The sequence below is a fragment of the Bufo gargarizans genome, chromosome 8 (genome assembly GCF_014858855.1).
Source record: "Bufo gargarizans isolate SCDJY-AF-19 chromosome 8, ASM1485885v1, whole genome shotgun sequence".
Taxonomy (NCBI): Eukaryota; Metazoa; Chordata; class Amphibia; order Anura; family Bufonidae; genus Bufo; species Bufo gargarizans.
The window spans coordinates 43,122,853-43,267,031 of record NC_058087.1 but is presented as its reverse complement, the minus strand read 5'-3'; the positions used below and the strand labels follow the sequence as shown (position 1 = coordinate 43,267,031).

General features: G+C 44.5%; 1 protein-coding gene across 1 annotated transcript; it reads left to right on the top strand.

The window, feature by feature from the left end:
* The first annotated feature begins 63,167 nt into the window (after positions 1–63,167).
* Positions 63,168–143,130, top strand: CWC22 (CWC22 spliceosome associated protein homolog). The gene is made up of 19 exons (XM_044304730.1): positions 63,168–63,370; positions 73,658–73,725; positions 75,135–75,269; positions 75,550–75,783; positions 77,235–77,363; positions 80,248–80,416; positions 81,639–81,692; positions 83,738–83,873; positions 85,437–85,643; positions 86,870–86,932; positions 87,948–88,055; positions 94,262–94,343; positions 103,892–103,952; positions 126,017–126,094; positions 128,318–128,470; positions 131,747–131,874; positions 133,028–133,129; positions 133,218–133,396; positions 142,583–143,130. Exons 1-19 carry the CDS (start codon positions 63,344–63,346, stop codon positions 142,810–142,812), a joined length of 2,343 nt encoding a protein of 780 aa, XP_044160665.1. The 5' UTR covers positions 63,168–63,343; the 3' UTR covers positions 142,813–143,130.
* Positions 143,131–144,179: the final 1,049 nt, after the last annotated feature.

Below are 144,179 nucleotides of genomic sequence, written 5' to 3'. Positions count from 1 at the left end.
CAAATATATAGCACTATATTCTATAGTGCTATATATTTGTTTTTGACCCACGCCTGTATTGATTGAGTAATATTCCCATATTACGCAATCATTACCTTGCCGATTTTTGAGTAAAAAAATAGAATGTAGAATATAACAAATATTGAAATTCGTGAATATTCAACGAATATTCTACAAAATTTTCGCAAAATATCACAAATTCGAATATGACCCCTGCCACTCATCACTTATCTCCAGAAGTTTGAGGGTGAATGGAGCGCCAGTCTGCATGCTTGATTGTTGCTTGATTTAAATGGGGGACACTGGACTTTAGTTCTTGTGATTGGTGGGGTCCAACTGATCTAATAGCTACTGTATGTTATGTACTTACCCGACAGAGCTCCTGTGTTGAGTCCTGCCACACCAGCTGCCGATGTCGCCCTATCATTGTGGCAACCAGCTCTGCTTACAGTGGAGCCGGTCGGCCTATCAGGAAGCCAAGTTGCCAGGCCAATCAGTGCCAGCACCATGTGCTTTTTGAAGGTGGGGTAAAAACAGGCAACTCCTGGGCACAGTTGCCTGCAATTTAGGCTACTTTAACACTTTCGTTGTTTTCCGGTATTGAGATCCGGCAATACCATAAAAAAACAATGCCATTTGGTCCTAATGCATTCTGAATGGGAAGAGATCTGTTCAGGATGCAGCAAGATGTCATCCGTTCCGGCAGCATTCTGTTTTGTGAAAGAACACAAAACCGCTGCAAGCTGCAGTTTTGTATCCGGACATAAAAACCAAAAAAATGGATCCGGCACTGAAAACAATGTAAGTCAATGGTGACAGATCCGTTTTGATTTCACACAACCGCATCCTAACGGAACAAATGCATCCTGTTGTGCAAAATCCAAACGGATCCGTTTAATTCTGGTATTGAGATCCTCTGCTGGATCTTAATACTGGAATTACCAATGCAAGGTGAAAGTAGCCTTAGTCTTCTTGCTTCACACACTTACTTTTTGCTTCATGTGGATTCCTGGACTTGGACCTGTGATTTCACCACTGACTGCCGATTCTGGTTCTGACGTTACCTCCTAGTTTTGACCCTGCTTGGTATATGGTATATGGTACTGTGCATTTGTTTCTTCCTTGGTTCTGACGGTATTCTCTGGTTTTGATTCAGCCTGTCTGACTTCCTTTTTTCTCTACCCTATGTAGGCCCTGAGCACTTAGTCAGGTCAGGGACCATCTCCCAGTTGGGGGCCACCATATAGGGAGAATCGTCCAAGTAAGTAGGGACAGTGGTGTGGGTGGAGTTGGTCTGCACTGTTCTCTAACTGACGTGACAAGTTATCCCCTGCCCAGGGGACCACTAATATAAAATTACCTTGGTGCAGAGAGCCACTAATATATCAATACCCTAGTACAGTATATATGCACCTGGGGTGTAAAAACCCAAGAGCAGAATATAAAATCAGTGATACAGTGCTAACCTCAGTATCTGAGGAAAGGGATTTAGGGATCATTATTTCAGAAGACTTAAAGGTAGGCAGACAATGTCATAGAGCAGCAGGAAATGCTAGCAGAATGCTTGGGTGTATAGGGAGAGGCATTACCAGTAGAAAGAGGGAGGTGCTCATGCCGCTCTACAGTATACTAGTGAGACCTCATTTGGAGTATTGTGCTCAGTACTGGAGACCATATCTCCAGAAGGATATTGATACTTTGGAGAGAGTTCAGAGAAGAGCTACTAAATTAGTACATGGATTGCCGGATAAAACTTATCAGCAAAGGTTAAAGAACCTTAAAGGGAACCTGTCACCTCCAAAAGTGATATAAAACTGCCAGCATTACCTTATAGCAGCCCCCAGTCTTGTATTGATCATGTTTGTGAGCCAGAAATTCGTCACTCCATACTTGTGAAAAACGCTTTATTAATCTCCCTGAGCGCATTGTTTGCAGTGAGCTTGAAGTCAAGGGGGCAGCGGCCTCCTGGCTTCAAGTCAAGCAATGTCTGCCTCTTACCCGTCCCCTCCTGACTATGATTTACATATTTACCACTCCTTGGGATTGTGCCAGTCTGGCGCCTGTGCGGTGCTCCGCTTGTGACGGCACGATTCCGTCTTGGGCTCCCACAGTCAGCCGGGCATAATTTTGTAACTGCGCATTCGCCGGCCGGCTCGATTCGGTGTGCGCACACTCATGCCGGCAGTAATTAGCGTGCGCTCTCGCGCCAGTGAGTTATATTCACAGAGCGAGCAGGCCGGCGCATGCGCAGTTACAAAATTATGCCCGGCTGACTGCGGGAGCCAGAGACGGGATCGTGCAGTCACAAACGGCGCACCACACAGGCACCTGACTGGCACAATCGCAAGAAATGGTAAATATGTAAATCATAGTCAGGAGGGGACGGCTAAGAGGCGGGGATTGCTTGACTTGAAGCAAGGAGGCCGCTGCCCCCTTGACTTCAAGCTCACTGCAAACAGAGCGCTCGGGGAGATTAAAAAAGCGTTTTTCACAAGTATGGATTGACGAATTTCTGGCTCACACACATGGTCAATTACAGACTGGGGACTGCTATAAGGTAATGCTAGCAGTTTTATATCACTTTTGGAGGTGACAGGTTCCCTTTAAGGTTCTTTAACCTTTCCTGATAAGTAATCAACAAGGTAAAAGAGGAGAGAATATTTAAAAGAAGAAAAACTGCTACAAGAGGACATAGTTTTAAATTAGAGGGGCACAGGTTTAAAAGTTATATCAGGAAGTATTACTTTACTGAGAGAGTAGTGCAGTGAGGGCTAACCTCCGGCACTCCAGCTGTGGTGAAACTACGACTCCCAGCATGCTCCATACCCTTCTATGGAGTTCTGAGAACAGCCAAGCAAGGAAGCATCTTGGGAGTCGTAGTTTTACCACAGCGGGAGTGCCGGAGGTTAGCCATCACAGGAGTAGTGGATGCATGGAATAGCCTTCCTGCAGAAGTGGTAGCTGCAAATACAGTGGAGGAGTTTAAGCATGCATAGGATAGGCATAAGGCCATCCTTCATATAAGATAGGGCCAGGGGCTATTCATAGTATCCAGTATATTGGGCAGACTAGATGGGCCAAATGGTTCTTATCTGCCGACACATTCTATGTTTCTATGTAAAATAAAAATAAAAGAATAATAATAACTTCCTATAAAGGGGTACTAATCTTATAGTATAATCTCAGATATAATCTCTCATCATATGCTACTATTGTTCCCCACTTTCTATGAAAACAGAATGTATGATATTGACGTGTTTTTAACAAAGTTGGTGGACAAGTCATGTTTGTCACAACAGACATCACTGTTATAAAACATAATATTGTTATAAAAAGATATCCAGACCAATGGGGTGACTGCATTATCTGAACATTTTGTAATATTACTTTGATGACTTATCTATCTTAATTACAGCAGGTGGCATGGAAATGTCACATTTGGGAATTAGCACTCTAGTTAGTGGAAACCAGAAGCTACTTGCACATACGAGTACAAGTGGGACTTATCACTTGCCAATAGCAAAAAGAGTGCCATCAGCAGACATCTGAGAGGTGATAAAATCTGCACTGGAAATGAGGACAGCTTTTTTTTTCACTCACCACTTCTGTTATACAACTCTGCACTTGTCTAATTAAGAGCTTGGGCTGAGCAGTGTGACATTGTTCTGTGACACAGTGAGAGGTTTGGGTATTTTCCTCCCACCATGTATTTTCCTCCCACCATGTGCTGGGCTGATTTACAGCCAGGAGAGGTCAAATACTGGACCAGATTTTAAGTGCCAGTCTGGGTTTTGGCAGCACCTGGCTGTCCTTAAATAGACAGCTGGGCTCAGAAGCCAGGTCTCTGTGTTGGAATCTGGGAGCCTTGTGTCTGGATAAAGGCTTTCTACCTGTTTGGCGTGAAAACAGGTTGGTGCTGCTGTGGTCAAGGACTCTTTGAGGCAGAATTGCCGCATGGTGTGCGAGTTACCACCAACACCGCAAGGTGACTTTTTGCTTGTTTATGACTGCTTGTTTTGTCACTTGCCTAAAGTGTGAATAAAACACTGAACTGTTTGATCCCAAAAACTTGTTGTTGCCGCTACAGTCGTGGGCCAAAAGTTTTGAGAATTACATAAATATCGGAAATTGGAAAAGTTGCTGCTTAAGTTTTTATAATAGCAATTTGCATATACTCCAGATTGTTATGAAGAGTGATCAGATGAATTGCATAGTCCTTCTTTGCCATGAAAATTAACTTAATCCCCAAAAAAACTTTCCACTGCATTTCATTGCTGTCATTAAAGGACCTGCTGAGATAATTTCAGTAATCGTCTTGTTAACTCAGGTGAGAATGTTGACGAGCACAAGGCTGGAAATCATTGTCAGGCTGATTGGGTTAAAATGGCAGACTTGACCTGTTAAAAGGAGGGTGATGCTTGAAATCATTGTTCTTCCATTGTTAACCATGGTGACCTGCAAAGAAACGCGTGCAGCCATCATTGTGTTGCATAGAAATGGCTTCACGCCAGGCAAGGATATTGTGGCTACTAAGATTGCACCTTAATAAACAATTTATAGGATCATCAAGAACTTCAAGGAAAGAGGTTCAATTCTTGTTAAGAAGGCTTCAGGGCGTCCAATAAAGTCCAGCAAGCGCCAGGATCGTCTCCTAAAGAGGATTCAGCTGCGGGATCGGAGTGCAACCAGTTCAGAGCTTGCTCAGGAATGGCAGCAAGCAGGTATGAGCGCATCTGCACGCACAGTGAGGCGAAGACTTTTGGAAGATGGCCTGGTGTCAAGAAGGGCAGCAAAGAAGCCACTTCTCTCCAAAAAAAACATCAGGGACAGATTGATCTTCTGTAGAAAATATGGTGAATGGACTGCTGAGGACTGGGGCAAAGTCATATTCTCAGATGAAGCCTCTTTCCGATTGTTTGGGGAAAAAGGCTTGTCCAGAGAAGAAAAGGTGAGCGCTACCATCGGTCCTGTGTCATGCCAACAGTAAAGCATCCTGAGACCATTCATGTGTGGGGTTGCTTCTCATCCAAGGGAGTGGGCTCACTCACAATTTTGCCCCAAAACACAGCCATGAATAAAGAATGGTACCAAAACACCCTCCAACAGCAACTTCTTCCAACAATCCAACAACAGTTTGGTGAAGAGCAATGCATTTTCCAGCACGATGGAGCACCGTGCCATAAGGCAAAAGTGATAACTAAGTGGCTTGGGGACCAAAACGTTGACATTTTGGGTACATGGCCTAGAAACTTCCCAGATCTTAATACCATTGAGAACTTGTGGTCAATCCTCAAGAGGCGGTTGGACAAACAAAACCCCACTAATTCTGACAAACTCCAAGAAGTGATTATGAAAGAATGGGTTGCTATCAGTCAGGAATTGGCCCAGAAGTTGATTGAGAGCATGCCCAGTCGAATTGCAGAGGTCCTGAAAAAGAAGGGCCAACACTGCAAATACTGACTCTTTGCATAAATGTCATGTAATTGTCGATAAAAGCCTTTGAAACGTATGAAGTGCGTGTAATTATATTTCACTACATCACAGAAACAACTGAAACAAAGATCTAAAAGCAGTTTAGCAGCAAACTTTGTGAAAACTAATATTGTGTCAGTCTCAAAACGTTTGGCCACGACTGTATACTGCGTCTGCTAATCCTGTCTACCAGAGCGAAACCCCTCAATTGGTGAACGATGCAGGCAAGAGCAGTGAGGCTGGCGTGAACATCGTTATTTTTGTTTTCTGCATTTTTCAGGCACAGTTGTATGTCGTACATTAAACCAGCTGTATTATAACCAGAGCCCCACGACAAAATGGAGGCTGTTGTGAAGGCCCTCATGGAGGCTAATCTGCAGTAGCAAGAGACAAAGCTGCAGCAACACGAGGCAAATAAGCAGTAGTAGGAGACTAATCAGTTGCTGCTACAACACGTGATGTCTTTGCAGACAGCAGGAGCAACCCCGAGTGTCCACGACGCCCGGAAATCAGTCCGTGCCGCGATTCCTAAGATGACCCCCGCAGACGACATTGAAACATACCTGGCGATGTACGAGAAAGTGGCCATCAGGGAAAAGCTACCCCATGACCAGTGGGCTGAGGTTGTCGCTCCATTCCTGGCATCCGATTCCCAGCGGGTCTATTTCGACTTGCCGGATGATCAAGCGGTTGAGATAGAAGGGTGAGATTCTGGCAAGACTGGGGGTGAATGTGTTGGTCCGGGCCCAGCAGGTGCATCAGTGGGGGTTCAACCCGGCTGAGCCTGCAAGACCCCAGTATTATAACTTCACATCTTGCAAAAATGGCTACAGCCTGACGTGCTGAGTCCCACTGCTATGCTGGAACGTCTGTTAGCTGATATGCTCTGAAGGGCTTTGCCATACACTCTCCAGCACTGGATCGGTCAGGTGTCTAATGGCAATGCCCTTAAGATGGTGGATGTGGTGGAACGCTATAAAGCTACAAGGAATCTAAAGGAGGGTTCTGTCGGGAGGGGGGTCAGCAAACCCCAGAAATATCCACCCCAGGCCTAGAGGTTTGGGCGATAAAACCCGCCCGGGATGTACCCACGGCAGACCTGGCTCCGATAGTCTGCTGGCGGTGTCAGGAGCCTGGCCATGTAAGGGCTGACTGTCCCCATCGGGTTGAGCTCATGGACACTAACTATGGTTCCCGTCAGTCGCTATATGCCAGGAGGCTGTGTGCAAAAGGTACCCCAGAGTCTCTAGATAACTTGTGCCAGGTGGAAGTGGGAGACGCTCCGGCGGAGGCTCTTCTGAACTCAGGGAGTCTGGTGACCCTAGTAAGGGCTACCCTGGTGCGGTCCACTGAGTATACTGACCGCGATGGTGGCTGTTGCCACAAATCTACATTATGAAGAGTAAAAATATATACCGTGGCTCTCCCGTATCTGATTTACAGTTAGGGTGCTCTGTTTTCAGAATGGTTCACCTATTCATCCAATATAATGTATACGTATTCAAAAGGTTCTAGATAAAACTGTACTGTTTAACTTAATTTACTCGATACAATATATTTAAAATTCGCTATAAGTCAATCATATAGTATACATGATAACATACATATCATTATGCATTTTAAAATAGAACTAAAACATATGCAACGTTGGATCTATAATACCCATACACTGTTTTTGCTCATCTGTATTGTCGCTGGTTGGTATAAATCTATAGGGATAGATCTTGAGGATGTTTATATCTTGCGATACAATAATAAACCTTGTGTATTTATAATACTATGTTCCTAATTCGTATATCATATACCTTGTGCAAATTCATTCAATGTAGTGTGCACACCAATTGCAGTATAATATAAAAGTAAAAGTGTCCACAATATATCAAAAATATATAAGCTGTGAAAAAATACAAAGGCATGAAAAAATATAAAAATTTAGAAAATATTGGAATTTTGGTGAAAACCTCATAAAGTGTTCAATCCTGAAGGGAAGTGTTTTATAGTTGCATCACAATTATCCCAGTATTCATCAATATTCCTCCGATATTACCAGTCAGTAAAACTTTCATTGACTTGAGGGTTAGGCGTTAGTATATAGGGATTGCGTCTGGGGCGTCCCCCTGATGCGCACCCTCTTACCTTCCCCTTTGCGATGTATATTTCTTACAGTGTTGGTCGGCTTCAACAGGATTAGTTGCGTTGTATCTCTGTATTAAGTGCCCCGTACCGTATGGAGTATCCCCTGAACTTCGGTGGTTGTTCTTGGGTTTCTCGGCGTTCCCTCTGAGGTCATCAAACCTTGCCTGGTTTGCGTGTTACCGTCCCGGCAAATCTCGTATTATCTCGCGATAAGGCAAATCCAATGATCCTGATTGCGATTAAATGAATGTACAAGTCCATTTGTAATAAACAGCTTTATTCTTAGATGAACTTCATACGAGTTTAGGTGGGTAGTTATTCCTCTCCAAACCAGCCAGGCGCGTTTCGAAGGCATCACCCTCTTCCTCAGTGGCCACTTCCCTTCAGGATTTTCACCAAAATTCCAATATTTTCAAAAATTTTATATTTTTTCACGCCTTTTATATTTTTGATATATTGTGGACACTTTTACTTTTATATTATACTGCAATTGGTGTGCACACTACATTGAATGAATTTGCACAAGGTATATGATATACGAATTAGGAACATAGTATTATAAATACACAAGGTTTATTATTGTATCGCAAGATATAAACATCCCCAAGATTTATCCCTATAGATTTATACCAACCAGTGACAATACAGATGAGCAAAAACAGTGTATGGGTATTATAGATCCAACGTTGCATATGTTTTAGTTCTATTAAATTCAAAATAACCACTAACGCCGTTTGCCAAAAATCAACACACTTAAAAATGACACACTGGACAAGATCACAGAAGAAATTATACTCGCAACTTTTCAAAACCACATTATCTAACAAAATAGCTGCGCTAACACAACTGCACAACTGAAGACACACTTAACACCCTCAACACGGCACTACTACAGACAGCAGACACAGTTGCACCAATACGTAGAGCACCCACCTGTAAAAACAATTCAGGTTGGTTCAACGATTCCCTTACTTCACTGAAACAAGAATGCAGAAAAGCTGAAGGAGCTTGGAGAAGGAACCCAACAACGGAACACAACACAAACTACAAATCACTCACCAAAAAAATATCACAAAGCCATTTTCATCGCAAGAAAAGAACACTTCTCCAACACTATTACAACACTATTTCAAAAGCCATAAACCGTCCCCGTGAACTCTTCAAACTAGTCGCTCAGACTATGAACCTTATCTGTCTAGAGCCTCTAGCAAATGAAACACAAGCATTCTGTAATGAGCTATCCGACTTTTTCATTGATAAAATCGCAAAAATTCGAGAAATAATTCAACAGAACATAGCAAACAACCTCACCCGAGTAAGGCAAGAAGAAAAAAAACACACAAATATTCTACAATCTCCGAGACAGCACCTCCCCAAATTACATTATTCCCACAAGACTTCTGAAAGAATGCACCGACATTCTGGCTCCTACCATAACACACCTTATAAACCAGTCATTCAAAGAAGGAATAGTCCCGATCTCCCTCAAGCAGGGCATAATCAAACCCATTCTAAAGAAACCCAACTACGACCCCAAAGACCCAAACTACCGCAGACCGGTCACAAGCCTCAACACCATTTCTAAGATTATCGAGAAAGCAGTAGTACAACAGCTACAAGCCCATTTGGACAGCCATAATCTTTTGGACCCACTTCAATCCGGTTTCCGCCCTGGCCACGGGACAGAAACAGCGCTCCTCAAAATCTGGGATGATGCCCTCGAAGCAGCAGATGAAGGAGAATCATGTCTACTGGTGCTGCTGGACCTCAGCGCAGCTTTCGATACAGTACACCATCAAACTCTGCTCACTCGTCTCACAGAAGTAGCCGGAGTCGCTGACTCGGATCTACCCTGGTTCGCATCCTTCCTGGAGAACCGATCCCAGAAAGTAAAATTAGGAGCCTTCATTTCAGAACCACGTAAAATCACATGCGGAGTTCCTCAAGGATCACCCCTGTCTCCGACCACTTCTCAAAATCATCAGAAACCAGGATCTGCTCTATCATTCCTACGCTGATGATACTCAACTTTACTTACGCATCACTAACAAAAAAGACCAATATCACGCCCTGAAAATCTGCCTCTTATTGATCGATGATTGGATGACTGAGAGCTCCCTCAAACTCAACGGTTCCAAAACAGAACTCCTCTTCCTCCATGCAAAGCGAAACAAAAACCATAGCACGATGTGCACGCCACCCACTATCCTCGGACAAATCATCACTCCCAGCACCAAAGCCAAAAGTCTCAGAGTCATTTTTGACTCAGACATGACAATGGATGCACAAATAGGATCAGTAGTCAGCGGATCCCATCACCTTCTTCGGCTGCTGCGTAGACTCATTCCCTTCATCCCTGAAGGAGACGCAGCAACAGTAGTTGGAACAACTATTAATTCCCGACTCGACTACACAAACTCCCTCTACCTAGGACTTCCTAAATCCCAAATTTCACGTCTACAAGTCATCTAGAACACAGCCGCTAGACTGATAACGGGGAAAAAAAACTGGGAATCTATCACTCCTTCCCTAAGGACCCTTCATTGGCTACCAGTGAAAGATCGGATCACATTCAAGACCCTCTGCCTCACCCACAAATGTATACAAGGGAAAGCCCCCCAATACCTCTGCGACAAAATAAAGCACTTCACCCCAGGTCGCTCCCTCCAGTCAGCTAACCAGAATCTCCTCCATACCCCAAGACCCGTTACAAATCAAAAGGCGAACGAAGATTCACAGTCCAAGGACCCCGGTATGGAACACCCTACCCGCAAAGATCCGCTTAGAAGAAAATCATCTGTCCTTTAGTAAGAAGCTTAAGACCTACCTCTTCTAAAGGCACAGGCAGAAAATGGCTGCAAAAGCGCCCTGAGGCGATTCAGTTCGCAAGTGTAGCGCTATACAAGTTATTCATTCATTCATTAAAATGCATAATGATATGTATGTTATCATGTATACTATATGATTGACTTATAGCAAATTTTTAATATATTGTATCGAGTAAATTAAGTTAAACAGTAGACCAGGTGGCGAGTGCCTGTTTTATCTAGAACCTTTTGAATAAATCTACATTATGAACTCCTAATAGGGAGAGACTTTCTGGGGTTCCCAGCACTGTGGCCTGCTATGAGAGTGACTGATACCCATGAGACAGGGGTAACCCTAGCAGAGGGGCCCGGCTCAGGGGGAGACCAGAACCCTGGGAACCTGAGACCAAAGGGCCAGCGGTAGGGGTGGCCGCCACTTCGGTGGAAGAGGGGGAGACAACCCCGCTAAGTGTGATGGTGGGAGACGTGGAGGACTTGCCGCTGGGTTCTGAATTGGCAGATCTCAGTGTCTCCGAGGATAATTTTGGTACCGCCTAATGTTGGGAACCCTATCCTGTGAAAATGTGTTAATAGTAGATGGTGAACCACAACAACCTGGGGCAAAGTCAGTGTTTGACCGTTTTGTGGTTCAGTTGTATCAGGTAAACAAACTACGGGGTGAGCCTATTGAACAGTTGGTGGTCCCAACCTTATCGCAAGCTTGTGTTAGATCTATCCCACCAACACGTTCTCGGGGGTCACCTGGGGCTGCAGAAAACTCAGGATCGTATCCTACAGCGGTTTTACAGGCCCAGCATATTCAAAGAAGTGGAAGAGTTTTGTAAGTCTTGCCCTACCTGCCAGATAACTAGCCCTCAGCCACATTTTTGTAGTCCCCTAGTACCTCTCCCGATTATCGAAGTAACATTTGACCGAATAGCTATGGACCTCATAGGCCCAGTACCCAAGTCCGCCAGAGGGCATCAACACATCTTAGTCATTCTAGATTACGCCACTTGGTACCCGGAGGCGGTGCCACTGCGACATACCTCGGCCAAATTCATAGCTAAGGAGTTAATGGAGATGTTTTCCTGAGTGGGACTACCTGAAGAGGTTCTGACCGACCAAGGGACCCTTTTTATGTCCAAGGTGATAAGGGAACTCTGTAAGTTGCTGCACATAAAACAGCTACGGACCGTCTGGTAGAAAGGTTTAACCAAACATAAAAAATATGTTGAAAAGTGTGGTGGCTAAAAATGGGAAGGACTAGGACCTCCTTCTGCCCTATCTCATGTTCGCAGTGCGAGAGGTATCCCAGGCCTCTACTCGGTTCTCTCCCTTTGAAATGCTATATGGCAGACATACTCAGGGTCTCTTGGACATGGCCAAAAAGGTAGGGAGCAACAACCCACTCCACATAAAAGTGTCATTGAGTACGTTAACCAGATGCAAGATCGGATAGAGACAGTGTTGCCTTTTGTCAGGGAGCATATGGAGGCAGCTCAGCAAGCCCAGAGTCGGGTCTATAATTGGCAGGCTCCATTCCAGATCTTTAACCCGGGTGATCGGGTTTTGGTTCTGGTGCCGACAATGGACAGTAAGTTCTTAGCTAGTTGGCAGGGGCCCTACGAGGTACTCGAGAAAATTGGAGATATAAACTACAAGGTACACCAGCCATGGCGGCGATAGCCGGAGCAGGTTTACCATGTGAATTTACAGAAGACAACCCATGGCCGGGTTTTCTAGGAGAAGAGGTACCGGCCCCTCTGTCTGATGCAAGAGAGGCGGCTGCCACAGTAAAAATAGCGGACAGCCTCTCCTCTAAACAGACTCAGGAGGCCAGGGAGTTCGTTAGTCGGAACACGGATGTGTTCTCAGACCTCCCTGGAGGCATTTCTATAATCCAGCATGACATTGTCACTAAGCTTCAGGCAAAAGTCTGATTAAAACCATACCGGGTACCCGAGGCTCAGCAACAAGCCAAATCGGAGGAGGTGCAGCTAATGTTGCAGCTAGACGTCATTGAGGAGTCAAAAAGTGAGTGGCCCAGTCCTATAGTATTGCTACCCATGCTGGACGGGACGTTGCGGTTTTGTAACGACTTTTGAAAACTTTGATGCGTATCCCATGCCCCGGGTAGATGAGCTCATCGAAAGGTTAGGACAAGCCCGGTATTTTTCTGTTTTGTACCTCGCGAAAGGGTACCGGCAGGTGCCCTTAACGGAGGCTGCCAAAGAGAAAACTGCCTTCATCACGCCTGAGGGGCTGTATCAATATTAGGTCTTACCCTTTGGTCTGCATGTAGCCCCCGCTACTTTTGAGTGACTAATAGACATTGTGCTTCGTCCATATTGTCAGTACGCTTCGGCTTACCTGGAGGATATTGTCATGCACAGTACCAACTGGGAAAGTCACCTAGCCAAAGTACAGGCTGTAGTGGACTCCATTCGGAAAGCTGGCCTAACTGCTAACCCCCAAAAATGTGCGATAGGGTTAGAAGAGACTAAGTACCTAAGGTATCTTATTGGGTGTGGAGTCATTAAACCCCAAGTGAACAAAATAGAGACGATGCGGAATTGGTCACTAGGCAAATAAAGTCATTCCTAGGAATGGTGGTCTATTACATGAATTTTTTTCTACACTTTGCTACTCTAGCCGCGCGCTTAACAGGGCTCTTGAAGGGACACAAGTCAATGATGGTTCACTGGGATGATCGGGCGAAAGAGGCTTTCTCCTCTTTGAAGTCGGCCCTGTGCAGGTCACCGATTTTGGTGACGCCCGACTTCAAAAGGGAGTTTATAGTACAGACTAATGCCTCCGTAGGCCTCGGTGCTGTACAGTCTTAGGATGTAAACGGGGAGGAGCATCCCGATGTCTTTCTCAGCCGTAAGCTCACCCCAGCCAAGACCCGTTATAGCATAGTGGAAAGAGAGTGCCTGGCTATCAAGTGGGCACTAGAATCTCTCTGCTACTATTTATTGGGGAGAAAATTCTGCCTGGTGACTGACCACTCCCCTCTCAAGTAGACGAGCCAGGCCGGGACAGAAATGCCCGGGTCACCCATGGTTTCTCTCCCTACAAAACTTTAAGTTTTTGGTGGAACACAGGGCAGGCCGGTTACAGGGAAACGAAGATTCCCTGTCCCGGTATACTGTCTGGCGTGTGTTCACCCCCTCAGGGTTAAACAAAGGGGGGGTATGTTACATAGTGAGCGGTTTAGTCTTGGAAAACAGGTATTTTCCTCCCAGCATGTGCTGCTGGGCTGATTTACAGCCAGGTGCTGCTATGGTCAAGGACTCTTTGAGGCAGAATTGCTGCATGGTGTGAATTACCACCAACACCACAAGGTGAATTTTTGCTTGTTTATGACTGAACTGAACTGAACTGTTTGATCCAAAGAACTTGTTGTTGCCTCTATACTGCGTCCGCTAATCCTGTCTACCAGAGCGAAACCCCACAGATCCCAGAAAGCAAGTTCAGTATCTGGTCTGTATATTAAGATTATTTTAACTCAATGTAACTAGTATGACACAGCGAGGTGTGGTCAAATACCGGACCGGAGTTTAAGTGCGGGTCCGGGTTTTGGCAGCACCTGGCTGTCCTTTAATAGGCAGCTGGGCTCAGCAGCTGAGTCTCTGTTTTTGGGATCCGAGGCTTTGTGCCGTGCTGGAGGGTTGAGAGCCGCACGCTGGGGAAACAGGCCCACTAAAGCCTGCTGTAGACTGCAGGAGATAGAACTGCCAACAAGGTGATTTTTTGTTCTGTGGACTTTCCATTGTGTAAACTAACACCAAGACTGCAAAGTGTCATTTTGTTTTTGCCTTATGTGTGAATAAACACTGACGTTTTGCTTTACAAACTGGTTTTGCCTCTGTACTGCTTCCGCATACCCTGCCTACCAAAGAGAATCCCCACACTAGCTATTAAAAAAAATAACAATTGTAACAAATATGGGAACATAAAATATGGAAACTTCATGTTTAATTCCTTATGCATAAAATATAAAAAATAATTAAAGATCCCCATAAGCATTTCACACCTTAGGAACCAAGCAATTTTTTTCATTTCTTAATGGTCGACTTCCAAGAGCTATACATTTTTCCATCAATGTAGCCATATGAGGGCTTGTTTTGTTGCAGGACATGCTTTAGTTTTTTATAGCACCATTTCGGGGTACATATAATCATTGATTATCTTTTATTAACTATTTGTCAAGGTTTGACGACACAGCACATGCACACATGGGGATAGTGTAGCCTTGAACTTCCCAGACCCACTATCCCTGCCTTCTCAGTCATCCTAATCTCTAGAATTTAGAAACAAATTGAACCACCCTATCAGATACAATATTTTCTGGAATGCCATGGATGTTAACAATGTGATCTAAAAATACCAAGGACGATTCCTTAGCCGAAGGAAGTTTACTAAAAGGAACAAAATGTGACATTTTCAAAAATCTATCCATCATGAAAAGCTTTCCTTGGGAGCAAGGAAAAAATGTGATGAAGTCCATGGAGATGTGTTACTACAGTCTCTTGGAATAGGCAAAGGACACAGTTCTCCAGCAGGACAAGACCTGGGGGTCTTGAACCTGGCACATGTTTCACACACCAAAACCTGCGTCCAAATATCTTTAGACATAGTAAGCCACCAAGCTTAGCTACCAATCTACTAGAGCCCTCAATACCTGGATGACTACTCAAAACAGAGTCATGAAGTTCGGACAATAAAGGGTTCTGGAACCCCTCCAGGCCAAAATAATTACCTGCAGGAGTATTTTCAGGTACCTGATTCTGATTGGCGGAGATCTTGTAGGCCAGATAAGGAGAAATGGTGGAAACAACAATGCCTGCAGGTGAAATTGGAAGCGGCTCAGATCTGGTGGCACAGAAGCTTCAGGATAAAGCAGTGACAACAAAATCAAAACATGTGAAAAACAAAGCCCAACGTGCCTGCCTATGATTGAGTCTTTTGGAAGACTGTAGAAGTCAGATTTTTGTGGTTATAGAGAACCACTACCTTGTGTCTAGCCTTTTCAAGGAAATGGCGCCATTCCTCAAAGGCCCACTTAATGGCCAAAGGCACATGGTTGTCTATATACAGTATAGTGAGCTTCAGCAGAGGAAAAGTTTCTAGAAAAATACACACAAGGTCAAAAGTGGATGTACCCTGAAACAACACCGCTCCCACTCCTACTTTAGAAGCATCAGCCTCCATGATGAAAGGTCTACTCTGATCTGGTTGGGTAAGAATGTATGCTTCAGCAAAACATTTTTTCTGAGTTTCAAAGGCAACCGTAGCTTCAGGTTCCCAACTGACCACGTCAACACCTTAAAGCTGGGTCATTCTAACGAGAGGCCACTCACCTTTTCTTAAATTTCGCACAATATTCCTCAATAGGGCGACTACCTTGAAGTAAATTGACTAGTTTACTATTGGCATAGGTTGCTTTGTCCGGTTTGTCATATAACAGACCTAAAGCAGAAAAGAAACGGTCAACTAAGGCTAAGGCAGGAGAGTCAGAGGGCAGAGACAACGCCCACTCCTAGGGGTCTCCCTGTAACAGTGAAACAACAATTCCCACTCGGTGCTGTTCAGAATCGGAGGAAAAAGGCCTGAATCTAAAATAAAGTTTACAGCCCTCTTTAAAAGCAGTAAATTTTTCTGGAAGCTTGATGTTAGGTTCCATAGACGGAGACTCCTTCTGACAAAGCGATTATACGTGAAACGCGTGTCGAGGAGAGCCACCACCTCCGTACCCTTCATTCTCCATTAGGTATGTTTATCATATATTTGAGTTTGGTCATTGGTATATGAAATGAGGTATGTGTCTTGTCACCCATCAGAGCGATACTAGGTGAGCCCAGAGCATACTAGGGAGTGCTGGTTGCATCCAATTTTGCAGCTGCGGGCATGCTCTGTTTAGGGTTATGATTAGTATTTGGAACTGCCTATTCTTCCCCCTTTTTTCATTGATAGTCTGAGGGAGTTATAGAGGTGGTGTGCGGCTGTTGTTCCCTACTATTATATTATGTCATGATAATTACTTTTTAATATTGGATTTAATAAAATAAATTTTTAATCATCAAGTTATTTTTGCACTCCATTTTTGTGGTGTTTGTTAGTATGCTGAGGAGTGTACCGTTATACTTCTTATGGTCAAGTGTTTTGGACCATTTCGAGATTAATAGCCCTCTTTAAAAGCAGAAAATAATTTTCTCTCAGCCACAAATTTATCTGGAAGCTTGATGTTAGGTTCCATAGACGGAGAATCCGAGGTGCTGTCTGGTGACCCTTGACTAGTTATGGACCCTCTGAGCTAAGTCCTGTACCGTTAGGTTTAGACTCTGCATTTTTTCCACTAAAATATTGACTGGATTCATGATGCAAAACAACAGGCAGAGTTAGGTATGGTCGGTGAATATGTCAGGGTTTGATGACACAGTAGCAAGCACACACAGGGTTAGGGTAGCCCTGAACGTTCCAGGCCCACTATCCCTACCTACTTGCATGGTCACCCTAGGTGGTGACCCCACAACTGGTCAGTGGTATCTATACTCCGTAAGTGAGGGAGAAACACTCTAACAGAGAACAAACAAACATAATAAAAGTAGTCATACTGTACTAGGGTCTAAAGCCAGTCAGTCAATGAAGTGCTAAGAATGCCAGAGCCAAACGAGAAACCCAGACACGCCAGAAGTCAAAGCCAGGAGAGCAAATACAAGGCCAGAAGCCAGAAAACATTGTCACCAGATCCTGAAGTCCACAGCCAAAGGAAATGCAATACCGAAAAAGAACAGCAGGGGGAACAAAAATTCACCAGCATCTGAACTCTTCAGTTGCCAGCCTTAATAGTGAACAGAGGCAACTTACGCCTGCGTGCCTGTACGCTGGGCGGAGCTGCTGTTTGTGCACCCTGACACACTCTCATTGGCCCAGGGCTCCAAGGGTCAATGTGCACTCCTGGTCCCCCTGGCAGCTGGACACTCAGTCTGTAAAGGAATGGTAAAATAATAGGAAAAACTGCTATTGACTTTATACGTTGCAAATTTTGCAATATTCAATTTGTGTTATAAATAGCATGATAACTTTACTCTCTAGGTCATCATAATTACAGAAAAAACATGTATTTTTTTTTTAGTTTTACTACTTTTGCTCAATAAAACACTTTAAAAAAAAATAGAAAGTGTTTTTGCATTGCCGCATCCCAAGTCCCATAACTTTTTTGAGGGCTTAAAGAATATTTTTTTTTTTTCAATTTCAATCTGCAAAGATGTTTTTCTCGTTTTCAATAGCAATATAGTAATGATGCTGTTAAAAAATAAAAATTTCTGCAAAAAAGAAGCTGAAATGGAAAAATAAAAAAATAAAATCAAAAAGTTATTGCTCTTGGAAAAAACAAAAAAAGGAAAAGCACATTTTATGACTCCAAGGTGTTAATATAGTATATTCAGAAAAGATCTGCTAATACAATAAAAAGCAAACAAATGCTGTATTTTAGCAGATATGAGTCTAGTACTGGAGAAATATTTGTTAATTTCTAAATAGTTTGTTTTCCCTTAGTCCTAACAGCAGCACAACCGGGGTATTACTGCCCCTGTGAACAATCAGGACAGGTGGAACTTTTATTTATTAAGTCAAACAAAGTGGTAGTTAACCAGGGGTGCCCCCTATGAAGCCCACCCCGACTTCGATGTTTTTCTCGTTTTCAATAGCAATATAGTAATGATGCTGTTAAAAAATAAAAATTTCTGCAAAAAAGAAGCTGAAATGGAAAAATAAAAAAATAAAATCAAAAAGTTATTGCTCTTGGAAAAAACAAAAAAAGGAAAAGCACATTTTATGACTCCAAGGTGTTAATATAGTATATTCAGAAAAGATCTGCTAATACAATAAAAAGCAAACAAATGCTGTATTTTAGCAGATATGAGTCTAGTACTGGAGAAATATTTGTTAATTTCTAAATAGTTTGTTTTCCCTTAGTCCTAACAGCAGCACAACCGGGGTATTACTGCCCCTGTGAACAATCAGGACAGGTGGAACTTTTATTTATTAAGTCAAACAAAGTGGTAGTTAACCAGGGGTGCCCCCTATGAAGCCCACCCCCAACACACAGACTGTGTGAAATAGTAAGTATTAACAGCAACAAAAATCTAGAGGTTGGGATATACATATGCTGCTGTTAGGACTAAGGGAAAACAAATTAATGATTCCCTTACATCCAAACAGCAGCACAACTGGGTATTTAGCAAGAAGAAACTCTATGAGGGAGTGTCCTCCAGCTGAACTGAACTCAGGACAGACCTGCCAAAGGCAGCATGTTCTGAACTTCTTAGATCAAGCCTATAATGGTTTACAAATGTAGCATGGGAACTCCATGAGGCCACCGCGCAAATGTGCTTCAATGGTACTAGGCTTCTCTCAGCCACCGAGGTAGCGACCGCTCTCATAGAGTGAGCATGGACAAAAGCCGGGGTAGTCATCCCCTGAGCGACAAAAGCTACTCTGATTGCCTCCTTGATCCATCGGCTTAATGTCAGTTTGGAAGCGTTAATGCTTCTGGAAACATCTAGGGTCTGAAGCACCTGTTCTTGCTCCGATACTGGAGCTGGATAGAAAACCGGTAAAGAAATGACCTGGTTTACGTTGTGGAAGGAACTTTAGGAAGAAAGGTTGGGACGCATGAGGACTCTATCCGGTAAGAAGAGTGTGTATGCCTCCACCATGGCCAAGGCCTGCAATTCTCCAATTCTCTTTTCTGACATATTAGCCAGCAAAAACAGGTTTTCCAGGATAGGAACTTTAAATCCACACTCTGAAGGGGCTCAAAGGGGGGAGAGCATAACCCCCTGAGCACGACTGACAGATCCCACTGAGGTATAAGGCTCAGGATCCTGGGATGTAGTCTTTCAGCTACCTTAAGGAAACTTTTGACTAGAGGGTCCTGAAAAAAGGGTTTTCTCAAATTTGCAGACAGAGCTGAAGTGTCGATGGTCTGATACCTTTGTGTAATCCATTCTGTAGAAACTGGAGTATGGACAAAACAGGGGGATCCCCAGAGGACATCATATTTAGGTCACACCACTGCTGAAAAATCCTACTGATTCTGGAATAGGCTCTGTTGGTAGACTCAGCTTGGTAGTCCTCAGGACCCCTGCCGAAAACCCTCTAGAATAGATTCTAGAAGAGGGCGATCAACCTTCAGGCTGTCAGGTTGAGACTCTTCAAGTCTAGGCAGGACCCCTCCCTCAGGGGAAGCTTTCAATATTGTCCCTGGCTCATCTGTATGAGCTGGGTGAACCAAGACCTCTTCGGCCAGAAGGGTATTATGGCGATCACTGAGGTCTAGTCCTTCCTGAGTTTCATCAATACTGTTGGTATAATGGAAACTGGAGGGAATATGTAGGCCAGCCTGAACCTCCACGGTATAGACAGAGCATCCACTGCCCAGGGATTGTCCTCCCTGTATAGGGAGCAAAACCTTGTTATCTTGGCATTGAACCTTGTTGCCATAAGATCGATTGTGTAATCTGACGGAAGACCTCCTGGCTTAGTGACCACTCGCCTGGCACCGGAAGGTTTCGACTTAGGCGATCCGCCACCACATTGAGCGTTCCTCTGATGTGAACTGCGGTCAGGTGGGTAAGGTTCTTCTCTGCCCAAGCTAGGATCCATCCTACTTCCTGGAGGAGAGATTGGGACCTCGTTCCTCCCTGTCGGTTTATGTAAAACACTGTCGTCATATTGTCCGAGTGAACCTTCACTGCTTTGCCCTGGAGTTGAGGCGCGAAGTGCAGAAGTGCCAACCGGACCACTCTCAATTCTCTTAAGTTCGACAACATCTGGTTCTCTTGGGAAGTCCAAGTACCTTGTACTGGAACTTCTTCCAGATGGGCTCCCCAACCTAGAAGGGATGCATCTGTGGTCAACCTGATCCACTGGGGTGGAATCAAGGATCTCCCATCGTTTAGCTGTTTCCACCACCCGAGGGAGCGGCGACTTCGAGGAGACAGGGAGCATTTCTTGTCCAACCCCGTAGGGTTGCAGTTCCACAGGCTCAACATTTCTGACTGAAGAGGGCGCAAGTGTGCTAGGGCCCAAGCGACTGCCTCTGCAGTTGCTGACATGTGGCCCAACATCTTCATCAAGGTTCTGATGGAAACCAGATGGGGGACCGTTAGAAACTCTGCAGCTCTGATTACCTTTAGGCGCCTCTCCGGAGTGAGGGAAAGAGTCATCCGAGAGGAGCCTATTATGAACCCCAAAAATCTTCTTGATGTTGCCGGCACAATCTCAGATTTCCCCCATTTTATTATCCAGCCTAACTTCTGGAGACAAGTAAGAGGTCGATGGAGATGGTACTGCAAGACCTCTAGAGACATGACCTTTAGTAGTCAGTATGATCTCTAACCCTTCTAACTTCAGGGCTGCCACTACCACAACCTTTGTGAAGGTGTGGGGGGCAGAAGAGATTTCAAAGGGTAGGACAGCAAAATGTCTGAAAGTGCCCCTGAGGGAGACAGCAATGCGTAGGTATCTTCTGAACTCTGGATGCACAAGTATATGAAGATACGCATACTTGAGGTCTATAAGTGACCATGAGATCCCCTGGTTCCCCTTTGTATGACCGAGCGAATGGTCTCCATCCTGAATTGCTTTTGAGTTACAAACTGGTTCAGATAGCGGAGGTCTATAATCATTCACCAACTCCCGTCCGGTTTGGGAACAAGAAACACTGGTGAATACACTTCGAAGCCTCTCTATGGAGAGGGTACCTCCTGTAGCGCTTCCTTCTGTATGTAAAGAAGGATGGCCTGCTCTAAACATGTTTGTTTTAGCGGCGAAAGGAGTAAGGTCCTCACGAATCTTAAAGGGGGAGGAACTGGGAAGCTTATTCTGTACCCCTCTCTCATGATCTGAAGGACCCACGGGTCCGAAATTTTGTGTTCCCAATCTTCTTGGAGGTGGCAGAGACGTCCGCCTACCAGAGTGATCAAGCCGGGGGGAAAATACGGGTCTACTGGCTAAGGAAAGGGCCAGGGACTTAGAAGCCAGCTTAAGTTGTTGAGACACCGATTGAGTTAGAAAATCCGCACCTAAGAGAGCAGACCTTTACCTAGAACTGTTGTCAGCTCTAGCTACGCCAGAGTCTATATCTGCCTGAATTTCCAGAAGCTTCTTTCTTAGAAAATTAGCAACCTCTGATGATGCAACCGCAACTGAGGTGGAGGCAGAAGCGGCAGAATAGCCTCTTCTTAAAGTGCACTCCACTCTTCTATCTAGTGGATCATGGAGATTAGACTGATCCTCAGAGGGGACCACAGTGCATCTCGACAGCTTGGCTATGGCTAGATCCATTTTAGTAGGTGGACCCCAGTCGTCCAGTTGGTCCTGGATCAAGGGGTATAAGGTTTTGAATCTCTTAGATATCACCGGTCCCTTCTCAGGATGCTTCCATTCAGTTGTCGTCAGACTTCTGAGCGACTTTTCTACCTTGAAGGCCCTAGGCCCCCTAGAGGTGGATGCAGAAGCTTCCTCTTGATCAACATCCTGGTCCCTTGACCTGATGGATCTTAAAAGTCGCTGCACCTTTTCCACTGGAAATATCTGGGTGGTAGTGTTCTCCTCTTCCTCACTATCCGAAGCAGAGGAATGGACTTCATCGATAATCATCAAGTCTTCTCCAAGAGAAGACGATCTCCTAGGAGAACTTTGTCTAGGTCTCTTCTGGGCCAATGCATCAGCTATGGACTTCCCTACAAATTCCTTTACCCAGGATATCATATTCAGAGACTGGGTCTCAGTCTCAGGAGGGGGGCGAGAACTCTGACACTTATTATAGAGATAATCGTCAGGCAGCAGAGTGTCACGTTCCCAACATTGACAGGTGTCTGCGTTTGGAAGAAGTTTTTGTCCTGAAGAGGGCATTTCGCCAGAGCCTGGAGAGGACATCTGCAAAAAATAATAGGTGGATGCTTATAGCAGTAGAGATGGCAGGACAATTTAGCGGGGAGTAACCACCTGTAGTACTCACTAGACTGCATCAACGTGTTAGCTACTCTCAGCACAAGGGTAGGGCTACTTAAATAGGTAAGAGGGGAGGAGACAACTTTTACTGCCGCTTTAAAGTTCCAAATACAGAGGAAGAAAGAAAAATAGTGCCTACAGCTGACCTGTTAGTAGCTGGAACTAAGTATAAGGGACTCCTTACCCTTTGTGCCGCTCCGCTTCTGGTTCAACGACGCCCGGAAGTTGGAGGATCACTGGAGCCTGACGCCGAGAAGGAAGAAACGGACCCGACCTTTCACTGCCAGGGCCGGACGGCGCGACTTAACCTACGGACTAGTATGCACTACATAGACCATGTTAGAGGCGCACGGAGGCACCTCCCTCGACTTGTAAAAAAAAAAGCTATGGTCGGCCAGACAGAGGAGTACCTGATTATCTCCAAACCCGCACAAAGGACCTCTGGACTGCAGGAATCTGTCCTTTCTGTCCACAGGACAGAAAAAAATGCACAGTCTGTGTGTTGGGGGTGGGCTTTATAGGGGGCACTCCTGGTTAATTACCACTTTCTTTGATTTAATTAATAAAATTTCCACCTGTCCTGATTGTTCACAGGGGCAGTAAAACCCCAGTTGTGCTGCTGTTTTGACATAAGGGAAGTTGCCATTGACTATAGAACAGAAAAAAATATATTTTTGGATGAATGCTTCACTCATGACTTTAGGGTCTTATAAAATATGTTTCAGATGGAGTTATGGAATAATGCAAGAACAGTTCTTACTTACGCAGCATTTCTGTAGTAGGCATCTCTATTTTTGTATATGTTAATATATAATGTGCTTACAATGTAAAATTTACATTGTTTTCTGCAGGTGCTAAATCGAACGTATGTTGAAACAGACAACTAGTATACATAATTCAAAGTGCAAAATTCCACTGAGGACGGATGATTTATTTCATTCTGTCATTTTATTTTCAGACCAAAAAACATTAACATTTTTAGTGGAAAAGAATATGCAGGAAAATGGAAAGGGCTGAGCTTACAAAGCAAAGACGTTTAATCAAATTTACAGAATTGTAAAAATGTGATTTTGAGGTAGGAAAAAAAGAACTGCTGAATTTCCTTTATAGCAAGGCAGGTGTGGTTTTTAAATGCACGAACATACATGAAATTATGTAAAATCCCCATACAAACAATGTTATCATGTCTGTTACAGCGACACTACCATGTACACTACCATCACATTTTGTTAGCACATATTAACAGTCTATATCTGGATATACTATGCAATTCCTAAAAAACAAACAAAAAACTGGTGGTTGATTTTATGGATATAATTTGTTTGAAATCACTTCATGTATTCTACTTCTTGTCTCTTTAAAGCGGTTGTCTCACTTCAGAAAATAAAATTTATCATATAGATAAAGTTAATACAAGGCACTTACTAATGTATTGTGATTGTACATATTGCCTCCTTTGCTGGCTGGTTTCATTCTTGCACGCATTATACACTGCTTTAATCCAATGGATACAACCATCCTGCAGTCTGACAGTGGTGGTCATGCCTGCACACTATAGGACAGGGGTCCGCAACCTCCGGCACTCTAGCTGCTGTGAAACTACAACTCTCAGCATGCACACTTGCTTGGCTATACTTGTAACTCCCATAGAAGTGAAAAGAGGATTCTGGGAGTTGTAGATCTAGAAAAGATACAGTACCAGAGGTTTCTGCTCCCTGCTATAGGAAAAAGCGCAGGCTTATGAGTGCTCCCATGGACCCGGCTACCTTTTTCTTATAGTGTGCAAGCACGACCACCACTGATGGATTGCAGGGTGGCCGTAACCCCTGGGAACGAGCAGTGTATAATGTGATGGAAAAATGAATCAAGCCAGCAAAGGAGGCAATATGGACCATCACAATACATTAGTAAGTGGCTTGTATTAATTTCCTCTACATGATAAATGCCATTTACTGAAGTTAAACAACCCCTATAACTTCCCCCTTTGTTTGGACTTGCTTGACTTTCTCAGAGAGACCATTCATTCTGGCTAAAGAGGGAAGGTGGATGAGTGACTCAATTACAGCATGACCCATTACAATGGTGAATGAAATGATCGTCTGTGGGCATCTTTATCTAAACCTATCAAGAGAATTGATTGGCACGCTAGTTTAAGAATGAAGAAAGCACAGACTTCTTTTTTACAAAATGTATAATACGTTACTGTTCCTTTGATTAACTTACTATGTTACGGTTGAAACAATTTTACTGTGGAGGCTTGTGACTTTTCCTTCATTGAATGTAACATTTCATTGTTAAAATAAAGCAATTGAAACTTAATAAATAAAAATAAAAAAGAGAGAACAATAGAGCTATCACACTGTTATCCTAATTCTACTGACTATTATTATAGTAACAGATGACATCTTATCCTCACGGCAGCAATAAACTGAGTAGACAATGGGTTCCCTATCTATATAGGAGACCATAAATGTTAAATGGTGATCTTAAAGGGGATTAATCAACATATTTCTTAAAGAATTTTCTGTGCTGTTATTTAGAATTTTTATTGTCACTGTTTTGAAAAAAATATTCTAAAATCAAACAGAGTTGTGCTTGCCAATGGGCACCACTTCTTGGACTTAAAGGAGTTTTCTGAGATTTTTGCAACTGATTAACTATCATCTGGAGAAAATCCCTTTAGAAAATCATTTTTCAGCAGTCATCTCATTATTATCACAGGCAGGATTACACTGACTGATTTTACCTATATGTAGATAAACTCATTCACAGTAGGTATTTGTCACAGATTACGAGGAACAAGGTGAATGTTCCGAAACGCGCATGGTATCTAAAATACCCCTTATGTATGGACGTCCTGAGATGGATCCTTGTCTATAACCAATACTATATGGAGCGCTCCAGAATTATTCTCATTTGAAATATAGAGACGGACCGACCGGCCTCCATCCACCACGTGGCACGCCGACTGTGTTCCTCTCCAGCGCGCGAGACAAACATACTACAAACAGACTCAAACCCAGGAGGGAGGATTCGGAGGTAAGATCGCGGTGCCGAAGACCGCGTGGGACACCACGGTAGGTACTACACTAGACCCCGACCCCTCGGCAGCAAACTGTGAGTAAGAACATCACTCTAACCCGTGTGCATACTATGGGAAGTTATTTAATATAGACACGTCAATCCCTGTATACACTTCTACGGGAGATACCAGGAATTTAACATCTGAGTGTCTGAACATATGGGAACAACTTTCAGTTTGAGACAAAAGACATCTATATGTACACTGGATATTACTTGTCTTAATGGTGACACCTTGTGAACTATTGATATAACCCACCTGATGCGCAAATGGTGGGATAGTTCATATCTGCATAATATCTGGACACAAAGTATTATTGGAACGCAATAGGTCGCATCTGTAGATATAGAACTGAGCAACAGTGTAATACAACTGATTACATAATTGGTAAGATAGTTGAGATATATTGTATACCCACTGAGACAACGTGGGTGAAATGAACTGTTACTGTGCAATATACACCTTGAAAATTGAGTGCAATGTATATCTGAGAATTGAGTGAACCGGGTGGACACTTCGCAATCTGATACAAGTCACTCACTGACAGTGACTGCATTTCCAGATCAGAATTCCTACCATATGATATATTGTGTTTGTTTTGAACTATTTTTATATTCTGTATTTTTACTGTTTTCAATAGTTTTTTAATTTATTTTATGTTAATTAACTATTTGTAAATTGCCTATGAAATGAATCGTTTCTCGTAGTGATCCTGGAGGTGGAGTGACAATCTCATCCAATACTCTCAATTGAATAAGCCTACACCTACTTGCTGTCTGGCTGATGCCTGAGCTATTTCTTATCAAAAAGGTTTTTATGCATCCCAAACCATGGATATATCTTTACTACTTTTATTTTATCCATGTTGGAGCCTACATTTCCATCATGCAGTAGTTTATTATTGTTTAGGACCTAGACTGGAAACAGACATGAAACCTAGGAGGTTCTGCACACAATGTAGAGTACTACACACTGGCCATCACTCAGTAGGTAGGTTGGCCTCCTGCATGCTCCATCCTGATACTATTGAAAACAGAACCAATTGACTTTATTATTTTTCTTAAAAGATGTTATTCCCTCAGTGGCTTGCAATGCCTGTATCCAGAGGTCGCAATAACATACAAGCGGCACAGGCTATTTTACTCTCTAAAAAAACAACTTTTCCTTGCCTTTCATCGGCGCAGGGCGCGCTGTGAATGTTTTTTCAGGGAGTAAAATAGCCTGTGCCGCTTGTATGTTATTGCGACCTCTGGATACAGGAATTGCAAGCCACTGAGGGAATAACATCTTTTAAGACCAATAATAAAATCAATAATAAGGTACCGGGCAGTGCAATGATGCTGACTGTGCTTGGAATAGCCAATAACAAGGCTCCGCACAGCAAGGAGTGGGAACTATAGGGAGGAGGGGATGGCCCACCGCTCCCCACTTCACCGTAAACCTCAGCTGCCCCTCCCCCACTTTCCAGTAACCTCATCATCAAGAAGGGGGGGCTGTAGAGCTCTGAGGAGGACTTGTTCTTTCAGTGTCCTCCTCTGTCTGCAGTAGCTGAAGGACCTGTGATGATGTCACGTCCATGTAATCAGTGCATGAAGAGGCGGGGCTTAGCAGTAGAGAGAACATACTACAGCTGATTCAATGCAAGAAGCTGAGAGCCTGGGATTTGCTAGGAGCTGTAGTTCTCCTGATTGGAGAGAGGGGTGGTTATTTGGCTAGCAATGTAGCTTTGAAGGGAGGAGAGTGATGTTATCTAATGTACATTGGAGGCGGCTGGAGGGAGGGAATGATGCTATTTACATGGGACTGTACATTGGAGGAGGCTGCAGATTGAGAGTGATGTAATTTACATGGGACTGTATGTTGGAGGTGACTGGGGGAGGGAATGTTGTTATGTACAAGGGACTGTATGTTGGAGGGGCTGAAAGGAAGGGACAGTCTTGGATTTCAGTGGCTATCCCACGGTTCCGGTACGGGGGAGGTATGTCTCGCTCTCTGGCAGGTGTTCCTGCTTCTATAAAAAGCAGACTCCTGCCTGTGATGATGAAGCAAGAGCCATCCGTCGGCTCCCTGCTCCATCATTCCTCCCCCTGTCTGCGCTCCACACTGCAGGTCCGAGCAGGGGGCGGGGCCAGCCGTCATCTCCTTGTATCATCCTGCTGCTGCTGGGGAATGAGGTGAGTATGTGGGGTTTATTTTTGTATTTATTTTTACTGCCTGTGAAGGAGTGACAATCCTAGGCAAATTACTGTGAGGGGGCACAGCTGGGTATATTACCGTGAGAGGGCATAACTGGGCATATTACTGTGAGGGGGCACATAGCTGGGCATATTACTGTTAGGGGACACATAACAGGCTCTAACTACTGTGAGGGGGCACCTGTCTGGGCATAACTATTGAGATGGGGCCTATATCTGGGCATATAATTGTGAAGGGGCACATAATTGGGCATAACTACTGTGAGGGGGCACATAACTGGGCATATTACTGTGAGGGGGCACATAACTGGCATACTACTGTTAGAGGGCACATATCTGGGCATTGCTACTGTGAGAGGGCACATGTCTGGGCATCGCTACTGTGAGGGGGCACATATATGGCCATAACTTCTGTGAGGGGGCACATATATGGCCATAACTACAGTGAGGGGGCACATATCTGGGCATAGCTACTGTGAGGGGGCACATATCTGGGCATAGCTACTGTGAGGGGACACATATCTGGGCATAACTACTTAAGGGGCACAATGTTGGCATAAATACTGTGCGGTTGCATATAGGGGGAATAATTACTATGTGGGGGCATTTAGGGGACTGGGTGGGATTAGGTGTTTATTTTTTGGGCAGAGTTAGAGGCGTGGGCTAGTGCGGAAAAAATTTGCTTTGCGCGCCACACATGGTTTTCCTCTTCCTTCTTTTCAAAAGTTGGGAGGTATGGTGATGTATGTAGTGCAGTGTGTAATGTATGTAGCGCAGTGTGTAGCGCAGTGTGATGTATGTAGCACAGCGTATGATGCATGTAGTAGTGTGTGATGTATATAGAAAAGTGTGTAATGTATGTAGCACAGTGTGTGATGCATGTAGTGCAGCGTGTGATGTATGTAGTGCACTGTGTAATGTATGTAGCGCAGTGTGTGATGTATGTAGTACAGTGTGTGATGTATATAGCAAAGTGTGTGATGTATGTAACACAGTGTGTGATGTATGTAGTACAGTGTGATGTATGTGGTGCAGTGTGTGATGTATGTAGTGCAGTGTGTGATGTGTGTAGCGCAGTTTGTTATATATGTAGCGCAGTTTGTTATATATGTAGCGCAGTTTGTTATATATGTAGCGCAGTGTGTGATGTATGTGGTGCAGTGTGTGATGTATGTAGCGCAGTGTGTGATGTATGTGGTGCAGTGTGTGATGTATGTAGTGCAGTGTGTGATGTATGTAGCGCAGTTTGTTATATATGTAGCGCAGTGTGTAATGTATGTGGTGCAGTGTGTGATGTATGTGGTGCAATGGGTGATGTATGTGGTGCAGTGTGTGATGTATGTAACACAGTGTGTGATGTATGTAGCCCAGTGTGTGATGTATGTAGCCCAGTGTGTGATGTATGTGGTGCAGTGTGTGATGTATGTAACACAGTGTGTGATGTATGTAGTGCAGGGTGTGATGTATGTAGCGCAGGGTGTGATGTATGTAGCGCAGTGTGTGATGTATGTAACGCAGTGTGTGATGTATGTAGCGCAGTGTGTGATGTATGTAGCGCAGTTTGTTATATATGTAGCACAGTGTGTGATGTATGTAGCACAGTGTGTGGTGTATGTAGCGCAGGGTGTGATGTATGTAGTGCAGTGTGTGATGTATGTAGCGCAGTGTGTGATGTATGTGGTGCAGTGTGTGATGTATGTGGTGCAGTGTGTGATGTATGTGGTGCAGTGTGTGATGTATGTAGCGCAGTGTGTAGCGCAGTGTGATGTATGTAGCACAGCGTATGATGCATGTAGTACAGTGTGTGATGTATATAGAAAAGTGTGTAATGTATGTAGCACAGTGTGTGATGCATGTAGTGCAGCGTGTGATGTATGTAGTGCACTGTGTAATGTATGTAGCGCAGTGTGTGATGTATGTAGTACAGTGTGTGATGTATATAGCAAAGTGTGTGATGTATGTAACACAGTGTGTGATGTATGTAGTGCAGTGTGTGATGTATGTAGCGCAGTTTGTTATATATGTAGCACAGTGTGTGATGTATGTAGTGCAGTGTGTGATGTATGTGGTGCAGTGTGTTATGTATGTGGTGCAGTGTGATGTATGTAGCGCAGTGTGTGATGTATGTAGCGCAGTGTGTGATGTATGTAGCGCAGTGTGTGATGTATGTAGCGCAGTGTGTGATGCATGTAGCGCAGTGTGTGATGTATGTGGTGCAGTGTGTGATGTATGTGGTGCAGTGTGTGATGTATGTGGTGCAGTGTGTAGCGCAGTGTGATGTATGTAGCACAGCGTATGATGCATGTAGTACAGTGTGTGATGTATATAGAAAAGTGTGTAATGTATGTAGCACAGTGTGTGATGCATGTAGTGCAGCGTGTGATGTATGTAGTGCACTGTGTAATGTATGTAGCGCAGTGTGTGATGTATGTAACACAGTGTGTGATGTATGTGGTGCAGTGTGTGATGTATGTGGTGCAGTGTGTGATGTATGTAGTACAGTGTGTGATGTATGTAGTACAGTGTGTGATGTATGTGGTGCAGTGTGTGATGTATGTGGTGCAGTGTGTGATGTATGTGGTGCAGTGTGTGATGTATGTAGTGCAGGGTGTGATGTATGTAGTGCAGTGTGTGATATATGTAGCACAGTGTGTGATGTATGTAGCACAGTGTGTGATGTGTGTGATGTATGTGGTGCAGTGTGTGATGTAGGTGGTGCAGTGTGTGATGTATGTAGCACAGTGTGTGATGTATGTAGCGCAGTGTGTGATGTATGTGGTGCAGTGTGTGATGTGTGTGGTGTATGTAACAGTGTGTGATGTATGTGGTACAATGTGTGATGTATGTGGTGCAGTGTGTGATGTATGTGGTGCAGTGTGTGATGTATGTTGTGCAGTGTGTGATGTATGTAGCGCAGTGTGTGATGTATGTGGTACAGTGTGTGATGTATGTGGGGCAGTGTGTGATGTATGTAGGGCAGTGTGTGATGTATGTTGTGCAGTGTGTGATGTATGTTGTGCAGTGTGTGATGTATGTAGGGCAGTGTGTGATGTATGTGGTACAATGTGTGATGTATGTGGTGCAGTGTGTGATGTATGTGGGGCAGTGTGTGATGTATGTAGGGCAGTGTGTGATGTATGTTGTGCAGTGTGTGATGTATGTAGCGCAGTGTGTGATGTATGTGGTGCAGTGTGTGATGTATGTGGGGCAGTGTGTGATGTATGTGGGGCAGTGTGTGATGTATGTAGGGCAGTGTGTGATGTATGTTGTGCAGTGTGTGATGTATGTAGGGCAGTGTGTGATGTATGTGGTGCAGTGTGTGATGTATGTGGTGCAGTGTGTGATGTATGTGGTGCAGTGTGTGATGTATGTGGTGCAGTGTGTGATGTATGTGGTGCAGTGTGTGATGTATGTGGTGCAGTGTGTAGTGAATGCAGAGCAGGATAATATAGCCAAGCGGTAAAGTACAGGGAAGATCTTCTATAATGGACTGTAGTTTATCACTTGGCTATAATTGCCTGATGTAGATTAGTAATTGTTTCCTGCATAAATGCCCCCCTCTTAGGCCACGTTCACACAACCGCTATTTACTCTGTTAGATGAGCAGAACAACTAAGATAACAAAAGTGCTGGATAGGGCACGTAAGGCTGGGTTCAAATCACATTTTTGTCATATGTTTAACATACACAAAAAAAGTTTACATTAACGGATGTCTCAGAAAGATGCCATACTGTGGCATCCATCACCATAGCGTTCCACTGTAATAAAAAAAGATATATGTTAATGTATACATTTTTTGTGGGACTCTGTAGGATGGGAAAACGTAATGTACCACGTTTCTATCCTACAAAATCCAGCAAAAAAATGCATATGGTTTTTGTACAATGGAACTCTATGGTGACGGATGCCACAGCGCGGCCTCTTTCTAACGTATACGTTTTCTGGGGTACGTTAAACATATGACAAAAACGTGATGTGAACCCACCATAACTGACAGGAACAGAGCTGAACAGGCTCAAATGACTATGATGGGATCCATTCAGTTTCCGTTCGGGATCCTGTCTTTTTACCGGACAAAAAAATCCTGCATGCGAGGCTTTTTTGTCCAGTCTTTTTGACAGAATCTGCAACAGACCCCCCTAATGGAGCCTCCAACGCAGATGTCAACAAGTGTAGGCCTATGGATTATGTATTTGAATTACTGCAACTTTCGTACTCCTCCTCGGGTAAAAATACTCCTCAAAAATGGTAAAAGGAGTATTTTTACTCTTCCGGAAAAAATGTAGCACAACCTCTGCCTGTATCTATTTTAGCATTCCCACTGTTTTGCTGATAAGAGACAGACTTCAGGTTTGCGTGCTCTTTAAAGAGAGAGAGTGTAACTGAAACTACAGCTACACTTCAAAGGAAGGTTTATAATATGATTTTCTTAAATATAATAAGTAGTATATAGATATAGCGATGTAATGTCCTTCTTTTGCACTTATCTGTATGCAAAGGATAAAGAACATAATACATCAACACTTCAACTGGAGTCCTGACTACATACTGAGAGAAGGTACTTACATCGTACGATTGAGTTATCATCTGAAAGTGACACATCAGCTGGGAAGCCCATTTAGCGAAAGCATTGATTAGGTGCCTACGTGAGGCGTCCCTCCATAGGATGAGCTTCTGACCTCTTTCCTGAAGGGGTAAAGTTTTATACTGTTGAAACAAGAAGCTTCATTCTTTAGTGGAATGTAGCCAATCCAGACCTCGAAGCGGCCAGGTCCAATGTGAGTCAGAATCTCAAAACAACCTTGAAAATATATTCACATGAAGTATAATCCAAATGGAATCCAAATGATCAGAATACAAGGGGGTCATTTATTTTCGATGTAGAAAAAGGTCTAAATGTAAGACAGCAAGAAAGCTGTCACACACTGGGTGGGTACTGCGCCTGTGCGAGAGTTCGTTCGGCGTGAGGGAGAGGGATGAGAGGCTGTGGCAGGCTGGCGGCGGTTAGACAGTACAAGGAAGGCGGGCTGGGCACTGAAAGAGGGGCGGTACTGGGCTCTCTAAGAGGAACAAAACGCCCCTCTGGGCACCTTCAGGACACATTTACATATCAATAAAAGTCGTTTTTTGCAGTAACTGCTGGACGGATTGCAAGATAAAAGAGCACAGCCTAATCCAGGTAAGCTGTGCTTCATGGCTGCTTTAAAATCGTTTTTTGGCTTAGGGGAGGTGACAGAATCCCTTTAATAAATGTTCTTCACTCTTTAGGCACCTATGGTTTGAATAGCTCCTGTGCATTACAATTCTGTCTTCATATTCCAGCCCTGTGCTGATTATTCTGTCTACTTTCTGATATTGATCTCCATCTGTATTGATCTTTTCTGGTCAGCTCACCAACTAATGGGGGGAATTTTGTATTGCTCCTACTCCAGTTTTCTGGTGTAAAAAGAGTTGCAAACCCCAGGTCTGTGACTTTTTAAGTGCCATTGCACCTGAATCTAGGTGCAAGAGGCGTTTATACGGCAGCCTTACTACTTTCCAAAAAGGGGTAATGGCAAGGGGGCGGGATTATGGGTGGAGCCATCGCCCCCCCAAACATTTATCATCATTATGCCTGATATCTATGCTAGCTACAGGCTGGCATAGCTTTCAGTTTGGGCGCATAGACTGCAGGAGAATGCCCCAAATTGATGATGATGCCTGCACCTCATGATAACTTAAATGCATCCTCTAGCGGCACAAGGGATATGAAATTCTGGTGTAAAACTGGTATTTAATAAATTCCACCCTCAATGGCTCACTAAGTTCACGCCAAATCTCAAATCAGCAGCAGACAGACTCAGAAAGTGGGCCACCAGCACTGCATAAAAATGTAGAAAATTTGTTGTCACATATCTAAAAACATCACAAGTAGCAGCAGAAGATGTTACATGTTATAGCTCTCCAAATAGCTTCTTTGTTGAAAATGTTTGAGTCTTCTGCTGCTACTTTTTAGATATGTGACAAATACATTCTCTACATTTTTATGGACTGCTGGAGGCCCACTTTCTAAGTTTGTCTGCTAGATCAGACTATGCACTTAAGTACACTGCACTGAGAATTTGGTTCTGACTGGTTGCTCGAGTATAGTTTTCTTCGTCCCACCAGTGTTCAAGGTCTTGTTTAGTTTTTTTTCTTGTTCGGTCTGTTATTTCTTCAACTGTTGTAATTGGGGAATCCTAAAGACAACCTTATTATGGCATTTACCAAAATCAGATTCTCAAGGGAATCTGTACTTACCATCAACAGCCTAGAAGAGGTCCACGGGGATTTACGGTAATCTAAGCTAGCAAAACATATAAACTAAAATGAAATAAAATAAAAACATATCATGTAAATGTTTCATACTTAAATAGAAAATATTTTTTTCAAGACAAAGCTCTGGAATAGTTAGGAAAATGATTTAAACTGCATGCATGAGGATGCTCAAGAGACACTAGTGTTAAATGTTAGCATCATTTCAACTGTTCTGCTGCGACCATTACAATTATTTGCAATCCACATGCGAGGAAAAAATAATAGAGTAAGACGTGCCCTAAAGGCATACTGTAAAATCAATTGGTTTGTTGATGTAGCTTAGTGCTGCAAAACATCTGTTTTTACTGCTCTATAAATATCTTCTACTTAGTTTTATGTTGCATTATTTTTACAGCATTACAGTAATCTACCTGTAAATTTTTCCCTGTGCTAATAAGTGTTACATTTTTAAAAGTCACTGAGGTCACCACTGCCACCAGTGAATGGTTTTAGCGGTCCCCGTAGTGCATTGAAATCATTGTTGGAGGCCATGATACAGAGATGGTCAGGGGATCCGGGGATTGGTAAGGTGAGTGTTACTCAGTTTGTTATGGTTAGTTCGGCACTCCATGCTCCCCCACTTATTCATTGTCTAGAACCATGTTCACACATTGGCATCTGCCATTCATTAATTTATTTGTGGACATAGTTTGGGAAATAAATGTGTTTGCTCTTCATCTAATTAGAACAGTGCAATAATTTTTCTCTCAGATAAAGCTAATGGACGAACACATGAGAGACTGATGCAGGTGAATTACATCAGTCTCTCATGATCAATTATCAACTGTTCCGTGGTCAACTGTATCGTAAGTAGCCACATGGTGGCAATGCATCAGCGGAATTAGGTGGAATTAGCTTTTTGTAATTTGACATTTATTATTATTTATATGTGGGATTTTTTATAGATCAAATAAAAGTAAAGTTTTAAGGGGACATTATTACATTTCAGTGTTTTTTTTGTTTAGCTATCCCCGGGGACATATTGTGTTTTTTCAGTGATTTTTTTCAGAGCTATGGCTAGCTTTCTTACAGGCCCAATTAATACTGACCAATGGTTAATAGAAGCGTCTCAGGTGTTTTCTGACAAAGATTTGGACCTAACAATACCCCCTGTAAATACTCTTAAAATTCTGTTCAAAGATCTGTATATTGGTTATAAAAAACTATATAAAATTTTGGTGGGAAACACAGTCTCCAGAAAATTATATTAAAGCTCAAATAATTCCTAAGGGACTGAGGATTCCATTAGTGCAGGCAGTCCATTCCCAGTCACCTGAACCGATTACTAAATGGGAGGAAATACTGACTGAAAGTTCGATTAAGCTAATAAAATTTATTCTCACAGAAGAAAAACAGATATTCTTAAAGACATCGGCAGAATTAAATGAGCTTATTGAAAGGACCCTAAAATACAAAACTAACCCTGATTTCCCTAAACGAGAAACTAATCTGCAGACATCTGTAGAGAGATTTCATCCAAGCAATTTAGGAGAGATTTGTTGGAATTCAAAGAAAAAAGAGCCTACTTAAACCTAACTGAAACAAAGAAACCTCCATCTGACACAGATCTCCTCATCTGAGGTTGAAACCTCAGATATAGAAAAAACAGGAGAGAGATTCTCTGGAGGTAGAACAAGATCGAGAGGAACCAGAGGTAATCAATATCAGGGCAGATCAGGTAGATGGGGCCCACAAAACAAAAACAACCCAAGAGAACAGGATTCCTCTCAGCCCTCACGATCATATGGGTCATCTGGTTTTTTTTTGGAGTCAGGGGGGAAACCCCATACCATTTGAGGGATCAAACTCGGCCAGAGAAATAACCAACATCAATATTACCTCTGATTAAGGACAAATTATTAATCTTTCTGATAGACATCTGACGACTGATTAAATAAATGTCCTTTCCAGAGGTATTACTTTTGCTCCTACTAACTTATTTTGTTGCAAGTTAAAATGGCATAAATTCCACAAGAATAATGATATCATTGTCAGTACTAGATTGGGGATTTAGATTGAAGATTTTCCTGGTACAAGAATATTGGCAGAGCTATTGAATGAGGGTGAGAGGGATAGGGGCTTGGGCCCTTTTACTGACCTCAAACTAAAAAGTAAAAAATCTCCTCCACCTCAAGAAAGTAACATCACAGACTGTTATAAAAGAGATAGAAAAACTGGAATCTAAAAATGTTGATCAGGGACCCAATTGAGCCCCAAGTCAGAAATCAACGCCATGGTTGCTCTAGAATTAGATGAAAACATCATCATTAAACCTTCTGATAAAGGGGGGAATCTTGTGATCTTAGATCATCAAAAATATCTGGACATGTACAACCTGATCTGATATACCAAATTAAAAGGTAATCCAACCACGGAATTCCAACAAAAATTGGAAATGATTCTAGTGGAAGCCCTAGATTCTAGGTTAATCTCACAGGATGAGATGAGATTTATGTACAATGATACGCCAAGAACACCTACCTTTTATTCTCTGCCAACGGTATATAAGGGCCTTACCCCCCTAAAGGACGCCCTATAGTGTCTGGAATTGGATCCATCACTCATAACGTAGAAATATACATCGATAAGGTCTTGAGAGATTTTGTGATAGCTCTCCCCTCGTATATCAGCTGATCTGTTGAAAAAACTGGATGGTCTGACGGTGGAAGATAACACCTTACTTGCGTCTATTGATGTAGGAGGCCCTTTATAGCAACATCCCTCATGATAAAGGACTTTACAATATTCCTCATAATGCTTTTACACTGAGACTTCTTGAGTTTGTTTTAAAACACAACTACTTTCTATTTAACTCCAGGTACTTCCACTAGCTCAGGGGAACTGAGAGATGGGTAGTGATGGACGAACATCGGCCAAAACATTTCGCGAATGCGTGTTCGCAATCAAATGCGGGCCCCATACACTTTAATGGCAGGCGAACCTGAAAAACCTTCAGGTCATATTTGCAGCCACCAAATACTTACTAGAAGTGCACAAATAGTCCCACAACATGGACAGTGAAATACCAGAGGTGGATCAATGGCAAAAATTCCCACAAAAAATATGTATTTTAGTCAGGGGCCATTTTTATGCGTCTTAAAGGGAAACTCTCAAAAATCTGCCCTGCTGGAGCCTAGAAATATTTTACTTTAGGCCACAGGAGTACAGGAAAATCACTAAAATAAAATGGCCTAAATGGGAGGAAATGCTCAAAAACCCCAAACACTGTAGCGTGTTTATAACGGGGGAGCAACTCCTCAGCATGTGATCTGTTGCTAACAGGAATCCCCAGCAAAAAATGCATACAAATCGAGGATGTCTGCAGCAGATCACATGCACCACAAAAACATCCTACACAAGATGGAGTACTGTGTGGTTGAAAATATACAAATACATAAATCACTGCAAAAGGTGCACCACAATGATATGCAAATGACAATACTGCCTACTCACTCAGGCTCACGGGAGTACAGGCCCCAAAAATTAGGCATTCACCTGACAGAAAAGAACTTGTGATGATGTGGCTGGAGGTACATTAGGCAGTCACCGGCTAAACATTTTACTGTAGGCCACTGGAGTAGAGGCCCCAAAAATTAGGCATTAACCTAACAGAAAAGGCCTTTTATGCCGCTGTATATACATAAGACATACACTCACCTAAAGAATTATTAGGAACACCTGTTCTGTTTCTCATTAATGCGATTATCTAGTCAACCAATCACATGGCAGTTGCTTTAATGCATGTAGGGTTGTGGTCCTGGTCAAGACAATCTCCTGAACTCCAAACAATGTCAGAATGGGAAAGAAAGGTGATTTAAGCAATTTTGAGCGTGGCATGGTTGTTGGTGCCAGACGGGCCGGTCTGAGTATTTCACAATCTGCTCAGTTACTGGGATTTTAGCGCACAACTATTTCTAGGGTTTACAAAGAATGGTGTGAAAAGGGAAAAACATCCAGTATGCGGCAGTCCTGTAGGTGAAAATGCCTTGTTGATGCTAGAGGTCAGAGGAGAATGGGCCGACTGATTCAAGCTGATAGAAGAGCAACGTTGACTGAAATAACCACTCGTTACAACCGAGGTATGCAGCAAAGCATTTGTGAAGCCACAACACGCACAACCTTGAGGCGGATGGGCTACAACAGCAGAAGACCCCACTGGGTACCACTCATCTCCACTACAAATAGGAAAAAGAGGCTACAATTTGCACGAGCTCACCAAAATTGGACTGTTGAAGACTGGAAAAATGTTGCCTGGTCTGATGAGTCTCGATTTCTGTTGAGACATTCAAATGGTAGAGTCCGAATTTGGCGTAAACAGAATGAGAACATGTAGCCATCATGCCTTGTTACCACTGTGCAGGCTGGTGGTGGTGTAATGGTGTGGGGGATGTGGGGGATGTTTTCTGGGCACACTTTAGGCCCCTTAGTGCCAATTGGCCATTGTTTAAATGCCACGGGCTAACTGAGCATTGTTTCTGACCATGTCCATCCCTTCATGACCACCATGTACCCATCCTCTGATGGCTACTTCCAGCAGGATAATGCACCATGTCACAAAGCTCAAATCATTTCAAATTGGTTTCTTGAACATGACAATGAGTTCACTGTACTAAAATGGCCCCCACAGTCACCAGATCTCAACCCAATAGAGCATCTTTGGGATGTGGTGGAACGGGAGCTTCGTGCCCTGGATGTGCATCCCTCAAATCTCCATCAACTGCAAGATGCTATCCTATCAATATGGGCCAACATTTCTAAAGAATGCTATCAGCAACTTGTTGAATCAATCCCACGTAGAATTAAGGCAGTTCTGAAGGCAAAAGGGGGTCCAACACCGTATTAGTATGGTGTTCCTAATAATTCTTTAGGTGAGTGTATATCATTCTTTGTTCTGGGTGGTGGCGGATATGTGTGGGCTGGCATGAGGAAATTCAATTACAGGTGGTCGTCACAGGTGTTGAATTCCTCCGAGATCCATGCCTCATTCATTATTAGAATTGTGAGGTAGTCCACACTGTCGTGAGCTAGGCGAGTATGCTTATCGGTCACGATCCCCCCTGCTGCGCTGAAGTCCTTTTGGACAGAACACTCGACGAGGGTCAAGCCAACAGTTCCATGGCAACTTGTGCCAGCTCTGGCCACAGGTCAAGCCTGTACACCCAGTAGTCAAGGGGTTCCTTGCTTCTCAGAGTGTCCACATCGGCCGTTAACCCGATGTAGTCAGACACCTGTTGGTCTAGGCGTTCCCTGAGGCTGGATCCGGAGGGTGGTTGTTGATGGGTTGACTGCAAGAATGATCTCATATCCGAAGTGGCCAACAAATCTTTAAACCGCCCTCTTCTTGCAGTATACTTATTGCCCTGTTTCAGATTGGCACCATTGTCGCACACTACTTTACCAACTGTCAAATTAAGTGGGGTTAGCCTGGTCAACCTGTGACCACAGAGATAAAAGCAGTGCAGGACCGGTGTGGCTCTTGGCTTTCAGGCACAACAGCCGCAGCACAGCATGGCAACGTCTCACCTGGCACGTCGAATAGGTTCTGGTGATTTTGGGGGGTGCAGCGGAAGAGCATGTAGCAGTGGAAATAAAGGAGTCAGCCAAGGAGGAGATGGAGGATGGAGTAGGAGTAGGAAAAGAAGAGGCAGGCCTGCATGCAATCCGTGGCGGTAACACCAAATCCACACGGGTGCCACGGATTACATGCTTGACGGCAGTCAGAAGGTTCACTCAGTGGGCAGTAAATGTTATGTATCTTCCCTGACAGTGTTTGCTAGACCACGTGTCTGTGGTCAGATGTATCTTGGCACCAACACTGTGTGCCAAAGATTTATTCACTTGCCGCTGAACGTGGCCATATAGCTCTGGGATGCCCTTCTGGGAGAAATATTTCCTACCGGGCACTTTCCATTCCACAGATTTTCTAAAGGCCTCTGAGTCCACCAGTTTATATGGCAGTAGTTGGCGTGCTAGCAGTTCCGACAAGTCAGCGGTCAGCCGTTGGGCAAGAGGGTTATCCGGCGTAATCAACTTTTTACGCTCAAACATTTGGGCCACAGAATCCTGCCTTCTGCCAGATGAACGCAACAACGGCACGGTGGAAGGTGGAGTGGAAGACAAATGGGAGGAGAGAGGAGAAGAGGCAGGACGTGAAGCGCCGGGAGTGTGACTTTGTGGGTTCTGACGGCGTTCTGGGCTCGGTGATGGGAGGCCAGGTGTCTTCTTAAGGCGGTCGTCCCTAGGTGAGTGTTGGGTTTACCGTGACTTATGCGTTGACAGCAAAGGCTGCAGATCGCAACACTATTGTCAGCACCTGACACATAAAAAAAAAAGCCCACACTGTGGAGTCATGTGTCGGCGTCCTGGGAACGCAAGATAACACCGTACATGGTGGATGGCTCTCTCCAGATACATTTGCAGTCTGCTTTTTGCCTCCGGCACACTGCGAGTTCTGCCTCCTTTTCCTCCCTATCTGCTGCTCCATCTCTCCCTCTGAACTACCCTCCTCTTCCTCTCTCGTGGGCACCCACGTGACATCCATCGACACGTCATAATGATCACCTTCACCACCACTGACATTAGAGATCTCGGAGTAGGCAGCAACAGCGGGGACCAATCTCCTTGGGCTGATCTGGGTACTGTCGTCAGACTGCTGGGTGGCGGCTGTTGCTAACTCCTCTTTCTCATCCGATGCCAAGAATGGCTGTGCATCTGTAAGGTCTGGGAATGGATGGGGAAAATAATTCCTCTGACTTGAGTGGAGGGGCTATGGTGTGAGAAGGTTGCAGATGCGGAAGGCTGAGTGAGCCACTCAACCAACTCTGGTGCGTCCTTTGACATAATCGCATGCACCTTCTCGAACTTCCCACTTAGGCTCTGGTCTGGTGCACCTGCCCGACCCCTACCACCCCTGGGAAATGGCCTGTCTCTTCCTCTGTCTATCATTTTCAAAATTACCCTGTACCAAAGTCCCTAGAGAAGAGCAGTATTTGTGGAAGCAGGTATATTGCAGGCCTCAATCAATATTTGGTGGGAGCAGGTATCTCCTTAATCAGTATTTTGTAGAAGCAGGTGTATCGCAGGCCTTAAAGGGATTCTGTCACCAGGTTTCACCCCTGTCAGATAAAAATATGCTGATGTTAATGGATGCAAGGTGCCGGCCGCACCCGCCGCCGTTCGTACCCAGCACTGCCTTTCCAGACCTCTGCGCTGCCTCCTAATCCTCTGTGCCGCCTCTCTCTCTCCCTCCCTCCCCCCTCCTCCTGCTGTAAGATCTCGCGCATACAGGGGTTGAGCGAAGTGCCGGCGCATGCGCACTTCGCTGTATGAAGCCAAATGGAGAAGTCCGCACGGGCGCATCAGGCAGAGACCTGTGCGCAAGCGCGAGATGTTACAGCAGAAGGAGGGGGAGGGAGAGCGAGAGGCGGCACAGAGGGTTAGGAGGCGGCGCAGAGGTCTGGAAAGGCAGCGCTGGGCACGAACGGCGGCGGGTGCGGCCGGCACCTTGCATCCATTAACATCCCCTTGGGCACCTTATTTGTTTGACTGACAGGTTAGTAATAGCTGTTTTTTTAGCTAAATAAGCCTACAGATGACATTTATAAGCCCACATTATGAATCGTGAAGACGCCCTGAACATCAGCATATTTTTATCTGACAGGGGTGAAACCGGGTGACAGAATCCCTTTAATCAATATTTGGTGAAATCAGGTATATCAATCCCCTTAATCAGTATTTTGTAAAGGCAGGTGTATCGCAGGCCTTAATCAATATTTGGGGAAATCAGGTATATCAATCCCCTTAATCAGTATTTTGTGGCAGCAGGTGTATCACAGGCCTCAATCAATATTTGAGGAAAATAATTGGTATATAGTGGCTCACCCTTCCTTGTGCTATGGTGGAGGTGCTCTATTTTTTGTGACTCACCCAGTCACTAAAGAAGAAAATAAATGGTTTAAAAGTGAAAAACAGACACTCACATTCTATATAGTAAGATATGTTTAAAAAACATCACATTTATTGACTTAAAAAGGATTGAATAATAAAACAGATGTAAACATACTGTATATAAATATAAAACAAAATGTCCCCTTAAAATAAATCCAATTTAAATGAACTTCAAAAACTTGCAAACTAATGCGGATTCCATCACATATTCAGTAGTGGTTAGTGATCAGTATACAGTAATGATTCCGTATAGATGCGACTGAACGATCTTTGTTTCAGCTTCAGATAACAACAGTTTCTGTTTTTATCCTCTGATTTGGTAGAAGCAGGTATATCAATCCCCTTAATCAGTATTTTGTGGAAGCAGGTATATCGCACCCCTCAATCAGTAATTTTTGGATAGCACACCTATACCAGTCTTTAAAAGGACTTTTGTGGCCCTATTAGCTAGCATTTGGTGTCCCTAACAGTCTGTCCCTGCTCCACAAAGCAACCTCTCCCTACACTGGCAAAAGACTGAATGTAAAATGGCGGCCAGATCGGGTTCTGTTGTAGGGTGGGGGTTTGTCCATGTGCTGAAACATCTCAATTGGCTGTTCTATCCCACCTGATGGATGTGTCATGGGTCAAAGTTCGGCACAATGCTAAAGAATATGGCGCATGCGAACATTGCCATATGTTCGCATGTTCGGCGAATCGCGAATGAGCAAAGTTCGCCGCGAAACGACCACCGGGCGAACCGAAAGGCCATCTCTAGCGATCGGCAGTGCCTGTGCGCCATCTTATGCAAATCTGTTCCTGGGCTGGTGGGAGGATACCCTGGTGTTTACTGAGGATAGCAAATGGGCTTCTTTTATCAGCTTCTGGGGTCATTTCATTGATGATGTTTTCATCCTATGGAGTGGCACCAAGGAGTCCTTTTTGAAATTTATTGAAGAAATCAACACTAACAACATTGGGATGCATTTTACTTTTGATATTAACACATGGCGTTTCTTGACCTTGATATTTATCTTGACTATGGCCAGATATGCACTCAAACATATAGAAAACCCACTGCAACCAATGGTCTTCTTAAGGTGTGACAGTTATCACCCACCAAGTCTCAGATGTGGTATACCCAAAGGACAATATTTGCGCATCCGCAGGAATTGCTCTAATGTGAATGACTTCCACCGTCAGGCCAGGGAGTTGCAGGGCAGATTTTTAAGAAGGGAATATCCACCTTTAAAAATGCCCTCACTAGGGATAGGTCAGATATATTGGACCCTCAATTTGACATGCAGAGGGATAGTATATCTGCCCATAAAAAAGAGGAGTCAAATCAACTCACTCGGATCGTAGGTACTTTTAATCATCAACACAAAAAAATACGAGGGATCTTATCTAGATACTGGGATCTCCTAAAAATGGACCCAGATATAAAAGACGTTATATCAGATCATCCGGCAATTACCTTTAGAAGAGGGAGATCCCTTAAAGATCGTTTCAAATCCAGTCATTATGAACCTGTCAGCAAACAGGGTACTTGGTTATCGAGTAAACTCTGTGGTATGTATAGGTTGTGGGCTGTGATGCTTGCCCATATATTCAGCCTACAAAGAGCTTCACAGAAAAAACATATGATATCCGGGAATATGCTAATTGTAAAAGCATGGGGGTAGTCTACCTGTGCACCTGCACCTGCCCACTACAATATGTGGGGAAAACTATAAGGGAAATAAGCAGACGCATAGGGGATCACTTGAGTGACATAAGACATAAGAGGGACACCCCCATTGCACGACATGTTCAAGAAAAAGATTCAGGCAACCCTAGTGCCTTAAAGTTTTGCATGATTGAAGTGATACACCCTTCTTGTAGAGGTGGCGATATAGAAAAAACGGTACTTTAAAAATAAACCGAATGGATGTACAGACTAAAATCTGTGAATCCATTAGGTTTAAATGAGACCTTATCTTTTGTCATTTTTATTATAAATAATTACTAGGGACGCTTCCAACATTGGTTTAGATTATAATTTGGCAAGTCTTTTTGAGAGCTGTGTATTTGACCATAATTGGTCTAACACTAAACCTATTATCTAGCTGGGGCATATCTGGGGGTTGAGTCATTAGTCAGTTGACATTGCTCCCCCCTTCGTTTCCCCAATTAATTAAACCCACAGTTTTTAGTGCCAGTTTTGGGGATGTGGGCGAGAGATATCCTTTTTGACTCCACCTACTATTGTAAATACCCATACTTACCTCCAAAGATTATACAAGCTTAGTTTTTGTTGGGCAAACATAATATACACTAGCTTACCAAAGTTCTTTGACACCAGTCTTGTAGTCAAAGACAATTAGCACACAATTATACTAAGTGGAGATATTTATTATCCCTTCATGTTATATACAGAACCTAATCCTTTTCACCTGTGGGAACCTGGTTCGAATTCATAATAGCACCACTCTTGTCATTTATCTAAGTGCTGTAATGGTGCAAGCGCATTGGTGTATATGAATCCTTTTCAGAATGCCCATACCCCCCTGGGCGCATGCTCACATGGAAGTGTTGACGTCACCAGCGCCTGCGCAGTATACGCGAGGCGCAATGACATCAAACCCTGTGAATTGCTACCTGGACCGCCCATAACATCGGGCGCGTGCGCGCACAGGAGGATTGACGCGGCTGGCGCCTCCAAGTCACGTGTGAGGCGCGGTGATGTCACACATTGTGACACCTGCCAGATTACATTGGCGCAGGCACATTGGTGTTTGGTAGATGCCGACTCTGATTGGCATTTTGGAGGTAAGGAGGGATATTTAAACCCAGTCTTGACAGATATAAAATTGCTGTAAGCCTTTCATCTCTTGGCACCACATTATTTGAACGCCATTGTGCATATATGAACTGGTCCCCTGATGAACCTATTTCATACCATTGGGGAAACGCGTCGGGATGAAGTGTTTATTATCTCGTATCACCTGGGACTTTTTTCTTTCATTACTCACATTTTTGGAGAAGTACTTATTTTCCATATGATCAGATTTTTTGCCTTCCTGCTCGAACTGTCCAATTATACATCTAGGACATTTAGGCTGTTGTTTTCTGTTTGGGAATCGATTAGGAAGGGAATTACAGATTAGGGTACAGCCACCAATAAGTGGGCTGCCCCTTTCGGGGCGATTACTCCGCTTTTAGGCACAGTGAGCGAAGATGGATAGGGACAGCTCCACAATTGCCTAAAAGCTGAATTATTGGATCTTTCCCCTGGATAAAAGGCAGAGTTCTTCATCGGCTCACCACCAAGGAGAGATCCTGATATCGTTTTGGACCCACTTCTTATGATCAATTATCAAATGTTCCATGGTCAACTGTATCATGAGTAGCCACATGGTGGCAATGCATCAACACTTGTATTTCTATGTTTAACAAGTCCCAAGGTGGAATTATCTTTTTGTAATTTGACATTTATTATTATTTATATGTGGGATTTTTAATAGATCAAATAAAAGTAAAGTTTTGAGGGGAAATTATTACCTTTCAGTGACTTTTTTGAATTACATATGCAATAAACTACGCTTGGGAATATGGGGTGGAACGTCTCTTAGGTTTTTTAATACATGAAACAATGTACCAAACACACTGCCCTGAGTAAAGCCACAGAAGCCTTCCAAAACGCGTAGGATTTGTTTGGATCTGTTTGCAACCACTTGATATGTATGGATTTTCTTGACTAAAGCCCTGATTTATGTATTCTGAAATGTTGGCTTGCTACAAACTTTATTATCTAACACTTTGTCATGACCCCGATCTGCTGTGGAAACCCAATGATTGTGCCGCCTTCCTCTATTAAATTAATTTTATGCTATTATTGACTATAGCATGTAACCATACACGTAACTATGCTATGTAGACCTTTGGGGACTTTTTTATGCATTTTACTCATTTGGGGCTACAAATAATTTTTTCAATTGGTCTTTATTTAAAAAAAATAATCGAGCAGTTCTGTCTATCTGTGTGACTAGTACTTTCACTTTGTGCCCGTCATCTAATAACCCTTATCTCTAAATTACTAAAAGGTCATAAAACACTTATTTAAGCCACATTCTTATCAGTAAAAGGATTGGGGTTTGATGAGTGTTTATAAGGTCTGAGAGCAGAGATAAGGAGCCCGTCAGCTCTCTGACAGAGTACAGTGAAAATTCAGATCCTGCTAGTAGAGCATCTCAGCTCTGTACAGAAAAAAGGGCTCCATATTTTTACTAAAGACCAATTGAAATATATGATTTTTATCTCATAATGAGTACAGTGCACTAATAAACAAATTTCCCCCAAAGGTGAACATGACACCCCCATACAAAGGTTCGCCGAAAACACGCGTCGGGGTTGGTGCCATCCTGGAGGAGGCACAGCATGGGTAACCATTCAATGTCCTTTTGATTGTGAATGAACCTGTTTTTTGCAGTGGACTTTATTGTCAATCATATATATACAGATGGACTGATGTATGGACGTAGTATTCGCTGTGTTTATCCTCCAGATGATGTTGCTTTTTCCCTGCACCTATGCTCTTTTTAATCATGTTTGCAAAATATTTGTAATCATGTAATAAAATGAAATTTATAAGCGGTCTGGCAGTTATTTGTAGGTCTTATAATATGGTGTTTTGCCATAGGCTTATGCTGGTTATTTACTCTTTGAGTAGTATAAGAATCCCTGGTTGGGGCATATATTGGGTTTTGTACTGTAAAATCAGTAGAACCAACCATACATAATTGCAGACATAACAATTAGCCAAAAATGACAAACTGACATGTCCCACATACATGAATACTAAGTCTAAGGGTCCATTCACACGTCCATAGTGTATTGAGGATCCGCAAAGTGCGGATCCGCAATACACCCAGCCGGCACCCCCATAGATTTGCCTATTCTTGTCCGCAATTGCACATCGGGAGTATAATGAAAGTCAATGGGAGAATCCAAACATTAAACCAGGTACCCCCTGCTCTGAAGAGGGGAGGGTGCCTGGTTCATAGGAAAATGTCAGAAATTTATGGAAACACCACGGAAATGGTTCTGTAACAGCATGGGGAGGATGTCTGGATGCATCTTGAACTCGCAGGTTGCTGCTAAGAACGATGTTGTTCGAGTAGTACGCCACTTTTACAGACTGACAATAATACGCACAAAAACGATTTTAGAGGAAAAATGTATTGGAAACATTCTTTCCTGTACATTTACTTGTATATAAAGTGCAAGTGCTGGCAAAAATTACAAGCAAGAGGCACTCCAATACAACCTGTATATCACATAATGGAGGGCCTCATTCACATTGTGGTACAATAGTTCAGGTAGTGGGACTCCTACACTCATAAAGCCTATGCACTAAGTGAAAGGGCTGACAAAAATTACAAGGAACTGGCACTGCAATACACCCTTTATTACACATAAAGGAGGGCATCATACACACCCTTGAAAAATTATGATTGATGGCCTGCTGGTGACCCTCAAAAACATTTGGATCAAGGGCCTGCTGATCTGACCATCTAAAAAATTATGGGTGAGGGCCTGCTGCCACTTTAGTGACTCTAGTTAACCTGGGGCCGATCGCACGTCCCCGTGATGGTGACGTTCCATTCGGATTTCTGGCCTATCAACTTTTTAATGTTATTGTCAGTGCAAACAATTGTAACTACGGGGTAACAGGAATCAGTGTTGGATTTAGGAACAGGAACCTGAGAAACGGCTACGGCTACCACATCCAAGCAAGGCAGCATGCGTGCAAATTACCTGTTAGGTATAATTAGGTGAGGGCCTGCAGGTGAGCTGACCTAGTAAAAGATTTTAGGTGCGGGCCTGCTGGTGAGCTGACCCTGTAAAACATTATATGCAAGGACCATCCGGTTAGTTGACCCTGTAAAAGATTTGAGTTGCGGGCCTGCTGGTGAGCTGATCCTGTAAAAGATTTGAGGTGCGGGCCTGCTGGCGAGCTGATCCTGTAAAAGATTTGAGGTGCGGGCCTGCTGGTGAGCTGACCCTATAAAAGATTTGAGGTGCGGGCCTGCTGGTGAGCTGACCCTGTAAAAGATTTGAGGTGCGGGCCTGCTAGTGAGCTGACCCTGTAAAAGATTTTGTGCGCGTGCCTGCTGGTGAACTGACCCAATAAAAATTGTAGGTGAAGGCCTACTGGTGAGCTGACACTAAAAAATGATATGCAAGGGCCTGCAGCTGAGCTGACCCTCTAAAAAATTATATGCAAGGGCCTGCAGGTGAGCTGACCCTGTAAAACATTATATTTGAAGGGCATATATGCGAGGGCATTATATGTGACGAATATGCATGTTGATATGATGGAAGAGAAGGAGGAGGATGAGAAAAGGAAGATTCAACCATATACCCTTTTTTTGGGCGTGGAAGGGGTGCATGGGAATAAAGTGTATTTAGTACATTATAAACAACACATTTAAAGTGCCTTTATGTTCAGCTGCTTATCTCTGGTGGAGTCGAGAAGTCATGGTCAATCCAGGCCTTGTTAATTTTTATAAGAGTCAACCTGTCAGCATTTTCAGTTGACAGGCGGTTCCGCTTATCTGCTATAATGCCACCAGCAGCACTAAATACCCGCTTTGACAAAACACTGGTGGCAGGGCAGGCCAGCACCTCCAAAGCGTAGAGTGCCAGTCCGTGCCACGTGTCCAGCTTGGACACCCAGTAGTTATAAGGCACTGAGGGATCATTGAGGACGCTGACACGGTCTGCTATGTACTCCTTCACCATCTTCCAAAAATATTCTCTCCTTGTGACAGTAGATCGCGCATCAGGGTGAGGGTGCTGGCGGGGTGTCATGAAACTGTCCCAGGCTTTGGAGAGTGTTGCCCTGTTGGAACTGCTGTGTGTTCCCCTTGTCTCCCCTCCTTGGTTGGCCAAGGAACTACGGACTCTGCCGCCAGCGTTGTCAGATGGAAATTTTTGGAGCAATTTTTCAACAAGGATTTTCTGGTATTGCACCGTTTTGCTCGTACTCTCCACCAGAGGCATGAGAGATGAGAAGTTCTCTTTGTAGAGGGGGTCGAGAAGGGTGAACAACCAGTAATCCGTGTTGTCTAAAATGCGTATAACGCGCGGGTCGTGGGAAAGGCAGCCTAACATGAAGTCAGCCATGTGTGCCAGAGTACCAACAGGCAAGACTTTGCTGTCGTCATCAGGAGGATCACTCTGAATCACCTCATCCTCCTCTTCTGCTCACCTACGCTGAACAGATGGAATTAAACTTCCATGGGTACTCCCTCTGTAGCAGAGGCAATCATCTCCTGCTCCTCCTCCTCTTCATCGTCCAATTCGCGCTGAGAAGACGAACTGAGGATGGTCTGGCTATCACCCAGTGTAAAGTCTTCCCCCATTTCCACCTCTTCCACATGCAAAGCGTCGTCCTTAATTGTGAGCAGTGAGCGTTTGAGTAGACACAGAAGTGGCATGGTTACGCTTATAATAGTGTTATGGCCGCTCACCATCTGTGTTGATTCCTCAAAGTTTCTTAAAACCTCACAGGAGGTCAGACATCCATGCCCACTCCTCGCTTGTGAATAGCGGAAGCTGACTGGAAAGGCGACGACCATGTTGCAGCTGGTATTCTACTACTGCCCTCTGCTGCCCACAAAGCCTGGCCAACATGTGGAACGTGGAGTTCCAGCGCGAGCTCACGTCGCACAACAGCCGGTGAGCTGGCAATTTCAAGTGCTTCTGCAGTGTTGACAGACCGGCTGAAGCTTTTGGTGACTTGCGGAAATGTGCACAGACGCGGCACACCTTCACTAGTAGCTCGGGCAAATTGGGGTAGGTTTTGAGAAACTGCTGAACCACAAGGTTTAAGACGTGGGCAAGGCATGGGATGTGTCTAAGCTTTCCGAGCTCCAAAGCCGCCACCAAGTTACGGCCATTATCAGACACAACCATGCCTGGTTCTAGGTTGAGTGGCGAGAGCCACAGCTCAGTCTGGTCTCTTATCCCCTGCCACAGCTCTGCGGTGGTGTGCTGTTTGTCCCCTATGCATATCAGCTTCGGCACAGCCTGTTGCCGCTTCCCCACTGCAGTGCTACACTGCTTCCAGCTACTGACTGATAACTGACTGGGGCTGCACGTGGATAATTCGGAGGTGGAAGTGGAGGAGGAGGAGGAGGAGGAGGAGGAGGAGAAGTGGGGGTTGGAGACACTAATGTAACTGCTGGCAGAAACCCTGATTGACTCAGGGCCGTCGGTAGCACCTGTGCCATCCCATGGTACGACTCGCTCCCAGCCTCCACAACATTCACCCAGTGTGGCGTCAGAGAAATGTAGCGTCCCTGGCCGAATGCACTTGTCCATGTGTCTGTGGTTAAGTAGACCTTCCCAGTAACTGTGTTAGTCAGGGCACATGTGATGTTACGGGACACATGTTGGTGTAAGGCGGGCACGGCACATCTTGAAAAATAGTGGTGGCTGGGAACTGCGTAACGTGGGATGGCCATCGACATCAGGCTGCGAAAGGCCTCAGTGTTCACTAGCTGGAAGTGGATGTGGTCGCTGATGGTGCTTGCAAAAGGTCCAGGCGGGAGGCATCCGGGCCTGCGTCTTTGACAGGGGATTGGCCAGCACATAACGTAGGGGAAGAGGAGGCAGTGGTGTGACCCGCAGACACAGATTGTGGACCCAGACGTTCGTCCTACTTACAGTGCTTGGATGCCATGTGGCAGATCATGCTGGTTGTGGTGAGGTTCCTAGTGTTCACGCCCCGGCTCATTTTCATATGGCACAGGTTGCAAACTACTATTCTTTTGTCGTTCGCACCTTCTTCAAAAAAGCGCCAGACTGCAGAACATCTACTCCTTGGCAAAAGAGATTTCCACAAGGGGGTGCTCCATGGAACAGTTGCGGCCCTGTTTGGTGTGGCCCACCTTCTCCCTTTTGCCACCCACTGCCTCTTCCAGCCTGCTGCAGATCCTTCCGCCTCTGTACTGCTCTCCTCACTTGGCTTGCCACCTTCCCAGGTCAGGCCAGTGATCTCATCATCCACCACCTCCTCTTCCACTTCCTCAATCTGATCATCCTCCTGATTTGTTGACCTAACCACAACCTCAGTGATTGTCAACTGTGTCTCATCCTCTTCATCAACCTCTTGAGACAGTAATTGCGGTTGACTCATTGGCAATTGTGTCTCATCATCATCCACCTCATTAAACTCTAATTGCCGTTCTCCACCATCATGTTCTTGTGGTTGCTCAAGATGTTGGGAAGTGTATGTGCAAAAAAATTTACAACAGTATTTGTGATGAGGAAACATTATACAGGACAGGTACCACAGGTAATGTCACAGTTCACAGTGTCTACAGAAAAACTGCACTGGATGTCACTGATATTTTAGGAGTGCGCACACTTTAGACAGGAGATGTGGCATGGAAAATTTAACTGTCCGCAGGGGACACTGTCTATGGAAAAACTGCACTGGATGTCACTGATATTTCAGGGATGTGCACACTTTAGACAGGAGATGTGACGCGGATAATTTAACTGTTCACATGGGACACCGTCTACGGAAAAACTGCACTGGATGTCACTGATATTTTAGGGATGCATACACTTGAAACAGGAGATGTGGCACGGATCATTTAACTGTCCGCAGCGGGCTATTACACAGTATTTAGCGCAGGATGCGCTCAAAATATATATTGCTGCTGTCACACACAATAGTCCTTAAAAGGACTTTTGGGTCTCTGAAAAGATTTTTGTATAAAAATCTTCCTATTACACTCCCTACACTGTCTGTCCCTTCACAGCTCTCCCTAACACTGAGCAACTTAACGCAGGTTGCGCTACAAAAATATATTGCTGCTGTCACACACAATAGTCCTTACAAGGACTTTTGGGTCTCTGAAACATTTTTGTACACTTATAATATTCGATTACACTCCCTATACTCTCTGTCCCTTCCTATCCTCAGCTCTCCCTGACTTAGAATGAGTCAAACACGTGTTCCGGCCAGCCAATCACTGTAAGGCCAGTAGCCAACATGGCTACTGGCATTACAGTGAGGGCAGTACTTACCTGCACGTTTCTTGGCTGCTTTGCATCTGCGAAACGTGTGAGAAGAAGACTCGAGCACATGTGGTACTCGTCCGAGTACTGCCATGTGCTGAGAATAGTGATGCTCGAGCCGAACTGTTATATTCGGCCGAGTATGCTCTCTCAACACTATTTATGACCTCTCAGTAGTTTAGAGATAAGGCTTATTAGATGACCGGCACAAAGTGAAAGTACCAGTCACACAGTTAGAAAATCAGTTAACCCTTTGTGACTGAGCAGCTCAATATTTTTAATATAGGCGAATTGAAAATATGATTTTAAGCCAAAAATAAGTTAAATGAAATCATAAAAAACAATTGACTCCAAAGGTGTACATAGCCTTTAACACCTTAAAGAGGACCTTTCACCGATTATGACACTGTGAACTAAGTATACAGACATGGAGAGCGGCGCCCAGGGATCTCACTGCACTTACCATTATCCCTGGGCACCGCTCCGTTCTCCTGCTTTGCCCTCCGGTATCTCTGGCCACTAAGTTATAGTAGGCGGAGATTTCAGTCACTAAGTTATGGTAGGCGGAGTCTGCCCTTGTTCTGCTCTAGCGCTGGCCAATCGCAGCGCAGAGCTCACAGCCTGGGAGGTTATTTTCTCCCTGGCAGTGAGCTCTGCAATGCGATTGGCCAGTGCTACAGAAGAACAAGGGCAGACTCCGCCTACCATAACTTTGTGACCGGAGATACCGGAGGGCATAGCAGGAGAACGGAGCGGCGCCCAGGGATAATAGTAAGTGCAGTGAGATCCCCGGGCGCCGCTCTCCATGTCTGTATTCTTAGTTCACAGTGTCATAATCGGTGAAAGGTCCTCTTTAAGGACACTGCCATATTTCACCTTAAAGAGGACCTTTCATCAGTCCAAACATTGCAAGATAATTATGAGGCTACTTAGAGCGGCGCCAAGGGATCTCACTGCACTTACTATTATCCATGGGCGCTGCTCCGTTCGCCCGCTGTGTCCTCCGGTATCTTCACTGAATTGGTTCGACTAGGCGGAGTCTGCCCTGTTTCACCCTGGGTGTTCCTTCTGCCCTGTTCATGTACTAGAGTGAGTAGTACACAAACAGGTTGCCTAGGAGACACAGCCTGAGGCTGGATCTCCTCGGCTCCCGTAGAAGGCAGTTCCCAAAGCAGTGCAAGGCATTGGGCAGCCTCTGCACGGCATCGGGCTGCCTTCTGAGACATCGAGTCCCCGCCACAGCAGCGCGGGGACTCAATGCGCTCCCACAAACACAAACCCCTTCTATGCCACGATCGCCGATACGGGGGGGTCACAGGACCCCTTTCGGCATTGACCCAAGGTGTCTGCTCAACGATTTGAGCAGGCACCTTGTTCCGATCACCGCCTGCCGTGCGGCGGTGATCAGAAATACACAGGGTGTACAGGTGCGCCCTGTGTCCTTAAGTACCAGGACATCAGGGCGTACCTGTACGCCCTGTGTCTTTAAGAGGTTAAAGGCTATGTACAGTCATGGCCAAAAGTTTTGAGAATTACATAAATATTGGAAATTGGAAAAGTTGCTGCTTAACTTTTTATAATAGCAATTTGCATATACTCCAGAATGTTATGAAGAGTGATCAGATGAATTGCATAGTCCTTCTTTGCCATGAAAATTAACTTAATCCCTAAAAAAAACTTTCCACTGCATTTCATTGCTGTCATTAAAGGACCTGCTGAGATCATTTCAGTAATCGTCTTGTTAACTCAGGTGAGAATGTTGACGAGCACAAGGCTGGAGATCATTATGTCAGGCTGATTGGGTTAAAATGGCAGATTTGACCTGTTAAAAGGAGGGTGATGCTTGAAATCATTGTTCTTCCACTGTTAACCATGGTCACCTGCAAAGAAACGCGTTCAGCCATCATTGCGTTGCATAAAAATGGCTTCACAGGCAAGGATATTGTGGCTACTAAGATTGCACCTTAATCAACAATTTATAGGATCATCAAGAATTTCAAGGAAAGAGGTTCAATTCTTGTTAAGAAGGCTTCAGGGCGTCCAAGAAAGTCCAGCAAGCGCCAGGATCGTCCCCTAAAGAGGATTCAGCTGCGGGATCGGAGTGCAACCAGTTCAGAGCTTGCTCTGGAATGGCAGCAGGCAGGTGTGAGCGCATCTACAAGCACAGTGAGGCGAAGACTTTTGGAAGATGGCAGCAAAGAAGCCACTTCTCTCCAAAAAAACATCAGGGACAGATTGATCTTCTGCAGAAAATATGGTGAATGGACTGCTGAGGACTGGGGCAAAGTCATATTCTCCAATGAAGCCTCTTTCCGATTGTTTGGGGCATCAGGAAAAAGGCTTGTCCAGAGAGGTAAAGGTGAGCGCTACCATGAGTCCTGTGTCATGCCAACAGTAAAGCATCCTGAGACCATTCATGTGTGGGGTTGCTCGTCATTCAAGGGAGTGGGCTCACTCACAATTTTGCCCAAAAACACAGCCATGAATAAAGAATGGTACCAAAACACCCTCCAACAGCAACTTCTTCCAACAATCCAACAACAGTTTGGTGAAGAACAATGCATTTTCCAGCACGATGGAGCACCGTGCCATAAGGCAAAAGTGATAACTAAGTGGCTCAGGGACCAAAACGTTGACATTTTGGGTCCATGGCCTGGAAACTCCCCAGATCTTAATCCCATTGAGAACTTGTGGTCAATCCTCAAGAGGCGGGTGGACAAACAAAAACCCACTAATTCTGACAAACTCCAAGAAGTGATTATGAAAGAATGGGTTGCTATCAGTCAGGAATTGGCCCAGAAGTTGATTGAGAGCATGCCCAGTCGAATTGCAGAGGTCCTGAAAAAGAAGGGCCAACACTGCAAATACTGACTCTTTGCATAAATGTCATGTAATTGTCGATAAAAAACCTTTGAAACGTATGAAGTGCGTGTAATTATATTTCACTACATCACAGAAACAACTGAAACAAAGATATAAAAGCAGTTTAGCAGCAAACTTTGAGAAAACTAATATTTGTGTCATTCTCAAAACTTTTGGCCACGACTGTACACCTTTTGAGGCAATTTTTTTATTACTGCATTGTACTCATTTTGAGCTAAAAATCGTATTTTAAATTGGTCTTTATTACAAATATGGAGTCCTTTTTTTTTGTACAGGACTGAGATGCTCTAGCAAAGCGATCTGAATTTTCTCTCTGTTCCGTTAGCTAGCTAATCTGAAGGGCTCCTTATGTCTTCTCTCTGACATTATAAACACTCATTATAGCTCAGTTCATATCTTACTGACAAGAATGTGGCTTAAATAAGTGTTTCTGACCTCTCAGTAAATTAGAGATAAGGGTTATTAGATTACCGGCAGAAAGTGAAACCCTTTGTGTCAGAATGGCTCAATATTTTTAATAAAGACCAATTACAATAAGGATTTTTAGCAAAAATTAGTAAAATGCAATCATAAAATTTTTTACTCTGAAGGTGTACATAGCCTTTAAATTGTTTTATGGGGCTGGATTTTTATGGAATGGTGGGTAGGTTGGTAGATGGACCTTCCATTCTCTCGCCACTCCAGTATAACATTTTCCCCAAGCCTGTAGTGTAGATACTGGGCTCATTACTGTGGGGATAAATACAGAGCTGAAATGCTTATTCATTGTCAGAAATCTGGAAGCTGCATGACCTGTGTAAAGCCTAATCTCCTGTGTTAGGCCTCTTTCACACAAGCAAGTTTTCTTCTGCACAGGTGCAATATGTGACGTGAACCCATTGAATCCTGACCCATTAATTTCAATAGGTCTATGCACATGTGGACTGTGCATCATTTTTGTGTTGCGTGAGAATCGCAGCATGTTCTATATTCTGTTTTTTTTCACGCAGCCCTGGCCCCCATTTGTGTGTGGCCACGGAACTGACATACAGCTGTGGAGAGCACACAGGTGTGCTTTCTGATTCTTTTGTGGCCTCCCTGAAGTGAATGGGTTCGCCTCCAACCCGCATAAAATGTGGATCGCATGCAAACCGAAAATATGTTTCGTGTTCATGAGCCCTAATGCTGGAAAATAGGGAATATAAAAAGCTGCTGGAACAGCAGAATACAATAAAATTTCAGATTAAAAATAACTACAAAATAAACATTTTTTATGGTGTTTTGACTCAGAGTTAACACATAAGAACATAATAAGTTGTAAGCAAATAGCATATGTCTGTGTGTGCAGCACATCACTCTAATGGGGATGTAACGCTGTCTAGCAGGAGCTGCAGGCAATATATTCAGCTGCTGTGTTCACTGGGTCTCCACTAATGAGGCTCCGTATTCAGCAAACAATGGAGAGAGGAGAAAACCAATATGGCTTATATGTTCTATAAATCACTAGGGTAAAACAGAGAACATGCCCGACAGGAAACATCCACCGTCATATTCTGCACTTATTCAGTCTTTTGATTTGTGAGTAGAGAAAAAAATATATCAACATTTTGGGGAATTGCACACCCCATATCTTGTTCTTCTCTGCTGTCTGTCTGTTAGGCTACTTTTACAAGGATCCGTTCAGATAATACAACCGTCTGCATCCGTTCAGAAAGGATCCATTTGTATTATCTTTAAAGGGTTTCTACCACCTAATTTTGACCGAATTAGCTTTCAGACACTAGCGATCTGCTAGTGTCTGAGCTCCATAACCATGCAATTCTCAGACCTTTGTGTGGAGCCGTTTCATAAAAAAACGAACTTTTATTCCTATGCAAATGAGCCTCTAGGTGCTATGGGGGCGTCTTTTCCGCACCTAGAGGCTCGGTCTACTCACACTGTATGCCGCCCCGCTCGTCAGTCAAGCCCGCCCATCTCGTCTTGAAGGCCTGCCTCCATCTCAGCCATCGGACGAATTCTCGCGCCTGCGCCGTTCACTTCTGTCTTCGGCGCAGGCGCAGGCAGTGAAGGCCTCTCTCCTGATGCCGGCTTCCTCACTGTGACGTAGTCGGCGCATGCGCAGTGAGGAATCCGGCACCAGGAGCGCATCATTCACTCACTGCGCCTGTGCCGAAGACAGAAGTGAACTGCGCAGGCGCGAGAATTCGTCCGATGGCTGAGATGGACGCAGGCATTCAAGACGAGATGGGCGGGCTTGACTGACGAGCGGGGCGGCATACAGTGTGAGTAGACCGAGCCTCTAGGTGCTGAAAAGACGCCCCCATAGCACCTAGAGGCTCATTTGCATAGGAATAAAAGTTGGTTTTTTTATGAAACGGCTCCACACAAAGGTCTGAGAATTGCATGGTTATGGAGATCAGACACTAGCAGATCGCTAGTGTCTGAAAGCTAATTCGGTCAAAATGAGGTGGTAGAAACCCTTTAACATAGCCAAGATGTTTTCTATTGTGCCAGATTGTGTCAGAGAAAACGGATCTGTCCCCATTGACTTACATTGTGTGCCAGGACGGATCCATTTGGCTCAGTTTCATCAGACGGACACAAAAACGCTGCAAGCAGCGTTTTGGTCTCGGTCTCCAAAGCAGAATGGAGACTGAACTGATGCATTCTGAGTGGATCCTTTTCCATTCAGAATGCATTAGAATGCAAACTGATCCGTTTTGGACCGATTGTGAGAGCCCTGAACGGATCTCACAAGCGGAAAGCCAAAACGCGAGTGTGAAAGTAGACTTAGCTCCGCTCCATAGTTTATGATCGTCAGCTCCAGCTTTGCTGCGTTATCTATAGCTGTCATGGCTAACCTCCGGCACTCCAGCTGTGGGAAAACTACAACTCCCAAGATGTTCTCAGAACTCTATAAAAATTAATGGAGCACGCTGGGAGTCGTAGTTTCACCACAGCTGGAGTGCCGGAGGCTAGCCATCACTGGCCTATACAGAGTCTGAGGTAGTCTGAAACATCAGCAGCAATTTAAGGGCTTATGCACATGATCGTAGAAATTTTGCGGTTCGCAAAAAAACTAAAACGGGTGACATCCGTGTGTTGTCTGTGTTTTTTGCGGATCCATTGTAACAATGAGTGTCCTTGTCCGCAAAAGGGACAAGAATAGAACATGTTCTATTTTTTGGGCGGAACAGACTTGCAGACATACGGACAGGGAATGCACACAGAGTCATTTCTTGCAGCCCCATTAAAATTAATACTTCCGCATACGGACCGCAAAAAAAACTGAAGGGACAAGAAATACGTTTGTGTGCATGAGCCCTAAGGCAGCATTGCCTGTACAGATTGGCGGCTGTGTGCAAATACAATCATGTGTCCATCAGGAAGACAGGACATAGAGGGGGAGATTTTCTCAAACCTGGTGTAATGTAGAACTGACTTAGTTGCCCAAAGCAACCAATCAGATTCCACTGTTCATTTTTCAGAGCTCCTTTGGAAAATGAAAGGTGGAATCTGATTGGTTGCTATGGGCTACTAAGCCAGTTTTCCTTTACACCAGATTTGATAAATCTCCCCCAAGGAGAACTGACTTTAAGGGTTGTTTCCCATATGTGTTTATCTCCGGCAGGGGAGCAGCCTGCCAGAGATGTCCGCTTCCGGGACTGCCGGATGCTACCTGACATCTGCTCACCCCAGTCACTATAATGGGGACTGGCAGAGATCTGGCTGCAACCATGCCGAGAAGCAGCCGGATGAAAACCGCTGCACACAGAGGTATCTGTCTGACCGCTTCTCAGCATATTTGCCGGGTTGCCGCTGGTCCCCATAATAGTGAATGGGACCAGATGGCTATGCGTTTGCTTCCAGCAATGCAGAGAGATCTGGCAGAGTATTCTCTGCTGGAAAGGCCTGCCGGAACTCTTTAAACGCAAATGCTAAACAGGTCTTAGTGTTCATGCGCACGACTGTAGTTCTGGTCTGCATCCGATCCGCTTTGCTCTTTCTACAACTGCCGTGCCCTCTGCATTTTGATGTACAGGACCAGGCAGTAAGGGTCCATTCACACGTTCGTGGTGTGTTGCGGATCCGCAAATTCCGGATCCGCAACACACCCGGCCGATAACCGCTATAGAAATGCCTATTCTTGTCCGCAGCTGCGGACAAGAATAGAACATGTTCTATCTTTTGCGGAGCTGCAGACCGGAAGTTTGGGGCCGAAACCCGGAAGTTTGGGGCCGCGCTACGCAAATGCGGAAAGCACATAGTGTGCTCTCCACTTTACGTCCGGGCCCATAGAGAATGAATGGGTCCGTACCCGTTCCGCAAAATTGCCCTTTTGCGGACGTTTGAATGGACCCTTATGGTGATGTTTTCACTGCTTGGTCCTGTCGCTTGCAATGAGCCCACCACCGGAGCGTCTGGGGTATCCCTTGCCCCTTAGGAGGTTTCTACGAAATATGTCCCTCTTATAGAGCAAGTAATCGTGACGCCAGTTGCAGTTAAGCAACGAGGACATGGAGTCCTCTTTGTAGGATGTAGTGTTGGTACCCAGGGTAGGATTGCCAGAGTGGTGTAGAGTGGCCTACAGTGTCTCTGTAGATGTTATAAGCACATGTCACGGTGCTCCTACCTGGATATCCTTGATCCCAGACGTGGTGGTCCGAAACAGTGCAAAAAGGGGATGAATAGCTTGGATGGTGAAGTAAGTAGAATAGTAGTCCAGACTTGTAGTAACGTTGAACACAGCTTTACTTGGCATAAACGGTAATCCAAACAGTTCCCAAACAATATCTTGGTTATCAGCAGGTATTGGCTTAACTTTGGCAGGCAAACACTTCTGCAACAATCTCAGCTCTGCTATGCTGTAGCTTCCTCAGCTCTGCTATGCTGGAGTAAATAGGAACTTTTTCTCGTCTGCTGGAACTTAGTTTAGTTGTAGCCTGTCTCTTACTGTATCTTTAGTCCTAGGAACTTCTTCCTGGCATCAAGCTCTCTTAGCTTGGAGTTTAAGGCAATGCAAGCCCAGGAGGGGACAAGCAACCATGTAGCACTTTAGAGGCAGGGCTCTGCTAGCCAACATACAACCTTTCCCCAGGAGGGGGTAGGCTAGACTGACTCGCTAACACTGAACTCCTCCCTCTCTAGAGAGGGCTGGAAGGAACTGGAAGGTTCCTCTCCAGGGTAACGATCACACTGCCAATGTTGCTGACACCTGCTGGTGAACCAGGCAATTAAATGAACATGAACAGTTACATAGAGATAAATATGCACATTATACATGGATGACACAACATACATTTTGATGACATAGGTTAGCATATTAGAGACAGTAGCAAGGTGCAAAAGAGTGGTAATGGCACTCTGGGTCATTACACAATCAAAGTGTAGAGATAGAGGCAGTTGCAGAGAGAGCAGAGGCTCTAGGTGTAACGGTAACGTCCCCATTGCTCCTAGAGGCTCATTTGCACATATTAAAACATCAGTTTCTTAGCAATGTGGGCAGATATGAACATGGGACCAACACAGGTGCCTTCAGCTGCCAAGGCCACATGTAACAGGTCAGCCAGTTTCATAGATACAAATCTGCTGACAGATGCCCTTTAAAGGTTATGTACACCTTTGAGGCAATTTTTTATTTATTATTGCATTGTGCTAATTTTGAGCTAAAAGTCATTATTTCAATTGATCCTTATTTTTAAAAAATTAAACTCTGTCCCTGTGCAGCCTGGAGATTCTCTAGTAGCAGGATCTTAATTGTCACTCTGTTCCATCAGGCAGCTCAGCTGACGGCTCCTTATCTCTGATCACCTAAACCCTCATTATAGCTCAGTCCTTAACTTGCTGATAAGAATGTGGCTTAAATGTGTTTATTACCTTTTAGTAATTAAGAGATAAGGGTTATTAAATGACCGACACAAAATGAAAGTAAAAGTAACAGTCACACAGTTAGGCCTCTTGCACACTACTGTATGTATCCGCAAAAAACGGATCTGCAAAAAAAAAAAAAAAAAATGGATGACATCTGTGTGCATTCCGTATTTTGCGCAACGGGACAGCTGGCCCTTTATAGAACAGTACTATCCTTGTCCGTAATGCGGACAATAATAGGACATGTTCTATTTTTTTGTGGAACGTAAATACGGACATACGGAAATGGAATGCACACGGAGGGAGTAACTTCCGTTTTTTTGCGGACCCATTGAAGTGAATGGTTCCACATACGGTCCGCAAAAAAAACCGGAACGGACACAGAAAGAAAATACGTTCGTGTGCAAGAGGCCTTAGACAGTTAACCCTTTGTGACAGAACGGCTAAATAATTTAAATAAAGACCAACTGAAAAGAATTATTTTTAGCCCAAATTGAGTAAAAACAATCATAAAAAAATTATATTCTGGAATCTAGTCACGTGACGTGCCCCTCTTTGTAAATCCTACATCCGCTTACATCAAATCCATCAGTCACAATACCTGGTCAATGGACGGGAACATCACCTCCTCAGCCCAGGACGGGGGAAGTGCTGTGGACGAGGTCAGAACTATTTGTCCCCATGACATATACACAGATAAAGTGAACTCTGAAGTTGACGCATGCTTTAGGGTCAGGGAGCGGAATAATTCTGTCCCTTTCCACAACACCTCCCTTGTCCTGGGCTGCGGAATTGAGGTGCCCGTACAAAAACCTGCCTGGAAACTTGGCGTTCTAAGCAGGGACGTTGCTAGGGTCTGAGGACATCCGGGGCACGGGCCCATGTGAAGCCACGCCCCAACCCCATGAAGCCACGCCCTAATTGCCACGGGGGGGGGGGCTTCACAGTAGGTATTAACCCCTTTCAGCAGTCCCCCCTTTAGTGAACGGGGGAATGCTGAAAGGGGTTAATAACTACAGTGAAGGGCCTAGCCGTCTGGGCAACCCCACAGATCATCCTAATTTAATATTAAGCAAACCCCCCAACTATAAACTAATCACAGAAGTTGTAACCCATCAACCCCCCTTGTACTTGTTCCACTACTTGCAGGCTGCGCGGGCATGAGTTTAGAACTTCAGTCACTTCTGTCCGCAATTCTGCGGCGCGTGATTTCAAGAGACCCGTGACCTCCCGCGGTGGGTCTCGCGGGATCACGCGCCGCAGAACAGAATTGCGGACCAAAGTGACAGAAGTTCTGAACTCATGCCCGCGCAGCCTGCAAGTAGCGAAACAAGTACAAGGGGGGGTTGGGGGATGATCTGTGGGATTGCCCAGACGGTTAGGAATAGCCTAATAAAAATAAATAAATCTCACCAGCATAAACATTCGGGGAACTGGACAAAACATCTGGGGCCCCAGCCCCGAATGTTTTGACCTAACGACGCCCCTGGTTCTAAGGCTACTTTCACACTAGCCTTAATGTTTTCCGGTATTGAGATCCGTCATACAGTCTCAATACCAGAAAAAAACGCTTCAATTTTGTCCCTATTCATTGTCAATGGGGACCAAAGGTAACTGAACAGAACGGAGCGCTCCAAAATGCATTCCGTTCCGTTCTCATACCGGAGAGCAAACCGCAGCATGCTGCGGTTTGCTTTCTGTCCTGGGATGCGGAGCAAGACGGATCCGTCATGACCCACAATGCAATTCAATGGGGACGGATCCGTTTTCTCTGGCACAATAGAAAACGGATCCGTCCCTCATTGACTTTCAGTGGAGTTCATGATGGACCCGTCTTGGCCATGTTAAAGATAATACAACCGGATCCGTTCATAACGGATGCAGACGGTTGTATTATCAGTAACGGAAGCGTTTTTGCTGAACCCTGCCGGATCCAGCAAAAACGCTAGTGTGAAAGTAGCCTAACTGACGCTAGCGGGTGTAGAATTTCTGAAGAGACGCGCTTCATGTGACTGGATTCCAGAGTGGCGGTAAGTATGTCTGAAAGAAAAATTTCCTACCATAAAAATAAATTATGCAGTGAAAAATGATATCAGAAAATAAAAATATGCCCTTACGCAAAATAAAAAAAATAAAAAAGATATTCAGTGACAGTGAGACAAAAACTGAAAAAAAGAAAAAATATATTAACCTGCATCTTAAACAGCCCACTTAGCTGTGCCCATATGTAGGTAATACATACCTTTGTTGTTTAATTCTATGTAAATAAATCCTGGCCTCTAAAAAGACTAATAGAATTTTAAAACGCTGTTCACGAGGTTTGTCCTCTGCGGGCAGCCGTCCGTGTCAGCAACGTCACGCGGAGGAATGCTGGGAAAGCGGAAGTGAGCGCTGGTACCGTGTGTCCGCGCGCTGTGTGACGGTATTGGTTAGTTTGAAGATCGCGGATTGAGAACGGAGAGACACGGACCGCGGTACCGGAAAAAGTCTCCCGTAAGCGGCGAGAGGAAACAGAACCGGACACGGAGCGGGCACCATTGTGGGCTACACCATGAAGAGCAGCGTGGCGCCAGTCAGAGTGAGTATTGTGTCTGCGCTTTCCCCGTACATTGGTCACGTGACCCTAGCGCTCCTGACCCCTGACCTCGAAGGGTCTGCTTTGTAGTGAGGTTCAGCATTGGTGACAGTTTTACCATGTGGCTGATGTGAACTACAAGTCTCAGCATTCCTGGACAGCCAGTAGCTATCTGGGAACGATGGGGATTGTAGTTTTTACGGCCTTGACTAGCAGTTGTCCTCAGTAGCCGGGGAGCTCATGTATTACATGTCTGTAAGGCTGTATTCACACATGGGTGTCGCTTACTAACTGCGCTATGCCAGTTTTTGGCATATAAAAAGTTGTAACCCCGCCCCTTTTTGTGACCTTTTAACTGCCCGTGTGACTGACGTTTTTGCACCGTTCTCGCCACTCCAAGAGGCAAGGAAGTGCCGGGGTCCAGGATATCGGGGCTGATGTACACGGACGATGTTGTGGTCTGCATCCGATCCGCTGCAAAAGCACTCGTCTGCTGTCCTCATCCGTAAGTCCGTTACGCGGCCCTGCAAATAAATTCAAACATGTCCTGTTCTTGTCTGTTTTGCGGATGAGCGAAGCTTCGGATGCTACATCTGAAGTCACTTCGTTCAAAACGTTGTATTAATACTGTACTGAGAGCCGTCTCTGTACAGTGTTAGAATGTATGGGCTCTGATTAGTGATGAGCGAACTTCTGTTTTAAGTTCGGCGTCTAAAGTTCGGCTTCCGGTTAGCGGAGAATCCCGATATGGTTCCCGATATGGATTCCGACTTCCGTTGTGGTCCGTGGTAGCGGAATCAATAATCGGCCATTATTGATTCCGCTACCACGGACCACAACAGAAGTCGGAAACCATATCGGGATTCTCCGCTAACCGGAAGCCGAACTTTAGACGCCGAACTTAAAACAGAAGTTCGCTCATCACTAGCTCTGATGAGCGCATGACTTCGTTGAATAACTTTGGTAGTTGATTCTTAAAGAACCGAAGCCAAGTTCGGTTTCAAGTTTTAAAGTGGTTTTCCTCTTTAAAAATCAACTACCGAAGTTATTTAACGAAGCCACGCGCGACTTTGCCTCATCAGAGCCCATACATTCTAACACTGTACGGAGACGGATCTGCGTACAGTATTATTCAGAAGTTTTCAATGAAGTGACTTCAGATGTAGCATCCGAAGCTTCGCTCATCACGAGATAGAACATTTCTGCAGGAATTTAAAAAAAATAGCGGCACTGAGCCGGGATCCATGTTTTGCGGATCTGCAATTTGTGGACTGCAGAACACTTACGGCCGTGTGCGTGAGCTGATAAAAGCAGAGTAGAAACGAGTCCAGTCAAGGGCCTGAGTAGTTTTTACTAAAAGCGCACGGACGGCCTGCGCCTCCTGCTATAATGGCCATCTCCTACAGCAGTGCAGGGGGAATCTGATAGGGGCTGTGCAAGAATCAAGGGGACCTGAAAGAGAAGATTACTTTTCTGCTTCTGGGCTCGGGCTCCTTCTGTCGGCCTGTGATGCTCCAATGATGTCACCATTTAGAATGCGATCGCCGCAGCTACGGCTGCTGTAAGCGATTATTTGAGAGATCGAGTATTCTACCGATTTATTTTTATGATTAATCAAGTAATCTAATAAGAAAAAGTGATATAATAGACTGCTTTCCTTTATAAAAACTCACCAGACCCCCTGACATCAGTCCCCAACACCCTTGGTTCCCCCCTGTGCGATCAGCCCAAGTGCATTAGCTCCCCCCAGTGCCATCAGCTCCACTATCCCCCAGCTCTCCCCCACCCCAATGCCTTCAACTCTCCCCAGTTGTTACTCTATAGGGGTGATATCATGTCTTCTGCGGGGCTTCTCCCCTCTCCAGCACTCTAGGCTGTATTTGCCCAGGTACAGCAGTAAATGTTGGGGTAATATATAAAGCGCAGTGTTACAGTGGAGGAGTGGGTGCTAGTGTCTGTCTTGGCTGTTCTACCATCTTCCTTTATTCAGCCTGGGTGCGATCACCGGCCTGTCTTATTGAGGTTTGGATGCTGTTCACACGCTTGACATCCTGAGAGCAATTCAAGGGGCCTGATTACGTGATGAAAACTCAGCTCCCCATCTAGTCGCACAGTCTGTACTTGGCTGCGTGGGAAGTGGCTGTCAGACTTGCGTTTCCAGCAGGGGCGCCGCCGACACTCCCTCGTTCTGCGCTGCTCTGGGCCTCACGTCACACCCAGGACCCCCAATGATCAGCTGTTTGAGAAGGCAGCAGTGATTGCAGTAGCAGAGAGAAGGCCTTAGCACTCAAAGGAGCACCACTGCCTTCTCAAACAACTAATCGGCGGGGGTCCTGGGTTTGGGACCCCCACCAATCAGATACTAATTTCCTATCCCGGGGATAGGTCATCAGTATAAAAATCTTGGAAAAGCCCTTTAAGAAAAATTTTGTGGGGAAAAAAATAAATAAAAATCCTACACACTTGCCGGGTGGTATTGATAATGATAATTTCATTCTGCGAGCTGTGATAATTAGGGTGATGCTACTTTATGTCCTTTTTATGTTTAAAGGGGTTCTCCGGGAATTAAGAAAATGAAAATACTTAAACATTACTTCATTATAAATATATTACCAAATACCTTTCATTAGTTATAATGGATCATCAGGAAAAATAAAATTGCCGCCATCCTACTAGTCCACACAAAACCTGTCCTAATTACGCATGAGGACAAGTTAAAGAGCTGCACCATCTTCCTCTCGTACTTGTCAGGGATTATGATCCTGAATACTGTTTAATATGATCTTTAGATGAATCTCTGTAGGAATGGAGTTCATTAGGAGACATGAAGTACAGAGAGGATAGTGGGGGTGTAGATAATGAGCAGCAGCACTTGTATGCAGCCTCCATTACCACAGTCTGTCCTGTCTGTCCTTTCTGTACTTCATGTCTCTTCATGAACTCCATTCCTACAGAGATTCAGCTGAAGATCTTATAATCTCTATTCAGGATCCTAATCCCTGATGAGCAGAGAGGAGGATGAAGCAGTTCTTTACCTCAGTGTTGTGAAGTAACTTGTCCTGATGTGTAATTAGGACAGGTTCTGTGTGTTCTAATAGACGGCGGCCATTTTATTTCTCCTAATGATTGCTCCCTAGACAAAATGAACCATTATAGCTAATGAAAGGTATTTGGGAATATATTTATACTGAAGTAATATTCAAGTATTTTCATTTTCTGAATTCCCGGAGAACCCCTTTAAGGGTCACTTCAGAGTTCAGACTGGGTTATTGGCTTCTGTGAAACGTACGGTATATGCCTGGAAAAGCTCCTGACAAATCTATTAAACAGAGGCTGTGCCTGGTGCCAGGCGGAGACATTGGCCACCTATAGACTTTTATGGCATCCGGGATCTGTCAGTGTATGGAGAGGAGGCGGAAGGCTCTGTACTGAAACTCAGCTCCCATTCACTTGAATAAAAGGTGAGCTGCAGTGACCTGGTGTGGTCACTACACGGCGTACAGAGCTGTCTGCCTCAGTATAGGTTCTGATGCCACGGCTGCCCGTAACAGCTGATCCATCAGTGGGGGAGCCAGGCGTCAGACCTCCACCGATCTGTGTGATTTCCGCGGTCGACCGCAGGTCCTCTAAACAGAACTGATGGTGTTTTATGGTGCAGTCTGTTGATCTCTGTTTGCGGACCCTGATATATACTGATCTAACAAGCCTCCGTCTATGAGTTCATTTAATGTATGCATTGGGGCTTTTTTGTAAGGGTGGGTGACCAAACATTAGCAGTTCTGCCATTTGTATAGATTGATGCTCGCAGTCGTTCACAGCCCCCATGTCAAATGTTATACTACGGTGTCATACGGTCGACGCCACGCACCCAGCATTTAGGCCTAATTTTCATGTCTGTTTGATGTCCGTGAAAATAACAGTCTGTGTTTCAGAATAATATAATAATCTTTATATAGCGCCAACATATTCTGCAGTTCAGGGGTTCATGTACAAACAGTCATAAATAACATAGCAATAGGCAAGTAAATATTCGAAACAAGAGGAATGAGGACCCTGCTCGCAAGAGCTTACAATCTATGAGGGGAAAGGGGTGACACAAAAGGTGTTTCGTCTGAAGGGTCTGTGTGTCCGTTTTTTACCCTCCGTGTGTTATCCGTATTCCACGGACACTGCTCAGCTGTAAATTAATTTTAAAAGCATCTCCTATCAGTGGTTAGTGAAAAACTAACACAACAAAGATGCCATCCGTTCGTTTTTTTTTTTTTCAGAGGCCCATAGACTACATCCAAATTATTATGCAAATTATATTTTTCTCTGATTTTCCTAAATAGTTGATACAAATGACCGTCAGTATAATTTTCAAGTCATCAACCGTTAGAGTATAAATTAAATTTTATAACTCCCAATAACAGTATTTAATTTTTTTTGTCACAAATTAAAAAACTCAAAATACACTGTTCCAAATTATTATGCACAACAGAGTTTTGTGGAGCTAACATTAAATTAATTTGTACAGTAAAAAGCCATTTCCCAAACTCTCTTGTTCGGTTAGAAGTGGTAACTTGGAACCGAACCCGAGTGCGGGAAATAGTTTTTTTATAGTACAAATTCATTTATGAAGTTATTGCGCAAAGTCTCGCAAGACTTCAAAGCAATAACTTCGGCTCATCGGAGCCAATACATTCTAAGGCTACTTTCACACTAGCGTTCGATCGGATCCGATCATATTAATGCAGACGGAGGCTCCGTTCAGAACGGATCCGTCTGCATTATATTGGCAAAAAAAAAGCTAAGTGTGAAAGTAGCCTGAGCGGATCCGTCCAGACTTTTACATTGAAAGTCAATGGGGGACGGATCCGCTTGAAGATTGAGCCATATTGTGGCATCTTCAAACGGATCCGTCCCCATTGACTTACATTGTAAGTCTGGACGGATCCGCACGCCTCCGCACGGCCAGGCGGACACCCGAACGCTGCAAGCAGCGTTCAGGTGTCCGCCTGCTGAGCGGAGCGGAGGCTGAACGCCGCCAGACTGATGCATTCTGAGCGGATCCGCGTCCATTCAGACTGCATCAGGGCTGGACGGAAGCGTTCGGGTCCGCTCGTGAGCCCCTTCAAACGGAGCTCACGAGCAGACAGCCGAACGCTAGTGTGAAAGTAGCCTAATACTGTACGGAGCTCCTTCTCCGTACAGTATTAGAACGAAGTTTTATGCGAATCGACTTCGGATGTTTCATCCGAAGTCCATTCGCTTATCCCTAATTGTCATGCATGAAGATGAATTTGCTACGGAAGGCACTGTTTTTACCATGGAAAAAAGTGGTCAGTCAGAAACTCTTGTACTTTGCCAAGGTCTTTTTCACACCTTTTTCACACCTAAAGGGGCCTACCCGCTCTCTCTCCAGGATTCCGGACCAAAACATAACTCTGCCACTGGTTTGCTGGAATCGCAGCCTTGGGATATGGTAAACATCCACCAACCATCCCCTACTCCATCCATATGGATCATCCAGGTTTGCACAGCACTCATCAGTAAGGGCTCATGCACACGTCCATGTGCATTCCGTATTTTGCGGAACGGAACAGCTGGCCCCTAATAGAACAGTCTATCCTTGTCCGTAATGCGGACAATAATAGGACATGTTTTGTTTTTTTGCGGGAGGGAAATGGAATGCACACGGAGTAACTTCCGTTTTTTCGTGCGGAACCATTGAAAGGAGTGGTTCCGCATATGGTCCGCAAAAAAAAAACGGTACGGTCACGGAAAGAAAATACGTTTGTGTGAATGGGCCCTAAACAAGACCGTGTGAAAAATAGTCTATCTGTCTGGGCCTAATACAACTGTTTCTGCTTGTGAGTGCTGGTAGAGGCGGCTGAATAGTAGGTTGATGCAGAACTGCGAGCTTCTGGAGGATCCTACACCTTGAGGTTCGCAGGACTCCAGAGGCACCAGCAGTCTCACATACATGTTTTCTGCTTTGTAAAGGCTTTTTAGCGGCTGCTCTCTCCGATGAATTTGACTGGCAGAAACCTTCCTCATTATGCCCGTATGTATTAATGCTGCCAGTGTAATCCAATACATTCCAGAACTGTAAGGGTTACATTATAGCCTACAACAACCCCTATAGAATTGCCTAACTCCCCAACCTACCAAAACTATACAAAAAAAGAGCAAGGGTATATCATGATAAAAAATCTCATTTTATTCAATACAATTAACAATCAATACAGGTAAGAGCACAAAGGGACAGGACATGGAGACTGAGCCACGATGGGGATCTATAATGTGGAGAATCACATTTGCGGATGATGTGACCATAAACAGCAAGTAACACCACAAATTACACAGAAGCTAAAGATACTGGAGTAGTTGCGGGTGCAATTGCTGTTCCCTAGTATAACTCAACTCCTCTCAGTCTCAGCATCTAGCATGCAGGCACTGTAGGTGATGGGAGGACGGTGAAATACTATACATGCAGATGACTATAGCCACTCGTCCCACCCTACTACAGATACCATGTTACCTACCCATGTTGCTGCTGTGAACTGGTCACACCACTCCCCAAACGTATCGACCTCAAGGGTTACATAGCATCATAAATCAATATAATGCTATGCGACCCCGTTAGTGCTTGGAGGTCAGGCCTAGAGCTGTGCTGCAGACTCGCTGCGTGACAAACGCTCCTCTGCAAGGGGCCTTACGCCTCCATTTGAGGTATACGTTACAAAAAAAAAAGGATACAAAAACACAGCGAACCATGTTCTTGTATCCTGCACAGACTGGTAAAAAAAAAGTATACGTCTGAGTAGGGTTGGGCGATATACCGGTATCACGCTATACCGCGGTATTAAAAAAACTGCGATATGGCGATAACGCTGTTTCCTAATTACCGCAGTGTTTTGTGACATCATGACCGCTTCTAACTCTGCGTCCGCCCGCCCCTGCACCTTGCATAGTGCGGAGTACAAACACATTAGGGCTCTTTCACACCTGCGTTCTTTTCTTCCGGCATAGAGTTCCGTCGCCAGTGCTCTATGCCGGAAGAATCCTGATCAGTTTTATCCTAATGCATTCTGAATGGAGTGAAATCCGTTCAGGATGCATCAGGATGTCTTCAGTTCCGGAACAAAACGTTTTTTGGCCGTAGAAAATACCGCAGCATGCTGCGCTTTTTGCTCCGGCCAAAAATCCTGAAGACTTGCCGCAAAGCCGGATCCGGAATGAATGCCCATTGAAAGGCATTGATCCGGATCCGGCATTAAGCTAAACGTCGTTTCGGCGCATTGCCGGATCCGACGTTTAGCTTTTTCTGAATGGTTACCATGGCTGCCGGGACGCTAAAGTCCTGGCAGCCATGGTAAAGTGTAGTGGGGAGCGGGGGAGCAGTATACTTACCGTCCGTGCGGCTCCCGGGGCGTTCCAGAGTGACGTCAGGGCGCCCTAAGCGCATGGATCACGTGATCGCATGGGGCACTCTGACGTCATTCTGGAGTGCCCCGGGAGCCGCGCGGACTGTAAGTATACTGCTCCCCCGCTCCCCACTACTACTATGGCAACCAGGACTTTAATAGTGTCCTGGGTGCCATAGTAACACTGAAAGCATTTTGAAGACGGATCCGTCTTCAAATGCTTTCAGTACACTTGCGTTTTTCCGCATCCGGCGTGTAATTCCGGCAAGTGGAGTACATGCCGGATCCGGACAACGCAAGTGTGAAAGAGGCCTTACTTCCACTGGCTCTTGCTCCGCCTCCCTTAGTCAAGTCTCCAGACTCCACCCACCATCTGACATCACCGTCAGTCACCCACCCGTGCAGGTTCTATTGTATTTTGTTAACTCTGTGTGAGTACTGGGTGTCTCTGGAGAGACTTTTCCTGCGGCTGCCTCGCTCGTGTGCTCTGATGACAAAATTAGAAATGTAATACTTCTAGCAGCGGGCCGCCCCCGCCTCCTCCTTGCTCCCATATTCAAATCTCCGACATCTGATGTCAGAATCGGAGCACACAAGCGAGGCAGCCGCTGGAAAAGTATATCGTAAATTATTATTGTATGTATGGTGGCCTGTGGCCACAAGACTTTATTATAACATCTCCTTGTGGCTTCCCCCATACAGTATAACGGCTCCTTGCGGCTGGCCCCATACAGTATAACGGCTCCTTGCGGCTGGCCCCATACAGTATAACGGCTCCTTGTGGCTGGCCCCATACAGTATAACGGCTCCTTGTGGCTGGCCCCATACAGTATAACGGCTCCTTGTGGCTGGCCCCATACAGTATAACGGCTCCTTGTGGCTGGCCCCATACAGTATAACGGCTCCTTGTGGCTGGCCCCATACAGTATAACGGCTCCTTGTGGCTGGCCCCATACAGTATAACGGCTCCTTGTGGCTGGCCCCATACAGTATAACGGCTCCTTGTGTTTTTTTCTTTTAAAGGGTATTTATCGCGATATATATCATTATTGCGATACATTTTTTATTATCGTTATCGTCTGAATATTTTTGATATCGCCCAACCCTACGTCTGAGGCATTTGTTTAACGTATACATTTTTGGTCAAAAGGATGGGAAAAACGTTATGTGAACCCACCGTTAATGACCCTTAAAGGGGTAAGACAACCCCTTTAAGTGTCATTAAGGGTGAGTTTACATCACGTTTTTCCCATCCTTTTGACAAAAACCGTATACGTTAAACAAATGCCTCAGACGTATGGTTGGGCGGTATCAAAAATATTCAGACGATAATAAAAAATTAATCGCGATAACGATATATCCCAGATGATGGGGGCATATCAAGAATGGAGCCCGAAAGTGGTGGAGAGTGCACTGTGCATGGGCAGCCGCCCTTCATTCATTTACAATAGGGCTGCCGAAAATAGCCGAGCACTGTCTCTATTTCTGCTGGGCCCATAGAAGTGAATGGGAGCAGTGGACGGTCATGCGCGGTTCGCTCCCATTCACACCTACGGGGAAAGCACTTGGTGGTGGCCGGACCGGAGTCCTCCAGACACCACTATGCGGGGCTCTGGTTCCCGATATAGGTGCGGGTCCCAGCGGTGGTTGGTTGGTCTGCATCATGGACCAACATGGGTAGCATGCGTCGGTGAAAAGCAGAAATGTGAACAAGGCCTTATCCAACTGTAGGCAGAGAGGTCCAAGTATCAGCGTTTTGTCCTTGCCAACTTTTAAGGGGGTCCTCCTCTCTATCGCCCCATATTAGCCAGTCTGAAGACATTTGGTTACTGTGTGTGCATGTGTAATGCAGGATTGTATAATCAGAGGTAACTGGTTCATAACACTGGGACATATCCAGATGACTTGCTTGTAGAGATGAGCGAACTTCTGTTTTAAGTTCGGCGTCTAAAGTTCGGCTTCCGGTTAGCGGAGAATCCCGATCTGGATCCGGATATGGATTCCGACTTCCGTTGTGGTCCGTGGTAGCGGAATCAATAATGGCCGATTATTGATTCCGCTACCACGGACCACAACGGAAGTCGGAATCCATATCCGGATCCAGATCGGGATTCTCCGCTAACCGGAAGCCGAACTTAAAACAGAAGTTCGCTCATCTCTACTTGCTTGTTCCACTTTATCTTTCTCTTGACTTTATTGGTACATGTGATCACTAGTACTATTACAGAGAAAATATATATATATATATGTATATAGTGCACATTTTTATCTTATAAATGCATGTATAAAGTTGCACATAGTGGCATCTGCCCCAAGATAAGGCATACTGCTTCTTTTTTCTACGTGGAAAAGTTCTGCTTCACATTGAAATGAATGGAGGCTGTTCTGAGACATTTTTTTCCAGCTTATTTTAAGGCGGAAACGCTCATAAATCAACGCTAAAAACTCCATGTGAACTGGCCCTACGGCGGCCTGCACATGTTTCAGGGTGTATTTCTGCGTGTCTCAGCACTAAAAACAACATGTGTAACTTGTGGGTTTCACGTGGTTTTGCAGCAGATCTCATCCTTGCTTTGAAAATGGTAAAATCCACACCAAAAATCGCACAAACCATTGGTATGCTGCAGATTTCAAAATCCGTACGGCAGGTCATTTTCCACATGGAAGAAAAAAGAGGAAATTGTACACATGAGATTTGTCTGATCTCATACACTTTGCTGGTACGCACCACGTGAAACCGCACAGAAAAACAGTGGGTAATTTGCAGTGTGTGCAGAAAAGGAAATGTAATAATATAATGTTACAGCAAATGAAAAATCTCAGTAAAACATTGTTCTGATGTCTTATAATTTTTATTTTTATTTTTTATTTATGTTTTCAGAATTCTTCCAGCTATGATAGACAGGATACTTACAGCTATCGGCAAAGAAGCTCTTCTCCAGAGGACAGGTAGGCGGTGCTAAGGATTTAGTGTGATCTTCGGCCTCGTGCACATGACCGTATGTATTTTGCGGTCCGCAAAAAATACGGATGACATCCATGTGCATTCCGTATTTTACGGAACGGAGCAGCTGGCCCCTGATAGAACAGTACTATCCTTGTCCGTTATGCGGACAATAGGACATGTTCTATTTTTTTGCGGAACGGAAATACGGACATACAGAAACAGAATGCACACGGAGTAACTTCCGTTTCTTTTTGCGGACCCATTGAAATGAATGGTTCCGTATATGGTCCGCAAAAAAAACGGAACGGACACGGAAAGAATATAAGTTTGTGTGCATGAGCCCTTATTGTGCCTTCAGCTGACATGGTTATCTATACATTGAGAACTGTGGCTTATGGCTGGGTGTGGTTGCATATCACACAATTTAAAGGGAGTGTGTCATCAGAAAATGGCCTATTGTTGAAATTGAATTTTTATGTTATATTTGTTTAGAATTTATTTATTTTTGTTTGTTTTTTTACATTTTCTATGTCCCTATCTATATTTAAAAAAATATCCTAAAATTGTGAAGTTTTCACACTGACCACTAGGATAATAAGACTTTCTGTTCTTTCAGAGCAGTCATGTGGGCCATAGACATAGTGGATAGGAGCTGACCTTTTTGACGTCTGGGAACGAGTTTTCTAGGCATGCTGTGTGACCTGTGCGTAGATGAGCTTTCACCATCACCTATTGTGAATGGTGGATCCAGTGTTATGTCTGCAGAGGTGTTGTCTGTCATTGTAATCCTACTTGTGATGATAATGAGATGACTGCTGAGAAGTTACCTGTACAGACGTGTTATTAGGTCTAGTGGTAATGACAGACAAGGATAATAATGCTGTGGTCCTCATCAGGTCAGAGTGAGGTTGCCAGGAAGGCTATTTCTCTTCTCTTACTGTATTTTTGGTGTTAACAACCAAACAACCCCCCCCCCCCCCCCCCCCATGCCATTCCAATGGAGGGCCATAACCGGGTCAGGCATATGACTGCTTGGTTGTGCAGACACCCGGAGCCCGGGTGTCTTCTCTAAGGCCTCAAGATGTTCCATGCCTCCAGCACATGGCGAGTTTGAGGCTAGGTGTCCAGTACTTGTTTGCTCCCTCTCGGTAGAGGATTTTCCGTTTGCAAATCCATTTTTTAGATAGTCGAAGACATAAGTGAATTTTCTCAAGGTTCTCATGTAAAGTGTTCTGTTGCTGTCATTTGAGGGTTAGGACCGTGAGAGTGACTTTCCTTTCTCACTGCTGCTTCAGTAATGCTTAGGTCTGATTTTCAGAAGAAAGTTTCCAGAAATGTGTGTTTGTAGATGTAGCGTGGTGAGTGGGTTCCCCTGTTGTACTGTAAGCAAATTTGTCTTTTTTTTTTTTAGGTATCGGGACAGAGACAGGTCACTTTCTCCACGTGATAGAGATTACTCTGATCGCGGCAAAGCCTACAGAGACCGTGACCGATATGATGAGGAGAGGTCAAGAAATGGACGATATGAGAGATCCGACTATGCAAGGCAAGTTTCTAATGGTTTAGTTGGGTAGCCTGGTCTGGTTCTAGGCCACTTTTCTAGCCTAGATTAAAATACATGTGACGGACCACCTACTCCATCCTCCTATCGCTCATCACTTTGAAAGTGGCGAGCGCTGACTAAAACCTGCAAAATTTTGCGCAACAACAGCCTGTGCCAAAGTTTGCAACTTTTTTGCCACCTGAAAAGGGGAATAGTAAATGTCCCCCTATGTTCTTAATAATAAACATTGTAGTGTTTACAGATTTATCTCTAATCTCGACAGGGATCGAGATAGATCAAGACGAGATCCAGACAGAGATTCAGACAGGAGGCGAGATAGGAGATCGCCACCTTCATCGAGGAGAAGTGAAGAGCGATCAGATGTACAGGCGTCTGCTGAGCCTCCAGTGAAGAAAAAGAAAGATGATTTGGATCCAATTCTTACTCGTACTGGTGGAGCTTATATCCCACCTGCCAAGCTGCGTATGATGCAAGAGCAAATAACTGACAAGAGCAGGTAAGTGCCTTCACAGCGCTGGGGGGGGGGTCTTGAATGGTGTGTCCACTTGGGGTGAGTGCTGAGGATTTTCAGTTCTGCTACCGCACTCAAGTTTCCAAGCAAATTACAATGCAGTACTTGTGGATGGGGTTTTGGACACACAGTTTCACATGTAGCTAAAAAAATCTGTAGTTTTTGCCGAGGGACAGCTGTAGACTTATAGTGACATTCGTGATGGAAAAATTCCAGAAAGATAGATGGTCATGATTTACGTAAAATAAATTTTTGTGTTTAACATTAAATCTGATCCCCGCCGCTGAGTTCCGACTGGCTGCAGTGGTGACATGTCTGTAATGTGTCCCCCGTGCGTCATGCGATCCTGTGACATGACGCATGGGGGGACACATTACAGCTGAGGACAGTCATTGGCTGCAGTGGTCACTTGAGCCGCCTCACACCTGATGTTGACGTGAGGAGACCGGAGAGCCGCAGTGGTGGGGGATCAAAAGAGCCGGAACCCAGCAGCGGGATCAAGTAAGTGTGATTCCCTCCGCAGGACCAGCTACATTGGGGGATGGGGGTCTGCCTGAAAGGTTCCAATCAGCGAGCAACCCTTTTAAAAAACCAAGACAGGAAGTAGAAAACCATCCGCCGTTTTTTTGTTAAATAATATAGTGTAGTTACATATAGGCTGTCAATATACCATGAAACATTTAATGGCGCTGTCCCTTTAATTGTATGTTCTGCTGCTTTCACATGAACATAAACTAGCTGATCCAAGTATTCTGTACGATCTTTGTATTACTCAGCTCACTGAATGCGGGATCCAACACAATATAAAAGAAATAGAAAATGGCTGAGGCTTAAGTTCCTTACTAAAGCTTTAATTGTATGAGAAGTGGGTGGAATGAGAACTTGAGCAGGAGTATAGTATGAAAGGGGACCAGCTGGCGGGGTTTCTAGGAACCAAGTGGGAGTCATTATTAAATGTACAGATTTGCAGCAGAGAGCTGGAAAACAAGACGTGAAAAAACGTCATTCTAAGGTGTTTGTGGGGAAATTACCGTTACTATTAAAGGCTCCGTAAGTGTAAAGTGATGGTAATATAGCGGATAGCCACTATTTTTTTTATATGTCACATGGGTCTAGTAGTGAAATTCCGCTGGACTTAAAATTCAAGTATTACCAGTTTCAGCATATTGATCAGTATCCAATCCATGGGGATCCGACGATTGTGTGAGCTCTGCGACGTCTCCATTGCTTTTATGGCTTCCTGTAGCCATAGCTGATAAATGCGGCCGCTTTAATTCCTAGAACAAGTACAACTATAAACCCTGGGTCTGACATTAGAAACTGATGAGGTTGCAGTTACTCTGAAACATTGTGGTTTATCGCTTACCCTGTTGTGCTCTGTATCATCATTTATCTTCGTAGTACTGCTATACCGTATATATTTTTTTCTTAAACAGTTTAGCTTACCAAAGAATGAGTTGGGAAGCGTTAAAGAAGTCAATTAATGGTCTTGTTAACAAAGTGAACGTGTCTAACATTGGAAATATCATCCAGGAGCTTCTGCAAGAAAACATTATTCGTGGAAGGTACGTGATATTTCTGTTATTTCACTGTTGTGTTTTTATTATGATGAAAACTTGTGTAGTGCATTTAGTACTTTTTTAGGGTCTATTAACATAGGGGCACATTTATTAAGAAAGGCTTTTTAGACGCCGGTCTTAATGAACCCCTAAGCTGGCAGAGGATCCGCCGAAGCTATGAAGAGGTGCTAGCCTCTCCATAACTTTGGCGCATCAAGCGTGAGATCTAAATGTAAGACAGCTGCCGAGCTCTGTATAAGTATGGAGCTTACCTATGGGGTTGGGAATACGCTTGACATATGCATCTGGAGCTTTGCAAATGCAGTGCGTTTTGTAGCCTTGATACCTTTTTAGTACCGTCAGATCATATAAAATGATCTTCAGCAATGCAGCCAGGGAGTTATAAAAATTGTCGGATATAAGCAGCTGATGAAGACATAATCCACTTACCTGTATAAGGTGTGTAACCGCTCTGTCCTGGTATTTACAGTACACATGTGACAATACTGCCACAGTGACACGTGACCACACATGTTCAATCTTGTGGATGTGATGTTGAGGGCCTATGGACAGTGCAGTGACAGGAATGTCCCATGACTGCTAGGACATGACTTCATGTGGGTGACCTCTACCCACGGCAGCATTATTTACACATGGCCGTTGTCCATGGACAGTGCTTACTGGAGGCAGTACAGGCATTATATTAGTATATTGATAAGGGGATTCTTCTTGTATTGGCTGTTTATTAGTACCAGTGAAAGGAACACTGGACATGGCAATTGGCCCAAAAAAATAAAAAATCCCAATAATTCCTCCATCTCATCCTTTTGGTCTCATTACAAATAAAACTGAGAAATACTGTATATAAAGGAATCTTCTCAGGAGATCATCCTTTTAACCCTCCCACACCACCACACTCCCCTCTATGCGCAGTCCTGTGTTTGGCTATAAGACAGCTGTCTGCAGCGTGGGTTCGCTCCTCCTGTCCTGTCTGCTATAGGACATTGCGATTTATATGCCACACCTCATTGACAAACTCCTACCCCCTTGTCGATCCCTAGCTGAAAAAGGAACAGATCAGCGGGAGGTTGACTTGTGTATTATCTGCAGAATTTCTACAAGACTCACAGTGGAGACAGTCATCTGCCATTTACATTTATCATTAAATAGGTTGCGTTTAGAAGTTATCGTCTATCCATCGGATATGGGATAACTAACTGATCGCTGGGGATCCAACCTTTGGAACCCCTACCGGTCCCAATAATGGGGGTCCCATTCCCTCAATCTGATGGAGCGGCCGGTCAAGCATGCGCCTCTTTGCTGCATTGTTTCTGTATTGAAAGGGCTTCTGTCACCCCACTAAAGTCTTTTTTTTTTTTTTTGGGGGGGGGGGGGGGCTAGTTAAATTCCTTATACTGCGATATATGAAAATATAATGCTCTTACTTTCCTTCAGCAGTTTCTTCTAAAAACAAACTTTTATAATATGTAAATGAGGTCTCTACCGCTGCAAAAAAACGCCCCCTCGTCCTGTTGATTGACAGGGCCAGCCGCGATCTCCTCCTCCGGCCGGCCCTGTCAGCATTTCAAAAATCGCGCGCCTGTGTTCATTCGGCGCAGGCGCTCTGAGATAAGGAGGCTCGCCTCCTCAGAACTCCCTCAGTGCGCCTGCGCCGATGACATCACCAAAAGAGAAGACGTCATCAGCGCAGGCGCACTGAGGGAGTTCTGAGGAGGCGAGCCCCCTTCTCTCAGAGTGCCTGCGCCGAATGAACACAGGCGCGCGATTTTTGAAATGCTGACAGGGCCGGCCGGAGCAGTAGATCGCGGCTGGCCCTGTCAATCAACACGACGAGGGGGCGTTTTTTTGCGGCGGCTACCAGCAAGTAGACGCCCTACTTGCTGGTTGAGACCTAATTTACATATTATAAAAGTTTGTTTTTAGAAGAAACTGCTGAAGGAAAGTAATTAAGAGCATTATATATTCATATATCGCAGTATAAGGAATTTAACTAGCCCCCCCCCCCCCCCCCCAAAAAAAAATATGACTTTAGTGGGGTGACAGAAGCCCTTGAAGAACCAGATATAGCTGAGCACTGTACTTTGCTATCACCGGCAGTCTCATGGGTAGTGAATGGAGCGTCAGGGAGCATGCTCGACCTGCCGCTCCAGTAAACATAGAAACATAGAATGTGTCGGCAGATAAGAACCATTTGGCCCATCTAGTCTGCCCAATATACTGAATACTATAAATAGCCCCTGGCCCTATCTTATATGAAGGATGGCCTTATGCCTATCCCATGCATGCTTAAACTCCTTCACTGTATTTGCAGCTACCACTTCTGCAGGAAGGCTATTCCATGCATCCACTACTCTCTCAGTAAAGTAATACTTCCTTATATTACTTTTAAACCTTTGCCCCTCCAGTAGATCCGGGACCCCTGTTGAGATCAATGGTGTTCCCAGCAGTTGGACTCCCAGCAATTAATTAGTTATTCCCTATTCTATGAATGGGGATAACTTTTAAACCTGGCATAACCCATTTAATGCCTAGGTTTTGTTGCTTTATACCCTTGCTTACCGCCTGGAAAATGTGTGGCGCCTGTTGTTCCTGTGTAATGAATCCATTGTAACATTAGATAATGCCTAGGCCCATCCTCTCCCTTCATGTTGCAGGTTATAGTGGTCTGTAAATGGTCTTAAGGCTTCAAACTTGAGCGAATTTGTAGTCTGGGGGTATAAAAAGATCTGCACCATTGCGGTCTAGGACAACATAGAGCTGCATGTTAATTTAATGATTTTTTTTTTTTTGATTTTTTTTTTACACGTTTAGCTGCTTCTAGAGAGGTTTGTGGACTTGTTACCGATGGGTGTTTTATCTTCTTTTGTAGAGGTCAGCTGGCCAGATCGGTTCTCCTGGCTCAGAGCGCTTCTCCTATTTTTACGCATGTCTATGCTGCACTAGTAGCGATCATCAACACCAAGTTCCCTCAGGTTGGAGAACTCATTCTAAAGAGGCTTATCCTAAACTTCCGGAAGGGTTACAGACGAAATGATAAGGTAGGTTATGAAAAGGATGTGTTGCTACTAAATCCTGGAAGTATTAGGCTACTTTTGTTGGCTTGACTTAATGAAAGTGATGCCGAACAAGGTTATGGCTACAATGGTTTCTATTACTTATTTACTGCATATTTATAGGGGGTTTCTGAGATATTTTTACTGATGATCAGTATCTGGTTGCGGTCCGACACCTGTGACCCCCGCCAATCAGCTGTTTGAGAAGGCACTGGTGCTCGCGGTAGTGCCTCAGCCTTCTCTAAGCTCACCAAGCACAGCGCCATCCATTTGATAGCCGCTCTGTTTGGTATAGCAGGTCAGCCCCATTCACTTCATTGAGGATGAGCTGCGTCTTGGTCTTGTGACAAGTGAGCGTGGTGTCACATGTCCTAAGGAAAGCTGTGAGCGCCGGTGCCTTCTCAAACAGCTGATCGGCCGCGGTCCTGTGTGTTGAACCCCTGCCAATCAGATACTGATGATCATTGTTGGTTAGAAGGCCCCGGCAGCTGGCACATGTAAATGGTGCAGCGTTGCTGCTTCCTGGTCAATGGCAACCAAGATGGCTGTCTCTAGCTGCATAGGTGTAGGACATAGCTGAACCGGTAATGCCCAGAACAGCAGTCAGGTAAGAAAATCCTGTGATTGCTGCCTTCTTGGTTGCCGGGACAGGGTGGCAGTGGCTCTGCACTGTTCACATGGACCCACAGCTGGGACCTTCTAACCAGCGATGAGATTAAGAGAAATGCCTCTGTAAGATGCTAGTGTCATATTTTGGTGAGAGTGATGGCATGGGTGTGTTAGCTGTACCTAGGATATATCCAGGCGTGACCTACTGTTTCTTTAGGACGGCAGGGCCGTTAGGGGTCCCAGCAGTCGGCCCCCCACCGATTGGTTAGTTAATCCCTATCCAGTGGCTAGAGAATGGATAACTTGTGGCAACTGAAATATCCCTTTAAACATTACACTGTGCCTATTCAAATCTATGGTTGCATGTGTAATGCAGGGTAGGATCTGTCCTGCAGAGCGTGAGATGCTCTTTGTGGCCAAGATGAGGATCCTGAACAGTGCTCCCCCCCCCCCCTTATTAACTTAAAATTTTCTAACCGTGTAAATGAAAATGGGTTTTCTAAACTAGACAGTCCCTTTAACAAGCTTTATGGATTCTCTATGGAGATCTTTCAGCTGTTGACTGTAAACATATATCCTTTTTTTTTTCTCTCCTCAGAAACTTTGCTTGACTGCTTCAAAGTTTGTTGGTCATCTCATTAATCAGAATGTGGTAAGTTCAGCGTTCTGTTCTCTTTGCCTAATTGTGATAAAGTAGTTACTGACAACAGGAAAAAGCCGCTGTCTGCTTGTCTTCAGGTATTTCTATTGTTGTGGCTTTTTGCTTTATTTGCTTAGTTTACTGTGCCCTTCCTGTTTTTTTTTTGTTTTTTTTTTGTTTGTTTTTTTCAAATATATGCAAACTTTTCATAATTGGTAGATAATTAAGAAATACTTACTTTGGAATTTGATGTGCATTTAAGGGGTTGTGCACTGCCAGCATATTGATGTCCCGTGCTTAGGATTGGTCATCAATATCGGCACCTACGCCGATAAGCTGTTTGAAGGGTTTTCGGCATTTATGTGAGCACTATGTCCTCGGCACTATGTCCTCGGCACAAGTGAAAGGGATGAGCAGTTGTAACTAGCAGTTAAAGGGGTTGTCCGTGTTCAGAGCTGAACCCGGACATGCCTCCATTGTCACCCCGTCAGCCCCCCTGACTTGAGCATTGGAGCAGTTCATGCTCCGATGCTCTCCTTTGCTCTGCGCTAAATCGCTCAAGGCAAAGGCATTTTTTGGAGATCCGGGGCTGCCAGGAAGCCCAGTGACGTCACCAGCACAGATGGGCGGCATTTAGCGCTGCCCATGCCAGTAAAAAGGCTAGGGCAGCGCTAAAGCCCGCCCATCAGAGCCGTTGACTTCACTGAATACACTGCCGGGCAGAAGTTTTTCCGCCCGGCAGTGTGTTATTGAAAACAAAAAAGACCTTGCCCTGCGCAATTTAGCGCAGGGCAAGGGAGCGCATCGGAGCATGAGATGCTCCGATGCTAGCCTTAGAAGGGACTGCCTGGGTGAAAATAAGGGTATGTCCGGGTTCAGCTCTAAACCCAGACAACCCCTTTAAACATTGAAGAGGAGGAGGCACTTGCACGAGTGCCGTGACCCCTTAAAACGGCAATTGGCAGAGGTTCTAGGAGTTGGAACCTCGCCGATCTGATATTGATGACCTCTCCTGAGGATAGGTCATCAATACCACTATGGAGCATAACCGCTTTAACATTTTAGGCATGTTCCCTCTGTTGGCCAATCATTGGGGTGGCAGTGGCTGCAAACGCCCTCCCCCCAAGGACATTGGCTAGCAACAGTGACCTGCATGCAAATGGCACATCACACTTCTGGAGCTTGGCACTGGACACTGAGTACCTATGACAGGTTAGGTTTTGAAGTTTTTTTTCTGACTTTTTGTAGCCTTAGGCATATGTGTAAATGGCTTTGGAAATTAAATTATATCCATTTTGTTTTGATATGTGACGTCCAATCAGGACATCGCATATCAATCATCAGTTAATACACCGATCGGCGATCTACACAGGCCGATACAAAGTGAATGAGAGAGGAACAATTGCTACCACTGTCGTTCCTCCTTTATTCAGTTCTAATGATTATCGGTAGCACTTCCCTGATTTACACAGGAAGATGTGCTGCCGACAATCGATGCAAATTATCTGACAAACAAGCTGTTTATTGGCTGATTGGCGCCACGATTATTCAAGTCTGTCATCTGAAACCAGCGTGTACTCTTGTTCAGGATAATTGGCTCGAAAAAATGTCCAAAATAATAGGTCACCCCGGTAATTCTGATCTCCATACTCGCAGGAATGGATATAGCGTACAGAGATTGAGAGGACTCCTCACTATGCATTGCATATCCTATTCATGTCTGAGTGGGCCAGCTCTATTAACTACAAAGTCAGCCTGCTTATAGAAGGACAATACTTAGAATTCAGTTTCTAATGGCATTGTACTGCCAAAATTTTAATTTATAATATAAAAAAATATTTTCTGAGTATATGGAGTTAAAATGCCCTATATTGATGAGTGTCTGTTTAATTAGCAGTTTGTTTTGGAGCTGTGTTTTCTACAGAGCCCAGTATCCTAATGATAACTGTAGCCTGAACAGCGTTGCGCCTGTGCTTTCTGTGATTATGATGTGTGCCGCTGAGAAGTTGGCCGTTTTGCCTAATGAACACGTTTCTCTGTGCTCCTCTTTGCTGCAGGCCCACGAGGTGCTGGCACTGGAAATGCTGACATTGCTATTGGAAAGACCTACAGATGACAGTGTTGAAGTTGCTATTGGTTTTTTAAAGGATAGTGGTCTTAAGCTAACGCAAGTAACACCAAGAGGTATAAATGGTAAGTGTTCGCTGTGTAGTCTCTTTGCTGTTTGAGGGTACTTTTACTTTCCTCATTAATTTTAATGTTTGGAAAGAGGTGAACTTTAGCCTGAACACGGTGCTAATTTTCATTGCTGAAGATGCCAAGATCACTGAATATCTACTGCGAGAGTCATTGTGTACAGGTTAAAAATAATTTATAGTGAACGCAGCTAAGGTATATGATCTACAGCAAATCCAATATATACAAACACCTCAGCATATTTTAGTAAAGTACAGTAAGTACATTACACTGATAGGAATGGTAAATCTGTGCAGTATGATTGTTCTCACTTGTCCTTGTGATGCTGTTTAGCGTAGTCTTCCACTGATTCAGGTAAGACATTGGTCCTGATTGTGTGATGGTGCCCCCTAACCAGAAGATGCATAGGTGGACAACCGCAAGCTGCCTCTGTCTATTGTAACATACTGTTTTACCGTATTTCTCAATGTTAACACGTACCGAACATTAAAATGTTCTTGGTGATCTTAGGTCCGCACGTAAGCTACTTTTCTCTCAAATTGAACTTTGTGCTGCATATCTCTCCCTAATTTAGGAAGTTTTTATAGTTTCTTGCCATAATAGTGTATCTGCAACCTGGTCACACTCTACAAGCCTGCTAGCTCACTATACAGTTGCTACTACTCTCCTCACCACATTAGTGCACTCCTACACACTGATTCAATCAGTGCAGAGGCTGCTGTGATCACAGGACTTTATAAACTAGCAAGGTCCCTGTACGGTTTAACATACTGCTTATGATTCCCGGTTTGGGTTGGATATACAAGATATTTTAACCGCATTGCGCATTTTCTTAGTTCTGGGGTCCTAAAGAGCTTTAGGGGTTGTCTAACTTCAGCAAATAGCATTTATTATGTAGAGGAAGTTTATATAAGGCACTTACTAATGTATGGTGATTGTCCATATTGCTTCCTTTGCTGGATTCAGTTTTCCATTACATCAGGCACTGCTCAGTTCCATAGTTATGACCACCCTGCAATTCCTCAGTGGTGGTCGTGCTTGCCCACTATAGGAAAAAGCACCAGCCTCTCTGGTGGTCGGGTCAATAGAAGTGGGCGTAGGCCAGTGCTTTTTCCTATAGTGTCCAAGCACGGCCCCTGCTGCTGGATTGCAGGGTGGTCAAAATCATGGAAACGAGCAGTGCATAATGTGATGAAAAATGAATCTAGCCAGCAAAGGAGGCAATATGGACAATCACAATACATTAGTAAGTGCCTTGTATTAATGTCCTCTACATAATAAATGCTATTTGCTGAAGTGAGACAGACCCTTTGCCTTTTCCTAATTTGCTACATATTGAACGGACGGTTGTCATCCAGCCTACCCTGACTCCTTTCTTTTATGGCTTACTGGCCGAGTTTCCTTGTCAGATTGGCAGTTCAGGAGTTAAACCTGTCAGTGCTGTGGTGGTTGACATTAGCTGATAAATGGAGGACATCTCCAAGGATTATATTTCCAGGTATTATTTTTATTTTCCCAACATGTATTTTCTCTGCTAAGTTCTGTTTTCATCCCCCATAGCTATATTTGAACGTCTTCGGAATATCCTTCACGAGTCAGAAATAGACAAACGTGTCCAGTACATGATTGAAGTCATGTTTGCAGTAAGAAAGGACGGCTTTAAAGATCACCCGGTTATCCCAGAAGGGCTGGACCTGGTAGAGGAAGAAGATCAGTTTACACACATGCTTCCACTGGAAGATGATTATAATCCAGAAGATGTCCTTAGTAAGTCTTAACATGACATGGATCGCTCCACTGATCAAAGTCTGTGGCAGCTGGAAATTGACTTCCCTGCAAAACGTGTGTTTAACGCACATCATTCAGCTGTTCAGAGATTTCTCATTTCTGAGCTTCTTTTCTGTTAAAACTGATGCTTTTCTGTGTCTTCTTCCAGGCAATATTCAAAACCTCTGCAATACAAGATCATCAGTCTACTGTCTAAGCCCCTTGCCGTATCTGCTTTGTGTTCCTTTCTTATTCCCATATTCTTCTAAAAAGATGCATGAGTGTGTAGAATTTTTATAATCTTTTTCAGGCTCAGTGAATCACTTTTAGTGCTTTTTTTTGGATGGTTTTTCTGCTTTTTGCAGTGCACCCTGTATATGCCCTTTTATTTTACTTCCATATGCACTGATAATGATAGTTTTCTAAACCCTCCTCATGAGTACAGCTCAGATGGCAAACACAAGACGGTTCAAAATTCTCTTTGACTGTGGTATCATTAGAGGGCTTCTCCAGGATTTAACAGGTGATGATCTACCCCACTTCAGAATAGGAGCAGCGCTGCAGTAACCGGCTGTGTCCACTACAAAGTGGATGGAGCTGTGGCTCATTTTCCCAGACTGGAGCTACTTCCGAACAGCTGATTGGGGGGGGAGGGGGGGGGGGGAATCTTGATGACCTATCCTATGAATAGGTCATTAATTGTTAAATTATGGAGAACCCCCTCAAGAAATGTTATTCCTGTCATATAATGATATGGCATAATGCTAGGATATGCCATAGCATTGTGATCGGTTGAGATCTGACCTCTGGGACCCTGCCGATCCTAAAAAGGAAAATCTCAATACCGGAAAAAATATTTAGTCCGGCCGCATTCCAGACATTGCAAGCTGCTGTTTTGTGTCCAGTCATAAAAAAACGGATCTGTCACTGAAAACAATGTAAGTCAATGGTGACGGATCTGTTTTTCAGGGGCCTAAAAAAAGATAAATTTTATTTTTTCCCGTTTTGATTTCACAGAACCGCATCTTAACAGAACGGATGTATCCTGATGTGTAAAATCTTAACCGCTCCGTTTAATTCCGGTATTGAGATCTTCTGCTGGATCTCAATCCTGGAATTAACAACGCAAATGTGAATGTAGCCTTACGTTTCTAGATTGTATTTGGATTCCCATTTTTTTGTGTCCGCCTTTATCTGATTCTATAATTCTCTTAAATTTGTTCCAGATGTCTTTAAGATGGATCCAGATTTTCTTGAAAATGAAGAGAAGTACAAGACAATTAAAAAAGGTATTAAGTTTTGTACTATAAAATACCTACAAAAATTGATGCATCTTTGCAATTTGTTCAAAGGTAATCGTAGAGCTGTCTGTCTGTCTGACTTCCTGAAGGATGTCCAGGATGCGTCATATATTTTTCATTCCAGCAGTTGAGATTCATACATATTTACAATGGAAATTCATATGGTGTATTTAATAAGGCCCCAAGATGATTTAGCTGTCATTGCTGCAATGTGTGTGTTAACGCTAAAGCAGAAAGCAGCGATGCCATTAAATCTCTAGAGAGAATTTATTAACATTACGAACAGTCGTGGAAGAAAAATACTTGTTTTCTATGAGGTGTGTGGATAAGACATTGGCAGTGGAGGCCGTGAATCTTTGTGCACTATTGTCGCTCTTGGCCTTGGTGCTAGTGTTTACTACGCTATATATTTTTTTGTTTAAAGGGGTTCTCTGGGCTTTTAATATTGATGACCTATCCTCAGGATAGGTCATCAATATCAGATTGGCTGGGGTCCGACACCCGGCACCCCCGCCAATCTGCTGTTTGAAGAGGAGGCGCGCACCGTGCCATCGCTGCCTCCTCTTCACTGTTTACCTTCTCGCTGTCGCCTCTGCAGAGGTGAGCAGGTGTAATTACACCTAACAGTCCCATTCATTTCAATGGGACGGATCGTTCCCATACACTTGTATAGGAGCGATCAGTCCCATTGAAATGAATGGGCCGGCTTAGGTGTAATTACACCTGCTCACCGCTGCAGAGGCGACGGCAAGGAGGTAAACCGTGAAGAGGAGGCAGCGCTGGCACGGCGTGCGCCTCCTCTTCAAACAGCTGATCGGTGGGGGTGCTGGGTGTCGGACTCCCGCCGATCTGATATTGATGACCAATCCTGAGGATAGGTCATCAATATTAAAAGCCCGGAGAGCCCCTTTAATTGGAAAAGCAGTTATGATGGCTTGTTTTCTCATTTTGCATAATTTATAGATTTGTGTGCTGCTATTAATTATTTTCCCTCTCGTTCAAGACATTTTGGACGAAGGTGACAGCGACTCGGGAGAGGACGAGGGCGGAAGTGACGATGACAGTGATGAGGAAGACAATGATGAGAATGCAGAGGAAGCTGGAGAAGAAGGTGTGTGCTTTCATCAAGAGCTTGTCTTTCTATATATTATGATCTTTGTTTAAAGCTGTTTTCACGCTAGCGAGTTTTCCATACGGGATCGATGCGTGACATGAACGTATAGCACCTGCACTGAATCCTGAGCCATTCATTCCAATGGGTCTGTGTACATGAGTGTTTTTATTCACGCATCAGTTCTGTGTTGCGAGAAAAATGCAGCATGTTCTATACTCTGCGTTTTTTACGCAGCCCTGGCTCCATCGAAGTGAATGGGGCTTTAGTGAAAAACGCCTTGCATCCGGAAGCAAGTGCGGGTGCGATGGGTTTTTCACTGATGGTTGCTTAGAGATGTTGTTTGTAAACCTTCAGTTTTGTTTTTTTTTACGCATCAAAACGCATTGCACCCACGTGGAAAAAACGGAACAACTGAACGCAGTCGCAGACAAAACTGATTGAATTTGCTTGCAAAATGGTGCGAGTTTCACTGAACGCACCCTGAACGCATCCGGAGCCAATCTGTCACGCTCGTGTGAAAGAGGCCTTACTGTTTAAAGCTGTCCACTTTTCATGTTGCATAATCCCTGTTTTGAAGATGGGCACAGAGGCCCTGCTGCAGAAGCTCCGCTCTGAACCGCTAGAAAATAGCAGAGCTAAGCCTCATTTACACATCCGTGTTCCACGGACGTGTGCTGTACATGTTCTCCACGGACAGCACACGTCCCCATTCATTTTGGGGTGTGTATTCACACATCAGTGTTTTTTAGCACGGTCTTTGTGTCCGTTTTTTTTAACATGGATGCATGCTCTATTTTGTCAGTTTTCACGGATCCATCACATCCATTATAGTCTATGGGTCTGTGAAAACCACGGATGCCATCCGTGTTTCATCCATGTTTTGCGGATTATTAGGAAGCGATGCTTTGAAATTTATTTTTTAGCTGTTCAGTGTCAGTGACACACGGACAGCAAAAACGAACACATGGACCCAACACGGTTCCATCACGGACATCTTCATGAAGGCATCACTGACCATCATTTGACGGCATGGACACGGACGTGTGAATGAGGCTTTAGATTCTGCGTCTCCGCCATACGTTTAGCATTATATGTTAAACCTATACAAAGAGATTAATTTACCTAATGAAGGACAAAATAATATTCTGGTTGTATGTGTGTTTTTTTTTTTTTAAATGTATAAGAAAACTTGTAAAGCGCTGTATATGTTTTTTCACAGTTAGTCAGTGGGCGAATTAGGTGAACATGTTTATGCCTATGCAGTGGAATAAAGCATCATGCACATAATCGTATCTGTTCTGCGATATGCAAAACACGGATAACGGCCGTGTGTCTTCCTGCACTTTCCTGTTACTACTTATTGTAAAAATGGCTATTATTGTCCACAAAACGGACAATAATAGGACGTTATTTATTTATTTTCCAAGATGGACAGACGGCCGCTCGAATGTGGACAGCACACAGATGACATCTGTGTGTTGCCCGCATTTTTTGCGGCCTCGTAGAAATTAATGGGTCCGCATGTGATACGTCCAGAATGTGAATCAAAAATATGGTCATGTGCATGAGGCCTAAGGCCTAGTTCACACGAACGTTTTTTGATGTTCCGTATACGGAACCATTCATTTCAATGGTTCCGCAAAAAAACGGAATGTGTTCCGTATGCATTCCGTTTCCGTTTTTCCGCTCCGTTGAAAGATAGAGCTTGTCCTATATTTGGCCGTAAATCACGGGTCGTGGCTCCATTCAAGTCAATGGGTCCGCAAAAAAAACTGAACACATACGGAAATGCATCCGTATGTCTTCCGTTTGCGTTCCGTTTTTTCTGAACTATCTATTGAAAATGTTATGGCCAGCCCAATTTTTTCTATGTAATTGCTGTATACTGTAAATGGCATACGGAAAAACGAAAAGGAAACGGGAACTCAAAAACGGAACAACGGATCCGTGATAAACGGACCGCAAAAAACAAAGCCATACGGTCGTGTGAACTAGGCCTAAGGCCAGACACACGCAGGCAAGTTCAATGTGAGAAACTCGCAGCACGTGTCAGTATGAGGTCCCACTCTGACCTTTGTTCCTCTGACAGGAGCGCTCAGCTTTATACTGATTGATAATGATGTGCGACCCTGAGATTCCTGTAATCTTATTTATTACACTGACATCCTTTATGTCGGTGTAATTCTGTAGATTCCTGGACTCTGAGGGTCACACAGAATTATAAATCATTATAATGCTGTGCACTCCTTGTAGAGGAGCAGAGGTCAGAGCGGGACCTCACACTGACACACGCTGCAAGTCAGGTCTTATGTCCAAACTTTACGCCAGAAATCGTCAGTTTATATTGGATGCTCTAATGCGTTGTGCACAGAGCCTTATTGACAAACTGTTTTTGAAGGGATATGCTTTCTCTTTAAGGACACAGAATGATTAACTATTCAGGTCTTTGGAAGTTTTTAGATTATCTGTCAACAGTTCAGTTATTTGCATAGTGATTACGTACAGAATGAAAACCAATGATTCAATTTCCTACTACATAAATTTAAATGTATTAATAGTATTTGTTCCGTATCGTTATAGTGCAGATTTGAAAACAGGGATTAAAGAGCAATTAAATATTAGGGGACTCATTTTCCATAGCTTTAGTGGAGCAGTGAGTAGATGCACATGAATAATCTGCTAGAGATTGATGAGGTGGATGTCTGGCATTCTGGAATGGGTGTTAGAGAAGTGGTATAGGGAATACCCGTGTGATGCAGGCTGGCACGGAGATTATTTGAAGATAAATGAGGACAGGAGCTGAGGTAATACGGAATAAAGATGAGCTCACCGCTCAGATCTGTCTGCCTCAACTTTGTCAACTTTGTTTTTCCACCCACATCTCTGTCTAGCTTCAGCGCGGCTGTTTACTCAGGTTCTGTCTGTCTCGCACATGGCCCAAGATGCCTTTTATTATTGAAGTCCTCAGAAAAAGATGAGCACCTGATACATAGTTGTTAAAGTGTTTAATATTAAAAGAAATCGGCGAAATTGATTGGGTGGCTCTCAATGGCAAAACTGGCAAAAAAGTGTTGCCTGCCTTAGTTTTGATGCTTAAGTAGGCTGACTTGCCTTTTAGGTGACTAGAAAAACTGAAGAGGAGCAAAGGTTTTGACTTGGCCCCGTTCACACGACCGTATTTTTGCTTCGTATCCAATTTTTTTTTTTTTTTTTTTGGAGGACTACTTGTGCTGTCCGCATCCGTATATTCGTTCCGCAGCCATGCAAAAAAAATATAATAATAATTGAACATGCTCTATTCTTGTCCATTTTGTGGCCAGGAATAGGCATCGTTACTAGAGATGAGCGAATTTCATATTTTGAAATTTGTTCACGCTTCGTTTACTGGTAAAAGCAGAATTGCTGTGTATCGCACCTCATCCTCATTCATTTAAACAGAATTGTGCTGTTTTTGGAAAATATTTATTTTCTTGTTGATTCTTTTAATTCAAGAGATATCCAAATGACGTAATGCAGGGCAATATTGCTAGTCTCTATAAGAGGCTCAGGCACAAGTTTTTATTTATTTATATTTTATATATATATATATATATATATATATATATATATATATATATATATATATATATATATATATATAATTTCTAAGTATTGCTCCCCAACCTTTTCGATATGCAGATGTGTAGTTCTTTTACCAAATACTAAGCAACTGTTGCTGACATTCACACAATGTGGTATGTATGATCCAAGTAGAGGTTCATCCACATGCCGGACAGATGGAGCAGCCAGACAATAGCCTCTAACCTCAGAGTGGGCAGTAGTGATAATGCAGGAACTTATATCAACTATTCAGGGCAACAGTCATTTGATATCTGACATTGTAGACCCAGGCGACACTGGAGGATATCTGGTGCCGTCCGGGAGTTGTTTCTGGAGATGTCTTACAGCTGAAATCCTTCCACCTCCATTAGGATTGGTACTCACGTCGGCCCATCTAAGTAGTAAGGCCTATTGCACACGACCGTATGGCTTTTTCAGTGTTTTGCGGTCCGTTTTTCATGGATCCGTTGTTCCGTTTTTTGTTTCCGTTGTGTTTCTGTTTCTGTTCCGTTTTTCCGTTCCGTTTTTCCGTATGGCATATACAGTATACAGTAATTACATAGATAAAATTGGGCTGGGCATAACATTTTCAATAGATGGTTCAGGGAAAAACGGAACGGAAACGGAAGACATACTGATGCATTTCCGTATGTGTTCCGTTTTTTTTGCGGATCCATTGACTTGAATGGAGCCACGGACTGTGATTTGCGGGCAATAATAGGACATGTTCTATGTTAAAACGGAACGGAAAAACGGAAATACGGAAACGGAATGCATACGGAGTACATTCCGTTTTTTTTGCGGAACCATTGAAATGAATGGTTCCGTATACGGACCGTATACGGAACGCAAAAAACGGCCAGTAAACTGGAAAAAAAAACGGCCGTGTGCAATAGGCCTAATACTGAGGTTTACAGAAGTTACTGTAATTTACGACTAAAGGGGCACATTTATTAAGACCGGCGTTTTGGACGCCGCACTTAATAAACTCCTAAGTTGGCCGTGGTTCTGCCTAAGTTTTGAAGAGGCACAGGCCTCTTCATAACTTTGGTGAATCCTCCGCCAGTTTCTAAATGCAAGACCTCTTCCAAACTGTCTTACATTTAGACCTTTTTCTACGCCTTAAACAGGCATAGAAAATGCTAAATGAGATGGGCCTGCCGACCTGTCCCCTTCCCCGCCCACAACTCGCCCACATTTTTTTAGACCTGGCGTGAGTGAGGAGTAGTTGCATATTGCGGCGCAACTAGCTAATATTGGTGTATTTCCGCTTAATAAATGACCCTCAAAGTATTTTGTTTGCCTGCAGTTATAAGATGACTGTGATCCCTGTCTACCTCATTAGCATGTTTGGAATCCACATTGACATTGCAGGATTGTTGATATTATTGAATATGGCCTACTGTACACAGTCACCTGGATGGTGTCTTCTTTAAATCCTTAGGGGGACATTCATCGTTTGCGGATGTTTTTGTGTCGGTTTTATGCCTGTCTTTGCTTTTTGTGTCTGCTCCAAACTGATGAAATAGCGGACCTTCAAATTATATTTAGGGGGTTACCTAGGGTGGAGATGTGACTTTTACAAAAGTCGCACATAGTAAAGGCCGTAATCCAGGTTTAATCTCACTTTTTGTCCCTTGAACATGGGCTACTTTGAAAAGTGGCGAGGCTCACCAGATGTGTCACAAAAAACGCTGCAATCAACATGACTTGTGTTATTTTTAAGCCAAAAAACGGACTTATCTGATTTGATAAATCTCCCCCTTGGGGCTTTATGCACTTTCCCAACATGTCTGTTTTAGTAAATACTTGCTTCCCCCAGTTGTAGAGCTGCTTCTTTTCTCAGGTTCCTCAGTTATTGGAAATGTGAGAACAGGAGTCCTTTTTACACAGTAACCAATCGGCGTTCAAACTGCCTGGTGGATGAACGATTGTACGTATGATCGCTCATCCCCCATATACTTATAGCATAAGGCCTGTTTACTTGAGCAGATGGGTTGCAGGAAACAATTTTTGCAGCAGCATAAAGGATCCGTTTAGCTGACAAACACGTGTTTACTCTGATCTGTGGCGTGTTTGGACTGTCCAATGATCAGCTATGTGAACGTTTCTGATCCTCGGCCCGTGTAGCAAACAGGTTTACACTATGTTTTCAATGCTGCCTGTTACAGATTTTGTAGGACTACACTGAAATTGTTATTTCAGGGAAAATATGAGAGCAGATAAGTCCTTCTTCAGCAAACGACCTTATAACTACTCGATACAGCCATCATGTAGCACCTATAGTGTATATATAGGATCTTACAGAACATCCTTATTCCTTCAGTTGAAATTTTGGCATGCTCCATCACATGTCGTATTGTGGAGGAAAACCTATATGGAAGGAATGCTTCTGGGGAGAATACCTTCATACGGTGCCATACAGATGCCGCATATAGTGGTGCACATAGTGCGCACAGGTCCATAATATGGAGCTGCACATGACACTGTTAATACATTAATTTTTTTATACCATTTTACTTTGTTGCTTTGCATTCTCCAGAAAAAAAAAACTAATGTGATTCCAGTTTATTATGTCTAATGTTGGCTCACTTTATTGTCAGGAGAGAAAATAACCATCCATGACAAGACTGAAATTAACCTGGTTTCGTTCCGGCGAACAATTTATCTTGCGATCCAATCAAGGTAAGACGTCTGAGCGTTTTCATTGACTGATAATGATTTGTAATATATTTTAATGCGTTAAATTCTTTTTGGGTTTGAATGACAACATAACCACCCCGCCCTTCTCCCATTGCGGCTTGTTTTTCTGCCGGCACCACGCTGTCCCTCTTTCAGAAACACATGATGAATAGCTGACAACTAGGAACCCCAGGTGCAGTTTCCCTACAGACACGTTCAACTGCTGACAGATATGAACGCTAGTGTCTGCCAACTCAAACGGTGTAGAAGTGGCAAAATTGACAGTCTGTGTTAGCAGGAGAGTCTACAAGTAGCTCACGCTTATGTATAACATTGAAATTTTCCCATAAGAACTACAGAAGTGACAGTGATATCTGCATCCCCGGAGTCGGCGCCAATCAAGGAGCTCTGCCTGTACCATTCACATTGTACCCAATGTTACTTGCAGTTTATTGCTTGTTTCTAAGAGCAACTTTTCCCCAGGGTTTACAACTATAAACTGTGCCCACCACGATGTGGCATATGTAAACTCCATTCTTAACGTATGGCTGTCCAGTATATCTCCATATATCTTATAAAAGGTAGTGGTGTATCCAAGACTCCCAAATAACCAGTGAAATCAGCACTAACCCAGCTAATTTTGCTTGATTTACATGTATGACACCACCTACGCCATCCACAAGTAGGGCTGCAGCTATCGATTATTTTAGTAATCAAGTATTCTATCAATTAATCCAACGATTAATAGAGTACTCTAATAAAAAAAAACTAATTAAAAGAACGTTTTCCTTTATAAAAATGCATCAGCCCCCTTCCCCGTGCCATTACCTTCCCCCAATGCCATCAATCCTCTGTGCCTTCAGCTCCCCCCAGTGCCATCAGTCCTCTGTGCCTTCAGCTCCCCCCAGTGCCATCAGTCCTTTGTGCCTTCAGCTCTCCCCAGTGCCATCAGTCCTCTGTGCCTTCAGCTCCCCCCAGTGCCATCAGTCCTCTGTGCCTTCGGCTCCCCCCAGTGCCATCAGTCCTCTGTGCCTTCGGCTCCCCCCAGTGCCATCAGTCCTCTGTGCCTTCGGCTCCCCCCAGTGCCATCAGTCCTTTGTGCCTTCGGCTCCCCCCAGTGCCATCAGTCCTCTGTGCCTTCGGCTCCCCCCAGTGCCATCAGTCCTCTGTGCCTTCGGCTCCCCCCAGTGCCATCAGTCCTCTGTGCCTTCGGCTCCCCCCAGTGCCATCAGTCCTCTGTGCCTTCGGCTCCCCCCAGTGCCATCAGTCCTCTGTGCCTTCGGCTCCCCCCAGTGCCATCAGTCCTCTGTGCCTTCGGCTCCCCCCAGTGCCATCAGTCCTCTGTGCCTTCGGCTCCCCCCAGTGCCATCAGTCCTCTGTGCCTTCGGCTCCCCCCAGTGCCATCAGTCCTCTGTGCCTTCGGCTCCCCCCAGTGCCATCAGTCCTCTGTGCCTTCGGCTCCCCCCAGTGCCATCAGTCCTCTGTGCCTTCGGCTCCCCCCAGTGCCATCAGTCCTCTGTGCCTTCGGCTCCCCCCAGTGCCATCAGTCCTCTGTGCCTTCGGCTCCCCCCAGTGCCATCAGTCCTCTGTGCCTTCGGCTCCCCCCAGTGCCATCAGTCCTCTGTGCCTTCGGCTCCCCCCAGTGCCATCAGTCCTCTGTGCCTTCGGCTCCCCCCAGTGCCATCAGTCCTCTGTGCCTTCGGCTCCCCCCAGTGCCATCAGTCCTCTGTGCCTTCGGCTCCCCCCAGTGCCATCAGTCCTCTGTGCCTTCGGCTCCCCCCAGTGCCATCAGTCCTCTGTGCCTTCGGCTCCCCCCAGTGCCATCAGTCCTCTGTGCCTTCACGATGTGTCAGGATCCAGTGCAGCGTAGTGCGGGCCGGCGGGTGACCATGGAGCGTGAGTAATAGCAAGCGCTTCACTCACGCTCCGTCAAATCCACAAGCATTTCTTAAACTTAAACGCAAAAACACAAATGCAATCGCACTCTGCAACCAGCACTCTGCCCTGCCTTTATGCTGGATGTTGAATAAGGCATTGGTGTACATTTTGGCCAAAGCGTAATAAGCCACTCACCACGTCAATGTAGCCTTCATAAGTGGTCCCTAACACTAGTCCCTACCTGTTATGGGCCATGACAGCCACGCAAAGTCCAGGGAGTGCGATTGCATTTGTGTTTTTGCGTTTGTATCTGTATTTCGCCATAGCAATCTGCACCTGCTAGGGGTTGTGCGGGCTGAATCCCCCATATTATTTCTTAAATTTAGATGGCGATCAGCGCTTGTGCAGAATGAAAATAAAATCTGCTGCCCAAAGCAGTAATATCGGCACTGCTTCACTGAATTGCAGCACAAATGCATTGTGAGTTCTCTTGGAAGTTAGTTTTCTAGGGTATGCAGTGCTATTGCAGACATAGCCATGTATAGAAAGGGGTTTATATGTGCTACAGCAGCGATCAGCAACCTCCAGCACTCCAGCTGTTCTCAAACTACAACTCCTAGAATCCTCCATTCACTTCTGTGGGAGTTACAAGAGCAGCCTAGTATGTGTGAATGCTGGGAGTTGTAGTTTCACAGCAGCTGGAGTGCCGAAGGTTGCTGATCCCTGTGCTACAGCATTGTGGGTACAGTTTATTGGTGGCAGGTTTCATTTTAAGCTGTAGGTAATTCATGCACTCCTGTGCAAATGCAGTACAACCACAGAGGTAATATCATGCTACTACCAGTAACCAATTTTGCAAATGTTCAAAGGGAATATGTCACCTCCTTTTGTGCTGCATTCACTGAGAGCAGCATAAAGTATTGGCAGACACCCTGTAATCCGCAAGCTGCCACTTATCTGCTAAAGTACTACGGCTGCTGAGAATATAGAGTTTAATCTGGGAAGCACGCGCTAGAGCACGGTCAAGTGCTGCCGGAGAAGAATCTTCATACTAGGGATCGACCGATATTGATTTTTTAGGGCCGATACCGATAATTTGTGAACTTTCAGGCCGATAGCCGATAATTTATACCGATATTCTGGGAATTTTCATTTTTGAAAAAAAAATAAAAAATTCCCACAAATCTGCTGAAAATTAATGTTTATTGTTAATGTGTATTTTTTTTTTTTTTAATCTTTCTTTTTCATTTATATTTTGGTGTTTTTATAATTTTTTTTGTAACTTATTTTTTTTTAACTAACTTTTAGCCCCCTTAGGGACTAGAACCCTTGTCCTATTCACCCTGATAGAGATCTATCAGGGTGAATAGGAGCTCACACTGTCCCTGCTGCTGTGTGCTCTGTGCACACAGCAGCATGGAGCTTATCATGGCAGCCAGGGCTTCAATAGCGTCCTGGCTGCCATGGTAACCGATCGGAGCCCCAGCATTACACTGCTGGGGCTCCGATCGGAGGAGCAAGGGAGAGGGGATCCTGTGGAGGGGCGCACTGCGACTGGGGTGGGGGGCCCTATGCGCCACCACTGCTTAATACTGGGGGGGGGAGGGGGGGCGCACTGCGCCACCAATGCTTAATCTTGGGGGGAGGGGGGCGCACTGCGCCACCCATGTCTGATACTGGGGGTCTTGGGGGGGCGCACTGCGCCACCAATGAAGCTTAATTTCATATACAGGAGGCGGGAGCTGGCTGCAGGATCACATAGCCGGCTCCCGACCTCCTATGAGCAGTAGCTGCGATCCGCGGCACCTGAGGAGTTAACTACCGCAGATCGCAGCTACAGCTCATAGAGGTCGGGAGCCGGCTATGTGATCCTGCAGCTCCCGCCTCCTGTATATGAATGAATGATAGATTAATCTTCATTGGTGGAGCAGTGGCCATAGCTCCTCCCCTCCTCCTGTCCCCTGTCCTCTCATTGGCGGCAGCAGCAGCACAGGGGGAGGAGACACTGCTCCTTCTCCCCTGTGCTGCTAAGGGGAACACGGAGAGCGCTAACAGCAGCGTGATCTGTGTTCCCATACACTATCGGAATATCGGCAAAATAGATGCCGATACCGATAGTGTTCAAAATCCTGAATATCGGCCGATAATATCGGTAAATCCGATAATCGGTCGATCCCTACTTCATACCCACCTGCTATTGAAAGGAGAGAACTGTGAATCCTTAATGTGTTCATGAAGAAGCTGGACTCTTCTCTGGCAGCGCTGGGCTCTTTTCCAGTGCGTGCTGCTAGGATTAAACACTAGGGTGTATATTTATCAAGACTGGCGCTTTTTGCACTGGTATTCATATCCCCTGTGCTGCTAGAGGACACACCTAATTTATGACAAGGTGCAGACCTCATCATAAGGCGCATAATCAGTAGTTGCATCCTCCTGCTGTTCATGCGTCTAAACAGAAATCTACGACGGCTCAGAGCTGCTGTAGATTTCTGGCTTCATTTACGCCATGTAATGCCCCGTTTTAAGCAAAGTGGTGAAGTCAACGTAAAAGTCTAGCGATGCAACGGTTTTTTTAAAAGTCACAAACAGAGAGTTTGCCACTTTTTAGCACCACTTTTGAGGCACAAGGGAGATGATAAATCTCCCCCCTAGGTTCTCAGAAGCCCGCTTTAGCAGATATGTGACAGACCGCTAAATTCAGCATGACCGTCACTTATTTATGCAGCAATCAGTGAGGGTAACATAAAGAATGATGACCACCCAAGACAGTTCTCAAGTGTGCCTACTGCTTTCTCTGTGGTTCTCAGGATGTCTAGATACCTATGATGTGTATGTAAAACACAGGGCCCTGGTCCTCATAATCAGATTCTTCTGTCAATTTTCTGGAATAGGTTAAAATAATGAAAATGGTTGATCTGATTGTTTAGTTTACTGTAGATGGTGCAACATGTGATGTAAGTTGGCAATAGATATAAGATTCTTCCTAATCAGATGGTATTTCTCATAGTCAGATACGGACATAGATAAATATGATGGGATCTGTTGCATTTTGTGATTGGCCAATATATACTTTCTCTGACATACATATTCGTCTTCTCCTGCCGGCCCTGTGTGCTGGATAAATCTCGCGCCTGCGCTGTCCCCTGTCATTCAAGGATAGCAGGGAGTGGAATGAAGTTGGAGAATGGAGCCTCTAGGAGGAGGAGCAACGCCCCCCCCCCCCCCCCTGCTCCTAGAGGCTAATTTACATATTCCAAAAGTAAGAATTGGAAACAATAGCAGAGTTAGATTCTGCTGACATTAGCACATCGCCAATTTTAGCCAGTTTTAAGAGGGTTAATTTTGGAGACAGAAACACTGTAAACTGAGCATGTGCGGACTTCTCAGTGAGCAGGACAAAGAAATAAGAAAAAGAACAAACAGCAGGTGGCGTTATACAGATACATTTTATTAAATAACTTGGTGGATATGCAATTTTTTTTATTACCTGCAATTACAAAAGTATTTAGATCCAGGCGCTGGTTTGAAAACTGTAGAATATTTTTCGTCGAGCAACCCATTTAAGCTTTTCCCATCAGAAACCTTAATGCCACGGATGGTGGTGAGGGACTACCACTTTTTTGGAGAATGGGAGTTCTCAATACCGCAAAAAGATACTGTATCAAAAATTTGTTGGATCTTTTTGCGGAACGGAAGGATCGCGGACCCTATTCAAGTGAATGGGGTCGCGATCCGCTTGCGGCTGGCCCACGGCTGGTGCCCGTGCCTTGCGGTCGTCAATTTGCATTCCGCAGCACGGGCAGTGTGCAGGAGGCCTAAAGGAGTTTCTAGGATTTTACTATTGATGGCCTGTCCACAGGGTAGGTCATCAATATCCGATATGTGGGGGTCTGACGTCCTGCTCTTTTCGAGTGCCAAAAAGGGGATCTGGGGAACTCCCATGCTCCAAATAAGTGATGGTCCCCAACCACTATCCATGGCATTAAGGTCTCAGATGGGAAAAGCTTAAGTATTTGTGCAGCCTTTCGATGTGGTATGACCAAGCAATAATGCCCTTTACCACAAAGGGTTGTGCCCCCCTGGATTATAGTCATAAAACTGTGTTTTTAATTTTGAAAACAATCAGTTCAACAGTTAAAAGTCTGCCTTGTCTTGCAGAATACTTGTCATGCTCTGAAATGCCCCAATTTTAGCACCCCCTCCTTTTCTGCAGTTGCTCCAAGTGCTGGAAGACTATGGTGGAACTATACAGCTCCGTTGCTTGTGTAGTGGGCAGAGCTAGTTACTGCAAAGCTGCTCCCATTGAAGTGAATCTAAGCAGTGCTGTAGTAACTTCACAATGGACAGAGCTGTATTGTTCCGACAATAGCGTCATCCTAAAACAGCTGATTGTCAGGGGTGCAGGGTGTCAGAACCCCCTCTCTGCTGAGGATAGGCCATCCCTAGTAAAATCCTGGACAATTCCTTTAAAGGAGTTGCGTCACAATATTAAATGGCCACTGTTGTTTCTACAAACTTTGGTTAAATCAGTATCACAATTGAATATAAGAAACTTTGTAATATATTTGATCGGAGGAAAAAAAATGCCCCCCCCTCCCCAACTCTTTTCTAAACTGACATTCTCTGCTAAGTCTGACAGACTGTCAGTTCACTAAAGGATAAACATACATGCTGTCTTTAGAAGTCTATGGTGAGGGGATGGGTCACAGGAGAGAGAGAAGACCAAAAAAAAGCTTTTATATAAAGACACAGACACACATGCTGCCCATACAAAGCTATGAAAAGATGAGTGCTTCTAGAGGGAAGAAGGCATTTTTTTTTCCCTCATACAATATATTACAAAGTTTCTTATATTCACGTGCATGCGTGACCACCACTCCATTCACACTACTCACTGTGATTGTGCGATGAGGAGGAATAGGGGCTTGGGGCCCCCATTGTGTTGATTGCAGGGGTTCCAGCACTGGGGTCCCCATTGATCAGACGTTAATCACCTATCCTGAGAATTGTGCGAAAACCCCTTTTAAAAGGAATGTCACCTTGGACCTCATTAACGACAGTAATATGTGAATAGAGCGCCTGCCTCTGACTGCTGATCACTCTCCCTTTTAAGAGAACGGTACTGATATTTCAATAATAGGAAAAAAAAAGTTTGAAAAAATGCTTTGTATGTAATGAAAGTGCACGGACCAGAGCTGGCAATACGGTGACAAGTACATCTGGGAAACTTAACATTACTATCAAATACATTTTGTACAGTCTGAAAATTGCCTCCCAGGGAAGCAGGGGCTGTTAAATCATTAGAGGATTTCCAAATGAAATCAGATACATTTATTGTAGAAAAGCTCCAGTCGAGTTATGGGAACGGGCAGGCTCCATTAAGCATCTGTAGGTAGCAGTACATTTTACGGTCACAAAAAGCCATTACACCAGCATTATTTTGATCCAGGCTTTTTGCCGATGACACATATTTGAAAGCCAGACATTATTTTGCTTCAGAATTATTTTTTTTCTCCCACTGCATTGCTGAAAAGTAAATAGGAAAAATAGATGTTTAAAGTCCGATGAAATCGCTGCATTACCATATGATTATCAGCAGGTAAAATCAGAACTAGGCTGCCTGCCTGATGTAAGATTATCAATGTGCCAGTTTTGTTCTGAGCATGTATGTGGCTAGAGAAAGAAACGGGACAGTATTTATACGAGGGGGAAAATTGCTGCTTTTTGCTTGCGTGAATCAAGTTGAAATGTTTTGTGAATTAGGATGTTTGCAGCATATCATTACCGTCATATATGTAAATGGATTAAAGGGTTTTTCCTAGATGTTTTAACTGATGACCTATCCTAGATAGGTCATAATCATCTGATCGGTGGGGGTCCGACACCTCTGAGCGCCGAGGCCTCATTGCAGCTTACCAAGCATAGCGGCTGTGCTTGGTATCGCAGCTCAAGCCATGTGACCGGCGAACGTGACGTCACTGGCCTAGGGAAAGCTGTAAGAAGACCGTGGCACTCACAGGATTGCCGGTGTCTTGTCAAACAGCCGATCGGCGGGATTGCCGGTTATTGGACACCTACCGATTACCTATCCAGAGAATAGGTCACCAGTAAAAATATTTTGGAAAACCCCTCTAAATGTTTAATGGGATGCTCACCCTTCAACACCACTTTCTTCAATCTAAATAGATCCAGAATTCTGTGCCAATTGATTTCCTTAAATAGTTGTCTATTTATCATTAGAATGAGCGGTTTGTGAGGGGTCACGAGCTGGATTTGCAATGATCAGGTTTTTCCCAAAAAGGGCAAAAAAAAGTGGTTGTCTGTGGTGAAGGTGCCCTTTAATACATCTTTCTATCAATCAGAGCTCCATTTTTGAATACAGAACTCAACACCCTCTGCCTAGACATGCTGTTAAGGGGCTTGTCCCATGACAAACATATATCCCCTATCCACAGGATATGGGATATGAGCTGAATGGAGCAGGCGGTCGCGCATGGACAGTGGAGTGCTGTACTCGGCTGTCTTCAGCAGTCCCATAGAGTTGAAAGAATGGCAGCGGAGATGTGTGACTGCCTGCTCCATGCCAATGAGGGAGCTCGATGCCCTGGTTATCGTGATCACCAGGGGCCCTAGTGGTTGGACCATTGACGATCTGGCACTTATCCGCTGTGCTGCAGATGGGGGACGATCAAATTCCAGCTGCCACTAGTTTACTGCATCCTCCCCTGGTGTCATTTTATCATTTAACGATGCAGGAGATTTGGAGCTCTGTTAGGAAAATTGAGTTCTGGCTGCTATAATGGTAAGGCCACATGGAGCACGACTATGGTGTGGCCATGGTTTTTAATCAACTTGCAGCTCTTGACAGTCAGTTTGAAAACTGACACTTTTCAGTAAAACTGGATGTCGCTGCTGATTGCAGCTGCTCCGTGTATACTTACCCTCAAGATGTGTTAAAGGGGTTGTCCGGTTCAGAGCTGAACCTGGACATACCCTTATTTTCACCCAGGCAGCACCCCTGATGTTGGCATCGGAGCATCTGATGCTACAATGTGGTCCCTTGCCCTGCGCTAGTTTACGCAGGGCACGGGCTCTTTTTGTTTACAATAACACACTGCTGGGCGGAAGCTTCTGCCCGGCAGTGTGTTCGGTGACGTCATCGGCTCAGATGGGCATGCTTTAGCACTGCCCTAGCCGTTTTACGGGCTAGAACTCGCCCATCAGTGCCGGGGATGTCACCGGGCTTCCTGGCAGCCTTATGGAGAACCTGGTTCGTCACTGGAACTCCTAAAAATGCCTTTGTCCTGCGCAGTTTAGTGCAGGGCAAAGGAGAGCATCGGAGCATGAACTGCTCCGATGCTCGTCAGGGGGGCTGCCGGGGTGAAAATGGAGGTATGTCCGGGGTCAGCTCTGAACCCTAACAACCCCTTTAAGAAGCTGATCAGCAGAGTATATTGGTCCTAAGAGTGACATGGACTTGGGCTCAGCATCATGAGGGAGATTGAGAAAAAGCTGGAGCAGCTGAGAACAGATGTGTTCCTTTTGCGATCATGTACAGCTCCCCAGGATGGTAGTAATCTGTCTGCTCCACCACTAAATAGAAGGAAAAGTTTGAATATGTGCAGTTATTATTTTCAGAATATTAATAACATTTTTTTTTTTTCCTATTTCAGCTTAGATTTTGAGGAGTGTGCTCACAAGCTGATAAAGATGGACTTCCCAGATAGTCAGACGGTACGTTCTACACACCAGTAATGTCTGTATATTGAATGTCTCTCCTAAAGTGAACTGCGCAGAGGTGGCGTTCATGTCTCTTGTAGACTATGGTAGTCATTTCCAGCTCTTAATGAGCTGCAAGATGTGTTCTTGATGGTCCATAGCTTGAAAACAAGCTGCAGGAGTGGCGTGTGAAAGGAAATGTTCAACGACTTGCGTTATTCACATTTGTATTGTTTTTTAATGGTGTATGTTCCAGTGGTCTGCAACATGCAGCTCTCCAGCTGCGGTGAGACTACTACTCCCAATATTTTCATCACAGCTGGATACCCGTATGTTGCTGGTCGATGGTATATTCCATCTGAATGTCATAGTAACATCAGGTTTCAAATATCACAATGCTGTTGAAGCTCAAACAATGATAATTTGGTGAAAACTGAAAACGTGAGCATTGGACGTGAACTAGATTTTATGTAGGTGGTATATGGCAACATCGCCCTCGGGCACCGTTCATGTGAACAGTGGATCACAATCCCTTTAGCCCCTAATGCTCTGCAGCATAATAGTATATCCTATGTAGCCTGTTCTGTGTCTGGGGTCAGCAACCTTCGACACTCCAGCTGTTGTGAAACTACAATTCCCAGCACGCTCCATTAATGATTATGGGGGTTCTGAGAAGAGAAGAACAAGTGTGCATGCTGGGAGTTGTAGTTTCACAACAGATGGAGTGCCCCGAGGTCTCCTACCCCTGTTCTATGTAGTTCTTGCGAGCTAGCATACTATGTTGACACATGCAATGCTCCTGTGCTTACACCACAATAGCATCCTGGCTTGTAAGACCTACACAGTACATGTTGCAGTTGCGAACTGTATTATCTTCTGGATGTGTCATCAATATCAGAACTGTGGGGGTCGGACACCCGGCACCCCCTCTGATCAGCTGTTTAGGGAAGCCCCCAACACTGGAAACTAAACGGGGGACAGAGCCGGAAGCAGAACACTGTGCCCATGCTGTGTAGTGGCCATGCCAGCGTACTACAGCCCAGCTCCTATTCTAGTGGGAGGGTAGGTCATCAGTATCAGAAAGTTGGAATGCCCCTTTAACGAGTTAAAGAGGAAGTGTCTACTCTCCTGAAATGTCTGTTTTTGTAAATTCTTGCCTTCTTCATGGAGCAACTTCTCCGAGAACTGTATACTAACCTTCCTTTGTTATTCCTCCATTTTCTATATCAATGGGTTCTGTCATTGCTCGTCGTATCAGACTGTGAAAGCGCACACCTTATAGCCAAGGGGAATGATAGTGGCAACTTGTAAATATAATTCTTTCCAGGAGGACTAGCAGAGGAACAACATTACACCACGTTCTTATGAAAGGTGCTCCAGCATTGCTATTTTTTGGCGAGTACAGTTATTTAGTAAAACCTACATGCCAGGAGGTTTACCTTTTGCTTTCAAGTTTAGCCCTTTGGCAGACACAATTAAGCAGGTAAAATTCTAGAATTGGGAGATTCTCAGGAACGAGGAAGGGTTACAAGATGTAATAGGTAGTAAACCACTGATCACTTTTAAGAAGTGCCACACGATCAGGGATAAACTAGTAAGAAGTAGATTGAGGGAAACCAAAGCTAAGAACTGGCTCACTGAATGTACTCCAGTAGGGAGCCACAAATGTGGCGATTGCTCATTTTGCAAACGGGTTATACAAGGCAAGTATGTCTTCTTTGCAGGCATTGAACATAGGCTCATGTAGTTCACCACGTGCAAAACTAAGTATGTAGTTTACCTGGTCTTGTGCTCCTGTGGATCTTTCTACATAGGGAAGACTATTCGCCCTATGTATGAAAGGTTCACAGGGAGCACATAAATTCTGTTAGATCAGGAAAGGGATGTCCAAGATTGATTGAACACGTGGTGAACTTGCATGATAGCAATGTTAGATGCCTAAAGTTTGTGGCTCTAGAGCAGGTGCTTGCACCACCTGCAAGAGGGGATAGAGATCGCCTCATTATGCAGAGGGGGGCAGACTGGATCATTCGCACCAATGCGATGGGACCGTTAGGGTTAAACGACCGAAATGATTTAAGTGTATATTTATGAGGAGACACACATCTAGATTAGCCTTTATATGTAAATGTAGTTATTGTCAGGGATGATTTTATGTCCGATACTGTGTACATGGTCCGGTCACTGCTCAGGAAGCTGTTTACTGATATGCCTTAGCGTCAGAGGTTGCCTAGGCAACTTGGGACCTGGTATAAAGGAGCGCACAGTTAGCGTGATGAGATCAGAGGCCAGAGGAAGCACAAGGTCGCCTGTTTGATCACTCAGCATATATACGCTTCTGTCCGCCCCAGCCTGCTGAAACTTTGTATCCGATTCCACAAGAATAAAGTTACTACTTGCAACATCCTGGTGAGTGCCGCTATCTTTATTCCTTCTACTTATCGCACCAACATGCCAGGAGAGCTGTCAGACCTCATATAGTACATGACATGTAAATACATGACAATCTCTTTCTAACAAAGCTAGAACCAGCTTTTTACAGAACATATGGCTGGTGGCAGATAAAGATTTAAACTGAGCACGTGCGACCACCTCAGTGAGGTGAACATGAAATAAGGAAAAGAAGAAACAGCAGGTGGCGCTGTACAGATACGATGCATTTTATTGAATAGCTCACTGGCTATACAAATTTTTTAATTACATGCAGTTATATAAGTATTCAGATCCAGATGCCTGTTTGAAAAATGTAGAATAGAATATTTTTTTGCGGCACATCCCCCTTAATAGTTACACTGAATAGCTTTGGTTCTCCAAGCTCTAACAGAACGGCAGTCTCAATTTTGCAAAAAAACTGAACAGAGCATTTAAAAGCAGGTAAAAGCATTTAAAAGCAGGTACCTCCTGATTCAAACAGAGAGGCTGGCCCTGCAGAATATACCTTTCCATGTCACGCCTGATTAATTAAACGTGCAATGATGTTAATTATACTGTAATACTTATCACCCACTGGGCGTTCCATTTCTTCACTTCTGTATTTTCCTTCTCGGTATCTATCTTGTAGCGTGGCAGATTATCCCACAGGATTGACCCTTCAAGGCTTCCAAAACCCATGATTTATAGTTCTCTGCTTTTCAGATTTTGCATGTGGTGTTGGACCCCATCGCCTCTCTAGTTTTTAATAGTAAGGATTTTTTTTTTTAAATAAAATCTCTTTGCTCTCCCTCCACTTCTTGTCCAGTCTGGGTCTTATATTTGTCCCTGTGTTTTTATTATTTTTCACCCCCCACTCTTTTTTCCATGTCAGATTTTAGTTTAACGCTCCGTGCTCCTTAGATCTTTAAATGGCACATTTGGCTGCCTGCTATTTTTTTATTTTCTTTTTTTTTGGTACACATTCCCTCTTGCGGGTCTATTTTTTGCAGAGTGCACCTCTTTGTCCTGCATGCATCTTGCTAGACGACACAAATTGGCAGTTACAACACGGAGATAGTACATTGAAAGTGCTGTTTGTCCTGTGCACCCAGAAAAAGACTCCACAGGCATTGCATTGTGCTGTATAATTGCTGGGTAATGCTACATTGCAGTGGAGTATATTTAGTGGGTTTTTAGTCGCCTTATGAGAAACGTCCTCCAGTAGTTAGTTTGGCAATGGACTTGTGTAATGAAAGAACAGTAGAAAAACAGCAAATGCGTTGACAGCTGTTTTGCACTAGGCAAAGAATATTATGAATGTGGGATATTTTAAATTTAACCATCATAGTGCCTGGCTATACCTGTTTACTCTAGCATCTAAAGCATCATAAATAAGCTCTGCCGTATATTTTTTAGACTGAAAATTGTATGACACTTAATGCATTCATTATGTCATGTGATATACTGTGCGTGGCTGTTCTATACTGAGACTTAGTCTGCAATAAAGTGACCTTGGAAGAAAGGTGTGTCAGAGCCATGATATATTACGCCAGTGCCTTTTTATTATACTGTTGCATTGATCACAAATCACTGTTTTCCTCAACTCAAAAGAGAATGTAGCGTCCAAAAATGATCTATAGTTTGAATCACGTTTTTGTTTTTTTATTCTATCTTTTCACTTCATTATTTATATTTAAAAGTCATCCGAAAATCTTGCAGTTTTCACTTCGACTACTCTGATAAGTGAGCCTCATAATAAGCTGACACTTGCACTTCTCTAGTGATAGTTTATAGTATTGGATAACCCCTTTAACGTTTCTTTAGACGTAGCCATATGTATGAGGACTTTTCAGGACTAGTTGTTTGAGGGTGGTTGTTTTTTTTCAGCACTAACCCCATTTTGGGGCACATATCATCATGTGTTTTTTTTTTTTTTTTTTTTTTTTTTTTTATAAAAAAGATAAAATATACATTTATTTTTTCAGGACTTGTAGCTTTTATTAAAACCTTTTTTAGGGCACAGACTTCTGTTTTTCCCTAAGATAAATGAGCAAAAACCGATTGATATACCTATTTAACCTCTTCAGGACACATGACGTACCGATACGTCATGATGCCCTGGTACTTAAGGACACATGACATACCGGTACGTCATGTGTTGTTCCGATCACTGCCGCCCGACTGGCAGTGATCGGAACAAGGTGCCTGCACAAATCATTGAGCAGGCACCTAGGCTAAATGCGCGGGGGGGTCCCGTGACCCCCCCATGTCGGCGATCGCAACAAACCGCAGGTCAATTCAGACCTGCGGTTTGATGCGCTTTTTGCCGTTTCTGATCACCGCGGGGATCAGAAACTTTACAATGCCCAGAATATATATGTTCTTCCTCCCCCTGCACCCCTGAATGATGATATGTGGGCGGGTGGTGCAGGGGGAGGGGTGCGGGAGGCGGGCGGTGCGGCAGGCGGGATCGCGATCCCCCGCCCGCCTCCGCTTGAATAATCGTTGGTTTCTAGTGGGTATACCAGGGTGCCAGCACATTGCTGGCACCCTGGTATAAACGGCTGACATCGTTGATGCGGTCAGCCGTTTAACCCTTTCCATACAGCGGTCCGTACGGACCGCTGTATGGAAAAGGTTAACAGCGCAGGGAGCTCCCTCCCTCTCCGATCGGGGGGCTGCTGTACCTTTGCAGCCCCCCGATGGAGAGGGAGGGAGCCCCCAGACAGCCCCCCCAGAGCCCCGTCCTTACCCTTCCCCGTCTGCGCAGTTCTGACCATAACTGAGCAGACGGGGAAGGTTCCCATGGCAACAGGACGCCTGCTCAGGCGTCCTGCTGTCCATGGTGCTGAACAGATCTGTGCTGAAAGCATAGATCTGTTCAGTGTAAGTAAAATACAGTGCAGTACCCTATATAGAGTACAGTACTGTATTATACAGACATCAGACCCACTGGATCTTCAAGAACCAAGTGGGTCTGGGTAAAAAAAAAAAGTGAAAAAAAGTGAAAAGAAAGTAAAAATCAAAAAACACATTTATCACTGATTAAAAATGAAAAAAATTGAGACCCTACTTAAGATAATCGCCCAAAAACTGAAAAAACTATGGCTCTTAGACTATGAAAACACTAAAACATCATTTTTTTTTGTTTCAAAAATGAAATCATTGTGTAAAACTTACATAAATTAAAAAAAGTATACATATTAGGTATTTCCGCGTCCGTATGGACCGGCTCTATAAAAATATCACATGACCTAACCCCTCAGGTGACCACCGTAAAAAAATATAAATAAAAACGGTGTAAAAAAAGCAATTTTTTGTCATCTTACATCACAAAAAGTGCAATAGCAAGCGATCAAAAAATCATATGCACCCCAAAATAGTGCCAATCAAACCGTCATCTCATCCCGCAAAAAATGAGACCCTACTCAAGATAATCGCCCAAAAACTGAAACAACTATGGCTCTTAGACTATGGAGACACTAAAACTTTTTTTGTTTTAAAAATGAAATCATTGTGTAAAACTTACATAAATAAAAAAAAAATTGTATACATATTATGTATCGCCGCGTCCGTGACAACCTGCTCTATAAAATTACCACATGATCTAACCTGTCAGATGAATGTTGTAAATAACAAAAAAAAAAAACTGTGCCAAAAAGGTATTTCTTGTTACCTTGCCGCACAAAAAGTGTAATATAGAGCAACCAAAAATCATATGTACCCTAAACTAGTACCACCAAAACTGCCACCCTATCCCGTAGTTTCTAAAATGGGGTCACTTTTTTAGAGTTTCTACTCTAGGGGTGCATCAGGGGGGCTTCAAATGGGACATGGTGTCAAAAAAACCAGTCCAGCAAAATCCAGCCTTCCAAAAACCGTATGGCATTCCTTTCCTTCTGCGCCCTGCCGTGTGACCGTACAGCAGTTTACGACCACATATGGGGTGTTTCTGTAAACTACAGAATTAGGGCCATGAATAATGAGTTTTGTTTGGCTGTTAACCCTTTCTTTGTAACTGGAAAAAAAATATTAAAATGGAAAATCTGCCAAAAAAGTGAAATTTGGAAATTGTATCTCTATTTTCCATTAAATCTTGTGCAACACCTAAAGGGTTAACGACGTATGTAAAATCAGTTTTGAATACCTTGAGGGGTGTAGTTTCTTAGATGGGGTCACTTTTAGGGAGTTTCTACTCTAGGGGTGCATCAGGGGGCTTCAAATGGGACATGGTGTAAATTAAACCAGTCCATAAAAATCAGCCTTCCAAAAACCAAACGGTGCACCTTTCACTCTACGCCCCGCTGTGTGCCCGTACAGTAGTTTACGGCCACATATTGGGTGTTTCTGTAAACGGCAGAGTCAGGGCAATAAAGATACAGTCTTGTTTGGCTGTTAACCCTTGCTTTGTTAGTGGAAAAAATGGGTTAAAATGGAGAATTAGACAAAAAAATTAAATTCTCAAATTTCATCCCCATTTGCCAATAACTCTTGTGCAACACCTAAAGGGTTAACGACGTATGTAAAATCAGTTTTGAATACCTTGAGGGGTGTAGTTTCTTAGATGGGGTCATTTTTGGGAGGTTTCTATTATCTAAGCCTCACAATATGACTTCAAACCTGAACTGGTCCATAAAAAGTGGGATTTTGAAGATTTCTGAAAATTTTCAAAATTTGCTTCTAAACTTCTAAGCCTTGTAACATCCCCAAAAAATAAAATATCATTCCCAAAATGCTACAAACATGAAGTAGACATATGGGGAATGTAAAATCATCACAATTTTTGGGGGTATTACTATGTATTACAGAAGTAGAGAAACTGAAACTTTGAAATTTGCAAATTTTTGAAATTTTTTGGTAAATTAGGTATTATTTTGTGCAAAAAAATTAATTTTTTTGACTTCATTTTACCAGTGTCATGAAGTACAATATGTGACGAAAAAACAATCTCAGAACGGCCTGGATAAGTCAAAGCGTTTTAAAGTTATCAGCACTTAAAGTGACACTGGTCAGATTTGCAAAAAATGGCCTGGTCCTAAGGTGTAAAAAGGCTGTGTCCCTAAGGGGGTTAAAGGGCTTCTGTCACCCCACTAAAGTCATATTTTTTTTTTTTTTGGGCTAGTTACATTCCTTATAGTGCGATATATGAAAATATAATGGTGTTACTTACTTTCATTCAGCCGTTTCTTATAAAAACGAAGTTTTATAATATGTAAATCGGGTCTCTACCAGCAAGTAGGGCGTCTACTTGCTGGTAGCCACCGCAAAAAAACGCCCCCCTCGTCGTGTTGATTGACAGGGCCAGCCGCGATCTACTCCTCCGGCCGGCCCTGTCAGCATTTAAAAAATCGCGCGCCTCTGTTCATTCGGCGCAGGCGCTCTGAACTCCCTCAGTGCGCCTGCGCCGACGACATCACCGAAAGAGAAGACGTCATCGGCGCAGACGCACTGAGGGAGTTCTGAGGAGACGAGCCTCCTCATCTCAGAGCGCCTGCGCCGAATAAACAGAGGCGCGCGATTTTTTTAAATGCTGACAGGGCCGGCCGGAGGAGGAGATCGCGGCTGGCCCTGTCAATCAACACGACGAGGGGGGCGTTTTTTTGCGGCGGCTACCAGCAAGTAGACGCCCTACTTGCTGGTAGAGACCTGATTTACATATTATAAAACTTCATTTTTATAAGAAACTACCATGCAGGATAAGTAGTGTAATCATTTTCTAGTTTAGGCCATTACGAATAAGGCAATACCTTTTTTTTTTTTTTTTTTAACAACAAATTTTTATGGGAAAACGTGGAATTTTTTTTTATTGATAACACTTTTTTTTATTTAATTTACTGCAATTTTAGTCCTAAAAGTGAATTGTTTGATGGCTAACATAACACACTGCACTACTTATTGTAGTGCAGTATATTATGGCTGCCATTTTGCACTAACATGCAGCCTGTTAGACCCAACCTCTGGCTTCTGTACTTGGCAGAGGCCATTGTTGGTTCTCCATTGCAAACATCGGCACTCTGCAATCACTTTGCGAGGATCTATGTGCAGGGGGTGAAAAAGGGAGCCCTTTCCCCCTGAAACCACTTAGATGCCTTGTTCGCTATTAACCAAGGCATCTAAGGAGTTACATGGCCGGGATTAGCACAGGATGCTGGGTGACATTAGGCACAGGAGTCCTGTGCCGGATTAAGTGATCTGTTCTGCTATAACTTGGCCACTATCACAAATCATCTTTACTAAAAACACAAAAAAAAGTGCATTTATTCTCTTTATCTTGTCGTAACTCACTCATTATCGATTGCTGTACAGACCAGCAGGCCTGACTCATGAATGGTTACCGAAGTGGTGAGGGCTCAATTGCCTCCTGACTTTTTAGTTGGGTTTCGTTCGCCTGTTTTACAGACATCTGTCTCTTGAAAAGATTCCATTTTTTTTCTGCAGGGGCACAGATGGCCTCCTAATTGTACTGATTTCTATGTGATCACTAATCGAGGAACGTTTCTCGCTGGTATCATTGGGGGACACAGGACCGTGGGTATAGCTTGCTGCTGCCACTAGGAGGCGACACTAGGCTGAAAAGTGATAACTCCTCCCCTGCAGGCTATACCCCCTCCAGCCTGGAGAGAGCATATCAGTTTTTAGCTTAGTGTCGTAGGAGGCAGACCTCCCTGCTTAGCAGGGTGGCCTTTTTTGATTTTCTTAATTTTGTTATTTTTTACAGATTCATGGATGGGGCACAGGCACGCTTGCGTCCCTGTCTCCCTGGGAGGCTGGCCGGTGTTGCTTGTTCCACCGCCTTGCCTCCCCCAAGAAGACAAAGTGGACCAGGGCAGCCTCGCTCCCCTGCTTCCCGCCAGCAAGAGGGACACCTGCTCTCCAGCCCTTCTCTGCCCGGACCCCTGATGCCTGGTGCCAGCGGTCGTGGGGTGTCCCTGCTGGTACAAGACTATGGGTGAAGAACACAGATGAAGGCAGGTGAGTATACTGTCCCTCTCTGTCCCCCTCACACCATGGCCCCCTCTTATGGAGGCTGCGAGTCCTCCCAACAGTTGCTGCATATTCCCTCAGTAATCGGGGAATGAAGGGGTTAATCCCGAACCGGCGGCGGCATTATTTTCCTCCCACCCCCCTCCGATCTGACATATCGGGCAGGGGACATTTAGAAACTAGCCCCTGCACTCTCAATGCCCCTTCCTCAGACCGTCCGGGTGGGCTCCCCGGTCGGCCAGGCACCGCGCCTCTAGCAGGTATGATCTTGGACGCCTGTTAGTGCCGATCGGGGTACCTCCGTTTCCCAACGGCGGAGCACAGAAAAATCTAGGCCCCGGCTTCATTCGGGCCTTACGATTCTTCCCGGCCGCGCTGTTTTGTTTTTTCCGACCCGCGGGTAGGTTCCATGGCCTCATTCATTGCACCGCCAGGTACCGCTGTGTTCGGCTGGCGGTGGGTCCCATGTGAAACTTTAGTTCCCGGCTTTGCGGCCTTCTAGGCCGCTACATCACCTCTGGTACGGAGGGCGGGTCCATATTCTGGCGCGAATTTTCCCCGGGAGCCAGCTGGCTCCGCTCTGGCTTTGGTCATTAACCCTTCCTAATCCGGTAACCAGATTACCCCTACCCTAGGTCTCTGTCTGCAGGCACGATGTGCCTTAATATGGCAGGATACAGCCTTTCTTCCTCCTTGTCCATTTAAGGTTAGGTCCTCACCTATATATATTTGTTCTTTTTAAATATATAAAAAATAAATATATAATAAAATAAAATAAAATTATTTTTAATTCAAAAAAAAAAAAAAAAAAAAAAGTGCGGCCATACAGGTCCTGCCCTTCTCACGGACCGAGCTCTATGCCCAGGGCCTGTTCCCAATCCCGGACAGTGGAGAATTTTTCAGTTCCTAACCCACCCTCCGGGGCCGTTGCTAATGCTCCAACTGTGCAAATCCAGTGGAGTTCATCTGACCTTACGGGCAGCTTGGTTGATAGTGCTTCACTCGGACAAGGCCAGTGGCGTACATATGAAAGGTCCCCAATCGCCCTTCGGGCCGTTTGGTTGATAATGATCCACTTGCGAAAATTCAGTGGAGGATATCTGACGGTTCCCAATCCGCCCTCTGAGGCCATTTGGTTGATATGGCTCCAACTGTGCAATTCCAGTGGAGTACATCTGACGGATTCCCATTCCGCCCTCTGGGCCGTTTGGTTGATACTGCTCCAACTGCGTAAATCCAGTGGGGTACTACTGGAGGATCCCAATCCGCCCTCTGAGGCCGGTTGGTTGATTATGTTCCAACTGCGCGAATCCAGTGGACTACATCTGAGGGACTCCCATTCCGCCCTCTGGACTGTTGGGTTGTTAATGCTCCAACTGCGTAAATCCAGTGGAGTACATCCGAAGAGTCCCCAATCCGCTCTCTGGGCCGTTTGGTTGATAATGCTCCAACTGCAAAGCCCAGTGGGTTACATTTGGAGGATCCCAATCCGCCCTCTGAGGCCGGTTGGTTAATAATACTACAACTGTGCAAATCCAGTTGAGGACAACTGACACTTCCCATCCACCCTCCGGGGGCGTCTGTTTGAGTTTTTTCCTCCGGCGCAACTCAGCGGAGGACCGCTGGAAGTTCCCAATCCACCCTCCTGGGTCGTTTGGTTAATAGAGCACCGTCTGCGCAATCGGTGAGCAGACCTTTAGTTCCATTCCACCTCCGGGGTAGTTGATTCTTATATCAACACCGCCACAGCCTGCAACAGCCATAGGCTAGAGGCTGAGGGGTGGAACTGCGCACGAGCGGGCCGAAGCAGGACAGTTATTCGGACTCTGACAGGAATCCGGATTATTTTTCCTAGATTACGTCCGTGCTCACCGGTTCTGGTGGATGCATTCTCCCTTTCCTTAGGCACTATTTACACTTCTACTAGATACAGTGCTTAATTTGGGTATTATCCCCTTCCTGAGGTGGACTGACCTCACTAGCATTGGCCTCAATGCCAGCCATAGGTGCCCTCGTTCTGTGAGTGGCGGAATTGAAGTTCCACTGAGCTCAGTATCGTCAGCATACCTTAACCTTTTGTATAGGTGGCATGATGGCATTCTCACTGCTGTCGCAGTGTTTACGTACGCATTACCCACTTACTGGGGTGGGATGATGGCACTTCCCACAGAGTACAGAACTCGTCATATGCAAGTTCTTGCTAGGTGCGTTACACCCTTCGATGGGTGTTGTATTTACACTACCTCGGGTTACAGTACTTACTGGATATGCTACTCCCGATCATAGGTAAAGCGTTTGCACTGCCACTGGGCGCAGTGCTTGCCGTAGATTTTTCCCCCTCCTTTCAGTAGGTAATTGCACTTCCGTAGGTTGCGGTTCTGACTATCACGCTACCCCCTTCCCTAACCGGGGGATTGCGCTTCTGTTGGTTACTATTCCATCTCCCATTTGCCATCACATACTTCCTATGGAATTACCCTCTACAAACGATCCGGTAACGGGGGAATCACTATGCATCTTTGCATGCTGTATTTCAGCTACGCCACGACTCTAGAGGCCTTGGTTTCCTTCACAGGTGGTCCGTGGCAACGTCGGTACCGCTGGTGCAGGATATTTCTCATCTAGTGGCATATGGATACTGCCACTGGAGACTATGGATACACCCATATTGTATCCCTCTTTTCTTCATGCACGTTATTGGAGACGCAAAAAGGTCGGCCTTTGTGCTCTCAGGGGTGTCACCCAGCCTTATGTGTCCTAGACTCCCCACCCCCATGAGCCTCCACCATTCAGGTCAGTCACACTGCACAGAGTACTGTGGTCAAGATCCAGCAAGCAGAATATTCCACCGACTCCGGATTCTTCGTCCACCACTCATCCTTGTCTAGGTGAGTGCGTTATGCTGGCAATCGGCAGTGGCTACTACAACGGCTTCTCCTTCGCAGGGTAGTCTTCACGCTAGGGCTAGATGCTCCTTATCGCTGTAGCGGGACAGCCCCCTTCAGGTAGGGGTTCTACCCTAGTACTAATTCGGCAGTTGCTCCTGTTCAGCGCCCTTGTCAGGTGGAGGGTTTAAGGTTAGCTCTACTACCTGGGCCAGTTTGATACCAGAACTTCTACTGGATGTCCTCAGGCCTTCTCCTCATGTCCACGCTGGCGGAGCATGCGGTGACCCCTACCGCTCGAGGGGTGTTTGAGTCGCCATTACATGCTAAGGGTCCTACTGCATAGTTCTTTCGTCAGGCAACGGATTCCTCTAACACGAGAATCAGTGACCTCTACGGTGTGGCCTACTCCTCGGCTGGAGTATGGCGTGAGCATTACTCTTGGGGCTTCCCTTGTAGGAGTATGGAGTATCGCATCACCACTAGACACTGTTGAGCTCCAGTCTCACAGGGGAATGGGCTTTAGCTCTGGCCTCTTTCTGGTTTACTACCAGTAAGGGTCCGTGGCTCGGACAACTGTTGTCCTCCTGCCACATTTAATCCATTCCATATGTTTGAGAAGGCTCTTGATGTGAGCCGTAACGCGTCAGAGTATTGTATGTGACCAATGGAGACATCATCTTTTGTTGAGGACTACAGTGAGTGCCGGTTTTTTCTTCATTCTTGTTATTAACTGTTATCCTTCTGTCGTCGGCTCGGGTGTGGCGATGGTTGATCAGCACCTACCTTTTGAGTGCGTTCTACTGGGTAGATCAGTCCCTACGGCACTCGTCAACACTGAAGTGCCGTTCTGAGCGGGACCTGGATTCTAGTAGTCATGACGTCACGCCATTGGTGCGACCTTCTCTTAAGATGTCAGTGATATCTACGTCACCTCAAGCTAATGGTGGTTGTTCTTTCACTGCTCATTCCGGGGGTGGACTGAGAGCCTTCCCAAGACTAGCGGAGCGTAGTCGAGCTCCACCCGGCAAGAGTATTCCTCTCATCTTTGTTCCACTCATCTGCCCTTCCAGGCAGCGTTGCTGCTTTGTTGAAGTATAGTCACTGACGGGGCTTCCCATCACTAGCGGTGCTCACATTGGCTTTACTTTACCTTTCCCGTGTGGTATTGATACTTTGGCCTGCAGTGGGGCACGCCTGGCTCAGGCGTTTGTTTCTTAGGGATTCTCAGGCAGCTTCTCTCACTAGAAATCTCACCACCTGCCTCTATGGCTATAAGGGTGTTGGTCTACCGATATTCCGCTCCCTAGGGTGCGTTCTCTGGACCAGAGGTGAATCCTACGGACTTGGCCTTTTTAGTTCTACTTCCACAGCTGCGGCCAGGAGCCGGCTGTTGGGTGGCATTATTATTTTTCATTTTTATTTTTTCTCTGGCGTTGATTCGCCTTTCTTGTACGTATTTTTTTTTTTTTTTTCTTTAAGTATGAACATGGGGCAGTGTTCCGTCCAGGATCCTCTTTTTTCGTGGAAGGTGGTCGCCTTTCCACACCTCACAGTACACGGACCGAGCTCTCCATCAGCCATGTGATTTGGCCTGTGAGCGTGCTTGTCCTTGTCTAGCGCTTACAGCCCTACGGACTTCTACCAATTCTTATCCTGGGGTCCTTGTCAAGGCTGACGGCCTCCAAAGGGTGTTTTCCAGATAGTTCCATTTAACAGTTGCTCGGGCAGTCTGCCCTCGGGTAGGCAACGCCCGACTGAGTCTTGGCCCACCCGACCAGCGGTCTGCGTTTCTCGGGTCAATCTCCTTCATGCGGTAGCTTCCAGTGTGGAAGGCAGTAGCTTGGTCTTCCGGACACACATTCATCAAGTCTTACCGGGTGCTTTCCTAGGCTCCGGCGGATATTGTTCCAGGCAGCAAATTCTTGCAGGCGGCAGTGAGTTGCGCGTCCTTGGAACGTTTTTTTTCTCCAGGGGCATGTGATTTTTTTCCCTCCCCGTGGACTGCTTTAGGACGTCCCACGGTCCTGTGTCCCCCAATGATACCAGCGAGAAAACGAGATTTTTGTGAAACTCACCTGTAAAATCTCTTTCTCGCGTGGTTCATTGGGGGACACAGCTCCCACCCAGTAATTTCTGTTTGCTCTGGTTGTTGGCGGTTGTGGAGCCAGTATGGCCCCAGTTCTGGTTTGATCTGACTGGCGGTGGTCAGTTGGTTGTTTACTGTATGGTTATTTTCTCCTACTCCTATGGCTTGGGCACAAACTGATATGCTCTCTCCAGGCTGGAGGGGGTATAGCCTGCAGGGGAGGAGTTATCACTTTTCAGCCTAGTGTCGCCTCCTAGTGGCAGCAGCAAGCTATACCCACGGTCCTGTGTCCCCCAATGAACCACGCGAGAAAGAGATTTTACAGGTGAGTTTCACAAAAATCTCGTTTTTGCTGCTTGCCTAAAAGAAATACATTGCATTTTTATTTTTTATTGGATTGGGGGGTTATGGTGTTATCTGCCAGTGATATGATTTTGTTGCCAAGTTTTAGTAATGCTATGACGTCACTGGGTCCACTACAGTGGACAATAGTTTCTAGAAGAGCCAGAAGCTGGAGAGCTACTTACAGGGGGCCCAAGAGCCGTGTGGGGCTCCTGAGCCATTGGACGGTAACGCTGATCCGTATGTCATTCCTTTTTATGTTCTGCTCAGTAATTGTTTTTAATTAGCGTGAAAAAAATGATTTGCCCACAATTGTTAAAGAAGCACTCCAGCATTTTGCAAACAGCATGCAGAGCAGCACAGGCTATTATTATAGGTTAATATATAAGCTCTTGTGCATTTCAGGTCCTGTTTTAGTTTATACACCATTTAGGAGTTGTCGGACATCTTCAATCCGTCTCTCACTTCCCATTATGCCTCTTGCACTTACTATGTTCTGTCTAAGGCTACTTTCACACTTAATAGGAAATTATGATGGCTCACCCTGTCAGTAACTAAGGAATTGGTGCTGCAAAGCCTGATGACTCACCCAGTCAGAAAAGTGTATGCAATAGATCAGGTATGCTCAACCTGCGGCCCTCCAGCTGTTGCAAAACTACAACTCCCAGCATTCTTGGACAGCCTACAGCAGGGCATTGTGGGAGTTGTAGTTTTACAACAGCTGGAGGGCCGCAAGTTGAGCATCCCTGGAATAGATGATTAGTTAAGGCTGAGCACTCACCACTTGGGTCATAGAAGACAATGTAGTTGTAAAACACCCGGGTGGTTTATTAATAAAATAAATACACATATAATGCATAAAATACAGTTAGCTAGATATGATGTATAATATAAAATCATGCGTAACAGTGTTGGATAAAATACATATAATTACACCATAGAAGATAAAAAATATATCATAAAATGATAAAGGGGATGAGCAGGTGTTAAATCACTAACACGATTATGTGAAGCAATGTCTCGTCCACCAATAAAGTATGTTTGCTGTCCGATCCTGGAACGTGAATACTGGGTAGTGACTTGTCAGTGTCACATATATGAATCCCAATTTTATTTTCTCCCATGTATGGAAGGCAATGTCATATGGATATATTGCACGGAGATGTTATACATATATCTGCTGACCAAAAGTCATCTGATTTTGCTCTACAGTACACACGTAACCTTATTGTAAAGTAGATGATGAATGATGCAATATACAGTCAGGTCCATAAATATTGGGACATCGACACAATTCTAACATTTTTGGCTCTACACACCACCTCAATGGATTTAAAATGAAACGAACAAGATGTGCTTTACCTGCAGACTGTCAGCTTTAATTTGAGGGTATTTACATCCAAATCAGGTGAACGGTGCAGGAATTACAACAGTTTGCATATGTGCCTCCCACTTGTTAAGGGTCAGCCAGTATGGTTACTGTTAACTGGGATACTCGGGCCGCTGTAGTATACTGTCTGCATCACTTAGTGAGTGTGTGTGGCAGCACTTTTTTACTCTGATGTACTCGGCATGTATTCAGCATCTATTTTGATGTATTTGATATTCATTTTTGTTTTCTTTTGATGTACTCAGTGTTTATTTTTTGTATTTATAGTAGGGTATCTAATAGACCCACCTTAGGGCACCTTATCTAGGCGCCTTGCACATTTGTCTTCAGGGCCATCCTAGGGCTTGTAGGAGGTTACTGAATACGGGATCACCCTATCGGGGCGGCCATTCCGTTTGGCATAGGGTGAGAATCGGGGAAACGTCCCCCATCAGACCATCACCATCCTGCCTAGAAATCCGTATTGTGGAATACAAATGATTGCTGTACTTACACAGACTTTCTTTTGATTTAATATTTCTTTTGTGTTTTGCATATTTTATGTTGGGTAATTTTAGCGCTTTGATTAACCACTTCAGCCCCGCTAGCTGAAACCCCCTTCATGACCAGAGCACTTTTTACACTTCGGCACTACACTACTTTCACCGTTTATCGCTCGGTCATGCAACTTACCACCCAAATGAATTTTACCTCCTTTTCTTCTCACTAATAGAGCTTTCATTTGGTGGTATTTCATTGCTGCTGACATTTCTACATTTTTTGTTATTAATCGAAATGTAACGATTTTTTTTTGCAAAAAAATGGAATTTTTCACTTTCAGCTGTAAAATTTTGCAAAAAAAACGACATCCATATATAAATTTTTCGCTAACTTTATAGTTCTACATGTCTTTGATAAAAAAAAATGTTTGGGCAAAAAAAAAATGGTTTGGGTAAAAGTTATAGCGTTTACAAACTATGGTACAAAAATGTGAATTTCCGCTTTTTGAAGCAGCTCTGACTTTCTGAGCACCTGTCATGATTCCTGAGGTTCTACAATGCCCAGACAGTAGAAAAACCCCACAAATTACCCCATTTCGGAAAGTAGACACCCTAAGGTATTCGCTGATGGGCATAGTGAGTTCATAGAACTTTTTATTTTTTGTCACAAGTTAGCGGAAAATTATGATGATTTTATTTTTTATGACAAAAAATAAAAAATTCTAGGAACTCGCCGTGCCCCTCACAGAATACCTTGGGGTGTCTTCTTTCCAAAATGGGGTCACTTGTGGCGTAGTTATACTGCCCTGGCAATTTAGGGGCCCAAATGTGTAAGAAGTACCTTGCAATCAAAATGTGTAAAAAATGGCTTGCAAAATCCGAAAGGTGCACTTTGGAATGTGGGCCCCTTTGCCCACCTTGGCTGCAAAAAAGTGTCACACATCTGGTATCGCCGTACTCAGGAGAAGTTGGGGAATGTGTTTTGGGTTGTCATTTTACATATACCCATGCTGGGTGAGAGAAATATCTTGGCAAAAGACAACTTTTCCCATTTTTTTTTATACAAAGTTGGCATTTGACCAAGATATATTTCTCACCCAGCATGGGTATAGGTAAAATGACACCCCAAAACACATTCCCCAACTTCTCCTGAGTACGGCGATACCACATGTGTGACACTTTTTTGCAGCCTAGATGCGCAAAGGGGCCCAAATTCCTTTTAGGAGGGCATTTTTAGACATTTGGATCCCAGACTTCTTCTCACGCTTTAGGGCCCCTAAAAAGCCAGGGCAGTATAAATACCCCACATGTGACCCCACTTTGGAAAGAAGACACCCCAAGGTATTCAATGAGGGGCCTGGCGAGTTCCTAGAATTTTTTATTTTTTTTTGCATAAGTTAGCGGATATTGATTTTTATTTTATTTTATTTTTTTTTTTCTCACAAAGTCTCACTTTCCGCTAACTTAGGACAAAAATTTCAATCTTTCATGGACTCAATATGCCCCTCACGGAATACCTTGGGGTGTCTTCTTTCCGAAATGGGGTCACATGTGGGGTATTTATACTGCCCTGGCTTTTTAGGGGCCCTAAAGCGTGAGAAGAAGTCTGGAATATAAATGTCTAAAAATGTTTACGCATTTGGATTCCGTGAGGGGTATGGTGAGTTCATGTGAGATTTTATTTTTTGACACAAGTTAGTGGAATATGAGACTTAGTAAGAAAAAACAAAAACAAACAAAAAATTTCCGCTAACTTGGGCCAAAAAAATGTCTGAATGGAGCCTTACAGGGGGGGTGATCAATGACAGGGGGGGTGATCAATGACAGGGGGGGTGATCAATGACAGGGGGGGTGATCAATGACAGGGGGGGTGATCAATGACAGGGGGGTGATCACCCATATAGACTCCCTGATCACCCCCCTGTCATTGATCACCCCCCTGGTAAGGCTCCATTCAGACGTCCGTATAATTTTTACGGATCCATGGATCGGATCCGCAAAACACATGCGGACGTCTGAATGGAGCCTTACAGGGGGGTGATCAATGACAGGGGGTGATCACCCATATAGACTCCCTGATCACCCCCCTGTCACTGATCACCCCCCCTGTAAGGCTCCATTCAGATGTCCACATGATTTTTACGGATCCATGGATACATGGATCGGATCCACAAAACACATGCGGACGTCTGAATGGAGCCTTACAGGGGGGTTATCAATGACAGGGGGTGATCAGGGTGATCACCCCCCTGTCACTGATCACCCCCCCTGTAAGGCTCCATTCAGACGTCCGCATGATTTTTACGGATACATGGATCGGATCCACAAAACACATGCGGACGTCTGAATGGAGCCTTACAGGGGGGTGATCAATGACAGGGGGTGATCAGGGTGATCACCCCCCCTGTAAGGCTCCATTCAGATGTCCGCATGATTTTTACGGATCCATGGATACATGGTTCGGATCCACAAAACACATGCGGACGTCTGAATGGAGCCTTACAGGGGGGTTATCAATGACAGGGGGTGATCAGGGTGATCACCCCCCTGTCACTGATCACCCCCCCTGTAAGGCTCCATTCAGATGTCCGCATGATTTTTACGGATCCATGGATACATGGTTCGGATCCACAAAACACATGCGGACGTCTGAATGGAGCCTTACAGGGGGGTTATCAATGACAGGGGGTGATCAGGGTGATCACCCCCCTGTCACTGATCACCCCCCCTGTAAGGCTCCATTCAGATGTCCGCATGATTTTTACGGATCCATGGATACATGGATCGGATCCACAAAACACATGCGGACGTCTGAATGGAGCCTTACAGGGGGGTGATCAATGACAGGGGGGTGATCAGGGAGTTTATATGGGGTGATTATGGGTGATCAGGGGTTCATAAAGGGTTAATAAGTGACGGGGGGGGGGGGGGTGTAGTGTAGTGTAGTGTTTGGTGCGACTTTACTGACCTACCTGTGTCCTCTGGTGGTCGATCCTAACAAAAGGGACCACCAGAGGACCAGGTAGGAGGTATATTAGACGCTGTTATGAAAACAGCGTCTAATATACCTGTTAGGGGTTAAAAAATTCGGATCTCCAGCCTGCCAGCGAGCGATCGCCGCTGGCAGGCTGGAGATCCACTCGCTTACCTTCCGTTCCTGTGAGCGCGCGCGCCTGTGTGCGCGCGTTCACAGGAAATCTCGCGTCTCGCGAGATGACGCGTATATATGCGTCCAGGAGGAGTAAAGCAACCACCTCCCGGACGCATATCTGCGTTAGGCGGTCGGGAGGTGGTTAAAGGCTATGTTTTAATTAGGGTGGTACTTTGTGAATACTCCATATTTGACTTTATACTACCTTGGCATACTGACCCTCTGACGGGCTACTTTCTTAGCTGTAATACAGTTTTATTACAGTCAGATGCCGCAATAAGCTATGAACGGTACAATGAGGGGTACAATGATGGTGGCGGCACAATCCCTGTTCCCTGTCATTGCACCCACTACTTATAAAGAAATGCGCTTTTGACGAAGTAACTAGTCACAAAGCGATTATTTTTTTTAAATGTGGCGAAGCAGCTGAATTAAATTTTTGAATACTCCGCTCCTCGCTAGTGATAAGTGAATCGACTTCGGATGATGCATCTGAAGTCGATTCGCATAAAACTTTGTTTCAATACTGTACGGAGTGAGTGCTCCTTACAGTATTAGTGTATTGGCTCCGATGAGCCAAAGTTATTACTCCACGAAGTCTCGCGAGACTTTGCGTAATAACTTTATAAATTGATTTCTACTGTAAAAAGCCATTTCCCGAACTCGGGTTCGGTTCCAAGGTACCGCTGTACTCCGTACAGTATTGAAACTAAGTTTTATGCGAATTGACTTTGGATTCTTCACCCTGAAGTCAATTCGCTCATCACTATTGATGACCTATCCTGCAGTTAGGTCATCAATATAAAAGACCGGAAAACTCTTTGAAAAAGGAAAAAAATAGTCACTTGGAAGGAGATTATTTCCATAAGAGCTGTATCGTGCAGATTGCATCCGTCAAGAAGACTTTAAATGCCTTCAATATTTAATTAAAATGCTAAAATAGTTAATTACTCAAAACCACAAGGGATAAGGTCTTTTTGCACATTTAGGTTCAGAATTAATTTCTTTTGCTGCTGCTGCAGACTTCATTACCATCAAACCATGTTTCCCAGTGTTGTACAAGACACAATTCACTGGCTCTGTGTAATAATACCCTGCAGGCCGCATTTCTGTTTTGAAATCATTCTGTGGAAGTACGCCTCGATTGCGGTAATTTCTTCCTCGGTGTGCAAGGCTGCAAACTAATGTCTTTACAAAATTAAGCGTGACAATGGGCTTAAAATATTGGCACGTATTTAGATTTGAGATTTGTTGTTCCCAGGGTGCAGTAACAAGTTACATAATGTAAAGCGAAGACGTGAGCTTAGCTGAATCTGCTTACAAATGCAAACAAATTAGACTAGGGCCTCATGCACACGATTGTTCTGGTCCGCCTGGGAACCCTGCCGATCAGCTGTTTGAGAAGACACCGGCACTCCTCTGAACTCTGTGGCCTTGTATAACGGGTCGGCTCGGTCTCGCAGGCTAGCCCTGTCCCTATAGACAGGGCATCCACGGCGGTGAACTGTTTACATGGTCCCTGTACGGGTCACTAGGTGCCTTATAACAAGCAGCTCAGGTGAGCAGAAAGGTTCCCATGGGCTTACTATGACGGCATGGATTGTGTGGCCATTTAGGGTATATTCTTGTAAAGTGGCCTGTCACTTGTTTTGCAGCCGGCGTTTAGATTTAACCCCCGTGAAACCCAGTTATTTTGCGAGTATCCCTGTGCAGTGCATGCGCTGAACACGCTCCCCCAAGACTTCAGGGCCAGACGTGAATATCTTTTCACTGCCTGGCTTATCAGTCTTAGCAGTGGGGGCGTGGCAAAGATGGAGAGCAAAGACTCTGAGTGCAATGGCACCACCCTTGTTGCACCAAGGAGCTCGTTTACATATTATAAAACAGCGATTTTCTGCCGATTGCTGCCACCCAAGTTGATGGGACCAACAGCATCACATTCAGCTGACACGCACACATTAATGCTGATAAATGAGGTGACAGGTGCCCTTTAAGAGCAGTGACAGCCAGTGTGTGACCAGCCATACACACCATTGTGTTCACTGTTTGTACAGCTTTGTTGCTGTCGCTTTTAGAACATGTGCTGCGCTTAACATATTTATTAATGTTGAATTGCTCTCCAAATATAATGTCATGTGCAATATTAAAAGGCTGGTAGAGCATTGTCATCAATATATCTCTATGCACAAACCTCTAGCGCAATCATATTTTATTGTATTCATTACAGTTACTTAAGAAGTAAAACAAATGGGAAATGCCTCTCTGCACATTTAGCTTGCAGTCTATTGTGCTGCAGCTGTGGAAAGAAAATCTGCTTACTGAATATTCCAATTTTATTTTTAAACAGAAAGAACTCTGCAACATGATACTGGATTGCTGCGCTCAGCAGAGAACGTACGAGAAGTTTTTTGGTTTGCTTGCCGGGGTAAGTCAATTGTTCATTTTTCTTTTGTCACCTTAAAGAGGACCTGTCCCCTCTCCTGCCATGTCTGTTTTAGTAGCTATTTGCATTTCATGTAATAACCACTTTGGAGCATCTATTCTTATAACGATGTGGTGTATCATTCCTCTATTATTGCTTCTAGAAGTTTAGGAATGAATTGCCAGCAGTCTGCAATGAAGATCCTTCAGCGTGATACCAGTTGTGGGTCTTTTCCTGCTCCCTCTGACACTATCCAATCAGTTCGGTCAGTGTCAGACTGTGAAGGAACACCCCCCCCCCCCCCCCCTCCTCCCTTCCCCAATGATAACATTCATCTGGACTTTTCCTGTAGATCGCTGGCAAGTAGGATTAATAGAGGAATGGCACAACAAAGAGTCAAAGGAACAGATGCTTCAAAATTATTACATAGAGGATGCAAGTAGTTACTAAAAAAGGCATGCCAGGAGAGGCGACAGCTCCTTTTTAACCTATTTAGTTTCTATGGTCAACTGTGTAATGATTTTTGGATATGAATGGTCTGCGCTGAGTGTCGTAGATATTCTCCCCTAACAGCAAGGCATCTATAAAAAATACCTCTTTATGGGTTGGTTCATTCACATGACTGACGCAATTAAAGTCTATGGGGCCATTTTGACAGCCAGGTGGACCCCGTTGAAATCAGTGGGCCCGTATTTAACAGCCCTAAAGACAGTAGGTGCACCTGTCTTAACGCCCGTAAAAATAGAAGGTTAAAAAATAAATAAATGTTTACCACACTACTTGTAGGTGAGTAACTTAGTTTTTTTAGTAAGGGATTTGTCAGCACTAGGGAGGAGCGAACTTGTGTTTTTACAAGTTTAAGTGTTTGAACAAATGCAGGACTCCTGCATAGCGGAAACCAGACGGATCCGTTATGCGGCCTATAGACTTCTATTATGACGGAATGCCTCTTAAAGGCATTCAGTTATGCATTCTGTCATAGAATTCTGTTATGGCCCGTGGTAGCGGAATCCATATTGGAATTGTAATGAAACCCGAACGCCAAACTTGTAAAACACATGTTTGCCCGTCCCTAGTCTGCACTATCGGTGGTAATGGGGCCTAAAAGGGGGCAGTTATATATATACTGGCGGCACAATTGGGAGCACGTGTGCTGGGGGACACTGTGTGGGCCATTCTGGATGTTGAGGGGCACTATGGGGGGCATCATGTATCCCGAGAGATGTTTAAAAAGAAAGCCAATTAAATTCATCCTTTTTAATGGCCACACACTAAGGGTCCATTCACACGTCCGTAGTGTATTGCGGATCCGTAATGCACCCGGCCAGCACCCCCATAGAACTGCCTTTTCTTGTCCGCAATTGCAGACAAGAATAGGACATGTTCTATTCCGGAGCCGCGGACCGGAAGATGGGGGGGGGGCGCCCCGGAAATGCGGAGGCGGACAGCACACTGTGTGCTGTCCGCATCCATTCCTGACCCATAGAGAATAAATGGGTCCGCTCCCGTTCTGCAATTTGCTGTGCTCTGACATCGCACAGCATGAGGTCACAGAGCGTGCCTTCATCCTTGTACGCAGCAGATTGAGACCAGAGAGCGATGAGTACAGAGCCCGTACAGGGATCGCTCCATTCACCGCTCTCCGCTCATTAGTATTCGCCCAATAAGTTGCACTGACATTTTTCCCCAACTTTGGGGGGGTGAAGGGTACCATTCACTTAGCGATCTGTTGCTTCATTTTACAGAAAAGGTACTTTAAATCCATATGCAAACGAGCAGTTTAAATGAACCTCCACTATCACTCGGCATTTCAGTGGTCTGTCACTTCTGTGATGGCAGTCAGTACCCGCCGAGGCCTTCAGTGCACACCATCGCTGCAAGGAAGATGATTCCACTGAGGTTCCTTGCACCCTGCCTCCGGAGGATGAGTGACAGGTTTCTTTCCTATGCACAACAGGACAGGTTCACTTTAAGTGCACCAAGGGCAGTCCGAAGCCAGACCCTGTACTCTTGCTCCCCTGCCAGCCCCTTCCTCTTCTTGATAGACGGGACCAGGCTCCTGCATAGTCCTCTCATCCGTAAATGTGACAGGTTCTGATTAGCTATACTACAGTTGGTTATAAGATTTATTTTAGGTTTAGTATCCCTTTAAATCACCATCTCTAAAATAATATATATATTTTTTTGTGCACTTTGTAATCAAGACCATTTTACTTTCTTCTCTAGCGTTTCTGTCTGTTAAAGAAAGAATACATGGAGTCTTTTGAAGGCATTTTCAGAGAGCAGTATGAGACTATTCACCGCCTGGAAACGAACAAACTGAGAAACGTCGCCAAGATGTTTGCCCATCTCCTCTACACAGACTCTATTCCTTGGAGTGTAAGTGACTATATGGCTTTGCAGGTTTTGAATTGTCTTTTCAATTGCTTGCTGTATAAGCAGTAGAGCTTTCAGCTTTATGTCAGTATTACATTCATTCCCTGTTCACGTGGAAATCTTTTGTCCTGTGCCCCATATTATAATGTTCTTGCTCACTGGCCAGAATCCATTCTATGTAGGGAGATCAATTGTAAGTCTGTCCAGCAGCTAGATTTAAAAAAAAAAAAAAAAAAGAGCTTCTTGAGGGGACATTATATGCATTGTCTGCTTTTGAACTGGATTGCCCTGCACAGAATGCCACATTAAACAAAAATGTGCACATTTTCAGGCATCCCAAACTGAATACTTTGTATTATATGTACAAGTAAATTCTTCCCCAATGCGCCGATACATAGTGGGCCGCAGGAGCCCCCCTCACTGTAAAATACACAGCATTGCAATATACAGTTAGGTCCATATATATTTGGGCACTGAAATTTTGTTTTTATTACCGGTTTACTAAAACCTATTCAAGTTATAGTTATATAATGGACATAAGTCCAGACTTTTTTAGCTTTCATTTGAGGGTATCCACATTAAAATTGGATGAAGGGTTTAGGAGTTTCAGCTCATTTACGTGTGGCACCCTGTTTTTAAAGGGACCAAAAGTAATTGGACAATTGCCTCAAAGGTTGTTTCATGGGCAGGTGTGGGCAATTCCTTCATTATTTCATTTTCAATTAAGCACATAAAAGGCCTGGAGTCGATATAAGGTGCTTGCATTTTCGAGATTTTACTGAGAAGTAAACATGCTGCCAAAGGAGCTCTCAATGCAGGTGAAACAAGCCATCCTTCATCTGCGAAAATAGTGTAGCAGTTTCTTGGATAGGTTTTTTTTTCCTATGAGGAGTGGCAGAATCTACAGTTTAGTACATCCTGAGAAAGAAAACACTGGTGACCTCAACAATGCAAAAAGACCTGGACGCCCACGGAAGACAACATTGATGGATGATTGCAGAATAATTACCATGGTGAAGAGAAATCCCTTCACAACAACAACACTCTCCAGGACATAGGCGTATCAATATCCAAATCTACCATAAAGAGAAGACTGCATGAAAGTAAATACAGAGGGTTCACTGCACGGTGCAAGCCACTCAAGCCTCAAGAATAAGAAGGCTAGATTGGACTTTGCTAAAAAAAAAAAAAAAAAATCTTAAAAACCAGCACACTTCTGGAAGAACATTCTTTGGACAGATGAAACCAAGATCAACCTCTACCAGAATAATAGAAAGAAAAAAGTATGGCAAAGGCATGGTACGGCTCATGATCCAAAGCATACCCCATCATCTTTAAAACACGGCGGAGGCAGTGTGATGGCTTGGGCATGCATGGCTGCCAGTGGCACTGGGTCCCTAGTGTTTATAGTGATGATGTGACACAGGACAGAAGCAGCCGGATGAATTCTGGGGTTGTCAGAGACATACTGTGCGCTCAAATGCAGCCAAACTGATTGGTCAGTGTTTCATAATACAGATGGACAATGGCCCAAAACATAAAGCCAAAGCAACCCAGGAGTCTATTAAAGCAAAGAAGTGGAATATTCCTGAATGGCCAAGTCAGTCACCGGATCTGAACCCAATAGAGCATTTCACTTGTTAAAGACTAAACTTCAGGTGATGTCCATGAGTTCAAGACATCAGGCAGTCACTGCCAACAAAGGGGTTTTCAACCAAGTATTAGAAATTATGTAAAAAGGGGTATAATGGTAGCACTACCGCGTCTGATTCCAAAGAGGGGTGCTCACAGCAAACAGAATCACCCGATCTATAGTATACGCAAGAAATGTAAAAAGCTGGGCACTCACACTTATCTGGAGTAGGTGGTAATTTTAATTCAATATAAAATGCCAAACTTTAAATTTTAAAAACATGCATTAACATAAAAAATCCCTTAATATAAAGATAGTAGTAGTCTGGCCAGACTTAAAAGGACCTTCGATCCACCAAAAACAAAAAGGCAATTGTATGACCAAACCAGTCCACCATATGACAAATAGAACTGATCTAAAACCGAAATACTTCATATAGTTCATCCATCTAACTATTATAAAATTGCAACCCTGAATATATACCACATGTGGTGAGTCAGTTTCTCTATTATGTTTCCACAATGCTTGCAACAGGGAATGGTCCATAGTTGAATACCTTGGAACTTTAACCACACAATAGTGGGCTCAGTATCGAATAGGCAAGGACGTTCGAAAAATCGAGAATGCTGCCTGTGGATGGAAATAAAGGCACGTTCAGACTAGGAGTTTCTACACCTCCAAAAAAATTCAATATACATTCCCAGCCAGCAAAACAAAGATAGAACATGTCCTATTCTAGTCCGTTTTGCAAACAAGAACATGCATTGTTACAATGGATCCGCAAAATACATAGTCTTGTGAATGAACCCTTATTCAAAAAGAAATCCTTGTGGATAAATGTATCAGATACAGCTGTATTTTTAACTATTTTCTCCATTATTACATTTGTTCTGTTTAAAGGGGTTGTCCAGGTTCAGAGCTGAACCTGGACAGCCCTCCATTTTCACCCCAGCAGCCCCCCTGACATGAGCATCGGAGCAGTTCATGCTCCGATGCTCTCCTTTGCCCTGCGCTAAATCGCGCAGGGCAAAGGCATTTTTCAGAGTTCCGGTGACGTACCGGGCTGTCTATGGGGCTGACAGGAACCCCGGTGACGTCACCGGCACTGATGGGCGGGATTTAGCGCTGCCCTAGCCAGTAAAACGGCTAGGGCAGAGCTAAAGCCCGCCCATCAGAGCCGGTGACGTCACCGAACACACTGCTGGGCGGAAGTTACCGCCCGGCAGTGTGTTATTAAAAACAAAAGAGCCCGTGCGCTGCGCGATCTAGCGCAGGGCACTGGAGCGCAACGGAGCATGAGATGCTCCGATGCTAGGCTCAGGGGGGCTGCCGGGGTGAAAATAACGGTATGTCCGGGTTCAGCTCTGAACCCGGACAACCCCTTTAACTGATCATCAAGTACAATTTTTACATTTCTATGTTCACACTGTAAAAGAAAGCCGCTAAACAAATGTCTTGTTATGCTAATATACATAGACGCACATCTGGTTATATTACATGCAGGCTGGGAATCAAAAATTCTTCTCTTCTGTTCATAGAAATTTTTATTTTTGTAAAATGATGTTGCATTATTGTTAATTTGCTTTTTTCAGTCGTTCATTGTGCTATCCCTCTGCAAGTTTATTTGGGAACTTTTTGTATTGCAGGTCCTCGAGTGCATAAATCTTAGTGAAGAAACGACCACCTCCTCTAGCAGAATATTTGTGAAAATATTCTTCCAGGAACTCTGTGAATATATGGGGCTTCCGAAGCTCAATGCCAGACTGAAGGATGTGTAAGTACTTGTAGCTTGCTTGTCTTTTCCCCTGTGATCCAGTGCTTTCATTGGGTCATTGAACTTGAATGCTGGTGACTCCTATGTGGCAGGTCCTCCAGAGTAAATAGACGCTCTTTGTAACTGCTCTTCACTCAGGCCATGAAATAAGGATCCTTAACAGAGAAGTCCCTCCTATTAACTTCAAATTTCCTAAAGGTGCATAAGATGGGTTTTCTAAAATGGTAACTCCCTTTAAGGGGAGTCTTTCAGCTTGTTTTGCCTATTTAAATTAGGAACAGTGGCATGTAGGCCATGCAGAGACAATTAAATGATTACCTTTATTTTTTAAATCCGTTGCACTTTGTTCAAATATGCAACTGAGATGCTTGGTGCACTGTCCCTCTTCACTGTACTGCACTCACCTGGATTGGTAATTTTGCGCCTAAACTATACGCTATAATTTTACCATATGCTCAGTTCTCTCCAGGGCAGGCACGAAATGCTGTACTAAGTGGGCGCCTAAAGTATGGTCGCAGTGCTGGCACGTGGTTACAGAGCCAGGCACGGGCAGTATACAGAAAAAGGTATTGATTGAACGGTTTCTGTAAGCCCTACATGCCACTCTGCTTAGTTTAATAATATGAGAGGCAAAAACAAACTGACAGGCTCCATTTAAAGGGGTATTCCGGTTAGAAAAAGTTAGCCCCTGTCCACAGGATAGTGAAGAACTATTAGATCAGTGGGGGTCCTACCGATCACTAGAACGGGGCCCATGCCCAGTGGAGCCCTCCTGAAATGGGCAGAGCAGCTGGTTGGCAATGCGTGCCGCTGCTCCATTTATTTCTATGGGAGCGCCGGTGATAGAAGAGTACAATGGTCCGCTATCTCCAGCTCTCCCATAGAAATTAATGGAGCGACAGAGCACATTTCCGACCAGACGCTCCACCCATTGCAATGGAGCTACACAGGGCACGGAGGCCCCGGTCTTGTGATCAGTGGGGATCCCAGCGGTAGGGCTTCCATCAATCTAATAGTCAGGGGATAAGTCTCTAACTGAAATACCCTTTTAAATATGATCAGTCTGCTAAGGATGCAAGTGATTGTATATATTTTTTTCCTTTTCTGTGAAATGTATGTATAGTCTTACTGTTCGTTGTTTTTATTTCTCCAGGACCCTCCAACCTTTCTTTGAAGGATTACTACCTATGGACAATCCAAAAAATACTCGCTTTGCTATCAACTTTTTCACCTCGATTGGCCTTGGAGGATTAACGTAAGGCCGAATTTCAATTCATTTTATAAGCCTGTAAGCAATAACCAATATATTCTTTTAACAAATGAATATTTCTTTGAAAACACAGGGACGAACTACGTGAGCATCTGAAGAATGCACCAAAAATGATCATGACCCAGAAGCAGAATGTAGAATCATCAGATTCTTCATCTTCAGAGTCGTCGTCCTCCTCTTCAGAGTCTTCCTCTGACTCCAGCAGCGACTCCAGCTCCAGTGATAATGACTCCAGCTCCAGCAGTGACTCGGGTACGTTTTTTTTATGGAGGTGTAGTTCATTTTCTTCTGCAGGTCATAGTGGTTGAGGTTGTTTTACATCAAATAGTGTAGAAATACTACTTTTACAGTGTACCACGGCAGTCAGGGTAAGGAATTCTACATGTGTATGTACAAACTGTGGTTAATCTAAAGGTACTCTTCCAAATGGACAAACCCTGCCCATATGATGTTTTAGTCCTCTGGACTGTTCTCTATTTGCTCCTGCTTTGATGGACTTTGGCTATTTCTTATATAGTTTTCCATGTATTTGAATTGCTTTACTGAAATAGCAATTTTTTTTTCTTTATGGGCTGCTGCAAGGTAAGAGGACTCTCACATTCAGTGTTTGATCATTTCCATCATTCCCATAAGTCAAAAACAGAAAATAAGTGCAAATCTTTCCATTATACCTTATCTCTCTGTCGGGTCCCCTCCTGGTTTTCCCCAAGGAAAAAAAAATATATAAAAGATCTTTATTCTTTTTGCATCTGAGGGCCTCAGTATACTGTGGAGTGCTGAGGTGCACCGAAGGGCTATGCCCCTCCCTGCGATGCATTGAAGCCCTAATTTTCGTAAGGAATATATGTTTTTATTTTTTTTCTTGATAACTGTAAAACCAATATCTGTTAGAGGTATCATTTTAGTCAGTAAGATTAGTGATGACCAAATCAATTCAAACGATTCAAATTGAGATTTATTTTTTTTTAAGCGGCAAGGGGCTGGCCGGCCCTGCTGCTCAACAGACAACACCTTGATTGACAGGGCCAAATATGGCGCCTGGAGCTGTAAATATAACACCTGCTGCGCTGCCCCGAGTAGCATCATGAGAATCAGAGTATCACAGATCCCGACATCTAGGAACACCCGGAAGCTCAGCAGCGCATGCACACTCTGCATCTGTGCTGCTTAACTAACAGCAGCAGCCACTACTCGGTGCACTGGCGCAGGCATGAGATTGACAGGTCCAGGCAACATGTCTGGCTCTGTCAGTTCAGGGGTAGGAAAGAGTCTCTTGAGCTGAAGGCCAGTGAATTGACCTGCTCACTGCTGCGGATTTGGCTGTGAGCAGGCTAACAAAAAAGAGAGGGCAGTGCTCGCACAAACGCTGCTTTCTCTTCAAACATCTGATCGGCGGTGGTCCAATCTTTATATTGATGACCTATCTTGAGTAGGGATGCAGTAAACGATTATTTTAGTAATTGAGTATTCGATCGATTATTTTTTACGATTAATGGAGTAATTTAATAGGAAAAAATAAATTAATAGACTGTTTTCCTTTATAAAAACTCATCAGATCCCCTGCCATGAGTCCCCAACACCCTTCGTTCCCCCCTGTGCGATCAGCCCAGGTGCATCAGCCCCTCCATGCCGTCCATTGCCATGTCCCCCACTCCCCCAGTGCCATCAGATCAGCTCCTCCATGTCACCCAGTGCCATCAGATTAGCCCCTCAATGTCCCCCACTCCCCCAACATCAGCCCCTCCATGTCCCCCACTGCCATCTTCCCATCCATTGCCGGCTGTCCCCCTTCCGTGCCATGTCCCCAGCGCCAGTGAAAAAAAAAAATACTTCACTGTAGGGGCGCCGTTCCACAGCTCCTTCCTTTTCTCTGCGCGCGGCACTGGATCCTGACGTCACACAGCGTCGGGTCATAATGCGCGCTTACGTGCAGCGCGGTACGGGCTGGCGGGTGACCACGGAGCGGTAAGTAATAGCAAGCGCTTCACTTCCGCTCCGTGGTCACATGACACACACACACAAATCCTCGATGCAAAAAATTTGCATCAAGGATTTTTTTGTGTTGAATTACTTGATTCAATAGAGTAATCGTTTCAGCCCTAATCTTGAGGATAGGTCATCAATATTAAAAAGCAGACAACCCCTTCCATGTAGGTCATGGGTATGGGTCTGGTATTGTGCACATCTGGATTAACACATCTGTGTTTTAGCACGGAGGCATGCTTTATTTTGTCTGTGTTTACGGATCCATCACTCCTATTATAGTCTATAGTTCTTTGAAAAACCTGGACTCAACAAGGATGCCATTTGTCAGGGACCATTTATAGGAGATGCTCTGAAAATTGACTTTCAGCTTTCAACACAAAATACGGACCGAACACGGATCCTTCTTGGAAATCTTCACGCATGAATTGCTGACCATCTTATCACGGATTTCATTATGACATGTAAATAAGGCCCGGGGGGTGCCATAAATAGCCAAGCTCATGCCCGACTCACTGCTCCATCAGATAGATGGACCAGGGCCTTCGTTCTTGGGATTGGTGGTCGTTCCAGTATATGGACCCCTCAGTGATCAACTACTTATCCCCTACCCTGTGGATAGTGAATAGCTTGCGAAGTTGGCACTACCCCTTTAATCATGGTTTGCCTGCGTTTTTCTGGTAGTTTTGCTTCCTCATCTGTTTTATATGACTGCCTTTCCCTGTCTTCTTCATAATTTCACAATGTAGTTTCCAGTTAAAGCAGAAACCTAAAGATGAGATGAACAGCTTCCCTTACGTAGAATTGTTTATTCCTGCCGTCATGACTGATCTCTTAGACCCATGTAGTGATAACTTTCCCCGGAGTTCAGTTTCAGCTCATTAAACGCAGTAAGATGATTAGTTGCTCAACTAATGTTCTTGCAGGATTGTACTCATTAAACTATGGCAGGATCTGAACAACTTTTTCTGTTCTGTACATTGTTCGTTACCAAACTGTCATGATTTACTTAAATGTGCTGTAATATCCTCCCCGCCGCCCAGTTCCAGCACAGAGGCTCCTCTCAGTGATTCTTTCAGGAATGTACACATCCGAATGGGTTCATGGGCAACACTGCGACCAGTCACTAGCCTCAGCGGAGACATGTCCTCAAGTAGCCTGTGACCAAGCACTGATTTTCTACTTGGGAACACATCACTGCTGAGGTCAGTGATTGGCTGCAGGGGTGCACATGACCCTGTCCGGAGTGTTTCCATGTTTTGCCTCCTTCGGGTGCAGCTGTTATGTGAGCTGAAGAAATGATGTGTATGACACAGTCCTACACCAGTGGGAAATCAGTATAAATCACATGCAAACCTATGACGTTATGCATCAGAATTTACCTTGTGTGCTAGCTTATTAGCTGTTATCAGTGCAAGGTGCAATGCAAGAAACATAAAAATTAAATTTAGGGAGGTAGAGATGCTCTTTTCCATCTAAGTTCACAAGTCATTTGGAAGAGTCCGAGTTCGGACATGCATTGTTTGGGAGTCCGAGTGTGGACCCCTACTAGTGCTATTTTTGATATGTCGGAAAATCGATTCCTGGAGGTGAATTTACACATTTTGTAGCATTGTGCCTCTCAAAGACAGACTAAAACCACAAAAACATACTCAACATCAGTTATGCACAATAGTGACTGATCATGATGTGCAGTTCTATCGCACAGCAAACATTTATCACCTATTCACTGAATAGGTGATTAATGAATGATCGGAGAGGGCCCCAGCAGTTGGAACCCCCACCAAATCACTAGAACAGGTCCCTGAGCCCCCGTTCCAGAGACAGCCACATGCAGTACTCTACTGCCTCTGTCATTCCCATAGACTTTGAATTAGCGAGGGTCCTAGGGGTCAGACCCCCACCAATCCTGTGGATAGGTGATATGTTTGTGGCCGGTTAACCCATTTAAAGGGGTTCAGTGTCTGTGGGAATGATGGAGATAGATGTATCGGCTCCGTCAATCTCATAAACTGAATGTAGCATCAGGACGCATGTGTGACCACCATTCCATTCAAATGTCTCCAAAATGGTGCTTCTCGGCATCCCCATTCTAGTGGTCAGTGGAAGAAGTGGTTGGACCCCCACCAATCCTACATAGAGTGGATAGGTGATGTCTGTTGCAGGACAATCCTTGTGAAGCACTAAAGGGGTTCTGCCAAAAAGAAATTCCTGCTGAAGATCTTCTTATAGAAGTCAGGGTGGAGACCAGGTAGATAAAAATGGGGGGACCTGGTCAGTGCATTACATAGTTACTGCATTGGAAAGGTATGGCAAGTTGCAGCTTCCCCTCAGAATCATAGGGGTTGTCTTCATGACCATCCAAAAGTAATGCTGGAATGAGGGAATTATTTGAGAGCTTTGGATTCTGAGTAACATCTGAGCATTCTTCATTATTCACCATGTGGCCTGTGAACAATATTGTCAGCCCTGTATGTTTTACAGGCATAAACAGTAGAACTGCTGCTGTTTGCACTTTTCCACCGGTGTATGCAAAAACACGGCCCCCTCCCCTGCCGTGTACAATTGCCATTAACAGCCCTGGTAATTTTAGAAAGTGCTTCCTCGGTCTAATTTATAGATCACCATGGCTTTTATAGAGATTGTTTGGAGAGCAGATGATAGAACAGCATGAACTTCTGTATTTAGGAGATCTTGCTGATCTGAGATTAATTTGATTTATAACATCAGTGCCTTAGTAGACATGAGGCTCCTTAATGATGATATACTGCAGTGCTGTATGGAGGGGCTGCAAAATGCCCGCATTGTCAAATAGTGGATGGGAAAAACAATAATCCAGATAACGAATGAATGAATCCATGAACGAAGAAAACATCATATCATGTGCCTTCTGGCTTTACATCCGCACGTTCTCTAGCGTAAATACTCTGTATGTCGATTGGATTGCGAGTTCGTGTTGGAATAAAAATTCATATCTTTCTTCAGATCTGACAACAGCTTTACAGCATAATGACGAAGCTCTGTAATATTTCTCCATGGTGGTCAGTTTTCGTTAATCATATGACTGCAATACATCTTGTATGCTCAAACAGGAGTAATGAAATATACTGATCTGTAGTCTACTGGGAGGGAGACTCCAGCAGTGGAAATTGTACACTGCTCTGTAGTCTACTGGGATGGTGACGCCAGCAGTGGAAATTGCACACTGCTCTGTAGTCTACTGGGATGGTGACGCCAGCAGTGGAAATTGCACACTGCTCTGTAGTCTACTGGGAGGGTAACTCCAGCACTGGAAATCGTATACTGATCTGTAGTCTACTGGGAGGATGACTCCAGCACTGGGAATCATATACTGTACTGATCTGTAGTCTACTGGGAGGGTAACTCCAGCACTGGAAATCATATACTGATCTGTAGTCTACTGGGAGGATGACTCCAGCAGTGGAAATCATTTAATGATCCGTAGTCTACTGGGAGGGTAACTCCAGCACTGGAAATCGTATACTCATCTGCAGTCTAATGGGTGGCTGACTCCAGCAGTGGAAATCGTGCCTCAGACATTCGTACGTTTATGTGGGTTCTTGGATGTGCGTCTGAGGTTGACTGATTCAGTTGTGAGCCCCCACTGAAGACAGTGACTAAGACGAGTGATGGCAACAGGGGTCATTTGTCATCCCTATAGGCCCCCACACATATTAGTGTATTGAGAGCTGAACCTACCAAGAACAGCAAGTTTGGACGACGGCTGCTGGGAAACTACAACTCCCAGCATGCACACGTTCTTGGCTGTAATTCCCATAGAATTACATAGAAAGGAGGATTCTGGGAGTTGTAGTTTGAGAACAGCTGTACAGTGATAATTATCATTCTTGTGATACTTTTGTAATACTTTTTAAAATGGTGCATAGCTCTTGTTAAATGTCCCTAACATTACCGAGACATCTTCTTTTCTGATTGAGTTTGAAGCTATGAGAGCTGAAGCTGAAAAAACGACATCCGTCCATCCAGTTCAGCCTCTTATCATGCAAAGTTGATCCAGAGGAAGGCAAAAAAAAAAAACAACTCATGAGGGAGAAGGAAATTTTCCTTATTTTAGAGGAAAAATTCCTTCCCAACTCCAATCGAACTAACTCTCTTGGAGCACTACTTGTAGCTTTGTTTTTTTTTTGTTTTTTTTTTACTTTTAAATATATCAAACCCATTTTGACTGTATGTGAGGACAGCCCTCCTATGATATAGTCCACTGGTGCCCAGTAATGGACCGCATCAGGTGATGACTGTGCCGAATTATATGGACCTCTGTGGAGGATCTGGAGGCTACGATGTGCCACATTACACAACAAATTAGCCATTAACACTTGCCAGAAATTCCTTGTTTGAGGAGATGGTCGCATGGATTTTTATGTATGTACATATATATTTTTTTTTAATTGTCTTTCACTCATGGAATCGTGCCTGGGGCCAGCAAATTTTCCTATGTTGTTAAAGAATTTGTACAGTTTATAATGCAAATTAACTCATGCTAGCCCAACCAGAGACACTCATTTGTAGGCAGCACTGTTACAGGGGTCTTGTGCCTCGTCAGTACAGAGCAGGGTACTGGATGAGATGCTTTAGATGCAATTCAGGAGTAGGGGGGAATGCAGGTTCTCATTCAAGAAACCCCGCGGATGTATGAAGACTTATTTTCAGGAAATGCTTTATAGGAAAAGAAGTATGCAAATTAAAGGTGGTTGACTGAGAGAAAACTTTTAGACCAGCTCTGCAATAGCCTAAAATAAACCCCCAAAAATGTTATGGTCACCCCTTTCTTCAGCCCTGTTTTCTGCGGCGCTGGCTCAGTCCTGCTGCTTGTTTACAGACAGTCACGTGCCATAGACTTGTACGTCACTGACACTGCACTGACGTGCAGATGTACAGAATGTCACCTCTGCAGCCAATCACTGTGCTTAATGTCACCACTGCAGTCTGTAAACGGGTAGCGGTAGGAGAACCAGACCAGTGCTGCAGAGAATGGCGCTGGAGGGAAGGGTAAAGGATGATTTATTATTATTTTAGGCTATTGCAAGGCCTGTCCAGGTTATTCATTACGTCAGACATCCCCTTTTAGGCTCCTTTCACATCACCGTTTCTCCTTTCCGTTCTCCGGCTCAGTTGAGGAGCAAGAGAACGGAAAGGACAGATTCTGCAGATAACCGAGACCTAACATCACCTAACGGTGATGTGAAAGGAGCCTAATACTAGCCAAAGCAATGATTGCCCCATCTCTTTATTGGGAAAATGTGACCCCCCCCCCCTCCCCAGAGCTACCATTTATAAATGTATGCCTTCTGATCACTAGTTACTGTGTATGCACATTGTCTTCTCTCGCTCTCCTACAGTTGAGCGCGCATTGTTTTATGTGGTAGGTAGGTACCTGGATCTGAAGGTATACCAGTGTAGTGGAGTGTTTGGTGTGGGGTGCTTGTTTTTCAGCCTTTTTTTCTTTTCCTTTGTAGGAGCTATCTAGATGAGCTGGCATAAGTAGAAATATGTATTTAAGGGAACCTCTCACTGTTTAATGCATAGGCACAAGGGCTTTTGTTTCAGTATAATATTATCTGTCTGGTAAAAGGTAATCGAAACCCATCTTTCTCCCTGTCATCTCATTTGATTTAGCTTGTATGTTGCTTTTCTATTGAAATTGGAGCTTCCTTTTGGTGTTGCTGTTACGAATATATTAAGGAATTGATTAGTGTCAATTTACTAGTTGTCTCCTGCCTGAGTTCGGTGAAAATGTTTTCACTCCCGGTCCTGTCAAAGTGCAGAGGGAGCAGAGGCTCGAGGTGTAACGGCAACGCCCTCGTTGCTCCAAGAGGCTTATTTTCATAAATTAAAATAGGGATCGACCGATTATCGGATTTACCGATATTATCGGCCGATATTCAGGATTTTGAACGCTATCGGTATCGGCATCTATTTTGCCGATTATTCCGATAGCGTATGGGGAACACAGATCGCGCTGCTGTCAGCGCTCTCCGTGTTCCCCTTAGCAGCACAGGGGAGAAGGAGCAGTGTCTCCTCCCCCTGTGCTGCCGCACAGTAGGGGCTGTGGCCACTGTGCCACCAATGAAGATTAATCTCTCATTTATTCATATACAGGAGGCGGGAGCTGCAGGATCACATAGCCGGCTCCCGGCCTCTATGAGCAATAGCTGCGATCTGCAGACTAGGGCTGAAACGATTACTCGATTGAGTAATTCGACACAAACAAAATCCTCAATTCAAATTTTTAGCATCAAGGATTTGTGTGTGTCATGTGACCACACAAATCCTGGTCGCCCGCAGCCCGCACTGCTCTGCACTTTCAGGGCTGGGAGGGCAGCTGATGGCACTGGGGGGCTGATGAGTTTTTATAAAGAAAAACATTCTTTTAGTTAGTATTTTGTTATTAGAGTACTTGATTAATCAATAGAATACTCTATTACAAAAATTGTCGATAGCTGCAGTACTACACCAGACTTTATGGGTAGGAGATCACAGAGAAATGAAATCTTAATAGTGTTGTGCCAGGTTTAGATTTCTTGCTTTGTAAATTGGAATCTGTTAAAAAAATTTGTCTAGATCAGCATGGCCAACCTGTGGCTCTCCAGCTGTTGCAAAACTACAATTCCCATCATGCCCCGCTGTAGGCTGATGGCTGTTGGCAGTCTGGGCATCCTGGGAGTTGTAGTTTTGTAACATCTGGAGAGCCGCAGGTTCGCCATCCCTGGTCTATATAATGGTGGTAGCTAATGGTCTTATAGTGCCACCTGGGGTTCGTTACATTGTCTCTCTCTGAACATCCAACTAATGTGTACAGGGTCAGTGGTCACACATGCTCAGTTTCTCAGTCTCTGCACTCAGATCCTCTGCTGCTTACTATGTTACAACAAAAGGCTATTTAAACTAAGTAGCAGATTCACTTAGACCGACGTCTCATATGCCAGTTTTATTGAAAAGTCTGTCTGAGTAAGATGTGCCCAATTTATTAAGAGGCATTCTTCTTATTAACTTTGACAGTTTTTTTTTGCCAGTCTTTGAGCCAGAAAATCAAATCTGCCTGCTATGAGCTTGCATAGTTTTGAACTATAATATAGACATTTTTGTGACATAAATTAGAGAGAATTTGTCAGGTGGTGGGGGACCATGTCCCCTCCTGTTAGGCCCTGCCTACTTTTCTAGCTACTTTTGGAAAATGTGAAAAGTTGCATACGCCATAATTTGTGACCTTTTTACACCATATGAAAGGGGTCATTATGCTAAAAATTCTGTGAAATTATACCGTTTACTAGGTGGTTAGATACAGTATTAGGATAATTGGGACTTTTCAGAATGGACAGTGGAATTGGTTCTTCTGTATGACATTGTGGCCATCTGCTTTCTCATTATTTTACTAATTATTTTTTACCATCTACCCGTTCTCTTCATATTTAGACTCTTCAAAGAGAAGAAAAGCAAAATCACAAAAGGACAGACGTAAAGAGAAGACCTCAAGAAGGGAAAGAAGTAAGGAAAAAACTAAGAAAACAAGTTCCAGAAAAGAAGGCTCAGAAGAGAGACAAAAAGAAAAGAAACGTCATAAAGACAGACACGATGATAGACAATCCAGCAGATCAGACAAGAACTCAAAGCACTCTTCACATTCAAGAAGCTCCCGGAGATGATCCATTTTGCTGTATTGATAATGATTATATTATATATTTTTTTTAACTCCTCTTGTAACATAGGGTTGTGTAAGTGGGAAGTTTAACAAGCATTTATCCAATGTTTCTTCCTTTTGATGTTTTCCTTTGGTTGTAGAAGCATCTGCCCCAAAAGTCACTTCCTAGCTGGAGTCTCCTGGAACAGACCTGTTTCTATCGGATCTTTATTAATGGACAGCAAAGCCAAATAAAAGCTGTATTTTAGCAGCTGTGATGTGAAATCTGTGCTTTTACGTTTTGAACCTTATTTTTCATGTCTATTAAAAAGCGATCTTTTATAGTTGCTGGGTGCTTTAATATTTTTTAAGTTCGAAACACTAACAAATTGCAAATTGGTTTTTGGACAGCTATTGTAACTTGACACCATAAGGCTTTATTCACAGTCAGTATTCGGTCATTGATTTCCATTAGTGATTTTGAGCCAAAACCAGGTGCGGCTCTCAACACAGAACAGGTGCAGATCTTTCCCTTATACCTTATGTCTGCGGAGGCTCAAATCATGTTTTTGGCTCACAATCACTGATGGAAATCACTGACCAAAACACTGGCGTGTGAGTAAGGCGTAAAACTGGTTCTGAAGTAGCCTATATTTTAACCCAAAGTAAGAAGTGAAAATTAAAGAAGATTTTGCTGGTAACTAATATAGATAAAACAAGTAAATATATGTAAAGGCCAGAAGGATCTGCTTAGGGCTGCAGCTATCAATTATTTTAGTAATCAAATATTCTATCGATTAATCCAACGATTAATCGAGTACTCTAAATAAAACGTTTTCCTTTATAAAAACTCATCACTCGCTTTGTGCCGTCAGCTCCCCCCAGTGCTATCAGTCCTCTGTGCCGTCGGCTCCCCCCAGTGCTATCAGTCCTCTGTGCCCTCAGCTCAGTTCCATCAGCCCTCTGTGCCATCAGCTCACCCCAGTGCCATCAGCCCTCTGTGCCATCAGCTCACCCCAGTGCCATCAGCCCTCTGTGCCGTCAGCTCCCCCCAGTGCCATCAGCCCTCTGTGCCGTCAGCTCCCCCCAGTGCCATCAGTCCTCTGTGCCGTCAGCCCCCCCAGTGCCATCAGTCCTCTGTGCCGTCAGCTCCCCCCAGTGCCATCAGTCCTCTGTGCCGTCAGCTCCCCCCAGTGCCATCAGTCCTCTGTGCCGTCAGCTCACCCCAGTGCCATCAGTCCTCTGTGCCGTCAGCTCACCCCAGTGCCGTCAGCTCTCCACAGTACCATCAGCCTTCTGTGCCGTCAGCTCCCCCCAGTGCCATCAGTCCTCTGTGCCGTCAGCTTCCCCCAGTGCCATCAGTCCTCTGTGCCGTCAGCTCCCCCCAGTGCC

Excerpts from the sequence above, each read along its gene's own strand:
- CWC22 (XM_044304730.1), top strand. The coding sequence starts at position 63,344 with ATGAAGAGCAGCGTGGCGCCAGTCAGA. Across the intron at positions 63,371-73,657 it reads GCAGCGTGGCGCCAGTCAGA|AATTCTTCCAGCTATGATAG; the intron begins GTGAGTATTGTG and ends TTATGTTTTCAG. Across the intron at positions 85,644-86,869 it reads TAATCCAGAAGATGTCCTTA|ATGTCTTTAAGATGGATCCA; the intron begins GTAAGTCTTAAC and ends AATTTGTTCCAG.